Below are 101,924 nucleotides of genomic sequence, written 5' to 3' on the forward strand. Positions count from 1 at the left end.
GTTTAAAAATAATACTAATTGACCATCTGGGGTGGCAATGGGTTTGGTTCAGGCCGGACCCGAACCCAAACCATGACCCAAAAATATAATAGAGGCCTAGGACCCAACCGGACCTGACCCAAAATTTGAAATATCTATATATTTAAATATATTTTATAAATTGGGACCCAAAAATATATTGTGGAACACAAACTCGGATCCAGACCCAAATAGCATTCATGTCCAAAATTTTTGGATCTGTCGAGTCCAATTTTCGAACCCATACCCAGACCCAGTTCACATGTACTTGTCCAGTTCCATACTATTGCCACCACTAGACCATATCTATAAACACTTCAAAATTTAAAAAATAGACGGTCCATATAAGTTTTATAAGATGGATTATTTTTTTAGGACTTGAAATTTTTTTTATACTATACATCTCGAGATCGAGATAATCAATTGGAAATTAAACCAAACACTCTTTTATGTTGAATTTTTGAGGTGCATCTTAACTCTTTCCATTAAGTTTTGTTCATTGTTTTTGTTTGAGGAACCAGGGGTACAATAGGCATTATAGACAAAAACAAGCTCCAAGGTTACAAAAATATAAATTTAACATACTATTATATTATGAGTAATGATCATATAAGACCTTTTTTTACCCATATGTAAGTAGGATTTCAAAAGATTACTATTAAAATTGACATAAATCTCTAAAAAATTATCTTATGAATGTGAAATTTAATCTTTTTATAAGTTCACACCAAATTTGACTGTGATCTGTTTTTAGATCACACACGTATGGGTCGAAAGGATTTATAGGATCTTTTCTTTTATATTATATTATATTGAATACTTATCATTAAAGAAAAAAATATTGGCTGATTTTAACTTCTTCTAGAGACTGTGGGCATCACAGTTTTGGGGACGTGTAAAAAGGATAAGGGAGCAACTTGACACTTGGCCGACATTTTAATGGAGAGAATGAAAGTGGGGCACTGACTTTAAGGCGGAAGACGTAGGGTTAGCATTTTAAGGAATTTTGAGACATCAATTGACTTTAATACCTAATATTGAGAAGGACATAAAAAATTGTGGGTGTTGTTTTTCCAAGGAAATAAAATATGGGCTTGGGCCTTGGGAGACCAAACAATTCCTTGTCCAAATTTAGACAAAAATATCAGCACTCAACTCTCTTGTGACTTCGTACTCTTTGTTTGATTTTGAAGCTAAGTTATTCGGGGTTAAAAAGTTGGGAAATTATGAAAATATTTTTTTTAGATTCTTAAAAATAAATCTCAAATTTTTTAAAACTTCATTGATACAATTTTTTTATTTTTTTTCTTCATTGTTTGTATTTTGTTTTTACAGAAAAACCCTTCATGATAGCCTTACATATGTGAAGGCATCACATCCGACTCAAAACATGATGAATTTTCAAACATCATGATGATTATTGGGTTATTGGAGATTGTAGAACATCACAACATTTTAAACAATGTGATGTCTCTCTTGACTATCACGGCATTTTAAATGTCGTGATGGTTATAAACATACTGAAAGTTTAAAATCATCATGATTTTCTTGTACATCATGATTTTTAAAACACTATGATGTCTCATTTGACCATCACGGTATTTTAAACACTATGATGGTATGAGCGTAGTGGAATTTCAAAATGATCATGGTCTATAGAGTGTCGTGATGTTTTCCTTATACATCATGGCTTTTCATAGTTTGCTGGGTACTTGAACTTTAAGAGCATCATGATCACAGTTTTGGGTCTACCGTGATGCTTTTATGGATCAAAGACTATCATGAAATGTATTTTCGTCAAAAAAATACAAACAATGAAACGAAGTAAAAAGATATGGATGAGATTTTAGAAAATTTGAGGTTAACTTCTAATAATCTAAAAAAATGTATTTTTTTTATAATTTCCCTAAAAAGTTTGAGTCTATTTGTCACACCCCAAGAATTTACAGTACTGTTATTCCTGAGATGTGACAGACAAAACATATATACATCTATTGATATGACAAATTTACAGTGACGAGGTCTTACAAAGTAAATAAAAAAAGCTAGCACAACAACAGTATCTTCCAAGGTTGATCTTGACTAGCACTCAAAATGAATCCGTAGTTATCCTGAAAAAATGTTTACCATAGTTTGATGAGTTTGGCTACTCAGTAAGTGATCATCATAATCCTAAAAATAATCATGATTTGAAAGATATCAATATTTACCAAAATGAGATCTATTAACAGAAATGCATCAACAGTTTCACTTTCAATAAATGCATAATTAAGGATAATCCGAATAATTGAAATGCATATAACACTTTAACGGTAGTGCATAATTCAAAGGATTTCACAAAATACCCTACTGGCATCCCAAGTAGGTCACCTATATACCCCATCAGTGTCCTGATGGGTCCACTTAATCCCTATCGACGTCCCAGATAGGTCAACTTAATCCCTGCAGGTCCACTTATACCTCACCGGCGTACCGGATGAGTCCACTTAATCCCTACCGGCGTCCCAGATAGGTCCACTTATACCTCACCGGCAAACCGGATGAGTCCACTTGCATACTTAAATTATTTCTAAATCTCTTTAAACATTCGAAAGCAGCAATATCATGTACTCAACATATCACTGAAATCATTAATATGAATTTCACTTAAACCATTAATAACAGTCACTCTCTATAACATTTCAAAAATAACCAATCAAATATTTTGGGCTCAAATTTAGAAAGGTAGCAGTTTGTAAAGGCATTCTAGCATAATTGCCAATTTAATATGTATAGAAAAACTCTTATAGAAATTCAAGAATACGGAATTATCACAATTTATGGGATATCAATCCACAAATACACATTTCACAACAATACTATAATCAATTGCAAAAATATCAATAATAAGGCAGTCATTTGCACATGAATTTTACAATGTCTAAATATTCAAAACAATAGAAAGAAATATCACAATTTTACTAAAAGCAGAAATACCACATTTATTTCTAATAATTTGATAGTATCTAAAATTTTCTAACAATAGCCAAGAAAAATAAATAAATTTATTTTTCTAAGAATTTACAGCATTTAAAATTTCTAACATAGATAAAATATCACAATTTTTATTAAAAAGATTATTTTTCAAAATAATGAGGTCGTGTGCGCATAAAATTTATCGCGCTTAAAATTCATGATAATAAGCAGAAATAATTATTTCATTTCATTTTTAAAAAGAATGGATTATTTTTCGAGACAATAGGGTCACTTACACACAAAACTTATAAAATAAAGATATTGGACGGAAGTATCACTATTTATTAAAAATAGACTATTTTTCAGAAAGACGATGTCACTTACATACAAAACTTATAAAATAAAGATCCTGGACAGAAATATCACTATTTATTAAAAACAGACTATTTTTCAGGAAGACGATGTCACTTACACACAAAACTTATAAAATAAAGATCCTGGACGGAAATATCACTATTTATTAAAAACAGACTATTTTTCAGGAAGACGATGTCACTTACCCATAAATACTTGAGAAGGAGCTTTCGATAAAAATTTGGCTAGAGAGACGAGTTCACTGTGTTTCGACCAGAGAGAAAAATCTCATAAGTTTTCTAAGGTAGGAGTCCTCATCTCTCTGAATTTAAATTCTACTAATATATTATTTTATTCTTTTATTACGTTACAGGTGTGAGCGTTAAGTTACGCTCTAAACGACTAAAGCCCACGTCCTGTAGTGGACGTGGCAAGCGTAAAGAAGCAACAAAGCTTTTAAACGAAAAGCTTTGAAAAGTAGAGATGGTCCCTAAGGACCATCATGTTCAAACGAATCATCACGTATTAAAAGTTTATTTTCTTCCTCTTTATTTTTTTTTTTTTTTTTTTTTTTTTTTTTTTTTTTTTTTTCAAAAGTTTAGGATTGTTACACTATTATTTTTCTTTATAATTATTTACAAGCCAAAGATTTTTTATTCTTGACGGAGCAAGGTAGTTCGGTTTCCTAAAAATAAGTTTCTAGGAGACCCATTTCTTTGGAAAGGTCCTATAAATGTTGTTTGCATGCCATCCGAAGGCAAGAATCACATTTCTACATGGAGATTTTTTGGTCAATTCTACCAAAATAAATAGAATTAATATTTCCAGGAGATTGAAAAAGAACCACCGCCCCCAAATCCTTGCAATAAGTTATATTTTATAGTGTGGGTTGAGTTCTGTCCAGAAAAAAAAAAAAAAAATCTCAAACTCTATAGCTATAATAATTATACTAATTAGTATATATTATAAAATATATAACTAACATATTAATTATATGTAATAATTATAAATTATAATAATAATATAGTTATAATACTTATATTATTATATGTTATAACTATAATTAATTATATACAATGATTAATATCTTATAATATACTAGTTGAATTACATACATTACATGTAGAACAAAATAACTATTAATCATATAAATATGTAGTGTTAATATGCAACTCTATGTTGATCTTTGTTCAAATAACTCTTACGAATTGAACGGTTTCTAGGGTTGTGACCCATTTTATACATAGTTGCCACAAATTTTGAATATGGTATGAATGGCTTCTAGAGTTATGATATTTTTCTTATGGGCAAGCTTTATGTGCTACCTCTACAACATAAAACTTATATATTTCCCCTTATCCAACCGTCCATTCTGAATGGAGGGCTAAGATTGCCCAAATCACAATGTCACGTCTCTACACTATTTTATTTTTAATTGATTTTTGATAAGCTATTTTGATACCAAACTTTGTATGTCCAATCCTCTATTAAACTCGCACTAGAAAAAAATATAAAAACAATATTTTCAATAAAATAAAATGACCAAAATATCTCTAAAACCTTCAAAGGGTATTTTGATCATTATATTTTATCAAAAATTTATTTTTAATATTTTTTATAGGTGTGCCCCAATGAGAAGATAGCATATACCAAATTTCATAATTCATACAATTTTTATAAAAAAAGTTAAAAATAAAATACTTTGAAACGTCGGATCTAAAATCAAATGGTGAGTGGCTCTCTGATCAAAATTGGACGGCTGGATGGTAGGGGAAGCATAGATCTTCTATGCTGTAGGGGATGTAAAGAAATTTTTCCCTTTTCCTATTACGTAGAATCATTACAAATTTTGAATATATGTTGAATGTCCACGACATATATGACGTGTCTTGAGGCCTAACATATTTTGAAAGGTATTTACATGAATATAAACATAATTCTCATAATAGTGTACAATCTTTTAACATTTTTTGACGATAGATCAAGACAATTATTATCCTAGATAAATATTGCACTACATAATAATGAACATTTGTTATTTGATTTCATGAAAGTGCAACATGCATGACAATAATAATAAAAAAAGTACAACATGAATGATAACAACAAAAAAAGAAAAAAAATAGTATGAATGCATGGGTCGATTCCATTGACTTTTGGAAGTTTTATAGGTCCATGCCTGGACCATTATAAATCAAGGACAATGTTTCTATGAGTCTATGTAGAAGTGAGTCGCCTCTTAAAAATCTATTTTCGAGATGGATTTTCGGACCCAATTTTTAAAAATTATTAATATGGAGATCATAAATATAAATAAAGAAATAATTTTTAAGAAATAAAAATAATAGTTTTATGAAGAAAACATTTTGACTGTTAGTTTAAATTGTTTTTAGATGGACCACCTATTTGCATCCATCTTTAAGATGGATGCTTTATACTTTGGGACAGCATATTGTAAAGATGGATGCTTTATACTTTGGGACCGCATATTGTAGAAATGTAGTACAGCCCACATAAAACAATTTTCCATTAAGCAATTGGTTAGTGGTTTTATCAACAATTTTATTAAATATTATGGCAATGAAAAAAATCAAAAAATTATTTCATTATTTTATTATTACTACCACTTCATATAAGAAATGACTTTTTTTTGTTCTTGCGATTGAGAAGCTACTTGAAGATCATCACTTTAGAATTTTTTCAATTAATTGGAGTTGGCTACATGAATCTCGGTTCTCCATTATGCTATATTAAAGGCCATATCATCAATGACAGTATAAATCCTCATATCTTTTCGGACTACTTCAGACCACTCCTTTTGGGCCTACATTTTTCCCTTTTAAGTCCTACTTGAACCAATTCGAATCACTTAATAGGTGTTGTCCTTGGTCGGCGCCACACATGGCTAGCCCACCTAAGTCTACTCTCTCACATTATATCATCGAAAAACTACTTGATGATATTAAATAAAAAAATAAAAATAAAATCCAAAAAAAAAAAAATTAATGTTTTCTATCATTTTGACAAAAATTGAAATATATTTTGGCCCAGCTTGAGGATATTCGAAAAATAAAAAAGTACAAAAATTCTTAAAAAATAAGAAATCAATCAATAATATGTTTTTTTTTTTTTCATTTGGACAAAGATTAAAAATATTTTGGCCATGAATACATGTTTTTACATTTTTGTAAACATATACTCTCACTTGCTTCAATCCATAACTTAAACATCCCATGCAATGAAAAGTATAATAGAGAATCACACTAAAACTAATGAATCGTAAGAGATGAGAAAACACTAATTACTAAATTGTCACAAATATTGGTACTATGGAAAAGGCAAAAGGCACGTACGTGATTGAGGTTAAGGAAACCTATGCAGCAAAGAGAGAGGGATAATAAAAGATAGGCAGAAGCTAACATAGTTTATATGAGCAAATGGCTTGGGCGTGCTGCCTTTAGGGTTTTCTAACTTCTATAACATCAAAACTCTAACTAATGAGAGAGAAATAGAGTGGGGTATGCATGCATTGAGAGGGGTTATTTATATATATATATATATATATATATATATATATATATATATATATATATATATATATATATATATATATATATATATATAATATTAATATTATATATATAGGGTTATGCTAGGGTCCTCACACTATGGAGTAATTATATTTATATATATATATATATATATATATATATATATATATATATATATATATATATATATATATGGTTATGTTAGGGTGCTCACACTATGAAATAATTTATCATTATACTCAACAATTTTGGATACTTATATAACTTTATTTTGCACATGGAGCAATTTTTAATGAGGGTATTTTGGTTATTAGGAGGGGTGTGACAACATTCACATGAAATGTGATATTACCCATATGAGCATTAAATGTCACTAGTGTGCTCTACGTGAGTGACATCATATCTCACATGGATGATATCACATCACTCTTAATAAACAAAAATACCCTTATTAAAAAAAAATGCCCCATGTATAAAATAAGGGTATATAAGTGTCCAAAATTGTTGAGTACAATGATAAATTACTCCAAAGTATGAGCACCCTAACAAAACCTATATATATATATATATATATATATATATATATATATATATATATATATATATATATATATATATATATATATATATATATATATATATATATATATATACTTCGATAGTGTTTGAATTTTAGTTATTTTTTTTACAAATCCAAATTACTTAAAATTTTAGGCGTATGTTCATAAAAAATAGGTGAATCTTCGAAAAATATAAAAAAAATATTTTACACGAAATAAATTGATCAAAATACCCCCAAAAAGCTTCTAGGAGGTATTTTGGTTCTTTTGTTTTTTGCAAATAAATTTTTTTATATTTTTATTAGGTACGCCTTGATGAGAATAATACACATCTAAAATTTCAAGTGATTTGGATTTGTAAAAATAAAAAATAAAATTCAAGCACTACCGGACATCCGTGATCGTCAAATCGGCCTAGATTCAATCTGGGCCGTTAGGCTCATATGTTCATATGAGCTAGTGGGCTCAGGTGTGGGAGGGTCTCATAAGATCATTATATATATATATATATATATATATATATATATATATATATATATATATATATATATATATAATATCATAAAAAATAAGAAATCTATTTGTAATTTTTTCATATTTTTTATCATTTTGACAAAGATTAAAAAATATTTTGGTCATAAATACTTATTTTTATATATTTGTAAACATAGACTGTCACTTGCTTCAATCCATAACTAAAACATCCCATGCGATGAAAAGTATAATAGAGAATCATACTAAAACCAATGACTTGTGCGATATGGAGAAAACACTAATAACAAAATTACCACAAATATTTATACCATGGAAAAAAGTAAAAGACCCGAACCTGATTGAGAATAAGGAAGACCTATGCAGCAAAGAGAGCAAGATAACAAAAGATACATAGAAGCTAATATAGTTTATATGAGCAAATGGCTTGGGCATGTCCACTTTAGGGTTTTTTAACTTCTATAACATCAAGACCCTAACTAATGAGAGAGAGAGAGGGGTGTGCATGTATTGAGAGGGGTTATTTAATATCTATTATATTTTTTATTATTTTAATAAAGATTAAAAAATATTTTGGCCATAAATACTTATATTTATATTTTTGTAAACATAGACTCTCAGTTGCTTCAAGCCATAACAAAAACATCCAATACAATGAAAAATATAATAGACAATCACATTAAAACTAATTAATCATGCGATAAGGAGAAAACCCTGATAACTAAATTGCCACAAATGGATCATAAGACCATCCTAAGAATTTTTTACATCAAAATTATATGTTATGATAAAATTTGAAAGTGCACTTTATTTAGATTGATTAAGGTTGCAACTCCCCATAGTATGCAAAATAATGTTGTAGAAGTAGTTTGTCTCAAAAGTCATTATTTTGAACAAAATCATTCATCTTGTCACAAACTATGGGGGGTGGTTCCACAAGTTATCTTAGGCCTGTTTCAGAGAGTACTTGGAAAATCAGTTAAATTTGGTTTTCTCGAGTGTGTTAAAAAAGCTATTGATATTTGTAGGGTTTGAGTATTACATGACGATTTATTTTTAGTAAAAAAAAAAGTCACAATCACCTCTTGATGCTGGACGGGAAATTTGGCAAACATGGGTTTGGGACTTTAAGTGCGGTTAATATGGCACATTCCCAGACGTTTGATTTCAGATCTGATGACCAAAGGTGATTTACCATGTACGAAAGATAAGTGATCTTATTATATACTTTTGCCTATTTACAACGGGTTTGAATGTTGTTAAAGGGGGGAGTGTTCAAAAGAGCTTATTAAAATATGGGTGTGGTTTGTATAAGGTTGCAACCTTAAACAATCCAAATAAGGTGCACTTCCAAATTTTATCATTAGATATAATTTTGATGTCAAAAAGGTCATAATTTTGATAAACTTGTTGAACCACCCCCCATTGTATGCAAAATAATGTTGATGCAGTATAACGTAATTAGAAGGTAATAACCACTTCTATAAGTACAAAAGGTGGATGCAATCTTTGTTTTTGAAAATGACTAGGACATTCTGGTCATTTGAAGGATATCATTTCAAGATCATGGATAAACCATGCAGGCATAAAACACAAGGCCCCTTCCACAGCCCATAGCTTAATTGCCTCAAATACATTGTCTTAACTGCATTATGAGAATTTAAAAGTCAGGAAAACACTATTATCTTTTTCCTTTAGTAATATTTTGCTACAATAAAGGATAATATTGTTATGCAGTAAACTAAACCATTTACAAAATTGGACAACGATACATCTCAATCCCGAAACCAGTCACCTACATGTTTAGTGCCGGACACTTTCTTCAATTCTTGTAAGTGCATCTGTAAGCACATCAACAGTCCAATCCTTGACATCTTCCTGCAAAAACAAGCCAATTGCATTTTATTATATATACAAACAACTTAATCTATTTTATAAAACAATAATCTTGAACATCAAGAACTTGAAATTAGAGATTGCAAGTTCTCTTAAATGTCATCACCTGCTCTTATTCCTGTGAAAGAGCGGTATGGTGTACGTTGGCCACTTAAAGATCTCTCTCTCTCTCTCTCTCTCTCTCTCTCTCTCTCTCTCTCTCTCTCTCTCTCGAATTGTGTGTGTTGAGTGTGTGGGCATTGCCATTTTTGCCCACTTCAATAGCAGTGTCTCTCTCTAGCATTGTGTGTGGTAAGCATGTGGGCATTGCCATTTGCCCCCCATTTCAATAGCAGTGAGAGAAGACCGGGTTTTTAAGATCTACCATTTTGAGCGAATGATGAATCTAACCATCAATTGAATATACTCAAATCCTTTGAGCGTTTCTCAAAATCCATGGTGTAAAAGTGAATTTGTTGAAGCATCTTCAAAACCAACTTTGAGAAACCAGCGGCACTCAAATAGAATTCCCAATAATAAACAGGTACCCAGTTTCTTTCAAATTTAATAACAGACAAAAAGAAAACCACTTTACAGTTTATAAAGAAAAAACATTCTACCGCTTGTTTCAGTACGGTTGGGTTTGACTGAAGCCATAATAGAAAAGTGAATGGCACGCACTAACATGACACTTCTATACTCCAAAAGGCCTATGTAGCATACATCCGCATATTCAATCTGCAATTTTATTGTTGGGGCAGGACCTAGTTAGCAGGAAAAGTTCGTATTTAGTCAGAGATCCACTTGATGGACACTCATAATTTGCCACATAAATGTTCTTAAACAGCATTTAACCTTATTATTTTTGAGAAAAAGTGGCTAGATCACAGCTCTACACAATCTTGGATGGTGCTCTAGTGGCACATCTAGGTCTGCTTTTAAGGTTTTAAGGCATAAGGAGAGGGAGGCTGGGTATGCATGGTTTATAAAGAGAAGGGATTTGAATTGATGCCCCGTAATTAATTGCTATGGAATTTATGTCATTTTCGTAGTGTGGGCATATGTGTTTAATAATTAGAGGATGATATAAATAGTTACGACTATTGGGTCCTCGATTAGGAAGGTGATTGGAAATGAGTGTACGTCCTAGGCATATTTGGTCACTGCATAATGTAAGGTTCGTTGATCGAGTCATTCTTTCATTCTCTATATGGTGATATAGTTTTCTTTAATCTTAGTTACTAGGTATAGGGGGTCTCCACCCCTAAGGGCCTTACTATTTAAGAGGACAGTAATACAATATATAATTTTGACACGGATAAATTTGGCAACAAGTATTCCAACTCCCGCTTTTTTTGTCATGTGAAGGATGCACATGGAGGCAATCTATGACCTACCCAATCACTGTTGCAAGTTTGTAGGATGAACATGAAGTTTCTAAATTAACATGGTAAGTTTTCTTCAATTTGCTATGCTAGCAGCATAACTTCAAGATTTTAGGAAAAACACTAACTAGACATTACACCAGTATACTCATATCGCATACTGTTAATTTATTTCATGAAAAGAATGTTTGGTTATAGCACGGGAGGCTTATTATGCAAATAACATCCAATCAAAAAAAGGATAATATCATGAACCACAGAATTGTTCATCATCTCTGTACATAACATTAATCTCTATGTTTTTTCCTTTTTTTTTGAAGTGGACAATAGATGCATTGCCAGTTCATAGTCATTGTTTTCCTAAGACAAAGGAAATGCATGAAGAAATAGCAAACAGCATCCTAAAGCTCACCATATGCACTCGCTCTCCAGTCCTTATGCGTGCATTTGGTCGAGCAAGCTTGGATTCAAAAGGAGTCCTTGGCCTTATCTCCTGGATCTTGTCCCACTCTTCCCGAGTAAGCATCCTCACCATTCCTGTGCCTGGAGGAGCGTTTTGAATTTTTCTCTCAATCCGCTCTTGGGATCTGCTCTCATCAATCTGCAGATCAAAACCATTGTATCAACTTTCTCCAGAGTGGTCCTTAAAGAGAAAAGTTTATTTTTGAGTGGTCACAAAATTGGAAAATACCTCAATTAAAGTTTTTTCCATCACAGGAAAAAAACCAGTTACTGAATGAAACTTAATTTTTTAAATTGTTGTGGTTCTTAAATTACAGAGAGTATGCTTTAAATTCCTCAAAATTAATAACTAAGAAAGGAGAAGACAAATTTTCTAAAGGTCATGTCAATGTGTAGTTTAGACCGTTAATTTCTAGGATCAAATAGCATAAGACACCAAAAATAACTTGAAAATGGTACGAAGAATAAACTTCTTCCAAGATTAATTTGACAAGCCACCCAATGAATTCCCATTATAATCTAGTATCATATAAACAGTTGTGACAAAAAACTATATGAAGAATCAAAAAAAATATAGTAACATAGCAGACATTAATGCATAGCACAAAAAAATAAGGTGTACTTTTATAAGATGACCATGACTCAAATTTCAGAATTATTGATATGTAAGAAACTAAAAGGGGCAAAAAATGTGGTTCCCTGACGAATCTTGTTGGGATACACTAGGGGGTGTGTGTGGCACATGCGCGCACCTCTGTGTGTGTGTGTGTGTGTGTGTGTGTGTGTGTGTGTGTGTGTGTGTGTGTGTGTGTGTGAGAGAGAGAGAGAGAGAGAGAGAGAGAGACTTTTAAGTCAGATGCTGCTCTCTCTCATGAAAAATTCACACAAATATTTACAAAGAGACATCCCTTTACTACCAAAATTTCACCTGCCCATTATCATGGATGAGAAGCAAGGTCTAAATAAATTTTCAGAAGGATTTTGCCCTAGAACCGAAACCCAAATTCTTGTTTCACACAAATATCTACAGCAAACAAAGAAAAACAATCCCAATCATTCAGTAAAAAATTGGCTAACATTTTTACATTTCAAAGAGAACCCCAGTAAATTACAACAATGATGGAACTTCTGAGTACAATAATTTTATACTACATTTTCTAAACACATTTCAATGACTAGGGTTTGCATTGGGCTAGGCGACCCAGTATGGTCCTGTTGGCACGACCTTGAAGAACTAGAGCATGGGGCCAAGGTTAGGGTTACAACAGGCCCGACCCAACCCTGTGTTTTTGCTTCTTTTTTCTTTTTTTCTTTTGAGTCTATTAGGCCCTGCCTCGCCCAGCGCAAACCAAACCGGGCCAAAGTCCCAACCCAAACTGGGCCAGAGTCCCTTCGGATGGTCCAGCTGGCCCTATAGGGGCTTAGGCTGGGCTCAGGCCAGGGCTAACCTGGGCCATTGCCAGCCCTAGAAGATGAAATGATAGAATTCTCAGGAATTTTCATTTGTCGAAACACAGAAAAAACTCCCAACCAATCCATAAAAAATCCGCAAAAGTTCATTTTTCAAACAAGATCCATAAATTTCACCAAAATAGTTGAACTTCTCCATGATATTATTTTCCAATAGAAAACTACATCTTTCTTCATAAAATTCAATGAAATGATAGAACTACTCAACGACATCCAGTCAAAGAAACATAGAAAAAAATCCCAGTTAATGCGTAAATTGTCTAAAGCCCCACATTTCAAAGAGCATCCCAATAAATTTCAACAATATAGTGGAACTTATCAGTACAGAAACATTATTTTCCAATAGACAAATACATTTTTCCCCTTACATTTAAATGAAATTAAAGAATTTCTCTGTAATTTTCATTCATGGGAACATAGAAAAGACTCCCAGTTGATCGTTAAGAAATTGGCTACAAAGCCCATGTTTCAAACAAAATCCCAATAAATTTCACCATAGTATTTGAACTTCTCAGCAATATTATTTTCCTACATATAACTATATTTTCTCCATAAATTTCAATGAAACGATAGAATTTCTCAGCAATTATAACTCGAGGGAACATAGAAGAATTCCTAGTTAATCAGTAAAAGATTGGCTAAAACTCCACATTTCAAACACAATACCAGTAAATTTCAACAAAATAATTCAGCATCATGTTAACAATGGTTTCCTACAGATAGCTACATTTTTCTCCGTATGAAATGAAACCATTTCCCTGCAATTTTCATTTAAAGTAAGCAGAAAAACTCCCAACTAATCAGTAAATAAGTAAAAACAGGCTAAAAGTCCCGATTTCAAACAAAATTCCAGTAAAATAGGTCACTTCTCAGTAATATGATTTCATTTAACATTTATTTTACCATAACTCCATTTTTGTCCATATATTTCAATTGAATGGCGAAATACATTTCAATTGAATGGCGAAATATTTCAGAAAGTTTCATTCATCACAGAATAAAAAAACTCCCAATTCATCGCTAAAGCATTTGGCAAAAAGCCAAAAACTCCATTTCTCAGACCAAATCCAAATAAATTTCAACAAATATTGAACTTCCCAGAAATAAAATTTTCCGAGAGAGAGCCCCATTTTTTTTCTATAAATTTCAACGAAACAAAACAAATTCTCTGCAATTTTAATGTAATAATAAAAAATTGATTAAATTTCCACAGTTCAAACAAAATCCAGGTAAATTTCAACAAAATAATCGAACTTCTTAATAACATTAACGAATAACTTTTTTTTTTTTCTATGAAGTTCATAGAAATGGTAGAATTTCAAAGCAATTGGGGCGTACCATCATTAGAATCTTAGCCAAGAGAGCAAAACCAACGGCAACGAGGACCATTGGCATGGTTGCAGTGTCAAGATAGGCGGAGGATTCAGGAACATAAACAATAAATTCATTCTTTTTCTCTCTCAACAATAGCTTCTTCTTATTGATCTCTGCAATTCTTCTCTTTAGGGTTTCACTTGGTCGATCTGATTCGGCCCATGTGTGGATTTTACTGAGTTGAAGGAATTTGAGGGCCTTGGAAGCATGGTTCATGGGATTTGCGGGCGGGTTTTACAACAATGGGTTAGGGGTTTAGTGGGTATTTAGGGTTTGAATGTGAGGAGAGAGAGAGAGAGTATCAACAATGGTTTAGGGGTTTAGTGGGTATTTAGGGTTTGAATATGAGAAGAGAGAGAGTATCAATGCGCTCGTTCATTTGCAATTCTGTGTTTCAAAACCTGAGATTTTTAGATGGAAGTTCGTTGGGCCCGAATGGGTTGTTAGATGCTCTTGCTCTTGGGCCGGGTCTAGTTCTCTATGAAATCCCTCTCGTATTTCTATTCTGTATATAATTTTTTGGGTGGGGTTTCAATAAGGTTGCAACCTTAAACAATCCAATTGAGGCGCGCCTCCAACTTTTATTATAACATGTAATTTTAGTATTAAATACTTTTAGGATTATCTAAAAATATATTTTGATCTCTAATTATAAAATTTTATAACTCCAAAAATAGTTAAAATCATGTAGATCTATAAACATGTAAAAATCTTGAAAATGGACGGTCTAGATAATGTGTTGTAAGATGCACTGTTTTTGGGACTCAAAGTCTATTTTTTTTACACATTCATACATCTCGATGTTGAGATGATCAATTAGAGGATCTTTCAACATTAAAACAACCTTTTTTGATGGATTTTTTAGGTGCATCTCTAATTCTACATTTTAAGGTTGCAATCTTATATAAACATTTCCCTAATTTTTTTCTTTTTTAAAAATTGGAAAAGGTTTATACAAGGTTGCATCCTTAAAATATAGAACTACAGATGTACCTCAAAAATCCATCGAAAAAGGTTATTTTAATGTTGAAAAACCTTGTGATTGATCATCTCAACATCGAGATGTATGACTATGAAAAATAAAAAGATTTTGAGTCTCAAAAATAGCATCTTACAACATATTATCTACACCGTCCATTATCAAGATTTTCATTTGTTTATGGACCTATTTGATTTTAACCATTTTTTAAATTTAAAATTTTATTATTAGATATAAAAATAAATTTTGAGATAATCCTAAGAACATTTTACATCAAAATTACATATTATGATAAAATTTGAAGGTGCACCTTAGTTGGATTGTTTAAGGCTGCAACCTTATGGAAACCACACCCTTTTAAATTTATTGAAATCCCCTCTTTTATATCTATTCTTTATATATTTTTTCTCCTTTTTTAAATTTATCTAACCTTTTTGTTCTCTAAGTGCCCATTTTATAAACATTTATTTTAATTTTTGTTTTAAATTTTTAATACTATTTTGTAATCACTCATTCGTATCATTCAAACAAGATTTGGATTGTCAACCCTCCTATACAGAGAAGTAGGTGAACTATCACCCATTGAGCCGGGTTTTGAAACATGGACAAACCTTCTATGTTTCTCCTAGAGCATAAAAGTTCTATTCTCCCCCTTATCCAACCATCTATTTTGAATAGAGGGTTAAGTTTACCCCAATCACAATATCACGTCTCTACACTATTTTATTTTTAATTTTTTTTATAAATTATTTTAATACCAAATTTTTGAACGTCCATTCCTCAATTAAACTCTCACTAGCAAAAAATATATAAAAAATATTTTCAAGAAAATAAAATGATCAAAATACCTCTAAAAGTTTCAAAAGGTATTTTGATCATTATATTTTATCAAAAAATTATTTTTTAATATTTTTTATAGGTGCGCCCCAATGAAAGGATGGCACGTATCAAATTTCATATTCATATAATTTGTATAACAAAACTAAAAATAAAATACTTTGAGTGAGTGACTCTCTTCATCAAAATTGGACAACTAGATGGTAGGGGGAGGATAGAACTTCTATGCTGCAAGGGAAGCATAGAAACCTTTCCCTTGAAACATTAGTAGGTTGCAATGCATCTGGTTTAACCCCAAGCTTGTTCTTTATAAGGAGGAAGAGGATGAGAAAGGGAGAGCAATGGAACACAAGTAAAAGGCATTTTTCTAAGGGAAAGCTTTCTATGTTCCCCCTACAACATAGAAATATGATGTTCCCCTTATCCAACCGTCCATTTTTTACTGGAGGGCTAAGATTGCCCCAATCACAATGTCATATCTCCACATTATTTTATTTTTTATTTTTTTTATAAACTTTTTTTACACCAAATTTTGGATGTACATTCCTCTATTAAACTCGCACTAACGAAAAATATAAAAAAATATATATTTTTGATAGAATAAAATAACCAAAATACCCCTGAAAATTTCAAGGGGTATTTTGATCATTATCTTTTATCGAAAAATTATTGTTAATATTTTTTATAGGCGTGCCCTAATGAGAAGATGGCACATACCAAATTTCATATTCGGAAATTGTATTAAAAAAACTAAAAAGTAAAATACTTTGAAACGTCGGATCTAAGATCAAACGGTGAGTGGCTCTCTTGATAAAAAATGGACGGCTGGATGGTAGGGGGAACATAGAACTTCTATGTTGTAGGAGGAACATAGAAAGCTTCCCTTTTCTTATACCTCTAATTAACATCTTTATGTGTCTTTATGTCATTATACTAGGACTATTTGTCTCTTTTTTTTTTTCTTTTTCGTCAAAAATCGTTTTTTTATGACTACATTAGACATGGATTATCCATGAGAACTACTCATGCACCCCTTCATAAAACGTTTTTGTTTATTTTCTCCTTTTTCGAAATCTCATTTTTTAAAACTTCTGCAAAACACCAATATCAAGAATTCTCTCATTTTGCTTTCCTCCTTTTTAAAAAAAAAAAATCTCTCTTTTTTTCAAAAATACCAAATTCAAGAACTTTCTTTTTTTTTCTTTTTTTATTATAAAATCACCTAGTATTATTTTGATCGACACCCCCAAACATTTCTTTTCAAAAATACCCACATGAATTCCCAATTTTGCCTTTTTTTCATTTTATATTCCTAGGATAATCAAACCGTCGGCCCTAATATGAATGTTGATTTTTTGGAAAATGTGTAACTGCTATTACAACATAAAAACACTGTTTAAGTTTAATAAAACTCGAGGATGGAATACACATGAACAAGATAAATATACAAAACTCATAACTATCAAAATATTCATCAATCCTTTTTAGTTAGGACATTGGAGGAGATTGAATAAAAATATGATCTAGGAATTTCTATGCCAGCTATAGTAACTAGTCTAACAAATTCGGTTTGAGTTAAACAAAATGATTGTTATAAATGTAATATTAAATATATCATTCTCATAAATTTCTAGATTATTTCTTATATCCATTTTATAAATTTATACATCATTCTTTTTCTAGCTTTCTTTTTTACCTTGATGGCCGATTTGATCAACCTAGATTGATGACCCTATATCAGTGAGTGTATTGATGACCCTACATCAGTGAGTGTGTGATCCACCCTACCTATCTACTTTTTTAGTAGTAATAAAAGGTAATTGTTCTAAATTTAAAAATAATACGAAATGAGTTATTCTACATTTTAATAAGTTGTTCTAAACTTTAATGTGATTCACCCTACCAATCTATTTTTTTTAGTATTAATAAAAGGTAATTGTTCTAAATTTAAAAATAATAAAAAATGATTATTCTACATTTTAATACGTTGTTCTAAACTTTAATGTAAACGTTCGCCCGTTAAAAAATAGAGAGAAATAGTATGGTGTGATTTCTATAAGGTTGCAACCTTAAACGATCCAATTAAAGCACACTTCCAAATTTTATCATAATATATAATTTTGGTGTAAAATAATCTTAGGATTATCTAAAAATCTATTTTCATATCTAATTATAAAATTTTAAACTCCAAAAATAGTATAAACATATGAAAATCTTGAAAATTGACGGTCTAGACAATGTGTGTAAGATGCACTACTTCTTGCATTCAAAATCTTATTTTTTTTCATATTCTTATATCTCGATATCAAAAAGATCAATTAGGAGGTTTTTCAGCATTAAAACAACATTTTTCGATGGATTTTTGAGGTGCATATGTAATTCTACATTTTAAAGCTACAACCTTATATAATGTTTTTCCAAATAGTATTAAGATGAGAATAGATAGTTTAGTATTTGGTCATTTTAACAAGAAGTCAATAACAGATTGCTGTGTGTAACATAATATTTTAAAAATCAGCCTGGTTGGTCGAATCAATCATTTAATGGTTTCAAGATGGTTCTTCAGATCTTTAGCTTATATATATATATATATATATATATATATATATATATATATATGGAAAAAGATCATGTCAGCCCATGGGCTGACTGCTACAGTAAACGCCTATGGTCCAGATTGAATCTGGGCCAATCTGGCGATCACGATCTTATTTCGTATTTGAATTTTTTTTTTTTTCTATGTATCCAAATCACTTGAAATTTGGAGTGTCTATTCTAAAATAGTAGAATCTAATAAAAATATAAATAAAATAATTTGTAAAATATAAATTGACCAAAGTACCCCCAAAATATGTCAGAGGTATTTTGGTCAATTTATATTTTACGAATTATTTTTTTTTATATTTTTATTAAGTGCGTCTTGATGAAAATAATAAACAATTCAAATTTCAAGTGATTTGGATTTGTAGAAAAACAATTAAAATTCAATTACACAATGAGGTCATGACCGTCAGATTGGTTCAGATTCAATCTAGGCCATGGGCGTTTACTGTAGCAGTAAGCCTGTGGGCATATGGAATCCACTCCATATATATATATATATAAACTTTTTAAACACCGGTGGAGCTAGGTAAAGACAAGGGATCCTAGACCCAGTACCCCTTTTATGGGCTAACTCGTGCGGTTCGGAGCTAACTTAGCAATTTTCCACAAAGTTTAAAACACCAAAGATGTCTATCACTTTGTTTCTTATGCCCATTTACTAACCTTGCAAACAGACTAAGTACTGCTCAATCAAAGTTTGAAATAATCCACTTAACCGTCTAGGTTAATAGGAAAGGTATGTGACCATTTATTTTTTGTCAACCGTTGGATGTGAAATTGGGTGGACCGTTGGGTGGTTTGTGATGTGTAACTAATTGAGCACAAAGTTCAAAAGCAAATTTTTTTGAAAGTTGTGACATATTTTATGAGAAAGGCTTCTATACTTTCCCTATAGCATAGAAGTTCTATCCTCCCCTTACCATCCAGCCGTTCAATTTTGATCAAGAGAGCTATTCATCGTTTGATTTTAGATCCGACGTCTCAAAGTATTTTAGTTTTAGTTTTTTTTATACAAATTATATGAATATGAAATTTGGTACGTGTCATCTTCTCATTGGGGCGCACCTATAAAAAATATTTAAAATAATTTTTCGATAAAATATAATAACCAAAATACCCCTTAAAAATTTCAGAGGTATTTTGGTCATTTTATTTTATTGAAAATATTGTTTTTATATTTTTCGCTAGTGCGAGTTTAATAGAGGAATGGACGTCCAAAATTTGGTGTCAAAATAGTTTATATAAAAAAATAAAAAATAAAATAGTGTAGAGACGTGACATTGTGATTGAGGCAATTTTAGCCCTCCATTCAAAATGGACGGTTAGATAAAAGGGAGGATAGAACTTTTATCCTGTAGAGGAAGCATAGAAAGCTTGCTCATATTTTATCATGTTAAATTTCATATCCAATGACTAAAAAAAATTAAGAACTTTTTGTACCAAAAATAAATGGTCTCATAATACACAATACTATTTAACAATCCACTCGAGGTGATTAGATAGTTAGAGGATAACAACACATGGCCGCTCATGCTTCACAGACAAAAATTCCAAACAATAAGTAAAAATATTCCAAATCACATCAAGATCTAATGTTACCAAACTTAAATAGCATAACGCAATTGCAACAACACATGCATGCATGACCAAGGAGAACCACTATAGTAAATATATGCTCCAAATATAATTAGTATTATTTTCAAGAATGAAAATGAGAGAAACATCCCGATATTAAGTTTTGTTATTTTGTTTCAAAACTACTTTTTCCTTTTTAAAAAAAAAAATGGGAAATTTATGAAAATACCTATTGGAAATGTACTATTAAACATTTTACACATTAACAACTATTCTAAATTTCCAACTCATGATCATACTCTTTTTTTTATTTTATGGGTACCATAAAATTAAATCAAACTACAAGAGTAAAATTTAACTAGTGCATCTCGCATAGAATCTTAATAAATTTCACTTGTTTTAGATATGGTCAAGAGACCGTCTTTCTAGTATGGAACCCTAGGTCTTCGTAATAGGTCTACCTCTCCTACATCATTTCTTTTTATTTTCTTTTAAGGGAAAATTACAAATTACCCCCAAGATTCTATGCAAGTTACCCCAACCAAACTTTTTTCTCACTTTTTTCCCCAAAATAAACGTTTATAGCAAATACCCCCAAGTAAAAAATAAAAAAAGTATTTTATTTATTTATTTATTTATTTATGAAAATACCCTTTTCCGTACATAAAAATTTAACTTTGGCCAAATATTCACGTGGGCTTACATGGGCTGCCGGACTGCTCTTTGATATTGTCGGACCCATTAAACTAAAAAAAGTGCCGAACCGCTCTTTGACCTTGCTGAACCGCACTTTGGGCATGTTGCCGGACTGCATGCGCCTACTTTCAGAACTCTTTTTGGCAGTGCCAGATTCAATAGGCCTATTGTCGAACCGTTCTTTATTAGTGCCGGATTGCCACGTGTACTACTGGACCACCACTATTATTTACTGGACCGACATTACAATGCCGAACCACCCTAAGAATATGTCATGCCGCCTTTTCGTGGAAAAGAGGAGAGAGAGGCGGGGGTAAAACTAAGGAATGATAGTTTAGACTCTTTTTCTTTTATTTGGGTTAAGAGGTATTTGCTAACAAAGTATATTTTGAGGTAAAAAGTGAAAAAAAAAATTAAAAAAAATTGGTTGGGGAGAACTTGCATAGAAAGCCTAATCTTGAGGTTATTTGTAATTTTCCAGACCTTTTATGAGGGTGATGCAAGATGTTTGAATACTTGCTATACGGAATTTAATTAAGGAAAAAAGGTTTATAAGGAAAAAAAGACTATATAAGGTGTTAACCTTATACTATAAAAATAAAATACATTTCAAAAATCAATTAAAAGAGAGTATTCTTCCAATAGAGAACTCTCCAATTGATCATTTCGATCTCAAGATCATTAAATATTAGGGAGAAAAAGGATTTTCAACTAATTAAAATAGTGCATCTTGTAGCAAATTATCTAGACCATTTATTTTTAAAATTTTCAAATGTTCATATGCTTGATTTGTACTTTAAAATTTTAAATTTCATAACTAAGGATGGAAATTGATTATTAAGCGATTATAGGGCTTTCTACATCTGGACCTACATCTTCTGGCAAAATTTAGATATGTCTTACTTCAACAATATCAACAATATAACGAGGCTGCCTTATGTAAACCTCAAAATAAGAGTATACATATAGGGTGCGGTTTCTATAAGGATGCAACCTTAAATAATCCAATTAAGAAGCACCTTAAAAATGTATCATAACATGTAATTTTGTTGAAAATCTTGAAAATGAACGGTCTAGATAATATATTGCAAGATGCACTATTTTTGTGACTCAATTTTTTTTTTTTTCATATTCATACATCTCAATATCAAGATGATCGATTAGAGAGTTTTTTCAACATTAAAACAACATTTTCAATAGATTTTTGAGGTGCATATGTGAATCTACATTTTAAGGTTGCAACCTTACATAAACTTTTCCCATACATATAAGGTTGTGTGTTTCTTATTAGAGAAATGACATTATGAGACCCTCCCACACCATAGGACTCCAAAGGATCACCATTAAATTTTGACACAAATATCTAAAAAAGTTATGACATTGGTGTTGGACTTAAGTAAATGGGTTTTCTAGATATATGTGTCAAAATTTAATTGTAATCCTTTAAGATCCTACTCATATGGGTGTGGGAGGGTTTCATAGTATCATTACTCTTCTTATTATAATATTTATGAGATATGACATTTAATAGCATTGCTTTTAGACACACCCATGATAGGTCTCATGGAAACAAGTTTATATAAAGTTGCAACCCTATACTATAGAAGTAAATTGCACCTCAAAATCCCATAGAAAAGAGCAATTCGATATAAAGTCTTAAAAACGGTGCATCTTGTAACAAGTTATTTAAACCATCTATTTTTAAGATTTTCAAATATTCTTTCTAATTTAAAATTTTATAATTAGAGTGGAACATGGATTTCCAAACCATCATAACGTGTGTGACACCACAATTATATCTTCCAGCAAAATTTAAAAGTGTTACTTGTATAGTATAAGGCGGGTACCTTATACAAACCTCACCCCTTTTTTTTTCAATCCCATATTCTTTCATCTACTTAAACCCCTAAATTTAATGTCGCTTTCTCTCCCTACTGTCTCCTTTTTTTCACCAACTAAAAACCCAATTCTTTATACTTCTTATGTATATCCATTAATGTATCATGTCCATTATGAAGTTATGACGTGCGTCACAATATAAATGAATAGCATTTCTGCTCCATCATCATCCAAGCCTCAAAGTGCAAATGAATAGCCTTTCTTCTTACTAGTCATAAATATGTTTGCTGGAAATCTCCAGTATCTTTTGTTGTATCATTTAGTGTGACAGATATAAGGAAGATCTCTTCCAATTTGATTCTCAATTGAAGATTTTCTGGAATATTACTGACTGGAAGTTATAAGATAGTTACATTCTCATTTTAATCTTTAGGCACATTTGTTCATTCAGTCAAGGGACTGTGTTATCAGATATTCATTTTCATTACCTTTTTCTCTTGCAGACACCTTCCTCCCAACCAAAAAAGGGAACAAAACAAAGGACAGGCAAGCAATCTTATTCATGACCAAGTCCATTAGAATTATCAGTGTCCAAACACTAAATTATTTCATAATCACTCTCTACACACAAGTAAACATTATATGTACTAATTACAACTCTTCCAGATGAGAAGAAAGGCAAACTAAATAATGTTCCAAAAAAAAAAGAGAATTATTTGATTTTTGAAGTAAATATGGTCTTGGGCACCATTCAATTGGATCCCTCAACTAGAGATACAATGTGATCAGTCTAAAACTCGTGAGGGAGAGGGAGTTCAACAGCAAAGAACCTTAGAGAAATCGGCCAACCTCACTGCCACATGAGTAAATGAGTCAGCATTGGCAAAGTAAAATATCAGATCAGAAAACTATAGGCACATTTGTTTATGGGAAAGAACTTTATGAGAAAACTCTTTCCCAAAAGACTGCCATCTTTTTTGATGTCCCTCACAATACAAATAAATAGCAAATGAATAGCCTTTCTTCCTACCACACACTTGTTTGCATGTGTGTGTATAGATTTTTTTTTTTGGGGGGGGGGGGGGGGGAGGAGGGAAGAGAGAGAGAGAGAGAGAGAGAGAGTGACGTACCAACTTAGATGGTTTCCTCATGTTGGAAAGAGCAACTGCAATCCTAGCGCCGATGCGCGCATTGTTCTTGACAAGAGCAATGTCTAAGGCTTTGTTAAGGAATGGTCCTCTAATTACTTCAACAAATCAGTGCATAGGACACAACTCAAAACCATCAACTGAGGAAAATGATCTTGTTTTAGAGGTCTTTGCATGTCCCAGAAAGATTTAATTCAATCAAAATTTGTAAAATGCATTGCTAAGGGCAAATATACCATCAAAAACCTGGACCAGAAAATACAAATGGAGGAAGAGGAAGAGGAAACCAAACATATGAAAACTCCACCTGCGCAGTCCATAGTAACCAGACGGTATTAAATTACTTATCATTCTCCCAAACTGAGGATGCATATCCTTCCCCTATAAAGTTGTATCAATAAAGAGGAACAAGGGAAATATGAACATGAAATGGAAAGGATACTTGCTGCCAGTGAAGCTCCCCCTGTAAGCTCACTCACTCTAGCAAGCAAGAAGGGCGTTTCAGCACTGCCTGTTATGCCATTATCCCTTAGCTCCAATAAAAAAACAACACAACAAAGGAAAAAATCAGGTGCATTAGCAATAATTCTAAGACACAATCGATGAAATGAAAAAAAGGCCAGCCCCAGGGGGGGAGGGGGGGATGATGTACCTAGCTTCCTGAAGTGCTCTCTGGATGGCAGACTCTATCAAACTTCCTGAAGCTGCATGCTCTTCAGGAATAGGCACTCCAAACAAAATCCCACAACCCATGCCTAATTTCTCACTGGAATCTGCAGTAACAGCATAGAAAAATTCCAAATGTAAGAAAAAATCATGTAAGAAAAAGAAGAAGAGTTGTCAGCCTGCTTTGGATTTAAATTTTGGTCACAGCCCTTCACACTAACCTATGAGTCGAGCACATTCCTCTGGTGTATCAACCTGGCACGGTGCCTAAGAAACCCATGTTCCAACACCAAGAAGTCCAAGTTATATCAAAAGCCGATATCTTATAGTAGTGCGAAACATACATGCATGGCATGTACATGAGCAGAAGCTTATTCGTGGGAGTGCATTTATTTGTGAACATATTTATGTGTGTGAACATGTGTACATGTACATGCAACATGCATACATGTACATGCAGGTATGCTGATGTAGGGCTATAAATGTGCGTGCATGCACATGTTAACTTTAATGCATGCATGTCAGAGTTTCCTTTCTCAAACAAGCACAGCCATTAAATTTGTAGTGAACATACGTTCTTCAACGCATGCATGCCAGTGTTTCCTTCTCCACATCCATTAAATTCCTTCTCACTCCCTCTCTCTCTCTCGCTCTCCCTCTCTCTCTCTCTCTCTCTCTCTCTCTCTCTCTCTCTCTCTCTCTCTCACACACACACACACACACAACACACCTACAATCTTATCAGTCGAATACACCCCTAAAATCAGTTATAGGATTGTGCAAATTTTGCATTGGATTATATCATGTCAATCAAAATGGTGTATTTAGATAATGATTTGCCCAAGACCCAGTTTACCACCTTGCAGCCACTAGATCTAGTGAAAAATGCAGGGAACTCCTTGGTTCTATAAGCAGCAACAGTCACTCCTTGAGTTTCCTGCACAAGGAAGAACCATTGTCAAAGGTAAAAAGAACACTCAAATATATGACAAACAATGAGCATATGGGTACCCTCTTTTTCTTTAAATTAATGAACAAGCTCAACATAGTGAAAGCAAGCATAATCTCAAGTAAGTTTGGAGCAAAGATGCATCAGTTCGATTTTAAAACCATCAGCAATTCTTCTTGGACGAAAAAGGCAAAAAAATGAAAAAAGAAAGGAAAAGTAATGCAGAGAGAACAGAAGCAAGATGACCAATAAAACCCCGACTCTGTGCACAGGACCTACAGATATTCCTGTAATTATCAGGAGCGAACTATTGAAAAGAAAAAGAACAAAAGCAATAACTCTTAAGAATAATATCATTCACATACAGTTCAACACATCAATCCCACCCTTTTCAGTATTGAGTATTTTTCAATAGTTTCCACCTGTTAGAAAATGCTCTAATAAAAGGCAAAGTGTTATTTTATTATGAATAGGCACAATATCCAGTGCAGCGTATTGGGAAAACCTTGGCAGTTATGCCACTAACTGGAACTGAGCTAGATTATTAAGTCCCAGCAAACATAAGTGACAATATTAATAAATATATAAAATTAAAAATAAGTCCCAGCAAACATAACCTGCAAAAAAAAAAAAAAGGAATTCACTGAGTCATTATGGGCATGGTGTTTGAGCTCCAAGGATGTAATCCCTTTTTCTGGGAGTGAAATAAACTAACGTAACAGAAAAAAAAAAAAGGAAATATCAAATTCCAACATAAAAGAATATAGCAAAAGAGAAGATACCAAATACTCAAGAGTTCTTGAAATATCGAGTATGGACTTCACACCAGCAGAGATAACGGCAACTGGAGTTCGTCCAAGTTCTGTTAAATCAGAAGAAATATCCATAGCTGCATATAATAGCCAAAAAAAAAGCATAAATAAAATGAATCCAGTCCCCAAGGAAATGACAAGAAGTTGCAGTAACCAAAAAATAAATACTAACATCAAAATTTTCACATTGCAAATGGAATGTGGGTATGCATGGATCATCCATAGCCTTTTCAAAGAGGTATATTTGAATCATTTATCAGGATAGTTTGCCAAAAGAGAGGAAATCCTTGCCACTGATTAATATATATATATATATATATATATATATATAGAGAGAGAGAGAGAGAGAGAGAGAGAGAGAGAGAGAGAGATAGAGAAAACTTGACTACATTTGTCACATGTAGGGAAGAAACAACAGTTTTTCACTTATTCGAAGCAACAATTTTTCACTTATTCTTACTTTTCTCGCCGTGTCTATGCACTCCACCAATGCCCCCAGTGACAAAGACAGGTATGCCAACCTTCAGATACAATATACACACACCAACATAGAACAGAATCAAGAAAGAAAAAAAAGCATTATATCTACACAAATGATTGTGTTTTTTTCTCATATGGAAGCAAGCCTAATAAAACATACAAACTACCTTGGATGCAAAAAACATTGTTGCAGAGACAGTTGTTGCCCCATTTCCTCTGGTTGCAACCTGCAACCAGAAATAATCATATAAGTAGTAAAATCTGATTACCAATTATTTCTTTTACTGCCAATAAATAAGCAAGCCTTACATAAATCTAGACTAGAAAGTTGACACAACAAGGAGCAGATCAAGTTCATACATAGATGGAATGGAGATGTAAAATGAATAATTCTGGATTCAGAGTGAAAGAAGCTTCAGTGTCAAGTATATAGGCCAGAGAATATTGACTATCAGTCATGGACTTGTTACTTAATAGTCTTGATCCAGACATAATCAACAGAACATTGGAAATATATGATGAGCAGACGAAAGGAAGGTCATTAGATATGATTCAAGGAAATATCTAAGCACACCAAAGAAAGGCCATTGGATATGTTTTGAGAGTTTGAATAGCAAGTGTCTTCATCTCTGTTGTGCCGCTTTAAGGCTTGCAATGGGCTGGGCCTGGCCCTACAGCAGGACTGGGGCAAGCTGGGCAATGTTTTCATTAAATGTGGCCAGCCTGGGTCATGAATTGCCTGGCCCAGGCCCAGCCTGAGCAGCGGACCTTAGTCCAGGGCTCAGCCTGCAGGCCACAAATGTTGGTCCGGCCCTATACAAGACAGGCCCCTGCCTATTGCCAGCCCTACACACCCTTTACCATGTTCATGCAGTAAGACCCAACCCATCGCATCCTTTAATTTGTTCAACCCAAATGGTACTTTTTAAGATCTACCATCAGTTAATTTTCATAATATATTCCACAAAGAAAGATATGTCAATATCTGAGATCTGTAGTCACATTCTTCAGTGTCACTATTCAATAAAATTGTTGCGATACCTGCTGCACTCCAATTAAAGAGAACCAAAGCTAATACAAGCCAGAGCATTTAACAGACGTAATACAAGACAGGGTATTTAACAGATGTAATACAAGACAGAGTATTTAACAGATCTAATACAAGCCAGAGTACTGACAAATGTGTGATGAGAAACCTCAGGCCTAAGATCACACAAGTTGCCTATTGCAATTGAATATAAACAAATTAGTTAATGTAACAGTATTTCCGATTTCCAATTAACAAGGGGGAAACAAATGTTTCTAATATGTCCACATTCTAATAACTAGAACAATTTCTCATGGACAAATCCAAAACAGGAGTGCTGAGATCGTTGCTTTTAAGTTGAAAGCAAATGATAAGTCCCCAAACAAATCTTCAAGTGCAAGTGTAGCTTGACTTACAACATATGGAATGTCCCTACGCGCTGTCTTTTGAGCTTTCTTGCCTAGAGAAGCCAGCAATTTCAACTCTTCATGATTTAAACCTAAAATACCAAAGAAAGTTGACTCTTGTCATAAACAAATGCATACATTTTCAGGAGGAATCAAGGAACTCAAGAATAAGACTTTTTTCTTTTAAGAGAGAGAGAATCTTAAGAAATAATGTTCAGTGTCTTCATTTCAAAAGCTGAACAACCATGCATTATTGTCAAATATATCAGGCTTAAGAAACAAGACGTTTTTTGATGTTTAAAGATAAAGAATTCAATTTATTGATCATTTACAAATTAGTACACAATAACCATAACAATGAAGATGACTATGGAAGGAATCCCATAAACTCGGACCTACTCCAGAAGTCCCATATTTAGGTTAGCAAATCAATGGCTCCATTGGCTTTCCTCTGTATGCACTGCTATGAGAACTCCATAGAGCTTACAACCTCTATTCTTCCAAGACATCAGCATGCTGCATGCCGCGATGCAAAACCAAGGAGTTCACTAACCTGAGAAATCACATTAAGATGGCTCTGAACACTGTTAGGGTCTCAAGAATGATGATACATAAATCCTGACTCCTTCTAGTTCATGCATCCACACCCATGGAGGTCACTACCTCCAGTCAGTCATCTATAAGCCCTTTTAACTCCAACAACCCCATTACAGAATATCAAAAGTCAATGGATACATTAAGTTGTTCAAAATACACCCAAATAAAGAAGGTGTACTCATAAAAAATATCTGGGTAATGGCACATTACTCCCACGCAAAAGATTTTGTCTACCCTCTTACTCTATAACTGGAGAGTCAACCTCCTCAATGGCACTTAATCAGAATCTCTAAGGAGGTGAAGAATAGTATAGATCATCATCATCACTGCATATTGAAAAACAGAAAAAACTACCACCACCATATCATTACAATAGAAGCTACATATTCAAGAAAGGTAATTAATGGTGATCACATTTTCAAGACCCTATGGAACCAAGTCCAACAGCTTTAATGCAATGTTATTAAGACTGGACTTGCCCAGTCAGTCTACGATTGGACTGGGAATGGAACGTGGAACAGGTTACATCTGATCACTGAACCAGCAATTGTTCAGAACTGTCAGAACCACTCTAAACCAGCCGGTTCAAAAAATTGGACTGGTTGACGATCCGATCCAATCCAAACCAGTTTTGACCAATTTTTCAGACTTCTTGTATTTTTTATTCATATTTTCCAAACTGGTCTGACCAGTGAACCAGCCAATTCGACCAGTTTGGGCTAGACCAGTGTCCTAGCTGATTTGACGACCGGCCCAATCCTAATAACATTGATTAGAAGTCTCAAAGTAAACCCCTCGTATAAAAAACTGACTCACTAGCAACTGTTGGAGATGTTTATATAGGATAAGTAATTTAAGTGCAGCAGAGTGACAATACAAATGAATAATTATTTTTTCGCCAGGAAAATTTGCATCTAAATAATACACAAGAAAAGATATGCTGTATTAAAATATAACCATTTTAACAATCGATTCAAACATTAAAACATCTGCACCACATTGAAGATAAATTCAACTTTACCTATGTGCGGAACACCATCTAAGATGGCTATAGTTGCAGGAATCGCCCCGTTTTCCTTTACAATCTGCTCAACTTGCTTTGCAGTCTCAAGATTTTGGGGATAGGGCATTCCTGCATTCAAGTGAAAACTATAGATTAAATGCTGAATGACAACATCATGAATAGACTAGTTAATAGTTCAGAAAAAATAACAAGGAAATAAAGTAAGAAAGACAATAGGTACATTAGATTCTGATATTCAGCTTGTTTCAAGTCATGTAAATGGATATGTAAAGTACCTATAGAAGATAAAAACACATAAAAGTGTCAGTTATTCAGGTCATGCTAATAAAGATAATACCAATGACATGCTGCAGCACTATAGACCAGCCAATTCAAAGAATTTCCAAGTTGAAAAAGCTACAAGGATAACCATGTGCTCAAGAACAGCATGCTATTTCGGTATCATTGAATCAGAAAATCTCTTGTCTACAGACCACGATAGCTGAATAAACAAAACTTAGTATATTTTTCAAAGTTATTACGATCCTAATATATATGTAATCATGATAGAGTCAGAAGATGAAATCGTTAATGAGAAAACTGAGACAAACTAGAAACATTACTGAGAAACAGGAGAAATAGGTGAGATGCCTTAACCTTCACAAAAAAAAAAAAAACATATTTGCTTCTTATTTGCATGACAGGTGATTTCAGAGTGAGCAATTCTATCATTTTTTTTAATATGGGTATCCTTGATTTTCAAACAAATTTAACAAATTTCATACTCACCCATACCATTATCCATCCAACTAAAGACAGGCCAAGCGACCTCATGCCACCCTCCCACTTCTTTTTAGTCCTCAAGATTTAAGATTAGTTTTACCATGTATGGCATCTGACTTCTGTTGTAACTTCTAAGATCATTTCTTTCATCCCACTGAATTTATAAAAGTAAAAAGAAAAAAAGGATCAATCCTTTCTATACAAGTGCAATTTTAATTAAGAATAGCTAATGCGCATAACGTTTCAAATGCGCATTGCCAGAACTATAAGTACGAACTCAGATTGGCATTTAAATGTTACACACAGCAGATCCATGAATTCACGTATAGGTGTACACTATCACAAACCCCACTATCGTATTTCTATTGATGTTAATGTTTTATTTATATTTGCAGCTCTTATGCCCTAATTTATCAGGTTTTGAACATTCCACACTTGAAATCTGGTCCCTAATCGTATTCAAATTCCACAATACCTTGTGCAAAAATATTAAAGTCTTTCACAGAAACAAGATATACAGAAATGATATTCAATTTTCTATTTAACAATTATACTAGAATGCAAAAAAGAGTAGGCACCATGAGATATGATGGTGGACTCGAGGGCAACAACTGCAACTCCATGTGAGAGAGCATCACGAACAACTGGTGCCACCACCATGCCCATTGTGCCAAAATTATCCATGCTACCCTGTTCCATAACGAATTAATGATCACAAATGTACAGTTATTATAAGTCAGTGAACTAAACTGGGCAATTACAACTGGGTAGCGTAACTCGGATTCATCCAACTTACTTAGGCACTGGGCTGGCTACCAAGTCTAGAACCAAACCAATGAGTGCTTGAATTTATCCAACTTACTCAGGGTTGAGGAAATAATACTGAAAAATGGGAGTATACACAAAAGTTTAATTCACAATAAAATTTTATAGCTCCTAGCCATGACTCCATTTTGACAACTCTCTAAGAAAGCAAGTCAAGTTTTTGATCTCTAAATTTCACATAGAGATAAAGTAGAATAAGCAGCATTTCAAGACTCGGCCAAGTTACTTGGACCCGCTCCCTGGGTGAGCTGAGTTACTCGGTACAACTGGCAATACATTAAAAAATAGAAAAATCATAAAAATAAATAAAAATATGGGATTGATGTATGAAACCTTGTTTATATAATTTAAATGTTCTTGGTAACGATTGGTTAGTTTTTTTACCTTTTGGCATATGCACAGTTTTTATTTTATTTTTTTGGATTTTTTTAAAATGTCCCTAACTATAAATCAATTTTTTAAATCCATACTTGTGTATTTTTTTTTTAAGGTAATTTGAACTGTTTAGGCTGTTTTTGCTTTTGTTTGACCTTTGCTATTTCTCATTACTATTTTTTAAAAACAATTGAAGGCCTTTTTGCACTGTATAGTATTGAGTCCACCCTGACTCGCCCGAGTAACTTACCTCGGGCCAGGACCAAGTAGCTGGCCCGAGGGGAATCTCAAAACATTGGGAATAAGCCTTTAAACAAAATGCATTATTTGATGCAAACTAGAAGATTCACAAACGATTTTCACAAATTACTTCATGAAATCACTTTAAATAAATAAAATTCATGAAAGCATACAACAAGTTGAAAATTTGTCATCATAAATGGGGAAAAAAGGAATAGCATTGTATGTAAATATTCACCAGAAAATAAAAAACAACAATTTTGTAACCCAAAAAACCTCGTCATGAAAACAAATATTAAAGAAATTAACCTCTCTGTCAAAATCAAAACGCCTCGATGAGCTTACCACCACAAATGAGAGCGGTGACCTAAAATATTATGAAATCTATTTAGCAAATACAGTTATTATACGCGGTGGACTTTACAGATGCCAAATAATGATTATCTGAAAGGAAATTTAGAGAAAGAGAGAGAGGATTCTTACATTTATTTGCTCGAACTTCGTGAGATTTCCTGAGGCTGGCGATCCCATGTTTTAAGACGAGAGAGAGAGAGAGAGAGAGAGAGAGAGAGAGAGAGAGAGAGGAACAAAACTATGTCGAACAATAATCGGGCGGGAATGAGAATTGAGAGGGGGTTTTGGGTTTAAGGGAATAGAGAAAGCGGGAGACGGGACGCTGCGATGCTTAGCTATTACTGATGGCGCGGGAACTGAGAGAAAAAATAACCGTGCACCAATTGATGTTCGAGGAATCGAAGCGGCCTCCGAAACCGGCCAAACAGCATGTCGACTAACCTGTAAACCGGCCGGTTCAAACTCGCTCAATGTCTTGATAGTTCAAAAAATGTTTAAAATATAACAAAATATATTTAAAATATGATTAAACAAAACACATTTAATTGAAATTGAAAAATGATGAAAAAATAAATAAATTTAAAAAAAAACCAGTCCGATCCCTTTTTTACTAGATCCATAACAGGCTAAGCGATACTCGATCCAAATCACCTAATTCCGAATTGAATCACCGATTTTTAAAACACTGCTTTTATGTATCATTTTTCACAAATGACTTAAAAACATGCAAAGTTTAAAAGGGATTTTATGTCAGGAGAGCGTTCGGTCTTAATCACTCCTAGACATCTAAGTACATCATGAAGTTCAAAACTTTTTTTCTTTTTACAAGAGTAATGAATATTATTACAAATAAAAATGATTACAACAACGTTAAAGTAACAAACTAGATACAAATTGCGAATCCAATGATACTCCTTTCTTGATTAAATCATCGGCAATAGAATTTGCTTCTGTATAGACGTGATGAAAGGCAATAGTTACATCTGAATATAACTCAATCACTTTGCCAATGAGGTCTTGGCAAACTTTTAGAACAAGTAATTACATTATGAGAGTCTTCTTTAATGATCAGATTATTTGTCATACCTCTCTCCCTGTAGATCAGCAAACTTTGTAGCAAATATTCCAATTCCGCATGATTAGCAGTAACCTCCCCACAAGGCCATACAGAACAAAATACTATATGACCTTCGTGATTGTGACAAACACCCCCAACTCACGAAGGATCAAGATTACCAAAAGAAGAGCTATCAAAGTTTAGTTTCATACAGTCCATTGATGGTGGAATCCAAACACACCTTGGCCTCACCTTAACGGATATTTGCAAAACCAATTTTATCAAAGTTTTGTTCAACATCGCTCCTAAAGTCCCCAAACCTGCCTTTGAGATGCTAAACCAACTCCATACACAAAAATTAATTTTGCTTTTTAATTCATCCATACACAATCCTATAGTCATACCATCAAAGGTACGCCTATTTCTTTCGAGCCATAATTCCCATAAAAGAGCACCCCTCAAAATATCCCATAGTAAATTGTATGTCTTGGGAAGCCCAGGAATCTTCAGATGACTCATTAAGAAATTAGCAGAGGAAGGAATAAGTAAAGGTACTCTTATTTTCCGAATCACCCAACAACATAAAATGACAGGTATAACTTATAAGGGTCATGTAAAAATAGATAATCCACAATTTCCTCATCTTGTTTGTAAAAAAGACAGATATTGATGATAATATTTCCTCTTTTTCTTAAATTATTAATCATTAATATTTTATTTTGTGGCAAAATCCATATAAAAACTTGTACCTTATGGGGTATACGTCATTTCCAGATGTGGTCATGGAATAATAAAGTTCAAAACTTTTTTACAAATTTTAGTCAATAACACATTAACAACTACTCAATTTAAAATATAGTGAAAAGGAACCATTGTGACCTCCTTGTACTAATAGATAAAAATAGACCGCGTGGAGTACCGCTAGAGATAGATAATTTAATCAATTGACCCACTATGCAATGGCTTTTTAAATTAAGATATAGAAATGATGAAATGATAATTAGTGGATCTCTTAATATTGTTTTGATAAATTTCCCTTTTTATAAAAGAAGGGGTTAGTTTTTCCTACCCCTTTCATCGGACCCCGAACACAATTAGGAGTTTGTTTGATGCTTTGGTGAAAATTACTAAAAAACTTATTTAATGAAGAGAGAATAATATGCTTCCTTGGCTTGAGAGAGAGAGATTGGTAGGAAGATAAGGGATTATCGATAAAGAGATCATTTATTTTTATTACAAGGAGGTCACAATTATTCCCACTCCAAATATGTCAAATTTGATGGCTTGAGATAAGTCACGAAGTCTAAAAAAAAAAATTTATATATTTTTGTGTCTACAATAACACTCTTACAACCATCCATTTAGAAATCTATAGGATATGAATGATTGTAACCTCCTTGTACAGCAGATAAATAGTCTCTTTGTAGATAATACCACAAGACAATGAGCCAAAGAAAACAAAATAAGATTAGAAAAGTATACTAAAACACTAATAATACTAATGGCCGCATAGAAGTTCCCTCAGGTCCATATGACCGAGTATTTTACAATGCTTAAGAAAATAGAAAACTCATAGCCTCATGGTCCATAGACTTTAATGGAGACTGAACCAGAGATAATGCTATCCATGTCTTAAAGATTATAAGCATTATATTGGAAACATAATTTGTATATTTATCCATTTTATGCTAAATGCATCATAAAAAATATCAAATTTTTATCTAACCAACAAGAGATCATTCATCATAGTTAATGCATCCAAACATGGCCTAAGAAAGCAACTTCCTCGCTCTAATTATTGAACTACCAAGGTGACACGCATGTTGGGATGTGACACCCTCTCATCTTTGTGGAAATAGAATTTTTTTCCAAGGGAGAGGTTTTATAAGGTGCTCACTTTATACTATACGAGTAAGGAGGATCTTTAAATTTTGCCGAGAGTTAGTAATTCTGATGTCGAAAATCGGCTTGAATCGATGTTCAACCCTAATTATAAAATTTTAAATTCAAAAAATTGGTATAGAACAAGCCGATCTATAAAATATTGAGAATTTTGAAAATAGACAACTATGATAACTTATTACAAGATGCATTACTTTTAAGATTTGAAATTATTATATCCACACATATCAAGGTAGAGATGATCAATTTGAAGGTTTTTCAACTCAAGGCACTATTTTTTCTAGATTTTTGATGTGCACTTTACTTCTATGGTATAGGTTGCAATATTATATAAGTTTGTCCCTTTTTTTAACTAGAGCAATTCAAAAATCCAGTAGAAAAGAGTGCCCCAAAGTTGGAAAAATCTTCTAATTCATCATCTTAACCTCGAGATGTATTGATGTAAAAAAAAAAAAAGAGGTCTTAAACAACATATAGTGTAACAAGTCATCTGAACCATCGATTTTCAATATTTGTACGTGTTTATAAATCTGCTCAATCTGTACTATTTGTTGAATTCTAAATTTATAATTAGGAGGGTGCAGTTTGCATACAGATGCATCTGTAGGTATAGAGGTAAGGTGCGCCTTTAAATTTTATCATGGCATATAATTTTGATGTAAATATTCTTAAGATTATCTCAAAATCTATTTTTATATCTAATTATAAAATTTTAAATTTCAATAATGGTTAAAATCAAGTAGATCTATCAACATATGAAAATCTTGAAAATAGACGGTGCAGATAATATGTTGTAAAATGTACTATTTATGAGACTTAAAATCTTTTTATTTTTCATTGTCATACATCTCGATGCCAAGATGATCAATCAAGGGGTTTTTCAACATTAAAACTACTTTTTTCGATGGATTCTTGAGAGGCATCCGTAGTTCTACATGATAAGGTAGCATCCTTATATAAACTTTTTCCTAATTATAATCATTTACATAGACTTCGAACATCAGATTTCCGACACCTCGAACTACAAATTTGACAAAATTTAGAGATATGTTATACAAACCTCATCCTTTAATGAGGCCATTGGACGGCCTGTTCTCTGTCCAATCGAGAGAATAAGGCCATGGTCCAAACTCCAAACCCGACATGGCAAAGCAAGGGACCACCAAAATTTCAGAGCCATTTTTGTCTCCGATCTTTTCTAGCGCAGAATGTTACCAATAAATATGCTGCATAACTTTTTGTGCGCCACTTGTTGGACGGTTCACAACTCCTATTTAATACTTCTATCATTCAATCATGACCGTTCATTCAATTGTCGGCTGAAAACAATAATAATTAATGAATATTTCTATCTGATCCCATTTATTAACCTTATTAAATTCCAATATCTCCTCTCAACAGTCCTTATAAATATTTGGGTGGGTCCCACACGTTTTGTTCAGGTGTCATGGCCCCACAATCTACTCTCAAGCGTTGGCGTGCGAAGTGAAGGTCAATTTCGATATTATATTGTTTTTGAAGAGGATTGTTTACATAATTAAGCGAAGATGATTTTACACTTCCGTAGGAGCATACTATCCATTTACTCCTTCCGGTGAACCAGAAAAATTTTAGGATTCGAAGTTCTGGAGAGTAACTTCTTCTACTCATGGACCAATGTCAAATAAAAATTTCAAATTGCACACTATATGTACTCAAAAAAATAACATCGCAAGATTTAATAGAGACTGTCCAATTTTTTTAGCATGACGTCTAGGTGTTACAAAACTTAAAATTTGAATTTTCTCTTTGGAATTAATCATCTTATGATTCATAGTTAAATTCCAAAATTTTAGACTAAAAAGGTCCACAAATAGGTCTTCTGCCCAAAGGAGTAGATGAACAGTATGCTCTAGCGGGAGCACAATGTATACACTAAATAATTGATAGGTAGAAAATTTTCTAATTAATGTTAAGTGGGGTTCTCAGTGGATTTATTAATCATGCAATATTCATTGTTGGGCTTGGCTATTTATGGATGGGTGCAGTTTGTGCATCCAAATGGATAAATATTATTATCGAATATTTGAATGTATTCTGATATATTTTTCATTGAAACTATTCAAATGGCGCTTGGAGCTGTCTTACTTTTGTTTAGTTGAAAAAGGTGCCATCATACTTTCTTTCCATATCAATCTTTTCTATCCCAATGTCTCCATCATAGACTCTCTCAATCTTAATCCCCTTTCTCTCTCTCTCTATACACTGTCTCTGTTTCCTATGCTTTTCCACACATCTCTCCTCTGTTTCATCCCTTGTTTTAGTCATCTTGCTCTCTCTCATCCCTTGCTTTAGTCTCGACTCTTGAAGGACATGCATTATCTCTATTCATCATGTTGTCTTTTGTTCGAACATCTGGTCTATATTCATCATGTTGTCGTATACCCCGCAATCGAAACCGGACCGGTCTGTCCAGTCGATGTACTCCGTCCGGCTACTCTACCAGTCGAATGTATCTTTATTTATTTGGATCAAATTAAAAATTGAGTTTGATTGAAACTAGTCAAAATTAATGTTTGATTGATTTTGACCAGTTGGAATAAATAGTTTAATTTGTTTGACCAATTAAACAAAGTTGAACGACTTTTTAAAATAAACTTTATGTGTTTTATATTATGAGACCAATTACCTCTGATACAAGGTGGTCACAATTCTTTACAACCATTTGATGTCAAATTTGATAGCTTGGATGTGTCACAAAGTCCAAAAAAATTTCTTTTTAATTTTGAACTTGATCAATGGAATAATTGTAGCCACTCAATTTCACATCCAATGGTCATGATTATCATGACCACCTTGTATCAAAGGTAAATAGTCTTATTCTATACTCTCTCTATATATATATATTTCTTTTTTTATACATATATACTCTATCTAGTTCAACCAGCTATTGGACCAACTTTGACTAGACCAAATCCCTGTCTCGTTTACTAACTAATCCAATTCTGGTCACATTTGTTTCTTTGAGTACTTGAAAACTTGGCCAATATATCTCCAACACAAACGGAATCCTTGAAAACCAGTGAAGTCTCACCAATTTTCAAGATTTCATTATAAACTCATCCCAATTTTCATAAACTCGACTGATAAATTAAGACCGAATCAAGTTGACTCCAGTGCCCCCCGTTGTTGCTTTAGCCATGGTTTGTTCGAAATCTATCAGTTTTATCTTCTATCTTCCTTCTACATGAGCCTTTAAATTGTCTAGTTATTATTCTATAGGAATGTTGATCGAACCCACTGAGCCAACAGGTCAACCTGACCCATGTCTGGGTTTGGACCCAAACACTAGACTCGACAGGTCAAATCCAAGTCCAAGTAGGATCTAGTTAGATCCAGATCTACGTCACAAGGACCCGACAGACCCTTATACGCCCCTAACTTTTTCCCCAGCTCTCTCTCATATGAAGTTATGAACTTCTTGTTTTCTTCCATCTCTTATACCTGTCACCCAAAACCTCTATCTTGCTTTATTTCTGCATCTCAAACTGAGTAATAAACAATAGACTACCCCAAACTTTCAAATTCGAATCATATCACATGCTTGTTTTACTACCCTATGCCGTAAGCTGACCGTTCTGACCCTCCTCCTCTGCAAAAGTTTAAAAAATACATCCTCAAAATATAAATATAAATCTATGGTCTCTCAAGGCTAAAGGCCAACCCTTTCAACTCTTTATTGAAATTGAGAACTGACAGCAACAATTAACAAAGCAAAGATCATATAAGGGTGAGGTCCTAAACAATAATATTAACGTGCACCCCAAAAATTCACTAGAAGAGGTTGTTTCGATGCCTAAAAATCATCAAATCGATCATATTGGTCTCATCATGTATAGAAATGAGAAAACATAGATTTCAAATCTTGGATATAGTACACCTTGTATTGCATGTTTTGAACCGTCATTTTTCAAAATTTTTAAGTGTTTATAAATCTATTGGATCTACACTAATTTTAAAGACTTTAATTTTTAGAATTAAAATAAATTTTTAGGCCGTCACAAAGATTTTTAATGCAAAAACAATGTTTTTCGACGCTCTTTGAATATACATATTTTTTATTGTTTAGAGCCTCAACCTTACACAAACCACACTCGTTAACAAAGGCACAAAGAGTAAGACGAAATAGGGCAGTACCCTTAAAACAAAGGCACAAAGAGTAAAGATGACGAAATAGGGCAGCAGGTAGTCACATGTGCTATGTAGGGTTTTGGACGGTTTATTATAGGGCATTACCCATTTATAAACTTTGATAGTACGCAAAGAAACTCACTTTTAGTTTTTCTTGTTCATATGTAAATATCATTTTGAATTTTATTTACCCCATGGTCACAGTAAATATTTTTACAAAACCTGAAATGCAATTAAATCTATAGAGAGATATATGGTCCTTTATGGCCTGACCTGGAAATGATTATCTGTTTTTTTTTTAGTATCCACCATATTGTTATCTGAATAAACTTACGAATAGTTCTATATATACGTTTATCTAAAAAGTTAAATAATTAGACAATATTATATATAATACAACATGTACCGGACAAATGAGATAATAATATTAACTAAATTATATTAATATTTTTTGGTGAATAAAATCTATTAATATTAGATAAGATATTATATTATATGTAAAGTTAATTGTCATTCAAACATGCTCCTATTAAACTTGGTAGAATGATAGCCCAAGCCATTATGGGCTCTCCCAAGCTATAGCGAAATTCCGATTTTATAGCAAGTTTAAGCGATAGTTGATTAGGGGCAAGAATGTTTCGATCGGTAAAATATGAAGACTTTGGAAGGTGAGGAGGGAGTTGGTTTCTTTTACTCCGTAATGTTGCGCAATTACCCTATGGTAGGGTTGTTGCCCAATTACCCTATGGTAGGGTTGTAAATAGTGTGTTGCAATTTTTTTTTATCTTCTATTAATCGCGAATGGGTAGGGGGTTTTCTTTCCCCACTGATTTACCAAAAAAAAAAAAGGTCTCTCAACCGGCTGCATCCTTCCAAGTCAGGCTCTCAAGATTAGGTATTTTCAGCTCAAGCTCTCTTGAACCTGGGTTCTCAAGAGCCAAGATTTTATGTTTCTATGGATTTTCAAACACCAGTGTCAAACGTGCACAAAGTAAAACCTCTGGTAACCCAAGATGGGGTACATTTACATCTAGAGAATTCCATTTCCAGGCCAAAAGTCGATCATATGTATCATAACATGATTTCCCTATCAGAGTATTATGTGCATTTACTTCAAGCCTACTAAATATTAATTTCAAAAGGGAAACTATATGATAAGTTTTTTTTTTTTTTTTTTAAAAAAAAACGTAATTACTCCTGACCATCAAAGGTAGAAATTAGCAATAAGGGTATACACCACTGACCAAGCCCGAAGCCTGCAAATTTGTCTTTTGCAATGCAAAGAAATGCTAGCCATTCAATTACAAATCTAAATGATTTAGGGATTTGATCTTTTGCACATGAAAACTTACAATGTCATTGTCTGCTAATGTTTCAAAAAGTGGATGGGTTGGGAGAATTGGCCTTCTGGATTAAGGTCTGGCATGGATTAAGGTCTGTGCCAGTGAACTAGCAATCCAGATTAACAAACTGGGTTGATTTTTGCAGTGTGAGAATCAAGCACAAAAAGGAAAATATTAATTTTAATATTGAAAAAATAAAATTTTAAAATGTAAAACGTGTGACAATTGGGCAATTCAATTCGTCTGGTTGCCTGTCAGTCTCGCCCAGTTATTTGACAAAACTAGATGAGTCTATTGGAATTAGACTAATTCATAGTTCTAACTATAGGTAGGCCCCACAGATTCCCAATTTAGATAGGTGATTTCTAATCTCAAATAGAAACTTCTGAAATACTATTTTTCCGAGTCCAATAGTAGCTATATTTAGGCATAAATGAGAGAACAACTTCCACTTTTCAATTTTTTTTTGTTTGACAAGTGTGCTTGATTTTATTAGATCAAAAGGTAGTTACATCGCAAAATTACAATAAATAAGAAGAAACAATTAACGAGTCCATAGATACACCCCTCTTCGCCGAGTTATCTACAACCTCATTGGCTTCTCTATAGACAACGTCATTAGCTTCCCTATAGACATAGTTGAAACTCACCGAGCATACAACAATAAACTCCGTAACCTGTGACCATAACAGTCTGAGTTGCCAAAGTGGTCTAAAAATTTTATTACACGAGTTTATCACATAAGTGAATCACCTTCTATAACCAACCAACCAAACAGTTCCCCAACTCTATCCTCCAAATCAAAAGCCCTTGTAATAAGGTCAGCCATGATTAACAGTTACCATTCTACAAAAGGCTTTTGTGTATTTTAGGCAATTCAGTGGGATAGACAAAACCTTACCTATTTTTAAACGTGGTGATTAGGGTGTGGGTTGCTACTACCGCGATCCCTGCCCCTTTTCCGATCCCACAAGGGCATGCAAAGCAAGAAATAACACTTTCGGATGCATTTTGTTTTTTTATAGAGAGACAGAGAATATAATTCCATTCATACAATCCACAACCAAATGCATACATTTTTCTTTTCGATATAAGGTGTATTTACATCTTGGAGATAGAAAAATTCCTAATATGGAGAACAGTAATATAATAGAGAGAGAGAGGGAGAGGGGGAGAGAGAGTCTTTCTTCCGGGTTGCCCAGCTAGGGTGGCAATGGGTTGGGTCCGATTGGACCTGGACCCGAATCCAAATACTATTCAAGTCCAAATTTTGAACCTGTATTCGAACCTATCGGGTCTTGGGTCTACCCATCGGATCCTAAGTATAGTCGGATCTATTGCCACCATATGACCATAAGCTTATTTTATTTTTTGCCCTTTTTAACCATCATATAACTTATGGCTATAAGTTTATTTTTTTTGCCAATAATATTTTAAAATGTTACCAATATTGTGACAATATTAACACCTAAAGCGTGCCTGCACATGATTGCATCATATATGTCATGACTACAAGTATGGGTCGGGTATAGCTAGCCCGGGACCTAAACTCGAAACCAGATTTAAATAATATTCGGGTCCAAAATTGTGGACCCATAACTGAATCCGAGGTCTGAGTGTCCCCGTGGGTCACGGGTGTAACATTGCCACCCTTAAGATTACCTTATTTGAAAAAAGAAGGGCTATTTTTGCTATTTTTGGAGCGAGACAGAGTATTTCTTTTGGGTAGCTCAACTGAAACAAGGCTATTTTTGCCATTTTTGGAGGGAGATAATAAAGCTTTCTCATTCATGTCGCTTTCCCTAAGTCGACCATGGACATTAACTCTCATTGACTTCAAATGTGGGCTAAGTGGCAATTCCGCAATAATTCATGATTCTAGTACCATTTGTTAACTCGTACCATGGCTTTTACTTTTACCCTTGTTAGCCCCACAAGTACCACCGCCCAGGCTACTTTTGCCACCACTTTTTCATAGTTTCACTCATTATATTAGTTTTTGACATTAGGAACATTGGTGTATTTATTACCAATCATTTGTTAAGGTTGTTAACAAGTGGGCATGGGTTAGTCTCAACCCCAATCCAACTAAGTCTAAGTCAGACCCAAGTAAGTTGTATTTAAGTCAATTGGACCCTAATGGGTTTGGGTTAGAGCCAAGTAAAAATGATTGACATATTAATAAAATAAAATAATATAAAATATAAATTCAATATTTGATTATATAAGCTAATCCTAATTAATTGGGAAAAGGTTTTGATGATGAAATATATAGTTGGCTTGATGTCACCCGGACCCAACCATGCCTAAATTTGTTCAGGTTGGATTGTTGTAATAGGTCTTGAACCCAAACTGGCTGGTCGACCCAAGCCCTTTTGAGACCGATTATTTATTTTCATTTGTTTGAAAAAAGTTTATATAAAGCATCCACTTTATGCTATAGAAGTAAGTCACATCTAAGGAACTCATGATGATACAAAATCCTCAAATTAATCATCTCGACTTCAAGATCTATGTATAAGTAAAAAATATTTCAAATCATGACAATTAATGCATTTCGTAATACATCATCTATGGATTATCTATTTTCAAACGGTTTCTATGAGACTTGTAATTCTGAGTCAGATAAAATGAAAAGACTTACAATGGTTGTGAAGAAAGAGAGAGGCAGCACCGGCTGTGAAAAGAGACAGGCAGTGCCGGCTGTGAAGAGAGAGGGGCAACACCGGCTGTGAAGAGAGAAGGGCAGCGCCGGTTGTGAAGAGAGAGGGGGCAGTACCGTCTGTGTATAGAGAGAGTTATCATCGTACGTGTAATGGGTAAAGCTGTGCGTGAATGCCAGGGGAGGGAACCTCTTTATGTTGTGCTTGCGAGAGCACCACATGACACTTGCATGAGTATGAGCATGAGCATAAGCACCACATGACACTTGCATGACCATAAGCACCACATGTCACTTGCATGAGCATGAGCGCCACATGGCACTTACATGCCATTTAGCCCTTGCATGAATGACACTTGTCACTTGCATGTTATCTCCCGTTTATGCTTATAAGTACCCTCACGTCCTCCCTCTCAAGAGTTTTGCATCTTCTCTCTCTCCTAAATTTTCCCCCCTTTAAACCCTTAGAAATTCCAACCCTTTGTGCTCACTGTTGAGAGATTTGAAAAGTGAGCTGTGTGAATGATTTTGGATTACCATTGACGCACAAGGTAAGTAGATTATGTTATTATGTGTTCATAATATGAAGCATGATTTTTAAGCATGAAAGTATGAGATTTAAGCATGAATTTTCATGAATAAAGTGTGAATTAAGCATGAATGAAGCATGGATTAGGCTTGAAGTTAAGCATGTATGTTTGTGTTCTATTTTTCCAGCAATTATGTCTTGTTTGTATGACAAGTTGGGCACTGTTATCACTCTTGTGGATCCTAAAATTCTGTGAACGATGGTTGTATGAGTCTAATTTAAGATAGAAAAGGTTTCATCTTGTTATTTTGTATGGATTTGAAGTTATGGTGTGGTATTTGGAATGTGTCATGATTATACTGTGATTTTCCAGGGAATTTACATGCTTTTGTAATGAGATTTTGACTGAACAAATAATATCCAATTGGCCTCAAATTACTATCATTTGAAAGGTTTATGAATCTACTTTGAGTTTGGTGTTTATGACTAGCTGAGATTCTTTGTGGTTTGAAAGATATGCTTCATTTTATGCATATATGTCACTGTTATTAGACTGTGATAATTTTCAGAAATGTTACTTCTATTGTACTGAGAGTTTGACTAAGCAATTGAAGTCCAAATGATACAAAATCACAGCCATTTAAAATATAAATGAGTCTACATCGTCTAACATTGGCATTGTGACGATGTGATGTGATATGATATGATTGTGATAAGTGATTTATTGACGTGCTTTGAGTGTATTGCACAACTGGTTGTTAACATAGTGATATCTCTCGTGATCTGGAATTTCTCTGCATGCTTTGGGCATATTGCATTGACTGGAATATGTGACTTCTGAGTACACATGAGGTGATATGTAACCGTTGGTATACGGTGAATGTGTGAGTAGATGTGATATTGACCACTATACAATAGGTCACCCATTGCATAGTGTTTTATATTACATCTTGACATGTCTCATCTTATAAGCATTATTTGATTCAGAGCATTCACAGTGTCATGATATTCACTAATTAAGAGTATTCACAGTTTCATGATAAACCCTATTTCAGGTGTGGCAGGTTCACAGAAAATGGGCATAGCATCTGGTTTACAAGGAATCGCAACTTGGTTATAATATCACAATTGAAGTAAACACAGCTATCTCTCGTTCAAAAAGCGGTATGGAGTCAATTGAGAGTTGTTTGATCAGTCCACACTTAGGTACAACATAAACATCAGTTTAGGGGTTTTTGCATTTTACTAGTAGTGACCTGACCCTCTTAACAAAGGCATAACTCTCAATCTAGAGGGAATATCAAGATGATTCTAACATGCAACTTTAAGCACACATACAGATCTTTATGATGGCAGTGGTTTAGGAGCAATAAGACTTCATTTAATCAGCCAAAACCATAGCAACAGAGGCAACAATTTGGTATTTCAATGAATCTGCTAAGAGCGACATGCCTCACAATTTGGATCATAGCTTCCTAATCATACAAAATTTGAATTGGGTTGAAATATCAAAATCACAGTAGACTCATGTCTCTTTCAAATGGCTATAATTTTGTGTCATTTGGACTTCAATTGCTTGGTCAAACTCTTAGTACGACAAAAGTAACATTTCTAAAAATTATCACAGTATACTAACATTGACATATATGCACAAAATGAAGCATATCTTCCAAACCATCAAGAATCTCAGCTAGTCATAAACACCAAACTCAAAGTAAACTCATAGACCTTTCAAATGGTGGTGATTTGATGCCAATTGGATATCATTTGTTCAGTCAAAATCTCATTACAAAAGCATGTAAATTCCCTGAAAAATCATAGTACAATCATGACATATTCCAAATACCACTCCATAACTTCAAATCCATACAAGATAACAACATGAAACATTTTATATCTTAAACTAGACTCACACAAGTATCATTCACATAATTTCAGGATCCACAAGAGTGATAACAATGCTCAACTTATCATACAAACAAGAACTAATTGCTGGAAAAACATAACACAAACATAGATGATTAACTTCAAGCCTAATACATGCTTCATTCATGCTTAATTCATGGAAATTCACACTTTATTCATGCTTAATTCATGGAAATTCATGCTTAAATCTCAAACTTTCATGCTTAAGAATCATGCTTCATATTATGGACACATAATAGCATAATCTACTTACCTTGTACTCCAATGGTGATCCCAAATCCTTCAGCTCACTCTTCAAGCCTCTCAACAGTGGGCATAAAGAGCTGGAATTTCTAAGGGTTTAAAGGGGGGGAAACGTGGGAGAGAGAGAAGATGCAAAACTCTTGAGAGAGATGATGTGGGGGTACTTATAAGCATAAAGGAGAGGTAACATGCAAGTGACAAGTGTCATTTATGCAAGGGCTAAATGATATGTAAGTGCCATGTGGTGCTCATGCTCATGCAAGTATCATGTGGTGCTCATGCTCATGCTCATGCAAGTGACATGTGGTGCTCATGCAGGCACAACATAAAAAGGTTTCCCCTCGGCATTCACGCATGGTGTTACCCATTACACGCATGTCGATAGCTCTCTTTCTACATAGACGGCGTTGCCCCTCTCTCTTCACAATCGGCTGCCGTTCTCTCTTCACAGTACTTCCTCTCTCTCTTCACAGTCGGCACTGCCTCTCTCTCTCTTGACAGTCATGTAAGTCTTTTCTTTTTCTCTAACTCAGAAAAATTTGGGTCGTTACACAACTAGCCCACATATTGTAGAAATGCGGGCTAGTCAATAAATATATTTTTTAAATATAAATTGATCATAATTTTTAGAGAATATACAATCTTTAACATGGAGATCATGAATATGACTTTTTTTTTTTGTAAACTAAAGATAATAATTATATTAGGAAAACATTTAGATTGTTATTTACACTTGTTTTTAGATGGACCATATGTTCGCATCCATCTTTAAGATGAACGCTTTATACCTCTGGACAACATATTGTAGAAATGCGGTCCAACCTGCATGAAACAATTTTCCTTTTCAAAATTTCTAATTTTTATAGGTATGTTCTTTATGTACCAATTTTAAAAAGAAAATTGTTTCATGTGGGCTGGATTGCATTTCTACATATACAGTCCTGAAAGTGTAAAGCATCCATTTTAAAGATGAATGCAAGTTGGTATTGCATCTAAAAACAATAGAAACTAAAAGTTCAAATGTTTTTTTACTATAATTATTATTTTTAGTCTTTAAAATTTATTTATTTTTTCATATTCATGATCTCCATGTTAGAGATTACATGTCCTTAAAAATTAAACCTTAAAATCCATCTCAAAAACATATTTATTAAAAGGCCCGCATTTTCTACTTATACGGCTTGGCCGCATAAACATGGGATCCATTTTAAAATTTTAAATTTTATAATTAAAGGGGCCGATGATGGCCTTATACAATTCACACCCGTACTTTTGGGTGTTTTACTAAAAATAAAGGTTGGTTTAGTGTTTTATAATTAAATGACATTTTCGAACGATGCGAGGAAGCTGAGCTGGACTGCCCGCATTTGGCAGCTCTTTGCAGAGGCAGTCCTCCTGTATATAAACCCTAGGAACTCATTTCAAACTTTTAGGAAACCCTAAATTTTCTCTTTTAAACCCTGGAATCACAGAGATTTTTCTTGTATCTGTTTTCTTCTCTGCAATTTTTTGGGGAGTCCTCCATAGCTATAGGACGGGCCGTTGGTTTGGTTGTGGAATTTGAACTGATTATCGGTTTTCAACGGGTGTCAAAACCGGTATTTTCATGGCTTTTACGAGGCCTGAGAAGCTCTAATAGCTTTGGAATCTGAAATTCAGAGGTTGCATATTTTTTTGGGGAAATTTCTCGATTTGATCAAGTATTGCAGATGCTTTGTGATGATGTATTATTTGGAGAGTTTTTCTGGTTTTGGGAGATGATGGCGGCTCAGAATGGATGGATTTTATATATATGATGAAGAGTTTATAGAAAGAACGCTTTTTTGAAGTATTTCAGGTGTAAATTTGATGTAAGTTTATCTTTTTCCTTTTCTATTTGTGTTTTAGATTTTACAATGAAAGTGTCTTGCTTGATAATAAACAATTTTAATAACAGGTTATCGAAATTTTGAACTTTCTACTATTCAGAGTTTTTGGATGTTTTATGATGAATTTTATTTACGCACTGGGAATAAACTGTGGAAATTGTATGATGAGATGAAACTTGATGGATCACGGGTTTTAGTTTTGTTGTATTTGTGGTATTTGTCTGCCTTTCTCCAGTAGTTTTCATGTGAGGGACTTCTGTTCTTAAATAAAAAAAGTGTTATTTGAGAGCCTCAAATTTTATATTGCAGATGTGCGGTTCAAAGGATTCGTTGTTCTGGGTGAACAATCCCAACTTGCCTAAAAAACAAAAAGAAAGAGAAAAAAGTTGAACAGTTCATATTGCTTAAAAGATGAAAAAAAGGCTCCTCATCATTTCCACAGGAGACATACATGCATTATGTGACGTTTTGTTGGACTTTCAGAATAGGCAGGACACCATACCGTTCTTATGTAGATTTTGGATACTTGGAGTTAGCTGAACTTGTTCTTCAAGTTTGGTTATTGAGGTATATGCATTGATAGTTTAGGTCTCATGAGGTCCATTTTCATCTTCAGTGATGTTTCAAAGTGTGAATTGGCATACCAGTTCATGCCTGCTTGCATTTCTAGAAACCAAGTTTCCATTGTAGATATCGATATCTACTTTCGGGATCAAGGGTTTCTGTTTTGCTAAAATCTAAAAACAAGTGCCCAAACTCCGAAACTTTCAACGCTGAAGGATGGTGGGCGTTTACATTGACCTTTTGTGTTTCTTGAAATTCCAGAGCTCGTCATGATTCATGAATGAAAATTTATGGACTTGGGTAGCTGCTTAATAGACAAGTCATGTGACTTATTTGAATTAATTGGGTTATGCGACACGTTTCCCCTTTTCTATTAGAGTTATCCAGTTGTTTGGGTTCATAGGTTAGACATGGTTGGGTATTGAGACTATTTGGCAGGTTTAAATATTGCATGATATGATGCGTAAGCACTTCACATAATATGAGGATGTAATTTCCTCTTTCTTATTTCTACAATTTTTTTTTTAAATGTCCTTATTTCTACCATTCTTCAAAATAGCATGCGCTCAATAATGTGTTAACTGTGCCAGAATTTTACAGAGATCAGTTAATGGAAGAACATAGTCTTTTGTTTTGAGCCATCATCGTAATGAAGTGTTGGGTGGGGAGACAATAAATAACATGCTCTTAGATTCCATAGCCACAATGAGAGACATTCATGGTGGTCCTGATGGCTTTGCCATTCTTTATCATGTTTTAATATTTGCACGACATCATCAAATAAGACTTTTTAATGACGATTGCCTTATGTAACAAGTTGAACTTGACAGCTAGTAGGTATTTGTATGCGAGTGACTTGCAAGGATCCATTTTCTATTTTTCATATTTCTTTCATTGGCAATAACCCTTACCATGAGCTACAATTGGTTGCAAGTAACATATTGGTGTACTTGATCACTTCTTGATAGAACAATATGATCCTGACCATGGGAACTACGTGCCCCCTGTTGTTTGATATATATTAGTGATGAGTGCCAAAAGATATTGAAGTGGCCTTTGTTTGCAATGAAACCCAAAGGATTCTTCAGTGGGGCTAATTAAGAACCATCAATGGGTTCTTTGTGGGGATTTGACCAAGATTCAAAGGTCACTTCACAGGTTTGTATTGATTTCTGATGCTGTGAGTGCTGCCGTTGCATTCTCAAGAATGGCATCTACTGCATGCTTAGAAGGAGTTTGTTTGCTGTTATGTCAAGTCCTCGAGGGCCCTTGAGGGCATGGAATGTGTTGACAGCGTTGTAGGACTACACTAAGTTTAGACAGTATGTAGTAAGGGTGGGAGAAGTTGGGACGTGATGCTTTTGTGAACTGTGATTTCTCAATTTAGTGGATTTTGTTTGTCTTGATAGTCCAAATGACTAGTTGATGGTGAATATGTATAGGGGTAATGATCATTGTGATGGCATATATTATTTATAACAGGCGGGCATATACACTCCTCAAACTAAACCTGACTGCTTATGAGGGTAGCTGGTGAGGATTTGGCAGTGTGTTGGTAGTTGGTGGTTTGGCAAAGTCATTCATTTCGATGACATTCGCCTTGAATCTTGATGTAGCCATTGCTGCCAGTACATGAGTGTTGCCTGATTGTTTACGACCTCAACCTTATATAAACTTTTCCCTTATATAATTTCCATTTTATAATATTAATTAAGCGTTTGGAGAGGTGGTAGATTGTTTTTAATGCAAGGCGTTGAGAGTTTGAACCCCATTGCAAACATATTTTTTTACAACTAATGAAAATTACATTAAGCATATATAATTTAGTTATCCCTTTCTTACCATTCAACAAGTAATGGTGATGTCATAGCATGTGAAGGTGTGGTATAGGTTGAGTGGGGTTCCATTCCCAGTGTTAGCAGTGGTTACCTTTTAATTGCTAGAGAATAGTACAGAGAGAGAGGGGGTTACCTTTTTATTGCTAGAGAATAGGAGAGAGAGAGAGAGAGTATTGCAAGTCATGGGAGTTAAAGCATGGACTTGCCAAAGCAAAAAGTAAGTGATGCCATTTGGAGATCCAATATTATATGCGAAAAATTGTAGGGCAGTTGAATTTAAAGTATTGACATTGATGATGGCAGCCGACAGATGAGATCATGTGTCGAGCTTGTGTCTCAAAGTGTCGACACGTGACAACAGCCTATATATGGATTGTCAAGGTAACACTGCATATGTGAGAGAAGAATGAAAAAGATGAAATAGTTATTTCCTTATTATCCCCTCTGTCCATTCTGATCATATGCTTGTCAGTCTGTCTTGTTAGGGACAATAGCCCTCAAGTGATCACGATATGGAGACATAGTAGCTAAGGAGCACTAGAGTTTTGAGGGCCATGATTATAGCCCAAACAATATTGCTAGAAGGGTATATGTTAGCTAAGAGGGTGTACAAAGAAATATTGCAATCATGACAGTTGGAATTAAAACATTCATAGATATTAACCATTTTTGGCCTATGGTTTGTTGGCTGGAAGACTAGGGAGCAAAACTGGATAAATTAGGAACTATTGCAGCTCCTGTAATAAATAGTGGTGCGCTTTCTTTTTTGTGGCTGGGTGGCTAGATAATGTCTTTATTACTATTTTTTTCTAGTAGTCATTAGTTTATATTTAGTCATTTACTACTATTTTATTGTTCTTCAATTTGTATATTTTTTAATAGTGTCCCTGTTTCATGTGACTTTTCTCCCTAGCAAAGGTAGTTGATCACCTCTTCTTTGAAAGCACAGCATGGTCCAAGGGATATTAAATGCAGATAAAAGGCATTTTGGCTTGTTCATGAGATAGAAGTCCTGGAATATTTCTGCTGTCACTAGATAGGGGTAAGTGAAACAACATATCAAAATTTGTCTTTTATTGATATGATAATATGATTTATGGTTAATGGGCTGGTATTTCTTCCAAGAAAATTAATGGACTGGTATGTGTTGTCGAGGAACTGTCTCAGTTGGCTGTAGAGGTTCTCTAAGCATTCGATTCGAGATGTGCCCTAAAGAGGGTGCTATTAACACTTCATGGGATCCATATTGTGGAGTCTAGACCCTGATGGGAAATATGGTACATTTGAAGTTTTTTCTTGGAGGTATTATAGAAGGATTATGTGCTTGTTGCCGCATGCCATTGGGATAGATTGCATGTCTAGTGCCTTGTTATTTCCTCAAGTTGGTGGGTTTTATATGTTGTGACTCTTCTCTATTGCATTGAGGTGTTTTATATTTAATAAAATCTCACTGTATTTAAAGTTTTAAACCTTTTAAGAATCAATTTGTGTAGTTAAGGTTTTTTTTTTATTACTTTTAGGTGCCGTTAGGCCAAGCTTTGTGCAGGCCTTGCGTTTACTATGTTATTTGCTCCTTCAATGCTTCATTGTCCAATTTTAGTAGAAGTGAATTTGAAAGCATAGAAAATAGTTGAAATTAGCATTCTCATTATTTTTATGGTTATATGGTGCAATTTGGTGTGGTAAGCGAGGTGATGAAACACTGGGTGTGCTTGGGAATGTTGCTAGTTCGTTACATGAATGGAAGTGCTTGAAGGATTGCAGGTTTCTTTAAAAATCTTAGTCGTAACAGTTGACAAATAATAGAAATTGGACTGCAAATTACTGAATCGACTAAGCCGTCCAGGGTTTTAGTTCGATTGAAAGGAATTGCCCATTTCACCTTTGGGAAATTTTGTCCAAAAACTGGACCTTGCACGTCCATCCACTCTATTGTTATGGCATACCTTATTTGTGATTCTCATTATTTAATAACTAAAAGTGAGGTATAATTTCCCATAAAATACATGCATTCAAAATACTGAAACACCCCTACTTGGGTTGTATACACTTTACAAGGGGAAATGGAATGTATAGATTGAGCATTTACATATGATTGAAATCTGTTTATTACACGCATTTATTTGGATGAAGTGACGAAGTACGACATGGTAACCTAATTATGAAAATAACTATGATAACTTTCATGTATCTTTGACTGGAAGCTGCTGCTTTATTTCTATTGAAGAGATATGGCTTCAGTGTATCATTATTTAATTAACGCTTTGCTTTTGGAATTTTCAACCTCGCATCTATGAGTAATAATTTTTTTTGTTTATTATTAGTTTTTTAGTGTTTTATTTTTTTTGAAAATGTTAACTTTTTATTAGTTTTTGAATGTTAAGTAACAACTCTTTTATATGTGATAGAAAAATCAAATGGATTATCATGTACTCGTAAAAATGAAGTTTCAGGATTTGCGGTCATCAACATCAAAAAAATGATGAAACATTGATGGAGTATGGGACCCCCTGAACAGGACATACCCAATTGATGGGTCTCACCCTCTGTCATCACCCATCATTTTGTTGGATAATGATATCTCTAATAGTACTAGGGTTTGGCAAGTCCATTGGATAATGGCATGCTTCCCCATACGTAGTTTGCATCTCATTGTTTATGTCAAATTGAGAATTCATGACCCTCATAATCAGTCCATGACATTTACAGCGGATATTTGGGTTAGGATCTCCTCACAAGGGAAACCAGCATGGGTGTCAAAGCTCATCAAAATGCGACAGACTCTCCTAAAGCTGAGGTGGGAGAGATTGACACAAGAGCACCTTTTGAGTCTGTCAAAGCTGCTGTCTCCTTATTTGGTGAAGGAGCCTTCTCTGCTGAAAAACCAGCTCAGAAGAGGCAGAAGCCCCCAGGCTTTGAGGTACCCACAAATTCTGTGAATCCAGGGGAAGTTTTAGGAAAATAAATGTGGTCTTTTTATCAAATGATGAAGGCATCATTAGTTTTTGGGTGGGGGTTCTCTCTCTCTCGCGTATATGTGCATGTTGATGCATTCAAAATCCTATGCTTGCATATGTTGGCATCTGAGGTGCATCTGTGTGCATGCACGAGAGAGAGAGAGAGAGAGAGAGAGAGAGAGAGAGAGAGAGAGAGCTTTGATTTTCCCTCTAACCCTGATCTCCCTCTCAAAAATTGAACAGAACATCATGGCAAAGGAAACCCAGCTCCACATGGCCCAGAAGGAGCTAAACCGGCTTAAGGACCACCTAAGAAATGCCGAAACCGTCAAAGCCCAAGCCCTAACTGAGCTTGAAAAGGCCAAAAGAACCATCGATGACTTAACCCAACAGCTCAAATCCATAAACTCTTCAAAAGAATCAGCCCTCAAAGCAGCAGAGGCAGCAATCACACAAGCTGAGCGCTCTGAACCCTCCACCCCAAGAACACCCACTAGCCCAAACGCTTCATGGCAGCTTGAGCTTAGCCAAGCTCGAGAGCAATACACAATAGTCATGGCCGAGCTTGATTCAGCTAAGCAAGACCTAAGGCTCATGCGTCAGGAAATAGCTGCCTCCTCTGATGCAAAGCAAGCAGCTCTTCTACAAGCTTCTGATGCTCTTCGCACTTCCGAGATTAATAGCATTAGAGCAAGTGAGCTTTCTAGAGAGATAAACAATGCTAGTGAGTCATTGATGCACGTGAAGCAAGCCTCTGAGCAGGCTCGGAAGGAGCACGATGATCTCATTGCCGTTAAAGATGAAGGTGCAGAAATTTCCAGGCTTGCATTAGAGGGGATTCGCCGGAAAATCGACGATGTACACAAAACTTCTGGCGAAAAACCCGCTGGAAATGATTATCCAGCCGAGCTAGCAGCCATGAATGCTGAAATCGAGAAAATACATGAGGAGATAAAGGCTTCAAAGGCATCTGAAATGGATTCTCTGAGATTTGTGACAACAGAGCTTGATGGGGCCAAAGAGACACTTCAAAAGGTGGCTGATGAAGAGAAATCCATGGAAGTTGCAGTGGAAGCTTTGAAGCATGAGCTCGAGAGGACAAAGAAAGAGCATAAGGAACTTGTAGAGAGAGAAAATGAACTCGAATTGATCGCTGCTAGGCTTAACGAGGAACTTCAAAGGGCCAAGGCTGAGCTTAATGCATGGACCGAGCGCGAGGCTAGGGCTAAGGGTGGGTGCGATGAGCTTGACTCAGCCCTTAAGCAGCTGGAGCTTGAGACCCAAGAGGCTCGGGCAGAGGCCGAGGCCTCAAGGCTTAGTGCCGAGAACTTGCGCAATGAGGCTGATGCCAGTAAACTTGCCCTAATCGAGAAAGAAGCCCAATTACAACAGGCCCTAGTAGATGCAGAAGAAGCCAAAAGGGCTGAGGCTGCTGCCCACGAAGAAATCAGTGCTTTTTCTGAGAGGGCTTCGGCCTCTCGAGCCTCAACATCTGAGGCCATGGGAGCTGAGATTAGGCTTTCAAAAGAGGAGTTTGAATCTTTAGGGCACAAGACAGAGGAGGCTGAGAGGCTCGCTGATATGAAGGTGGCAGCCGCCGAGGCTCAAGTGGAGGCTGTTAAGGCAAGTGAGAAGGAGGCTTTGAAGAGGCTCGAAGGAGTGCGAAAAGAAATTGAAGAAGTTGGGGCTGCCATCAAAGAGGCGACAAAGAGAGCTGAAATGGCTGAGGCAGCAAGGAGAGCGGTTGAGGGAGAGCTCAAAAGGAGGAGGGAGGCTGAAGCTGCTCAAATTTCGGCCACTAAACCCCAAATACCGGCGAATGTGGGTCAGTTTCCAGCACCCCAAACTCAAATTCCGGTGACTATTCCTCGAGTACCAGTGACTGAAAGTCGGATTCCAGCTGGTGGGGAGAGGACCCAATGGCCAGAAAAGTGGGAAAATGATCGGAAAATGGAGAGGTCGGCTTCGGGCTTGAAGAAGAAGAAGGCTATGTTACCTAGTTTGAGTGGGATATTTTATAGGAAGAAGAATCCAGTGGAGGGGGGTTCGCCTTCTTATCTTCCTGGTGAGAAAGCAGGGTGATTTGGTGTGTTTTTGCGTTTGTAAGCTCGAATGATTATATCTGTTCTTTATCCATGTATTTTGTTCTTCGTTTTTTCCCTTTTTCTCTATTTTCTCTCTTTTATGTTGTATTTTTGGAGTTTGGAGATTTGGGGTTGTGTATATTTGCAGTTATGGTGCTGCAACAAGAAGAGGTGCAGAGGTGATGGAGTGAAAATCTTGGGTCCTTTGATTGAAAGTGTATCTAATGAGAGGAGTTATCGTCATACGTGTCTTTGGCTAGGTGGATTATACTCTTTCTCCGTCAGTTTCCATGCATTGCATGCATTGCAGTGTTTTAAAAATCGCCAAATCGACTGAACCAGCTCCAAAGTGCCCGAGCCGGTTTCAAATCAGCAGATGGGTCCAAGTACCCCCTGATATAGGGAAGATTCTCTTTTTTTTTTGTCTTTTTTTTTTCAAAATAAAAAATAAATCCAATCTCCCCCAGTTTGAACCATTTCTTGTCATTTTGTCACAGATTAAAACGATTTTTTTGGTGAGGTCGTCACTTTAAAGCTCCGAACCTCAAATCTGAAAAGGGGCTGGGGTTGTGATGGTAGCATCCCCATATGTTAGTCATCACGCTGTGGTTTTTATTTCGACTTTTTTTATTTTTTTTCATTTTCCCTTTTTTTTATGAAATATGTTTTAAGCACTATATGCAAAACTGCCCCGGTAGAACCGGATCCAGCCAAGTTATCTAGCCCATTAGTCAATTTTGGTGGTAAAGCGAGTGGTTTCAGAAAAATTCAAAAATAATTATTAAAAATTCGAAACTAAGAAATTGATTTGTAACCTTTTTTTTATGATTTTTAACATTTTGACAAAGATTGGAAAGTGTTTTGAGTATAAATACTTATTTTTACATTTTCTCTTCTTTTTTGAATTATTTTTAAAATGCCCCCGGTCACATATTGATTTTTTAAAACATATTTTTTCACTACATTTTAACCTCATGTTGAACTATAAATTTAAACATAATTGTCATACTTTTAAGAGATTTTTTGTATTTTCTATTTTTTAACAATTTTTTGGCCTGGTCAGGACCTGCCCGACCCAGGTTGGGTGCCGTTCCTAGTTTTCCTGCACTGGTTTTAAGTACTTATTTTAAAGGCCTCTAACAAATATATATTTGGAATTGTCCGATTGAAGGACATGTTGAAGAGATCAATAACTAAAAAATTTGGGCTTTTTTGGACATTAAGCCCAGATATGTTGGTTTCTGATTGTTTAAGGTAAGTACCTGGTATAAATTGTACGCCCTAGTATAAGTTGCCTTACCATAAAATCAAATCCAATTAATTGCCAGTTACCCAAAAAAACAAAAACAACTGCCATATATTTAAAGCCAAAAGATATTCTCTCATGGGAGTATACCATCCGTTTACTCCCCTAGGTAAAGCTTATAGTACTTTTTGGACCCCAAATTTTGGGGATGTAATGCCTTAAAGTTTTAGCCGGAACGGTTAACTTGACATGGGACGTGGGCCCGGAAGCGGTTTAACCGGCTTAACCGGTAAATTGGTCGATTCAACCATTCTAATCGGATAAGTCTCGGGCGGTAAAAAAAATGTTGAAATAAATAAATAAATAAAATATGAAAGCATATAAAAAATAATTAAAACAAAATTCATTCAAATGAAGTTGAAAATTAATGAAAAAAAATAGATTTTAACCGATCGATTTGTGACTAGGGGCATTTTTAAATTTTTTTGAAAAAAATATAAAAGTGAGTATTAATGACCAAAATAATTTTTAATCTTTACCGTAACATAAAGAATATTATAAAATGCATTACAAACCTAATTCATTATTTTGGAGAAATTTATATATATATTTTTTATTTTTTTTAAATACTGGTCGATCACCAAAACACCCAAAACTGGAACCGGCTAGTGGTCAGTTCCGATCTAATCGGGTGATTCGCTATTAGATCGTCCGATTATTCCAACAGTGCCTTCAACCAAGAGTTTATCCCAACAATAAAAAAAAACTTGGGCAAGCCAATTCAGACTTGCTCGAGTAACTTTGCCACTCTAACGAGGCGAAGTATCCTCGAGTTGGATGGGCAACTAGGGGATTTAAAAAAAATATATAAAACTTATAAAAAGTCTAAAAATAATAATTTATTTGTAATATTTATTTTTATTAGAAATGACCTTGCGAGACCCTCTCATACCCATATGTGTAGGACCTTAAAGGATCACCATTAAATTTGACACATATCTTTAGAAAAGTCAAATCACACTATGTCATAACTTTTCTAGAGATTGTGCTAAATTTAATGATGATCATTTGATGTCCTATACAATGGATGTGGAAGGGTCTCGCACAATCATTACTTTTTATTTATTTCTTTTATGTTTTGTATAATTTTGGTAAGGATTGGAAAATATTTTTATCATGAATACTTATTTTTACATTTTTCCTTTTTTTTTTGGATTATTTTTAAAAAGCCCCTATTACAAATTGTTTTTTTTTTCAAAAATCATTTTTTCATTACTGTTTTAACCTTATTTAGGTATGTTTGATTTAATTTTACTTTAAACATATTCTACCTATTTTTTAGGATTTTTTTTGCCAGGCCAAGACCCAACTTGACTCGAGCCAAGTAGCTCGGACTCAGCCCAAGCCTGGGCAAAGTCTCGTCCCCGATTCGTGGCTTTGAACACTGGTTTAACCTCATAAGAAAAGAACTTTTTGAATGGAACACTCTATATATTAAAAAAAATAATGTCTCAAAATTAAATAGAGACCGGCCAATTTTTGAAAGGAGAGATCTAAGCATAAAAAATAAAAAATAATTTTTTTTTTTTAAAATAATCATATAGTGATTCTTAGGTGGTTCCCAAAAATGTTGGAATGAAAAAATCCTCCCAAATAAGTTTTTATTACATGCACAATATGCTCTAACGGGAGCATAACATGTACTCATATTGGATTAAAAAAAATAATGTGCGCTCATATCTAAAAAAGTCACCGGTTTGGAAGAGAGTATCCCAGGCTTGCTTGCTTTGGACCACGCTTATCACTGGCGTCACGACACAAGCACCTTAAGAGAGTGACAGTATATATATATATATAGGATAAGTTACATATTAACAAGGAAAAAGGGTTTAATAGGGATCCAAGTAAATCCTCGCCTTATAATTTATCGGAAATTGCAACTCAAGTATCGGAAAACTTTTATATCGATCATCTCGGATTGAATACTATAGTTGTGAAAAAAAATTCTGGATTTTAAGCTTTAGAAATAATATATATTGTAACTTATTATCTAGACCATGTATTTCACTTTAAAAATAATATATATTGTAACTTATTATCTAGACCATGTATTTCACTTTAAAAATAAGTGTTGTTAGTGCGACAAGATCTGCACTATTTTTTTAGTTTCAAATTTTATTGTGAGTGTTGAAAATTGATGTTAGAACCATATGAAGAGATGGGGCTTTATTTTGTTTCCACATAATCTAAGCCTTATAGAAACTTCATATTTAGAAAAATGAAAACTCAATATCTATAGGTTTCTTGAAGGGATGACTGGGCCACCCCAACTTTGAACATTTCAAACATCAGTCCCATTCCTTAACTATTCCATACCAAGAAAAGGGTCCACAACAAAATCAAACATACGAGGGCGACAAGAAAGGACTGCATACGTATTAGAGAGAGAGAGAGAGAGAGAGAGAGAGAGAGAGAAGGTGGGTTGCTTGGTAAAATTATATACAATGATTTGAGATATTTTAACAAGTTGGAAAACGATAGCCTCCAACACGTGCCCTATGTACCCCATTTTCTCTTTCCACTTGAATAAGTAATGTCTTTTTTTTATAACAAATATTCACAAACTTTTATTCATCAATGGAGGGAATACATAGAGTCATTTACATTTAGGAAAAAATTTATATAGAATCAAATTAGAGCTTCCCTCAAAAATTTAACTAAAAGTGGTTGTTTTGATGCCCAAATATCTTGAAATTGATCATCTCGGCATTAAGATGCATGGAAATGAGAAAAAAAAAATAGATTTTAAGTTTTGAAAATAATACATCTTGTAACGTATTTTTGGACTCTCAATTTTCAAGGTTTCATAGATATGCTCGATCTACACTCTTTTTTAAGCTTTAAATTTTATAATTAAAGGTGAAAATATATTATAAGGCTATCGTATAGATTTCCAGTGCTGAAACCACATTTCTCGACACTCTTTGAAGGTGCGTTTTATTTTGATTGTTTAGAGCCTCGGCTTTATGCAAACCGCACCTTTTACATTATTGAAGATTCTAGTCACCGAAAAGAAAACCCATTTTTTTGCCAAAAGATCGGCAACCTAATTTGCCAGAAGATTCGAGTCATTTTGTACGCCTACTAGCTGACTGCTACAGTAAAAGCCAATGGCCCAGATTGAATCTGGGTCGATTTGGCGGTCAGGACTTCTTTTCGTATTTGAATTTTAATTTTTTTCTATAAATTAAAATTACTTGAAATGTTAGGTATATATTTTTCTCATCAAGGCGTACGTATAAAAATATAAAAAAATAACCAAAATACCCTCGAAACTTTATAAGGGTATTTTGGTCAATTTTTTCATGTAAAATATTTTTTTATATATTTTTAGAAGGTTCACTAATTTTTTATGTACACACGCTTCAAATTTCAGATCAATCCGATTCGAAAACTGGCCAAAAACCACTTTCGATCAATAAATAGGTGTTTTTATTGTAGCAAAACGACGTTTTTACTATAACAAAATGCCATTTTACTATAGTAAAACATCGATTCTCTTTCAGACCTGAATTATTTCCTATATACTGATAGAATCGACATGAGATGACTGAAAGAAAGACACATGTGATCTAACCATAGTATATAATAATTTTTTCTTTCTTTTTCAATTCTTTTTTTTTCTCTTCACGATCTAGATCACTAACAATACGTTTTTTTACAATATAACAACTTCAAAGAAAATAAAAATAAAAGAATACCATAGGATTTCAAGAACTTGAAGCCATTAAAAACCACTATTTTCATTAACAAAAGAAAAGACGAAACCTATGCTTGGAAATAAAAGATATAATAAATATAATATGGAAGAAACAAAAGAGGGTGTCGGAGATTACCTTTACCATACTTCTTACACGCCACATCGATTCACCACCGCTCGATGACGGTGGATCTAATGGTCAACCTTCAATTAAAACAGGGAAAGTAAGTTTGGACAAGCTACACTAATGGAACATGAATCCCTTTGATGACAAAACTCAAGCCCTAGGTGAATCCCCTTAGCAACTTAGTTTGAGATAGATGATTTTCTTTTCTACCACAAGTCTAAGGCCCAAAGAAAGACAAGAGATCTTGAGAGAGATGACAACTCTTAATAGCTTAAACCCCTTAGGTTATTTCACAATGTGGGAGACATAAATCTCAAAGATGAGAGAGTGGGGCGTGCCTCTTTTGGTAAGTTAAGAGAGAGATAGAAAGATAAGGTGTAGAGATTTTGAGTAGCGACAATATCTTTTTATAGTGTTTGATAAAGACTAGGGTTTCTTAAGATTTTCTTTGGCTTGCCACTCATGTAAGATCGAATATGCATTATTGATTTTAAGTGACTTGTGGGTGACATATTTAAGCTCTTCATCCCATAGATGGGCCATCAACATCAAATGGAAGCTGTAAGATCATTATCCATTACTTCTTAAACCATTTTTTCATCAATTAAATCAAATAAAAAATTAATATATCATAATATTATTCTTTCTTATTTTGTGCACAATCATTCTCATGCATACCAAAATATCATCAAAGTTTCCTCAAGGCTCAAACTCAAACTTATATCTCAAGCTTAAAACTTGATCTCCACAAAATAGAATGTTTCTCTAGGTGGGGTGTACCACCTATTTAAGCACATAATGGGCCCATCAAATATGCAATAGTGGCCCAAAGATTTATTGGGCCTTTCATGTAATTTAAGTTATTTTTATATTTTAAAAAATATATAAAATTATTAATTGAATTTTAAATCATCATAAAATCAATATCTCTGTTTTTATAAATCTAATTTTGATAAATAAAATATCTAGAGATTAAAAAAAATTCAAATAACCATTCTAAAAACAATATATTTTTAAAATAAACAAAATAAAAAAAAACTTTGATGGGAAAATGATCTATATAGTATAAGAATAAATATCCGCTAGGGCACTCCATGTCCAACCGCGAACTACAAACTATACATGCTTTCTCAAATTGACTCAGCGTTACCCATGACCCACAGTCCATACAGGAGATTATTAGTTGGTCACTAAAGTCTAGCCAATGGGCAAGGGGTCGTAGTCTCAACATATGGATTTCAAGTCCCCTACTTGATTCAATCTATAGCTCAATGGTACACATGAGATATCTCTCGTACATGCATACGCTTCACCCTGAAAGGTGATTTGCTTTCTCGAAAACGACTATCGATGTGTATGTTGTATGATGGTACAAATGATGAGGCTTTAGCTCCGTCTCTAAAGGCTTCCATCACACACAAGGGTTACACAGTCCCTCGGCTCTCATCCGGGCATATTCCAACTTCATTAAGCGCTAACACACTAAATTCTTATCGATTTTATCTCTATGCCTAGATATATTGGGTTTTTTCTAACCAGATTGACCAAACATATTAAGCACAATCCAATATTAACAAATATTATTTATTTAGGTCCACAAAGGATCGTACTCCCACTAAATTCATGTTTCACTATATATTTTCATCAGACAAGCGCTCCTTAGAGCTTTTATTTACCTATTCCTAAATTAGACCTGGTAGAGCTTTTATTTACCTATTCCTAAATTAGACCCGGCAATGCGGTGCCGACCCAACAATTTTTAAATTAGTGATGCGGCACATAGTTATGGACTTATGGGTAAACGCTCCGTTCCAACAATCTAGGTTTTAACAGGTGAGGTAAAAAGACCCCCTTTCAGGCCACTACAATAAACTCACTAAGTCACAATACAACATTACTCACACCTAAATCTCAATTTCAATTCAATTCCCTTCTGTATCGCACTCCTTTACGCTTCCATCTTTCTCTCCATCCATGGCTGCAAGGGACGACCCTATTTCACATTTCACCCCTTCCTCAAGCCCTATAGTGTTAGATTCCGGCGTGCTCTCGCCGGATTCCGGCCAGAACTTGGGCGGAAGCTTGCCGAACGATGGGGTTTTGGCCGGAGAAAACGGAAACGACAGCGAGTATGGGTTTTTCCGGCCTGAATTTCGGCAAAACCCACTGGTCGGGACTATTGATTTCTACGAGAGACACGTTTTCCTTTGCTATAAGGGGCCACACGTGTGGCCTGCACATATTGTAGCTGCTGAGTTTGATAGGGTTCCTAGGCTTCTTGCTGCTGCTTTAGCTGCCAAGAAAACAGAGGTCAAGAGAAAGGTTAGGGTTTCTTTCCCTTTTTTTGATTTGACTTTTTGTGTTTTTTTTTTCTTGTGTTTTTTTTTGTTCTTTTCTTTTTTAGATGAAACGTTGAGAGAAATATTAGCTTTGATTTCAAACATTTTTTTGGGTTGTTTTTACCTCTTTTTGGAGGTTTTGGATTTTGTCCTGTGGTTTTTGTTTTTGACTTTTTTTTTTTTGTTTTCTTTTGTGGCCAATATGGATTGTAATATTCAGGTTTCTTTCCATTTTATTTCAGTGTTATGTATAATTTTTTAGCATTTTTTGAAAATTTTATGTATTTTTTCTTTTTAATTGATTTTGGGGAAACTAGTGAAGTAATCCTGATTCAAGGATCGTCTTATGGTGTTCTTTGTTAATTGATTTCCTGTGTGTGCGTGTGTATTTAGATTTTTAGGGCATTGTTGACTTGGCCTGATGCAGCTATTGTTGATGTTAAAAATGATTGATTGGTGATCATGAAAAATTATGTTTCTTGGCTCTTTTTTTTTGTTTGGTAAATGACTGAAAACCTTATTCCTTGATGCTACAAAAACTGAAAAACTGATTCTTTGATGATTTATTCTCTCATTTTATGATTATGTCCTTACTAATTTTGGCACTTACTTGATTCTTTATTTGCTGTGTTGATTTATGTATGGGTGCGGTTTGTATAGAGCCGAGGCTCTAAATAATCAAAGTAAAGCTCGCCTTAAAATAGTTTTGAGAAATGCGGTTTCAATACTGAAAATCTTTGTGATAGCTTTAAAATATATTTTCATCTTTAATTATAAAATTTAAAGCTTAAAAAATAGTCTAGATCGAGTAGATCTATGAAAACTTGAAAATCTTGAAAATTGACGGTCCAAAAATGCATTACAATATGCACTATTTTCAAAACTTAAAATCCTTTTTTTTCTCATCCGTGCATCTTGATGTCGAGATGATCAATTTGAGGATATTTGGGCATCAAAACAACCTTTTCTAGTAAAATTTTTGAGGTGGGTTCTAATTTGATTGTTTTGAGCCTCGGCTCTATATAAACTTTTTCGTTCATGTATTATGTATTGGTTATAACTTGAATTATTTATTTATTGTTATATCACTGTTTAATTTATTTATCTTTTTTTTTTTCTGGTTCTGTGTTGTTGTTACTTGTTATTTTTAGGTGATGAATGATATGTCTGAACAATTTCTGATTGCTACTGAAGTTATGTTCTGATGCCGAGGGTAGTTGGTGATTCCTTAAATGGTGACGACTATTTAGAACCGAACCTTCGGTTATGATCTCAATATTATTTGCTTAGTGTTGTTATTGTGCATTTTCGTCGTCATCTTCATTACATCATGGTAATATTGTTATAAAAGCCATTGATGACAAACCGCTGCCGCATACCATTGAGACTAGGGCAAGCTTTCTATGCTTCCCCTACCACATAAAACCTGTATACTTCCCTTATCCAACCGTCCATTCTGAATGGAAGGCTAAGATTGCCCCAATCACAATGTCACTTCTCTACACTATTTTATTTTTAATTTTTTTTCTATAAACTATTTTGACACCAAATTTTGGAGGTCCAATCCTCTATTAAACTTGCACTAGCAAAAAATATAAAAAAATATTTTCAACAAAATAAAATGACCAAAATACCCTTAAAGTTTCAAGTGGTATTTTAGTCATTATATTTTATCAAAAATTTATTTTTAATATTTTTTGTAGGTGCACCCCAATGAGAAGATGGCATGTACGAAATTTCATATACATTCAATTTGTATAAAAAAAACTAAAAATAAAATACTTTGAGATCTCGGATCTAAGATTAAACGGTGAGTGGCTCTCTTGATCAAAAGTGGACGGCTGGATGGTAGGGGACGCATATATCTTCTATGCTGTAGGGGAAGTATAGAAACCGTTCCCTTGAGACTAACGGGGAGTTGTATAGGACGCTGTAAGACCTATAATGCTTTATGGGATGGAATGTTGGGCAGTCAAAAAATAACATATCCATAGGAAGACCGTAGCTAAGATGAGGATGTAGAGATGGATGAGTGGCAAAGACAAAGAAAGGCTAGAATTCGGAATGTACACATACGAGGGAACTTAAGTGTGACTTCATTAAGTTATAATATGAGAGAAAGTAGAATTACGTGGGCTGGTCATGTGCAATATAGATCTAATGCATCATTGGCTAGGAGGTACGATTTGGTTTAAGTAAAAGGCTCTAAAGGAAAGGCCTAAAAGGATATGGATCGAAGTAGTGTGAAAAGATAAGGTTATTTTTGGTCTTACTGAGGTTATGATCCTTGATATAGAAGAACGGAAGAACATGACTCATATAGCCAACCCCAAATAATTGGGATAAAGCTTGGATAATGATGATGACAAAACTAGTGATTCAAGCTCGCCCGAGTCAGTGGGACCCAACGGTATGCATAACTAACCCTAGAAATCAGCCAAGTTTGACTTGTATCTTTTTTATATTAGGGACATGACCGAGTCTGCATCTAACTTGGGCTTCGGACCCTAATAAGTCCAAGTCTGAGACCAAGTTCAGGCTTTTCATCACTGATGAAAACCACATAAAAAAATTTATCAGGGCCACTCTTAGTGATGGCTAACTCATTAAATTGTTTTTGGATTTTCACCGCCTGCATTCGAGATCTTGGAACCTTGTAGTAATGCATCACTTGTTAATCCGATGGTTCCAGTCAACTTGGTGGCTGTGTGGTTACCAACAAAGTTAGTCAGCAATATTCGCTCTTATGAGCATTATGTTTGTTTGTTTATTTCTATAAATCACTGCCATGTTTCGTTGCCTTAAAAGAATCAAGAGAAGTTGGGTTGTAAAGTTTTGTGGTGCCTTGAAATGCTTATCAGAACATAGAAAAGAAACACCTTAACAACGCTTCAATTGTTAATTCTTCTTCGATATATGAACTAACGATATACAGTTAACTTCTATAAAAATTAATAAATAATAATATGAGTAGCCTCTCATTGTTGTTCTTACTTGAGAATTTACACAATAAGGGGAGTGTTCAAATGCCATTTGTTTGGTGATGGGTAGTGTTCAATGCCATGTATTTGGTTGTGGGGGCTTAAGCTTGTTGAGAATAGCTTCCATATTTTGATTTATAGTTCTTGCGTATCCTTAATTTTGTGATTTCACTTTGTTTTGACTTTGAACTGAAGGGTAGGGATTCATTTGTAGAGAGGAGTATTTTCTGGTTTTGAGTTCCACTGTTTTATGTGTTTTTAAATTTTTATGAACAGACTCGCTTAACTATATGCGAGGGGCGTGATGGAACTGAAACATCAAATGGTGATGTTTTGATCTTTCCAGACATGATTAGATACAGGTGTGTGATCGGTTAGACGAATTGTATAATTATCCCCATCATCAGCCACCAAAGTGATAGATGGTGATGGAGTATGGGACTCACCATTGGAAATGTCTTGTTAGTGGGTCTCACTCGTGGCATCAATGTTAATCACTTCAATGGATGGTGATGACCATATGGACTATGTTTTCCCCCTACTGCATAGTCCATTGGATTGTTTTATGTGCTTTACCTTCTGTTTATTGACCGATTACTCCTGTGTCTTTTTCCCCCTTTGAAAGCTTTACCTATCATTGAGTCTTCTAAACTGATAATATTTGCCTGCAAGGATGCAGGAAACTGACTCATTTTGATGTCGACACATTTGTCGAAGAAGTGCTCGTAAAAGAAACAGAATGGCTTCCTGGAACACCTGAAAAATTAAGCAGCTCTTATGTATTTGTATGCGCTCATGGAAGTCGTGATAAGAGATGTGGTGTTTGTGGCCCCCCTCTGGTCAAGAAGTTTAAGGAAGAGATTGAGGCACGTGGCATGAGCAGTCTTGTATCAGTTAGCCCTTGCTCACACATTGGGGGTCATAAATATGCTGGAAACGTAATCATATTTGTTCCAAATAATGCTGGGGAAGTAACAGGTCACTGGTAAGATATTACTAACCTCCTTTCATTTGCTTTTTTGCTTTTTTTAAAGTTATGCTTATTAGTGCTTGGCATAGGTTACATGTAATTTGGTGAGGGCCATATCTTTGACATAGAAGTTGACATTTGTTGGTTAAAAAAATGCAATAAATTTTTGTCCTACTAGTTCATGAACACAGACCAGATCCCTGGTGAGGAGTATCATCTTTTTCATGGGTCTAAGTAAATCTATCTTAAGTTGATATGTAATAGTCATGTATATGGTCATACGTATTCTTTGTTCCTCATTTTATGCATACTGCAATAACTTTTTCTTCAGGACATTCATTGTGAGGTTAACTGGCTTATTTTTCTTTTATTTTTCTTCATTTCCTTTTTCCCAGGTATGGGTATGTTAGTCCAGAAGATGTTCCCATCCTGCTTGATCAGCATATTGGAAAAGGAGAAATAGTAGATCAGCTCTGGAGGTAACAATTTGCTTGCGTCTATTTTTTTTCTCTTTCTGCTCAACCCTTGAACTAGCAGTATTCTTCCATAAAAATGATCATGGGCAGAATCTTGATGTGTTTATGATCTGGTATTGATATCCATTCGTAAACTTGCATGTGACAGAATCGTGACGTGTCAATGATCTAGTATTAGATATCTATTCATAAACGTGCATGTGACATTTTGTCTTATTTATGATATTGCATTATATTAAAATGGTTTTATGAAAGGGTAAAATTGAATGGCCTGCCTTCTATAGCTTCAGTGTTTTAAGAAGTTCTGTGCATTTTCCATGGAGACTTCTAGTATAATTTAACAGTAACCTTCCTTCCTCATCACCCATCAAGTGATAAAAAGTAACATGAGCATTGATACTACTCCCGCCCCTGATATTTTCTATTTAGCCTTATGCATTCTTTATCCATATAGCTATCTTCTCATGGAATAGATGTGAATTAAATCTATTAACAAAAACGTAAAGGCAGATAAAAGGGAAACAAAAGTAAATGGGAAGCACCTATATCTTATAGGTCATGGCTCCCTACTATTGAATTGTCTTTTGCAGGGGTCAGATGGGTCTATCTGCGGAGGATCAGAAAAAAGCCCAAGATCTCAGGCTTCAAATTAACGGCAAGACTGAAACCACAGATGAAATTGAGGGGGAAAATCTAGAGAGAGAAACTAAACCGGAAGAACAAATGAATGGGTCCCAACTCGAACCTGTTGTGGGTTGTTGTCAGGGTGAGGGTAGTGGCTCTTCGTGTTGTCAAGATGTGGGCCAAGAGGAACAGCCCAAAGATCTGAAAGCTGAAGAAGTGGGTCCTACAAAGGTGAAGGCAAACGGTGCGGGTCCTACAAAGGTGAAGGCAAAGGGTGCTTGTTCGAGGAAGATTTGCGTTATGCCATCGTGGTTTGAGAGTTGGGAACGAGAGGACACCTATGCGGTGCTCGCTGTCATTGGGGCAGCAGCTTCTGTTGCCCTCGCTTATCAATGCTACAGGAGGTTGAATTGATGTTGGATGGGTCTTTGTCCCTTCTTTCTTGTTGCCCACATCCTCTCTCTCTCTGTCTTCCCCCCTCCCTCCCCTATCTTTGTCTACTTGTTCATCTTGCCTTCTCTCGCTTGCATTGGTGCCATTTGTGCCCTCTGTCTACGTAAGTATTGTGCCTGTGTATGCTCATGCATGCCTTTTCTTTTTGGTCCATGCGCGTGTTCTCTGTTGCATTCTTACGTGTTTGTTCATTTGCTCCTTTATTTCTTGACATAGCCCATATACCCTGCAATAATATTAGATATCATTACCCCAGATTTCTTGCTTACTAGTGCTGAATTTCCTTTTCTGGCTCCCCCTCTCTGTTCTTGTGGTGGTTTGGGATGTGTAAGTGACTCCATAGTGAAGGATTTGAAGGGAGGGTATGGGGCCATGGAGATTTTGCAAGAAGATCTCACTCTTGGAGTTTTCTGGACATATGTGCAGTTTCAAGAATAAAACAGGTGCATTCATGTAGATCTGCTTTATCATTACGAGTCTATTACTAACTGAATGCTAATCCTAACTTTTTGTTCACTTTTATGAGAAATAGTTTGCCTAGAAATATTTTTTGGATACTTTTCCTTCATTTCATTTGAATTTCCAACTTCTTCTTCATTTTGTTTGTCTTGATTTTTTATTGGAATAAGCAGTTATAAAACCAGACAAAAAGTTGAATCATGGTTTACATGATTCCCTTAGAAAACGCTCTACTAAATGAGCAGAGAGGCACGCTTTCTCTCTCTCTCTCTCTCTCTCTCTCTCAATTTATAGGCCAAGGGAATGAATGGATTGTGTCCAAGCATGCACTAAAGAGAGGATGAAGCCTTCAGAGAAAAGGGAGAGAGAGAGAGGAAGGGAGATGAAGGATTTTGGAATAAATAAAACTCAAGAGGAGCCTCAGATTGTACATGGAGAACGATGTCACAAGACTTTTCATTGCAGAGATTGGGTTCTGCTAATAACACATTCTCAATAGAACTTTCATGGTGTTTTCTTGCAACTTAGTTCGTACATGCGTTTTTCTTTTAGGTTTTTTTGGCCAAGTTTTCAGTTTCGAACTCGAAGTTCTTGTCACGTTTTTTCTTATAAGAAACTGAGTCGGAAGTTGAAGACCTGACCCGGTCATTTGATAAACAAAAAAGAATTTAAGAGTGGGTTGGAGCTTCGTATTCGGATCTAGTCTTCTTTACCCAAAAAAAAAGTGTTAAAGACCATGTTGGAAGTTGGAGATCTGACCCGATTATTGAAGGGAAAAAAAAAAAACAAATTTTTTAAGACTGGATTGGAGCTTCATGTTCTAACCCAATTCTTTGGTAAAACTCGTGTAGGAAAAGCAGACGGAAGAATAAAAAAACCTGGGTCGGAACTTGGAATTTTGATCGGAGAGTATATCAGAAATATATAAATATGGGAAAAGTTTATATAGAGCCGAGGCTTTAAACCATCGAATTGTAGCCTATATAAAAAATTTCACTAGGAGAGGTTGTTTTGATGCTCAAATATCATTAAATTGATCATTTCGGCATCAAGATGCATGAACATGACAAAAAATTGGATTTCAAATTTTGGAAATAGTGTATTTTGTAAGGTATTTTTTGGCCGTGAATTTTTAACATTTTCAACTTTTCAGAGATCGGTTGATCTACATTATTTTTGAAGTTTTAAACTTTATAGATAAAGATGAAAATATATTTTAAGGCTATGACAAATATTTTCAAAGTTGAAACAACATTTCTCTGACACTATTTGAAGGTAGGCTCTAATTTGATTGTTTAGAGCTTAGGCTCTAGACAAACCGTACCCCTATAAATATACACCGGAGAGTTTGAGGTCAAGCCGCAAGGTGACAGCTACCGTAAACGTCCAACATTCCAGATTGAATTTGGGTCAATTCAATAGTCATAATTGTATTTTGTATTTTAATTTTAATTTATTTTATATAAATTTAAATTACTTAAAATTTGGATCTATTCTTAAAAAATAGGTGAATCAATAAAAATATTTAAAAACTAATTTACAAAAATTAAATTAATCAATATAGAAGTGAGGCGCTCTTCTAAATGTTGTCGGGAGATGTAGTTTTGGTGTTGAAAACTATATGACAACTTGAAAATTTATTTTTATTCTGAGATATTAAATTTAAAATTAAAAAAATGGTACAGATCAAGTATATATATAAATACTCAAATTTTTTTAGGAATAGACATTCCATATAACATTTTACAAGGTACATTATTTTATTTTTCCTTCGTATCCATGTATCTTGATGTTTAGATGATAAAAGGGAGGGTTTTTCAATGTTGAAATCAATATTATCAAATTTCCTTCGGATTTTAGGCATAAACTGAATCGAAGCGAAGTCTGATGCTGCCGTTTCTGTCAGATTCGGGCCGCTTCAGGCTACTTCGGTCAGATTCAGGTCTGCTTGGGGGCTGCTTTGGGTCTACTTCAGCCAGCAAAGAAATAGCTATATAAGATGTTATTATTATGTTTTTTCTATATGTTTTTAAAAAAAGTCTGAAGTCTTCCCGAATCAATCGAAGCATTGAATTGCTTCTCATTAATCAGACAACATTGGACAAAAGTGCTGGGCCAAACCTGACAGGTTAAAGAACCAAATGTTAAATAGGTTAGAATTAGCTAGGCTTTATGATAGTAATTGTGTATATTTATGTGTGTGTTTTGCCTGTTTTGACTTTTGGAGGAGAGACTTCATGAGTTCGAACTGTCGACTTCCTCACTCAAACCACATGTGTACCACTTAGCCGAACCCCAAGCAATATCGCTACTAATGCCAAGGAAAAGGCTGAACTCAACCTGTTAAAGGACCATATACCTTTCAGAAGAAAATCTAATGGAAAAATATAAAGCTATCTTGAATAGTAAATAAAAAATAAAAAAAAAAGGAAAAAAAGCGCTCTTGAAGTGAGCATCAATCCCGATTTATAATTGACCTTATAATTATGAGAAATGTTTCTATACTTCCTCTACTATATAGAAATTCTATATTCCCTCCCATCCAGCCGTTCAATTGAGATCAAATAAGCCATTGATTTGTTTGATATAGATCTGACTTCTTAGTGTATTTTATTTTTAATTTTTAATTTATAAATTATATGAATATAAAATTTGATACGTGCTATCATATCAATAGGGTGCACTTAAAATAAATATAAAAAATATTTATGATAAAAATGACCAAAATACCCTTGAATTTAGGGGTATTTTGATCTTTTTTTTATTGGGAACATTTGTTTTATGTTTTTTTTTGCAGGCGCATATTTACGATAGGAGTGGATGCTCAAAATTTGGTGTCAAAATATTTGGTAAACTTAAAAATTAAAATAGTGTAGAGGTGTGACATTGTAATTGAATCCATCTCAACCGTTCATTCATATCTGATATGGAAAAGTTTATAACTACTGTACATATACATTCCCATAAATATTTGCTAGCATGAATACTCCAACAAACAAAACAAATCAACAAGACGACATAACATAAATATTATGTTTAGCTGAAAAACAACACAGTGTATTGCTTAGAAATATTGCATTAACATGGCCACTCAAACTTGAGCAACCTGTAAGGTTCTTAACATGAACCACTCAAAAACATGAAAGCTTACGAGTGTAATGGGGTTCTTAAACATGAACCCTCTGATGACACCCCTCAACATGGTGAGCCTATTTATTAAATTTGGGACTATAAGGAGAAGCTTTATAAAGAAAAAAAAAAGGGGGAAAAAAGAGAGGAAGGGAGCATAAAGAAAAGCTGAGAAAAAGAATTAAAATTACAATAAGCATGAGGCGAGAGAGAATTCAGTGGTGAGCACCATTGAGTTCCTCAATGGACTCCATGAGGGCCTCGGATAGGGGGGGAGGCGGGCGGGGGTTTCGGATGCATGCGACTATCTTGCATATGAAGTCGAAAAACGGCTTGTATCGCACCACGAGGAACCCAATCTGCCCAATGACCCCTCCTGTGAAGGTGGCTATGGCCAAGGGCTCCATGTTAGAGAGAGAGAAGAGAGAGAAAGAGAGGAGAGAGAGAGGAGAGAGAGAAAGAGAGGAGAGAGAGAGGAGAGAGAGAGAAAGAGAGGAGAGAGAGAGAGAGGAGCTGGAGAGAGTGTGTGGGGTGTGAGAATTATATAGAGATGAGGCACCCGGTTTTGTTGGTAGGGAGGTTGATAAAGCAAGGGCTTAGGTTTAGGTGGTTTTTAACGCCAATGGCTTGTAAAGCTCATAACGGATGATTAGAAACGGATTATGCGTTTAAGTGTTAAACGCAACAAATCGTGGCCAAAAAAGATCTAAAATATATTTTAGTTGTTTGTTTTGGTGGTCCGCCATAAACGACATTTGGGTGCCTTGTCACCGTTGGATTGATGGGGCCAGACATTGGGCTCCCGGAACTAGCCGTTCAAAATTTTTGAAGTATTTCCCGAAGGATGAACTTTCCATAAGGCCAAGGATTTACGAAAACAAAATAAAGCCTCACATCAAATCCTTTGGAAAGCACTTTCGGTGACAAAAATCTCTTCCATGGATCCAAAATCAATTCCAACACCGATATATAAATTGCAACTCAAAAAATGGTACAGATCTTACGGATCTATGAATACTTAATTTTAGGGTAAAATGGACGGTCTAGATAATTCGTTCCAACATACACTATTTTTAGAGTTTAAAATCTTTTTTTTCACAACAATAATGTTCAAGCAGGGATGATCTATGTAAAGGTTTTCCAATGCTTGAATTGAAATTTTAGATGAGCTACGAGGCTATTATTATACCATTTTCCCTTCCCAAATGTAGATTAAAATGGGATCCTTGTAACCAAGTCACCACCATCAAATCAATGGGTTAGATGGTGATGGAGAAACCACTTAGTCATCACTGCCAAATCGATAGGTTAAATGGTGATGGAGAGAGTATGGGAGACCCGAGGGCCTAATAAACATGTCGTCGACCTCTCTATTTCTCTCTCACACAAACTCCGGATTGAAACCATCGATTGAACGGTGACGATCCTTAAGATCACACATTGTAACTTTATTTTGGGAGAATCAAAAGATTATATGCCCTTGTTCGAGAATATTGTTTATTTACTCCCTCACGTGAAGCTCAACTGTATTTTCAGAATGTCTAACATTATGTATAAGGCTCTAATTTTATGAGGTTACAAAACCATGTACACATTGTACGAGCTGTTATAAAGACACATAGGATGAATCACCTTCCTGATATGTACATGCAGAAAATGAAAGAAAATATTGCACAAAATATTATATAAAGGTTATGATAAAATCACAGTACCCACGAGCTAAATAGCTTTCATGGCTAGCCTTACATGGAAGGCTTCCCATAACAAAACGTATTGAATCAGCAGCGCATAACTTTATTTTCTCATTGCTCACCATGCCTGTCTCATGAGGAATCTGTTAACCACTTTTTACTAGATTGTATATTATTTAGGAAACAGACATGAGCTTGAGTGGTTTGCAGTGTTTAGCAATGCTATATCTCAAATTTGATTCCTACTATCCAACTAAAATAAAAAAAAAGAAAAAAAGATTGAATCTTCATTAAATATATGTGGCACTTCATATTATTAGAAGTGACACGTCTTTTATGACGGGGAGGACCATGGACCCATGTTCCTAAAATAGAGGAAATTTTGGTTCAAATCAAGAGGAATGACACAGAAATGTAATGTTTTTCTTGGTCACTACATGTTTCATATGGCAAGACAGTAATCATTGGGTGTTAAGAGGGGTGGCATATCTCTGGAGAAGTGATGTTCTGGTGAATTATACACCATGTTAAAAATATAGCTCAAGTGAGGAGGGAGGTTTTAATTGCAGTGAAGAAGCTATCAATGAGAACATTAATCTACAGTGGATGGTTTCTCTAAGTCCAAAAACTGCTACTGTAAGCTAGCTGGTTTCTCCATCAAGCTGGTTGAAGATGAACATATGATGGTACATCCTTTGGCACTGCAGACGGGACAGGTAGTGGGGGAGTCATTTGAAATCGTAATGGCTTCGTTGTGGACGGTTTTGTAGCATGAATTCGGATCGGTTCCAATAGTGCAGCCCCATTTCCATTCCTTGGAAATGAGCCTTCAGTTAGTGAAGGCACTCATTTGCAAACTTGCAAATATATAGAGATCAAGAGTGACCTTTTTTTTTTGACAAGAAGATCAAGAGTGATGGTCTAGACTGCCTGATTTTATTGCTTTATTTATTATTTTAGATGTGGCTAGTATTCTCCATTAATGGGTTTCCCCAATATAAATTTACAAGTCTATATTTAGTAAAAATGTGTAGGAGCTCTTCTTCCCCATTGATTTACTAAAGAACAAATAATTACGTATCATAAGACCCTTTACATTAGGTACGAGAAGGTCACGATCTTCCCCTAGCCGTCAGATCTCAAACCGGACAGCTTGAGTTGTGACATAGAGTTCGAATTTTTTTTTTTGAATTTTGAATCCAATCAATGAAACACCTTTAGATGCTTCATTTCACATCTTATAGCTAACAATGATTGTAACCTTCTTGTATTGAAAAACAAATGACTTTATTGTATACTTTTCTAAAATAGTTAATATGTGGAAAATTCAGTCGCAAAACATGCATTGGATTTCTCTCATGCAATGATAATCATCAAGCCTTAATTTGTCCTTTTATATTAATTTGAAGGATACTTTTTTCGAAGACCAGGGGCATCATTGCAAAGTAAAAGTCCACTTGGAATTAGGAAGTTTTCATCTGTAGTTAGAAGAATAGGGGCATCCTATACATGCTAGTGAATGGAAAAATGCAAAGAACAACACAGTAACAAAATTATAGCGATAATTCTCAGGAAGGTATAGGTAAAGAAAAAGTGACTCAGATCACTCAAGTTTTCAAGTCTCATGATGCTTATTCTAATGAATGTTTGCCAATGACACAAGCACACCTTGTCTATTTATGAAAACTTTTCTAATCAGTTGAGAAGTCCAAATTATATGCTGAAAATGAGAGAGAGAGAGAGAGAGAGAGAGAGAGATATTTCAGCATACAGGCTTACCTTCTTATGCTCAACAGCCTGAAAGGCAAAAGAAGCTTAATGCACCACATGTCAACAGCTACAGTTGGAGATCGTGAAATCAAAGTAGCTCCATATAGCCCTCAATCTGAAGTTCTAAACAATCAGAACTACACAATCAGAACTACAAGAGACCAAGACAGCTCATATAAGAATAATAATTTGGCTCAAGAATTCCAATTCCATAGTTCAACATACACCCAGACCAAAACACTGCTCCACAGCTATCTCTGAGTCTGGGACGGCTAATAAAAAGCTACTTTTAACTAGAACCATTGCTCAGATCCGACCATTATTGGGATAAATCAATGGATGGGATCACCTCAGATCATCAGCTTCTACAACTCTTAAGGGAGCAGGGTCCACATGTAGTTCATGGACCCAACTACCCATTAACCATATTGGGTATTGACTGTAATTGTTAGTATTCAAGAGTTTTAGTCACCACCGATTCTTAGGCCATTGAGTGGTTTAGAAAGAGTGTTTTGGTCTCCAAGCCTGTGAAACTCTGATTCTATGGTTTGGGCAATCTTTGAGCCCTCGGGATTGGGTTCGGGGAAATTGACATGGAAAGAGCCTTGTTTAATTGGTGCGACAGTCTGGAGCATTGAGGACTCCTTTTTGATGAAGTCATAGAGCTTTTGGTGGAAGCCATGGTCTAGAGAGAAGCAGTCATCTGTTTCAGGAATGGAGTGTTTGGATGAGCCAGAGCCTTCTCTTCTTGAGAAGTGAGGGAGGGATGAATAGTCCATGATCTGCATATGCCAGATTGTCAAAACATTCTCAGCCATGGAGAAGAGATGTCTCTTAAGTTTATTGTGTGTGTGTGTGGGGGGTGGGGGGGGGGGGGGAGGGTGGGGGTGCGGGTGCACACGTGTGTGTGTGTGAGAGAGAGAGAGAGAGAGAGAGCTTCTATGCATCATTGAGGTAAAATAGAAAATAAATTCAAAAGTTTGGCACAACAGGGTCCAATGAGCCAAACTCATTTTCTTGGTCTGACTAGTGCTCAGGTCCTAAAGGACAAGAACTCTTCTAACCTTTCAAGATTAGTAAAACTGGCATTTATAAAGAAAATCAACATAGTCCTGATTCTACTTTCAGCATTTCAGGTTCATTTCAATATTATTCTTTGCTTCACACATTTGGAAATCCCAATGGATGACACTATCTATCATGGAAGAGAAGAAATATAGACACATGAGATAGAAACAATATAAAGCAGAAAATTTCAGAAAACAAATCAGTAGTAGTAGGTGAAGATATATGAGAAGCGGTTCAAAGTTCACATGAGATACATGAAACGTCAAACTTGCCTTCAGCAATTCATCTCTTCCAGAGCCCTGTAACACCTGCACTTTTCTCCTGGTTCTTTCTTGCAAAAGTGGCCTCACCACCTGGCAAACAGTAAGAGAGAGAGAGAGAGAGAGAGAGAGAGAGGTTATAACACGTGCATTGATATGGACCACAAGACCTATCAAAGTTCTCCTGTTCCTACTGAATCAGGAGAAAAATCTAGTGAAATTAATTAATGCATGCCTAAGTGAATCATCAATTCCAACTTCATTAAATCAGATTTAGGTAAATTAAATGTCAAAAATGGACCTTTACCCTCACCTTCCAACACGCCGAAAAAATGTATGGAACATTGACGATATAATATGTATCGGTCTTCTCTGGATAATTTAAATCATCAATTGTGGATATTATGGTCAATAACTGCATTTAGAGACGTAGACAGGAGTTATGCTTACTCAACTAGATATATTTACACAGAAATAACATTGAATAATTGAGCTTGATGCAACAGCCCGGATTTATTGGACCTTTAAAACAGAAAACCCAGAGAAACTTGATGACTCAAAATAAACCCAGAACTATACGAAATGATTAGGATTTCTTTTCTTTCTTGATAATACAATATAGAAATGGCTAACGTTGGCAAATGATGCCGAACGATAAATAGAGTTTTAAAAAATTTTGTCAGGAAATAAATGCTGTGTAGTGCAAGAGGCAAAGTCCAGGATGAATTGTGCATCTCTGGATTTTTTGCAATTGAAGTATATCATCATTAGGCTCTTTGGAGAAACTTTGAAAAGCCAAATCAGCATAGCATTGGTTTAATAGGATACCACCATTTTTTGGTGCAAATAGGGTTTGGCACATCATTTTGCTGACCAGAACATTCAAAAAGTCCAAGTTGCAAGAACAAAATGAAATGGAAAAGCACATCACCAAAAACTTAGAGAGAGAGAGAGAGAAGAAGAAAGATGCAATAGATAAATAGTAAAGAATGCGAAGCCTATCAAACACAAGAATCAAACCTTAATATGATTGAGTGCAGAAAGTTTTAAGCCTGTCATATCCAGAACCTTTAAGCACGTACCAATATAGCGCCCATGCTTGTGTGTTGCGGCAGGCTATAACAAGCACCACAATATCAGATGAAGTAGATACAGTTTTGAATGGGTGGGCAAACATACCCTTAAGGAAACGGAATTTACATTTCTGGATTTCTTTTTCAATTAGAATTTACATTTGCTACTAAACTCACCAAAATTACACGATCTCGATATTCGTTAATTTGAATATGTGACTGCACATAATAATGCACCTGCAATGCAAGAGAATTAATTGTGAGAATCATAAACACTTCCAGCCAGCTTCTTGAAAGAGGCTCCACTGATATGAGCATGGTTTTGATGGCAGTTTGCACAATTGTATGAATCATCAGGAAAATAAGTATAAAGGGATACCTATTGTAGAGTCATATGGATAAATTGATTTTTTTCCCTCTCTATTTCGACTGTTTAGTATATATGAGCATATTTTGAAATCCTTGTGAACATAATGATTGGATTTCATTGGGTAGGTATATAGAAAGAAATGAGTCTCAAAATATCAGAGTAAAAGGTTGATAAAATACTGTCAAGACTTACAGATGCTTTATCGAATGTGCTCATTCCAACTCCTATAGCAAAGACAGGAAGACCCTGCAAAACAGAAATTGGAAGTTAAATATTGGCTTTAGAGACATAATACCATGATATGCATGTGACTAGCTTTTATTAATATCGAAAAGTTTGGAGAGGTCAAATTATAATGGTCAAATTTCCTAGGAATCAGACTATAGTGGTTTACAAGCTCTTATGCGATGCCCATATACATTTAGTCTCTAAAGCAAAGGATGTGAATTTTGGTACACTAACTTCAATTAACAGTTCAATTGAGAAATCAGTAAATTTTTTGCTGTATAAAAAATGGTAAAGGAGCATCCCTTGGGCATCCTTGAAAAATGTACACAGTTTCATTCAGTAACGGGATAAATTCATACATGCACCAAATAAAGCAGAAGCGAAGTCACTGTAAAACAAAATAGCAGAAGAACAATCCGCCGATTGTAATGCAAACTCCATGGCTTCACTTGGGTTGCATACGGACGGCTTGTACGTTTAGGACTCAATTTCTTTCTATAATACCCTTGGTGCCATAAAATAAACCAAAGTAGTTACTTATTAATAGAAAGAATTCAAAAGCAATAAGTGGATAATTAAACCAATAATAAATGACATTATGCACATGCAACTTAAGGAAATAAATGCATAAAGTCATGAAAAAACCAGGGAGCACTAATGAGCTGATTCAATGGGGAACAATGACACCAGAAATAGTAAAGCATGGAAAGTTTTGAGACATATAAGTTTGGGGAATCACCCAAAGAGAATGCAAAGAAAAGAACAATATATACAGATATTATGATTGCAATCCTTATCCAAGCAGGATATAAATGATACTTTTTTGTGGATTTAAAGCTTGCAAGCACACCTCTTTTGAGTAACCGGACAATCCGATTAGTTGTGAATCGCGAACTGCTCTATACATATTGGACGGGATTATAGGTTTCTGTAAAATAAAAGAAAGACAGGCATAATCAATCTATTAGGTAATAAGTTCTTGAGAGGCATGGTTGGTGAAATACACATAAAAACCACTCTAGACAACTGAAAACTCCTCCAAGTCTTCCATTTCTTAACTTTCAGGGGAAAATAAGATACAAGCCTTTGATAAGAATAAATGTGAAGATTGATTTACAAAATAAAAGCATAAATGTGACTACGAAGACGATCAGCATGATACCATTGGAATTGGAGCCCCCTATGCGGTTAGGATTCATGAAGAACCTAGGAAATGAATCAAAATTTCATTGCACCTAATATGACTGGTTATAACTAAAACATGTAATATTAGAGGGTTTGGTAGAATGAGAACTTACAGCCAGTATATTGTCAATCTCACTTTGTATTCTCCAGTTTAAACAATCCAGCAACTGCAACAGAAAAATGTGCAGTATGAACAAAGAAGATATAAATAACTAAACAAATGTAAAGAAATCATACTCTTCAATTGGTTACGAAAGAAAATCAGGAGAGGCACACTTACCATTTTATTTGCTTTGGCAACATTCCCTTCCCTTGCCTTTAGAAACCGCCTCAAAGTTTCCATTAGATATCCTTGATGCATATTCTGAAGCATTGATTGAGAATATCAGGCTCTTGATATTCCTTTCACTAAGTGGGTCGGTTCAATATCCAAATTATATTGGAAGTAGTAAATAATTTTGTTTCCAGATAATAGAAGAATCGTTGCATACAATGTTAAAAAACCTGGCTTAAAGCTCAGGACTTGGCCCCTGCCTGAGCCAAGTAACTCGGGCGAGTCCGAGTGGACTCGCCCGAGTCCGACATGAGCCCAAAAAGGGCGGAAGGATTGGCAATTTTTTTTAAAAAGTAAAAATCAGTAACACCAAAAGAAGTGATAAGCATCATTAAAAATCTGTAAAAGAGGGAAAAACGTATATAGAAGACAGATTATGAAAAAAATTGTTTTATAGCTTGAAACTGTCAAGAAAAATCCAAAGAAAGGGAAAAATAGAAATTAGAGCTTATAATAAGAAAAATCTACAAATCATCATTAGGAACATAAAAAAATATATAGAAAGAAATCTATACATAATTTATTAGTGTATCAGTACAAAAAAAAAAATTACTTTTTAAGTAATTTGACAAACCCAAGTTTGTCTAAAATACTTGCCTCGGCAAGGTGCCGAGGCCGAGGAACTCGGCCAACCTCGAATGAACTTGGCTGAGTTTTGAACCGCTACAGCGTACCTAGAACTTGAAGTATAAAAAGGCAACCATTCAAGTTAAAAAACAAAAAACAAAAAAAAAGAACTGCTGGAAAGAAGATATTGATAACACACCCATGTGATTGTTAGTATGGCCTTTCATACCGTAACTATTTGATCTTGTGTGGGTTATGCTAGAGCCAAAAACAATTCACATTTTTTTGAATAAAAGAACCCACCTTTCTCTAAAGCTAATAAGATTACTGCCCTAGAATTAGGAATTAGAAATTCGAAAAGAAACATCCTGGTAAGGCAATGCGTGTCAATTCCTCGCTACTAGTATAATGGAAAGTGAAAATAATTAGAAAGAAATTATTGCAAGATGCAATTTACTTCAAAAACTCATAAATGAGCAAATAGAGAATGCATCAGACATGGATCCATTTCTACAGTAGATCAAAATACCATTTATAGCACTGCATTGTGCCAATATTAACAACAAAAGTTGTTCAAAGATGTCAACTCAAAGGATTCATCCTATCACTAAAAAAGTAAAAATGGAGGATTTCACGGGAATTGGTATAATCTGAATCTATCAATTTCAACATTAGATCACTGCAAATTGCCCATAATTCAATCTTTCTACAAAAGGGATATTGAAAAAAAAAGAAAGACCAGCTATATTTGTGCATCAGCATATGAAGAGTACGAAGAAAACCCCGATTTGTCGCTAAAGAGAAGCCATAATTTTCGCATTGACCTCATAGTCTCATATCTAAATCACCAGAATCAGAAAAAAAATAACAGAAAAAATTAGATTTTTACATAAATAAGACCGAGTAATTCTTACCTCAAATGTCTTCCTTAACGGCTCATCCTTTGCAGTTGCTTGAACCCACAAAAACCCAAATATCAATTTCTCAAAAAAAAAAAAAAAAAAATTGTTTCATAACACTGGAATACCAAAAACCCAATGCTCCAAAAATTCAAAAAAAATTCAAAAAAACAAATAATTCGAGCTGGAGCTTACCTTGATCTATTAACCCTTTGAAGTGTTTTAGTGCATCATCAGAAACAATCCCCATTTTCTTATCTTGAAATTTCAAAACCACAGGGAAAAAAGTGGGTTCTTTGGGCAAAAGAACATGAAAATTTTTGTTTCTTTTTTTCTTCTTCTTTCTTTTGTTGCAGGTGTGTTTATGTTCAGATGAACACTTATTGCATGTGGCCACGGTTGTTAAAACCTGTTAAATTTTTTTTTAAGATAAATGCAGGTACCGTGTGAGAATGACGTAATGCCCCTGCCTTCGACTTGAATAACATGTACGTCCCCGGTCGTAAGGCTTACCTCACTGGGAAGGAGGAATCCAAAATATGGTGAGGAGTTAAAGCAGGCTTTTTCTCTCTCTAGAAAAGGTAACACAATTTGTTTCCACAACTTTTGTGTACAATGGAGACAACGCATAAAGTTCTGTCTACAGGGTTTGACAAAGAACGAACGACTTCACACCAAATGACATGGTGCTCTCTCTTTACAAAACTCAAATGAAATGGTGCTCTCTCTCTCTCTCTGAACTTCGAAGGAAATGGTGCTCTCTCTCTACAAAACTCAAATGAAATGGTGCTCTCTCTCTCTGAACTTCGAAGGAAATGGTGCTCTCTCTCTACCCAAAACTCATATGAAATGGTGCTCTTGCTCAAAACCGTCCGGCCAGTGCCTCGGCGGCCGCTTAAGGGGATGGGCCGGAGCAGACCAACTAGAGGGTGGTGTCTGGGTCACCTTCCTAATATTCGCCTAGGCGTCACGTGAAAAATACATATATGGTGGGTAATTTTTCTGTGTTTTTTTATATTTAGATAATAAAAAATATATAAATATACATATTTTGTACAAAATATGTACCCAAAACAGCGTTACAAGAATCCATTTGCCCCTTTTGAAGCTAAACCGCCGCCCGCCTAGGCATTGCACGGCCTGGACCGCTGGCTGCTTAGCCCGGCGTTTTTTTGGAACACTGCTCTCTCTCTCTCTCTCTCTCTAATGAACTCAAATGAGATGGTGCTCTCTAACGAATTGTAATGAAATGAGACTCTCTCTCTTTCCCATCTACAAGACTATGCACAGAGCATGGTTTACCATGTTCTTACAACCACTATGCATAAAACACTCTTTACTAGGTTCTTACAAACAAATAAATGAGTTTTCTCTCTGATCAAGTGTATTGGGTCAAGCAAAAATAATATGAATCTCCCTCTCAGTCTCTCTCTCTCTCTCATCTAGCGTTTAGGCAAAAATATATGAATCTGTCGTTCTCTCTCTCATCTAGCGTTTAGACCATGCATAAACGATTGTCTGTTACTCTAATGGAGTTTCAAAGCAAAATTAAATGACTGGGACCGCATGAATCTCTCTCTCTCTCTAAAAATTAAATGAGTTGGACCATATGAATCCTCTCTCTCTTCTGGCACGCGTACTTTTTTGTTGGTATCTGAAAATATTCTCTCTCAAATTGATCTTTGGAGGAGTTCATAAGAAATGAAATGGATCGATCTCTCTCTCTCTCTTGTTTCTCTATGTGCATTTTTCGTAAGACTTGTATAGAAACTCTCATTGTACATATTTATACATGGGATGGTATGCAATGAGATCATTTACTTCCAACTATCCGATGTGAAATATGGTAATATGGATGTATACAAAGCTCGAGAATATATATATTATTTTTTTTAAGTTTGAAGAATAAATACAATAATCTAATTTCACATCTAGTAGTGAAGATTAATTATGACCACCTTCCACATTAATGAAACTTTGTTGATGCTCAAAAAACACAAAAGAACAAAAAAAAAAAAATTAAAAAATCTCTCTCATTGTCTTGATATAAATTATATAAAAATTTATTTGTCACCATACAGAAATCTAGTATTGGCTCTCCAAAGTTGAATCATTCTATGCTTTTGAATTTCAAAACCAAGTTAGAAGCTCCCTCTCAATCTCTCTCAATGCGACTGCTGTTACTTGGCTTTCAATCCGTCTCTCTCTCTTGACATGATGACATGATGCGGCCTACTCGGTTTGAAAGTCCATCGCCGATCAAAGCACGCCGTTTCCCCTTCTCTTTTTAATGGCCTCACGACTCTTATCTTCATTTTCACTCGTTTTCCATCATTACCCTATTGGACATAGTTTGTATAAGGCTGAGGTCTTAAACAATCTAAGTAAAGTTCATCTTCAAATAGCATTGAAAGCTCTTGTTTCAGTACGGAAAATCTTTGTGATGATCTAATACTGTATTTTTATCTCTAATTATAAAATTTAAAGTTTAAAAAATATCTTAGATCAAACGGATCTATTAACACTTAAAAATCTTGAAAATTGACGGTCTGAAAAAAACATTACGAGATGTAATATTTTCAAGTCTTAAAATCTATTTTTTCTCATGTTCATACACATCTTGATATTGAGATGATAGATTTGACAATTTTTTAGCATAAAAAAAAATCTTGTCTCTTGCATTTTTTAGATGCACGTTAATTTGATTGTTTGGGACCTCAGCCTTATGTGAGCTTTCTCTTTAATGGGACACGTCAATACTCATTATATTTGACTTGCTTCCTTCCTTAACTACAACTCTCATCAATTTTTTTGTTTATTATTATTTTTAGCTTTTCTTGTAAATTGTAATTATTGTTTATTATTGTTTCTACTACTTTTCCCATTGAGGTAATGAGCACAAGACGAACTTTTGTATGCTACAAGATGACAGTCTAGGATCCTGAGCCTTCATTTTCATCATCCTAATTTATAATTTATTTTAAGCCTGTGCAGGTTCTCCCTGGGGAGCATAATGTATATATGTTCCCTAAGAGAAAAGATCTTCTTAGAAAGATATTTTGTCCATCTGAAAGTTTGGTATCCACTTTAGTACTATAAATGAAAATTTTCATATAGAGAACATCAGATTTTGAGTTCGTGAATGTATGGGCCTGACCGTCCAAAACTTACATACTCTGTCTAATCCTAAGATTTTATTGTTTCATAAACATGCAATATCTTTTTTTTTTTTGGGTGTGGTTTGTATGAGCTACATCCATAGTTATCAAGATCGGACCGCATAACCTGATGTGATTAGTTGGACTGCAGGGTAGTGTCTTAGCTAGTTTGATTTAAAGTGAAACCGAGTTTAAGTGAAAAATATTCAAAATCAATATTTGATAGGTTTTGTGCAGTCGGGCTGGCTGGTTTTGACCAATCAGATCGGTTAAATAGAGTCGGACAAATTCTATATAATATATCTCATGTTTTTTATTTTATTTTTTTTATTTTTAAAATTCTACTTCGGCTAATTTAAATTCACAGTTATATCGATCTATACTAGACCAAATCTTTCACCAATTCAAATGTTGTTTGATAACACTTATGTTTCTAGAACTTGCGGTCCTGAAATTACTTCAAAAAAGGGTTTTATGCAATGAAAAGAATGTAGATATGCACCGGGAGAGCATAATCTTTTGGCTTTTTAAAAGCCGAAAATTTTTTGTATAGAGCCGAGGCTCTAAACAATCAAATTCAAGCTTATCTCCAAAATTTCACTGGAAGAGGTTGTTTTGATGGCCAAATATCCTCAAATTGATCACCTCGACATAAAGATGCATGGACATGAGAAAAAAATAGATTTTAACTTTTAAAAGTAGTGTATTTTGTAACACATTTTTGGACCGTCAATTTTCAAGTTTTTATAGATCTCTTGATCTATACTAGGTTTTAAGTTTTAAACTTTATAAATAAAGTTAAAAATATATTTTAAGGTTGTCAAAAAGATTTTCAATATTGAAACTACATTTCTCGATACTATTTAAAGGTAGGCTCTAATTTGATTGTTTAGAGCCTAGTCTCTATACAAACCCCACCCTTTAAAAGCAAGGGTTTCGTTTGAGACATCCACATCACTGGTTACGCATTTAGTTGGATCTCAATGTGATCACAACTCATTCAATTTCTAGCTTTTGTCTAACCAGATTCGCGTACATGTCCGATCTGTATTTTGGAGAGAGAAAGAGAGCCAGTTTCGGGCATATGTCCTGTATTTATTTTGTAGAGAGAGCCAGATTCGGGTACATGTCATATGTGAATTTTGTAGAAAAAGAGATGGCAATTGGGACTATCGGTGGCAATGGACCCGGACTCTGTTAGGACCCGACCCATGACCCGTTAGGTCTATCAAATATGGGCTCGGGTATGGGTCCAATATTTGGACCCGGGAGAGTCGAGTTCGAGTCTAAAACTTGGACCCAAACACTATTTGGGTATGGGTCCTGGTCCGGATGGACCCGACCCGTACTCTTAAATTGTTGGAGATAAAATACTTCAAGCCCTATTCATTTGGGTGTATTAAAGATTGTATACAACAATAATTCATAGTTATTTTTTTGCTATTAAATGACAAATCGGACGGTTTGAAATCTAATGGCAGGTGATTGTGACTTTCTGACGAATAATATGAGTATATGATGGTAAAAAAAAGACAAAAAAAAAAAACTAAGCTCATAATGAGGATGGCAATGAACCAGACTAAATCCGAGATCCGATAGATACGGATATGGATCAAACTTTTGGACCCGACGGATCGGATCCAGGTCCAAAACCTGGACCCCAATACTATTGAAGTCTAGATCCGGATCCAGCCGTACCCTTTGCCACCTCTATTTCGGACTTGTAAAGAACTCTTGTTTAGAGAGAGCATGAGAGGGCCATAAGGGCCTGGGAGCTCCTACCGAGCTCTTCCTTGTTTGCATGGGTAAATTATAAATAATTAAAGGAAAATCTTTTGATAGGGGTAAAGCTTCACCTCAAAACTCACCAAAGATTACAGTTTTGGTGTTGGAAGGCCTTCAAATTGATCATGTCGGCCTTGATCATTATGATTGTGAAAAAAATAGGATTTTAAGTTTTCAAAATAGTGTATATTATAATTCATTATCTAAACAATTTATTTCACCTTGAAAATAGGTATTCAGATGTGTACTTTTTTTAGCTTCAAATTTAATTGCAAGAATTAAAATTTGATTTTAAAGCCATTATGGAGATTTTTGATATTCAAAGTACTTTCAGAACAAAGATTCGAGATGAGGCTTTACTTTAATTCCATAAAGCCTAGGCCTTATATAAATACATAATTAAAATATTGCAATAAACTTCTAGACAACAGAATTGGTATTAAGTATATTTGGTCAAAAAAAAAAGTGAATTTTTTTAGTAAAAATTATACAGGCCAAAAGAAAGTTTGAAAGAAAAGATGTGATTATTTCATATTTGTTTAAAAATTTGGGGATTTAAAAAATGGTATATATATATATATATATATATATATATATATATTTGTCTATGTGTATTTTCAAGTACATTAGTCTGGAACCTACTTGGAAAAACATGTAAAACGAAGATTTTTCTAGAAGGTCCTCTTGCATAATGACAAAATAATATTCTATTTGATTATTTTTTAAATTTTTTTTACCAAAATATCTGTAAAAGATGAACTATTTAAAATTCTACCCATTCTAAATATTCCAACTCAAAGTCAAGTGTTATTCTATGAGTATTTTGAAATTAACGAAAAAGTATAAGTAAAGTATTAAATTATTCATTTCTTGCTAACAAACTTGTCTTTAAAAAAGTAAATCTTTTAAGATATCTTGAAAATCATGCCTTCTAAAATGTTTCTTAATATAGAAGCTTTCTGGAAGAAAAATATCTTAATAGCAAGTATTATTGACTAATCTACGACGCCAATCAGTTTACAAAGGCCTTAAAATTCTTCCTCCACTAATCGTTTAAAAAAGGAGGTCTTAACCCCTCAACTTTTAATAACTATCGTTGTCCAAATGTTATTTTAGAAAAGGGATTATGCCCACGGCATGGTAAACTAAAATTCACTATATTGCTGGTACTTATAATGTGATTTTGGGATACAAATTTACCTCACTAACCCTTAACAATATTCAATCGAGCAATCCTTTAAACTAGCTCTCCTAGTGTAAATTGTTTGTCAATATGTCATCTCTTTTCCAAAGTTGAACCAGTGTCTAGAACGACAATATTGATAGCAATTAAGACTTTGTCTCACTAAAAAACAATATGACCTAAAATCTTTTTGGAAACCCCTTCTCTATGAGAAACCTACCTCTCTGTAAGTAGAGCGAACCGTCGCACCATTTTTCTCTTTGAGAAGCTCACTCCTTGCTTTTCTATGTAGGAGGCCTTGGGCTCTCTCGTTAAAGGAAATCCATTTATCCCATTCAGTTATCCCAATGAGGCTTTCGAAGAATTTCTAGGGTGGTAGAGTAAAAAATTTAGAGTGGAATGATTTTGAATATCAATTTATTAGTAAAAAACTTTTTTCCACTTTTGAATTATCGAAATAAGAACTCTATGTGAGGTTCCTTGTATAACAAAATTACCGTAAGGAGACTTCACCCAAAAACACTAGGTTTTTTCCACTAATGTAACACTCTCTCTGAACTTCTAAAGAAGATAATAGAGAAATAATAAGAGTAGTAATTTAGGGAACTTCAATAGATTTTCTAACTACTTTAGTGATGTAAAAGGAGTCCGAAAAATTACATCCGGTCTTCTTTCAATCTTAAATAAGCAAAAAAGCTATATTTTTTCATTCATAAATAAACTCTCTCTAAAAATATTCAAATCCCTTTTAATTGGGATGTCAACCATCTTAAATACCAAATAAAAAAACTAAAAGAAAATCTCTCTCTCTCTACAACCTACGTCTCTCTCTCTCTCTTCAACCCATGTATCTATCTCTATCTACAGCCCATATCTATATCTACAGCCCACGTCTCTCTCGCTGCTCATGTAACTTCCCATGAATATCTCTTCCCAAATCATGTAAATCCCATTTCCTATACTTTTCTATATTCTCTCCCCTAGTGATCTCTTTCCTATCTTTATCCCATGCTTTAGATCGACATTTCTAGGATCATTCCTTAAGCTCACGTACCTCCCTCGTTGCAGCATCATCGACTTCCTAGCTGACGGTGAAGTCCAACATCTTTATGCAAATCTTCTTTGTATGATATGAGATTGAACACTCTAAAGAATGAATAAATTCTCCATCCACCTAGCCAATTCCAATACAAACATCCAAACACATTCAAATATGGGTGCACGGAATATGTTCTTTGACTAATTGTATTGGCCAAGTGATTCCTTATGAAAGAAACTTCTTCTTCTAGCTGGCTTTCTTCGTCTGAGGCTTCTTCGTTGTTTTGAACTCTTGTAATAATCATGCCTTGAGTTTTAGGTCATTAATTTCTTAGAAGGTTGCAACTCCTGTTGTAGATCTAACATTATTCTCGTCACTTCATTGTATCTCATTCCCACAAGGCAAACATTATTCTCGTCACTTCATTGTATCTCATTCCCACAAGGCAGATATACTACCAAGAAATGCACCAAGACATTCAACTTTTAAGGTAGTTGACATGGTTTTGCCAAATCATGTATAGCCAACTATCACATCAATCGTGTTAAAAAACGCGTTAAGGGGTGAATTCCCCTTGTGTAATATCTAGAATAGATTTTCCCTGTAATGATAGCATAAAAATCACATGACCATCTTTGGTTTTTGCAATTATTAAGCCCATGTTTTATGGAGAATAATAACAGGGAAAAATTGTATGCTTCTGTTCTCCCCCCTTGAAAGTTAGCATCAATAACTTCCATGTATTCTCCAACCATATGTCTGGCATGTATACAAATAATTTGTTGATCAACACCAAGGGCTTCAAGCACACATCCAATAAACCCTTCCCATTCACATCTCGAACCAAAAAGTTGATGCTTAAAACTCATACTAGTGTGCCTTAGCTAACAAGCTTCCCCAAGGAAAAATTTTAACACATCAAGAGAAATTTTCAAAGCGTGCATGGCACATAGAGATGTTATTTCTACCAGTAGCAAGATCATTATCTCTTGCAATAATTTTCTAAATCTCTACGTAAGCACTTTTCATGATATTTCCCATGGACAACAAGACTTTGATTGCAAAACCAGCCCCTTCACTTGTAGGGCCATATAAGATTTGTTCAGCCCAACAAAGTTGACATAGAGATGACTCATATCTTCTTGTGCATGCATAATAACTCCATTCACCTTTTAATAAAATTATCAAACAATTTAATAACTTCTTTCATGAGCTAAATGCCATCATATGGTTTCCATACTTGACTAGGAGGCTTTTTTTCTTGGTAAATAACATCAAATCTAATTCTAGTGCATTGACCAAACATCAACATACTCCCACCACAATTTATCATCCCCATATCTCTTGAACATCCCAAATCAGCAAAATTAAAAAGCATATGCCATACAAATGAAGTTGTTGAAACCATACTTCAAAAATTTCACACCAATTATGAAATGGTTCCAATAAACGACCGAACCATCCGAATTCATCACAACCATTCCACACACCATGATTAGGCTTTTTCGAAACAGACAACCAATCACGTATCTCCATGTTCATACCATAATTCTCATCACCTCTACCAGCATATAATTTCTACCACCGGCGCCAACAATAACCAAATCATCAACTACAATCTAGATATCATTGGTTTTTTTCTTTATAAGTTGCTGAATAGATAAAAGTTACACCCTCCTCTTTAAAAGATTCAGGTGGAGTCTCATCACTTAATGACAAAAAAGATAGTTCATGTCAGACAATTGACAATTTTCTTTGATAAAAACCCACTATCTTGGTTTTCTCATCCAATCCCAAATTCCATTTCATTGCAGTCAAGGATTGCTCTTTCATGCTCACAAGGAGGAAATCATTTGAAAATCTGACATTGTCTTCAACAGAAATAATGTTCAAAGTTAACATATCAATACAATGCAGAATTTCTTTTATCTCTACTTTTTCAGCAGATTGGTCTATAAATGCATCTACTTGTTTCTCATTAGATTTAGGACCCTTTGTGTCTTTCAACACATCAATCTCTCTAGTGGAAAACTTAGGACTTTCATTTACCAAGAAATCACATACCTTTATGTGTTTACTTGTGTGATGCTTAGATTTTGTTGTAGGGACAACAACTCCCCGAGTTGGAGGTGTCTGATTCCTAGCTTGAGATGATCCAACTCTAGGGGTCGATCTGGATATAGGAAAAAAATTTCTTTGCTCATCTTGACACTGATTTTGGTTTACTCCCCTATGTCAGTGACATCATCTTTGGGGTTATCAGTTGCACCAACTTTTATTTGCATTCATGCTCTCGTCAATGCTGTCGTGCATCGAACCCACAAGTGTGATCAACCATAACATCAGGCCATTCCCACTCAGACTCATGCCTTTATTTACGCTGATCTTCACTATAAGTTACACAATATGGATTTAACATCGTAGATCTCATCTTGTTCAATGTTTAATGTTGCAATTTCTTTTTGTAATAACTTTTCAACCATCCCCTTCACAGATACAAGAACAACCCAGAAATGTATCAACTAATGTTTTAACCCCACACAGCAAGGCACTAAGCCCAGCATAGTTGGCTGTTCTAACTCCAATCGGGCTAGCGAAGAAAAAAATAATATTGGCAGCAGAGTCATGCACCACCCCACCAATACCTGGAACACCTGGATTCCCCAATGAACTTTAGGCAATCACCAGGAGGCGTCATCCAAAGGCTTCTTAACCTTGTAACTGGTCTCCCAAACAAGAAAAGGCTACCAAGACTAGCCATTACGTGTACCTTGCCGATATTCTTTCCTTCCTTATGTAAAGAAATTGAAGTCCAAATAGAGAGTAATAAAACAAAAAGGGCAAGGAATTCCCTCAAAAGTCCGCCTATTTCTCTCTTTCTAAACTTTCCAAAGGATGATTCCCTTAGCGATCTGCCAAATAATTTTCCCCATCTTAGGCAGATGAGGAATGGAAAGTTGAGAAATAACACCAACCAGTGACGAAAGGAGTACCATAGAAACCCCGACTATGTTAAAGAGCCAAAACCAAATTCTCACTGTGAATGAGCAATGAATAAACAGATGAGCACCAGTTTCCTCATCCGCTTTACAAAGGAGGCAAACATTAGGTAAAATTTTCCCCCTTTTGATAAGATTGTCAGTAGTGAGAACATTATTCAGAGCTGCTAACCAAATAAAGACCTGAACTTTATAAAGAACTGGCCACTGCCAAACTTTAGCAAGCCACCGATAGGAGGCTCTCCATTGGTCATGAAAGAGAAGCCTGTACTAGGACTTTACTGTGAAAATACTATCATGTTCAATCTCCCAAATCACCTCATCCTTAGCATTATAAGAGACATAAACCCCATTCAATAATTCTATAAGGGCACACCACTGCAAAAGAATCAACTCACTCACCCGGTTGTATGAAAATGTAATATTTCAAGAAGTTAATTCTCCCCTACGGTCAACGGCCTCCCAAATAGTCACATCTAGTTGAGTAGCAATCCTAAATAAGTCGGGATATGCAACTTTTAAGGGGTACTCGACTAGCCATTTGTAATGCCAAAAGGAGACATTCCTTTCATCCCCCATACTCCATTTGAAATAACCAAACACAATTGGCCTACAATTATACACAGCCTTCCACATATGCAAGAGCTAAGAACCTCTACCACCCCCAATCCACATATTTTCTCTCTCAACCCCATATCTTGAAGCAAGCACTCTATACCATAGCTGATCTTTGAAAATAGGCTATGCCACCACCACTTACATAGCAATGCCTGATTCACCAATTTTATTTTTCTTATGCCCAAACCATCTTCCGTCTTTGGAGAACAAACTCTATTACACTCTAATAAATGGAACTTCATATTCACAAAGAAGTCAGAAAGGTCATTCTGTCTTCTACGAGCACTAACAATAGCGTGGAAATACTTTGTATTCAAATCACCCTCTTTAAGTACGTGGGATCTAGATCTTTGCCTCTAATAGATCTCTTCCACCCTACGAAGCTCCCTTAACTCATTATATTTTGAAGTACGGTCGCTGATAACCTGTTGAGAAATACAACCACTCTGCTGAATAGAGCAATCATTCGCTTGTAAACGTCCCAAAACCTTATCAATTTTGGCCTTAACATTAAATTGATTCTCATGCTTCCATAAAATCAACTTATGTTTGATATTAATCAATTTTTTGTGCATTTGAAAATCCAGGGAGCCTACCACAATCGTGTTGGCCCACGTGGTTCTAATAATTTCCAGCACCTCGTTTTCCTCCAACCACCCGGCTTCAAACCTAAAAGGTTTTGGGCCACCCTTTACCATTCCAGTATTGAGCGTAATGGGTCAATGGTCCAAAGAAAGCTTAGTTAAAGCCATTGCTATAGCGAGAGGAAAAGAGTCCAACCACTCTATTGAAAGAAAGAATCTATCTATTTTAGACATAGACAATCTGGCCGAACTATTATTTGACCAAGTGAATTTCGCACCCACAATTGGAGGGTTCAAAAGAGAATTGTTTTCAATGAATCTATTGAATAACCTCATAGATGTATTAATAGAAGTACCAGACAAACACTCACACGGCCATCGAATGAGATTAAAATCCCCCCCAATTGTAACAGGATAACCGAAAGAACGAATAACAGAATTTAACTCACATAAAAAGGCTTCTTTCAATACCAAAACGGATGGGCCATAAACATTCACAATACCCCAATTGAAGTAAGAGTTGGGACCACAAAAACCCAATAACAAGAAATTGTCTCCAAAATAACTTTAAAATTCGAAAGAACTGTGGGGTTCCAAAGGACCCACAGTCCTCCAAAAGCACCAATAGCATCAATCCTCTTAAATCCGACTACACCCAACCTCCAAATCTCCCGAACCCCTGAAACAGTGGGGGGACTTGGGAGCTTAGTTTCTTGCAAAAACAACACCACAGATTTGTACTTAACAACCAGAAACCTAACATCTTTCTTCCTACTGGGGTGGCCTAACCCCCTTATATTCCATGAAATAAAATTAATTAAAATTCAGGAGGGAAAGGATTAGAGGGAGAACCTGATCTACCAAGACCAAAATCAAAGTGCAAGTCCTCCATGCGCGAAGCCACTTCCTCATCCGCAACACTCAAAGAAGAATTAGAGGAGGTGTCAAGGTGTACCATTTTCGGGTCACGAAAAACCACATCCTTGCTACGAGGGGTAGATTTGATAATCCCTCTAGCTTGGAGCCTAGCAGAGGAGCGTGAGCCCCATTCAACCATATTCTTCTTCTTCTTGCCAAATCCCGGAGCTCGAACAGGTGATTTCGCAGTCACCCCATCATCAGCACCACCTTCAAGCCGCGAGACATCATTGGGCACCTCCTTCTCCCGCTGAGCCACCAAACGCTCCCAACATCGAACCCTGATCTCCTCCATAACCACACAAAGGGGCATCTCATCCATGCCCAAATCCTGCACCATCTGGCCCACTATCGATGTATAATCCCTATCACCACCTACATTTTGAACCTGTTTAAGAGACGGGTCAGTTATCAATAAAGGAGACTGCGCATCTTGAATCATACTTATCGGTAATGGCGAGTCTGACTCAGTCACAACCATCGAACCACCATCACACACTTCTTCCATTGAAGCTTCATCCTCAAGCATTGCAGTAGCCTGCTGGTTATCCGGCAACTCCTTATCAACTAGGACAATAGGTTCCTGATCAATAAGAAGTGGGTCGAACCGAAACCTGGACTTCTTTCCCACCCCCTTTACCATAGCCACTCGAAAGAATAGTGGATACATGTTAAGCTTCAGCGAAACCAAAACACCCCAATCTGCGAGAATACGTTAGAAAAACCCTGTGAAGATGCTGGGAACCGTCCAACATGCTGGCAGAAGACCATTATCCAATGACAGAACGTTAGATATATTATTATCCAATGAGAGGCCGCAGAAGACCATTCCGGGATTCATCTCTTCTTCACAACTATATCATTATCCAATGAGAGAACGTTGGAAGCACAACAGAGACTCATTAAAACATAATACCACCAAAACCTTCGTAACACAACTTTTTTTTTTGTTTTTTTGCAAGAAATCAACTTCTCGCTTTGCAGGAGGAACAACTGCGCTCTCTCTTTCCAGGAAGCTCACTTCTCTCTTTCTCGATGCCGTGCCTCTAAATGCAAAGAACCCAACTAGGGCGCACCTATTCTTTTCCTCTTATTCGTGATATAAGAAAAATATCATCAGCTACCATTTAGAAAAGCTTATCCATATCAATCCCATATAACAAGGATTTGGCGGTGATTTTGGATATCACGGTATCCAAAAAACCAGAATTTATCATATTGCTTATGCAAAAATTTAAGGTAATCTTAAAATTTTGACGTTATCTTAGTAAAGGATAGCAAAAATATATATAAAAATAAATAAAAGAAAGAAAAGAAAGGTTATCTTAGTATATGATGTGGGTTTTGTAAGCAGTGGCTTTAAGTTTGGTAAGAACTTCAAAATTCTACCAAAAAAAAATGTAGTTTTGCCACTGAAATATTCTCTGATAACCTAAAAATCTACTTTGGGTTTTGATTGAAGGCCATTGCAGCGCTGAAAGTAACATGTTCCAGTCGATGAATCCTCAAATACATGGAGGTGTGGTTTGTATAAGGCCGAGGCCCTAAACAATCAAAGTAAGGGGCACCTTTAAATCGTGTCGAAAGATGTTTCAATATTGAAAATCTTTGTGATAGCCTAAAAATTTATTGTCATCTCTGTTTATAAAAGTTAAAGCTTGAAAAATAGGATAGATCGAGCAGATATATGAACACTTGAAATTTTAAAAAATTGACGGTAAAAAAATGCATTATAAGATATACTATTTCTAAAACTTGAAATCCATTTCTTTCTCATGTCCATGCATCTTGAGATCGAGATGATGAATTTAAAGATTTGTTGGCATTGAAACAACCTCTTCTAATGAAATTTTTGAGATGCACCTTAGTTTGATTGTATAGGACCACGGCCTTAGATAAACTTTTTCCAATACATAGTGAAAGACAAAGTTTGTCAGATAAATTGATTTGATAGTTCAAAATCCACTTCTTTTTTTTTTTTTTTTTTCCGGAGATCCATGGTCATAGAGGTGAATGGAATAAATTCACCGATTTTTTGGTGCTACATCTGTTTTTTTAAGATCTGAGGTGCACCTTTTGATGCCAAACTTCACGTGCGGTAGAATATTGACCAACTTTTTAAGTGGTGTGATCTTAGTCGGGTACATACAGGTCTTTGCATGCCACGTGGACAAAATGGACGGTTTGAAATGCAAGAAGAGACTGCCCACCTTTGATGGGGATCAACGATGAGGATTCGTCGAATGGGACTCCTCAATAGAAGAATCGATGGGAGGCATGTTAAGGAAATGGCCACGTAGGCGCCCCCCGATGTCCATCTATCTCTCTCTCTTTGTAACCTGTTTGTTTGTGTTGTTGTTGTAGGTGGGAATATTTCTTATTTTGTTTCACATGAGAATCTCGTAGTCCTTGTGCTCCATTTCCCCCCATTTTGTAGCTTTTGTGCTTTTTGTTTTGAAATTATGTGAAGTTTAGATTTTTTTTTTTGGGTGAGTAGACTGATCAGATTTGATCCTGCAGCATCGATGCCATGGGTGTGAGTTTACAAGATTAAAGAATTTAGAATCTCTTTCTCTCTCTAGAATAAACAACCACGAGACTAAAGAACTTTAGAATCTCTCTCAAAGCAATGGTTTAGTCACTTTAAAGGTAATGTACGTTTATAGGTGAAGTTTTATAGTATTTTACTACTTCATTATCGTCTAAAATTTATCACATGGTCACAGTTGTCCAGTAATATTTTAAATTTTTATAATTATTGTACTAATGAGATTTATCTAAAATTTAGGTAGTGTGTACATATGACCAAGTCGCACCAAAATAAAATATTAAAAAAATTATAGACAAAAAATAAAATGATGAAATTACCCCTGAAAGTTTATAAGGATATTTTGTATAATTTTCATCACTCAAATTATTTGTTTGACATTTTATTCATGTGCATCTCACTATGCCGCACAAACCTACAAAATTTCAGATCATTATGATTTGTAAAAAAATATTAAAATTCAAACACTATATAGGCGTTCTGTAGCGTTATATATATATATATATATATATAGGTGCGGTTTGTATAGAGCCAAGCCTCTAGATAATCAAATTAGAGCTTACCTTCAAATACTGTCGAGAAATGTGGTTGCAATACTGAAAATCTTTGTGATAGCCTTAAAATATATTTTGATATTTATTTATAAAGTTTAAAGCTTAAAAAATAGTGTCGATCGGCAGATCTATAAAAACTTGAAAATCTTAAAAATTGACGGTCCAAAAATGCGTTACAAAATACATTATTTCCAAAACTTGAAATCTTTGTTTTCTCATGTCCATCCATCTTGATGTTGAGATGATCAATTTGAGGATATTTGGACAACCAAATAACCTCTTCTAGTGAAATTTTTGAGATAGGCTCTAATTTGATTGTTTAGGAACTTCGGCTCTATATAAACTTTTTCATATATATATATATATATATGAAAAATTTTATATAAGGTTGCAACCTCGTAAAGTAGAGCTATGGATGCACCTCAAAAATCCATCGGAAAAGGTAGTTTTAATATTGAAAAATCCTTTGATTGATCATTTCGATATCCAGATATATGACCATGAAAAATAAAAAGATTTTAAGTCTCGAAAAGAATGCATTTTATAATATATTATCTACACCATCCATTTTCAATATTTTCATATGTTTATAGATCTACTTGATTTTAACATTTTTTGAAATTTAAAATTTTATAATTAGATATAAAAATAGATTTTGAGATAATCCTAAAAACATTTTACATTAAAATTATATACCATGATCAAGTTTGAAGGCGCACCTTACCTCTATAACTACGGATGCATCAGTACGTCAACTGTACTGTATATATATAGGGCAATGACTTCATGCAACCATTGTATAATGCTATGATGCAACAACCTTAAAAAACCATCATATATATATATATATATATATATATATATAGAGAGAGAGAGAGAGAGAGAGAAATGTGGTTTCATTATTGTCAAGCAATGTGGTTTCAAGAAGGTGTGCAGTTGGCCTATGGATCCATCCGTTGGTGTAGAGGTAAGGTGCACCTTCAAATTTTATCATGGTATATAATTTTGATGTAAAATGTTATTAGGATTATCTCAAAATCTATTTTTACATCTAATTATAAAGTTTTAAATTTGAAAAATGGTTAAAATCAAGTAGATCTATAAACATATGAAAATCTTGAAAATGGACGGTGCAGATAATATGTTGTAAAATCCACTATTTTTTAGACTTCAAATCTTTTTATTTTTCATAGTCATACATCTCGATGTCGAGATGATCAATAACATGGTTTTTCAATATTAAAACTATTTTTTCGATGGATTTTTGAAGGGCATCTGTAGTTCTACATAATAAGGTAGCATCTTTATATAAACTTTTTCCTTCAAGAAATGTGGTTTCAATATTGACAATCAAATTAGAGCCTACCTTCAAATAGTGTCAAGAAATGTGGTATCAATATTAGAAATCTTTGTGATAGCCTTAAAATATATTTTTATATTTATTTATAAAGTTTAAAGCTTCAAAAATAGTGTAGATCAACATATCTATAAAAACTTGAAAATATTGAAAATTGACGGTCCAAAAATATTGAAAATTGACGGTCCAAAAATGAGTTCGAAAATACACGATTTTCAAAACTTGCAATCCATTTTTTTCTCATGTCCATGCATTTTGATGTCGAGATGATCAATTTGAAGATATTTGAGCATCAAAACAACCTCTTCTAATGAAATTTTTGAGGTAGAATTTGATCGTTTAGAACCTCGGCTCTATATAAACATTTCACATATGTAAGTTTATATAGAGCCAAGGCTTTAAACAGTCAAATTACAACCTATCTCAAACATTTCATTAGAAGAGGTTGTTTTGATGTCTAAATATCATCAAATTGATCATCTCGACATCGTAATGGATGGATATAAGAAAAAAATGGATTTCAAGTTTTGGAAATAGTGCATATGTAACACATTTTTTGTCCGTCAATTTTCAAAAATTTCAAGTTTTCATAGATCCACTCGATTTAAACTATTTTTTAATCTTTAAATTTTATAATTAAATATGAAAATATATATTTCAAGGCTATTACAAAAGGAAAAAGTTTATATAAGGATGCAACCTTATAATGTAGAACTACAGATGCACCTCAAAAATCCATCGGAAAATGTAGTTTTAATGTTGAAAAACCCTTTGATTGATCATCTCGACATCGAGATGTATGACCATGAAAAATAAAAATATTTTAAGTCTCAAAAATCGTGCATTTTACAACATATTATCTACACCGTCTATTTTCAAGGTTTTCATATGTTTACCGATCTACTTGATTTGAACCCTTTTTTACATTTAAAATTTTATAATTAGATATAAAAATAGATTTTGAGATAATTCTAAAAAAAATTTACATCAAAATTATATACCATGATAAATTTTGAAGGTGCACCTTACCTTTACAGCTACGAATGCATCTGTATGCCAATTGCACCCATTACAAATCCATATTTCTAGACACTATTTGAAGGTGGGCTCTAATGTGGTTGTTTAGAGCCTCGGCTCTATATAAACCGTACCCATATATATTATGTGACATATTTTTGCCCTTATTGGAGAATACAAAAATGTTGAAAGAATTAAACAAACGTAACCAATTTTGACGACAGAATTGGTTCCGTTAAATACTGTAGTCAGGAGCAAAAATAGATTTTTAGGCTATTAGAAGGATCTCCAACACCCGAATATAACTTTTAGTATGATTTCGAGCTGAGTCTCATTTTGATTGCTTAAGATTGTCACCTCATAGAAAACCCACCCTTTTTAAACTCCAATAAAGTATAGCAGATAAAATATATAGCGAATACTTCTAATAAAACAAATAAAAATACCTTTCAAAATAGTATTTTGGTGACTTCAGTTTACTGGGAATAATATCTTCTATTTTTATCAGAGTGATTGCCCACCACTTTCTGACTAATCCAATTGATAACATAAATAAAATGGAAATACTGAAGTCAACAGCTTTCCATGTTCTCCCTACAACATAGAAGTTCTATATTTTCCCTACCATCCAACCGTCTATTTTTTGTCAAGAGACTCACTCACTGTTTGATCTTAGATCCGATGTTTCATAGTATTTTATTTTTAGTTTTTTTAATATAATTTTTTAAAATATGAAATTTGGTGCGTGCCATCACATATGGTCATTTTATTTTATTGAAATATTTTTTTTATATTTTTTATTAGTGTGAGTTTAATATAGGAATGGACATCCAAAATTTGGTGTCAAAACAGTTTATAAAAAATAAAAATAAAAATAAAACAGTGTAGAGACGTGACATTGTGATTGGGGCAATCTTAGCCCTCCATTCAAAAAGGGACGGTTGGATAAGGGGGAACATAGAACTTCTACGTTGCTGGAGGAACATAGAAAGCTTTCCCTTGAGATTAATAGTGCTCTTAAATATTTTTATTTTTTAGTATTTTTAAAAAAAATTAAAAAAATTGCATATAATGAGACCATTTACGTTTGGTGTAATCGATATTAACTAGGGTTTAAAAAGCACCAATCCAGATTAGAACCACCATATCTGGTCCGGGAATTGAGGGGGCGAGTTTGATTCCCCCAATTTGTTGGGAACCAGCCGATTCTGTCTCGAAACTACTCTCTTTTTTTTTTTCAATTTTTTTATTCTCAAAATTTTTAATTTTTCTCAAAATTTTTAATTTTTTTTTTCTCGTTCTCTCAGCCGAATCCTCAATCCACCAATCCAGAACAATTTTTGGGATATGGCAATCTAAGTCACCATATTAGAAAAAAAATTTAACATATTATCCATTGGATAGGAAATTGACACGTTGAAATGTTGCACAATATTAGTAATTTTTTATTTTAGGCTTCATTCCTAGTCAATGTTACATACCCAATCACTCGATTTAACATCTACCAATCCATAATGATTGTAACCTCATGTGCCAAGCGTAATTGATTTTAAAGTATGCATTTCCTTTTCTAAACACTCATGATTCTAAATACTCCTGTGTTTTTGAAACAGGTTTTTGTTCCTAGTCCTACTATGCAATGCAGTCTTCTTAAAAGTCTATCTCAAAGATGAATTTTGGACAAATATTTTTGGCAGTCGTCGGCAACCGCCATCTTAGATCTATGAAAAATAAAACCTTAAAAACAGATTATATTAACCTTTTGCTTTCAGATCATTCATCAACATTCATTCTAATTCTTTACATATCATCAGATCTGCACTATTCTTTAAGCTATAAGATTATGGATCAGAAGCAAAAACGTCTAGAGTGACTTAGGATGCATTTCAGATCATCAATCCACGTCTAAAGTAGGCTATAGAAAGAGAACTACATTTCAGTAGTATCTCTTTTTCAAAAATAGTCTAAAATAAGTTCCTACATTTTAGTAGTATATCTTTCTCAAAAATAGTCTAAAATAAGCTCCTACATTTTAGTAGTATCTCTTTTTCAAAAATAGTCTAATATAAGCTCCTACATTTTAATAGTCTCTTTTTGCAAAAATAGTCTTAAATAAGCTCTAGAATTAGGTTTCTATAGTTCCGCTACAGCATAGAAGATCTATGCTTCCCTTATCATCCAACCGTCCAATTTTGATCAAGAGAGTCACTCACCATTTGATCTTAGATCCGACATCTCAAAGTATTTTATTCAGTTTTTTTTATACAAATTGTATGAATATGAAATTTGTGACGCGTCATCTTCTCCTAAAGGCACACCT

General features: G+C 34.6%; 5 protein-coding genes and 2 long non-coding RNA genes across 22 annotated transcripts; 3 read left to right on the forward strand and 4 right to left on the reverse strand.

Annotated features, from left to right (window-relative positions):
* Positions 1–9,438: 9,438 nt before the first annotated feature.
* LOC18447597 (cytoplasmic dynein 2 light intermediate chain) lies at positions 9,439–14,879 on the reverse strand. The gene is made up of 3 exons (XM_006857691.4): positions 14,461–14,879; positions 11,603–11,791; positions 9,439–9,808 (listed from the first exon to the last, which is right to left on the reverse strand). Exons 1-3 carry the CDS (start codon positions 14,710–14,712, stop codon positions 9,734–9,736), a joined length of 516 nt encoding a protein of 171 aa, XP_006857753.1. The 5' UTR covers positions 14,713–14,879; the 3' UTR covers positions 9,439–9,733.
* Positions 14,880–23,554: 8,675 nt separating this feature from the next.
* On the reverse strand, positions 23,555–33,138 carry LOC18447596 (indigoidine synthase A family protein). 6 transcript variants are annotated; one of them, XM_088849097.1, is made up of 15 exons: positions 32,822–33,043; positions 31,695–31,780; positions 31,477–31,588; positions 30,357–30,411; positions 30,134–30,244; positions 28,525–28,607; positions 27,249–27,308; positions 27,062–27,122; positions 26,572–26,678; positions 25,700–25,777; positions 25,062–25,107; positions 24,827–24,947; positions 24,617–24,702; positions 24,157–24,239; positions 23,555–23,879 (listed from the first exon to the last, which is right to left on the reverse strand). In XM_088849097.1, exons 5-15 carry the CDS (start codon positions 30,240–30,242, stop codon positions 23,877–23,879), a joined length of 837 nt encoding a protein of 278 aa, XP_088705223.1. In that variant the 5' UTR covers positions 30,243–30,244; positions 30,357–30,411; positions 31,477–31,588; positions 31,695–31,780; positions 32,822–33,043; the 3' UTR covers positions 23,555–23,876. The 6 variants fall into 6 exon arrangements, 4 of the variants coding, with proteins under 4 accessions (XP_088705223.1, XP_020531119.1, XP_088705222.1 ...); XR_016042217.1 differs by lacking the exon at positions 30,357–30,411 and having other exon boundaries at positions 24,617–24,707; positions 32,822–33,050; XM_020675460.2 differs by lacking the exon at positions 31,695–31,780 and having other exon boundaries at positions 32,822–33,073.
* A 3,337-nt stretch (positions 33,139–36,475) lies between these two features.
* Positions 36,476–44,261, reverse strand: LOC148780248 (uncharacterized). Its single transcript, XR_016042221.1, has 2 exons — positions 43,809–44,261; positions 36,476–39,282 (listed from the first exon to the last, which is right to left on the reverse strand). It is a non-coding gene; the product is annotated as an uncharacterized LOC148780248 (long non-coding RNA).
* Positions 44,262–44,265: 4 nt separating this feature from the next.
* Positions 44,266–47,348, forward strand: LOC148780249 (uncharacterized). Of its 3 annotated transcripts, none has more exons than XR_016042218.1 (3): positions 44,266–44,377; positions 45,411–46,754; positions 46,843–47,348. It is a non-coding gene; the product is annotated as an uncharacterized LOC148780249 (long non-coding RNA). The 3 variants fall into 3 exon arrangements; XR_016042220.1 differs by having other exon boundaries at positions 45,411–46,707; XR_016042219.1 differs by having other exon boundaries at positions 45,411–45,519; positions 46,568–47,348.
* Positions 47,349–47,845: 497 nt separating this feature from the next.
* LOC18447595 (weak chloroplast movement under blue light protein (DUF827)) lies at positions 47,846–56,078 on the forward strand. 7 transcript variants are annotated; one of them, XM_020675553.2, is made up of 4 exons: positions 47,847–48,374; positions 51,713–51,836; positions 53,504–53,714; positions 53,995–56,078. In XM_020675553.2, exons 3-4 carry the CDS (start codon positions 53,544–53,546, stop codon positions 55,831–55,833), a joined length of 2,010 nt encoding a protein of 669 aa, XP_020531212.1. In that variant the 5' UTR covers positions 47,847–48,374; positions 51,713–51,836; positions 53,504–53,543; the 3' UTR covers positions 55,834–56,078. The 7 variants fall into 7 exon arrangements, with proteins under 7 accessions (XP_006857751.1, XP_020531212.1, XP_020531211.1 ...); XM_020675552.2 differs by having other exon boundaries at positions 47,860–48,374; positions 51,708–51,836; XM_088849099.1 differs by having other exon boundaries at positions 47,865–48,374; positions 51,708–51,836; positions 53,520–53,714.
* Positions 56,079–62,864: 6,786 nt separating this feature from the next.
* Positions 62,865–69,355, forward strand: LOC18447594 (uncharacterized). 2 transcript variants are annotated; one of them, XM_006857688.4, is made up of 5 exons: positions 62,865–63,290; positions 66,565–66,650; positions 66,968–67,273; positions 67,654–67,737; positions 68,325–69,355. In XM_006857688.4, the coding sequence occupies exons 1-5, from the start codon at positions 62,943–62,945 to the stop codon at positions 68,770–68,772; spliced, it is 1,272 nt and encodes a 423-aa protein (XP_006857750.1). In that variant the 5' UTR covers positions 62,865–62,942; the 3' UTR covers positions 68,773–69,355. The 2 variants fall into 2 exon arrangements, with proteins under 2 accessions (XP_006857750.1, XP_088705228.1); XM_088849102.1 differs by lacking the exon at positions 66,565–66,650.
* A 6,521-nt stretch (positions 69,356–75,876) lies between these two features.
* LOC18447591 (Sec14p-like phosphatidylinositol transfer family protein) lies at positions 75,877–82,198 on the reverse strand. Of its 2 annotated transcripts, XM_088849103.1 has the most exons (11): positions 82,040–82,198; positions 81,860–81,897; positions 80,325–80,408; positions 80,158–80,211; positions 79,710–79,787; positions 78,824–78,877; positions 78,439–78,498; positions 78,209–78,304; positions 77,502–77,603; positions 77,201–77,281; positions 75,877–76,642 (listed from the first exon to the last, which is right to left on the reverse strand). In XM_088849103.1, the coding sequence occupies exons 1-11, from the start codon at positions 82,092–82,094 to the stop codon at positions 76,325–76,327; spliced, it is 1,020 nt and encodes a 339-aa protein (XP_088705229.1). In that variant the 5' UTR covers positions 82,095–82,198; the 3' UTR covers positions 75,877–76,324. The 2 variants fall into 2 exon arrangements, with proteins under 2 accessions (XP_088705229.1, XP_088705230.1); XM_088849104.1 differs by lacking the exons at positions 81,860–81,897; positions 82,040–82,198 and adding an exon at positions 80,976–81,248.
* Between the last annotated feature and the right edge of the window lie 19,726 nt (positions 82,199–101,924).

This window comes from Amborella trichopoda, chromosome 10 (genome assembly GCF_054954075.1).
Source record: "Amborella trichopoda isolate Santa Cruz 75 chromosome 10, AtrichopodaSantaCruz75HAP2 v2.0, whole genome shotgun sequence".
Lineage (NCBI taxonomy): Eukaryota > Viridiplantae > Streptophyta > Magnoliopsida > Amborellales > Amborellaceae > Amborella > Amborella trichopoda.

Coding starts and splice junctions, on each gene's coding strand:
- LOC18447597 (XM_006857691.4), bottom strand. CDS start 14,712: ATGAACCATGCTTCCAAGGCCCTCAAATTCCTTCAACTCAGTAAAATC. Junction 11,792..14,460: donor TGGCTAAGATTCTAATGATG/GTACGCCCCAAT, acceptor TTTGATCTGCAG/ATTGATGAGAGCAGATCCCA. Junction 9,809..11,602: donor CTGGAGAGCGAGTGCATATG/GTGAGCTTTAGG, acceptor TTGTTTTTGCAG/GAAGATGTCAAGGATTGGAC.
- LOC18447596 (XM_088849095.1), bottom strand. CDS start 32,869: ATGGGATCGCCAGCCTCAGGAAATCTCACGAAGTTCGAGCAAATAAAT. Junction 27,309..28,524: donor GTAGGGACATTCCATATGTT/GTAAGTCAAGCT, acceptor TTCTGGTTGCAG/GTTGCAACCAGAGGAAATGG. Junction 24,240..24,616: donor GGGAGCTTCACTGGCAGCAA/GTATCCTTTCCA, acceptor ACAAAGCCTTAG/ACATTGCTCTTGTCAAGAAC.
- LOC18447594 (XM_006857688.4), top strand. CDS start 62,943: ATGGCTGCAAGGGACGACCCTATTTCACATTTCACCCCTTCCTCAAGC. Junction 63,291..66,564: donor AAACAGAGGTCAAGAGAAAG/GTTAGGGTTTCT, acceptor TTTTATGAACAG/ACTCGCTTAACTATATGCGA. Junction 67,738..68,324: donor ATAGTAGATCAGCTCTGGAG/GTAACAATTTGC, acceptor TGTCTTTTGCAG/GGGTCAGATGGGTCTATCTG.
- LOC18447591 (XM_088849103.1), bottom strand. CDS start 82,094: ATGGGGATTGTTTCTGATGATGCACTAAAACACTTCAAAGGGTTAATA. Junction 81,898..82,039: donor CAAAGGGTTAATAGATCAAG/GTAAGCTCCAGC, acceptor TGTGGGTTCAAG/CAACTGCAAAGGATGAGCCG. Junction 76,643..77,200: donor GAAGAGATGAATTGCTGAAG/GCAAGTTTGACG, acceptor TGGCATATGCAG/ATCATGGACTATTCATCCCT.
- LOC18447595 (XM_006857689.4), top strand. CDS start 53,544: ATGGGTGTCAAAGCTCATCAAAATGCGACAGACTCTCCTAAAGCTGAG. Junction 53,715..53,994: donor AGAAGCCCCCAGGCTTTGAG/GTACCCACAAAT, acceptor AAAATTGAACAG/AACATCATGGCAAAGGAAAC.